The 144,179-nt window shown below is 42.3% G+C and overlaps 2 protein-coding genes across 2 annotated transcripts; one reads left to right on the top strand and one right to left on the bottom strand.

Moving 5' to 3' along the window:
* The first annotated feature begins 49,856 nt into the window (after positions 1–49,856).
* On the top strand, positions 49,857–115,801 carry FBXL4 (F-box and leucine rich repeat protein 4). The gene is made up of 9 exons (XM_082481019.1): positions 49,857–50,010; positions 53,780–53,951; positions 54,754–55,343; positions 64,748–65,093; positions 74,809–75,053; positions 86,461–86,674; positions 104,556–104,627; positions 105,875–106,187; positions 115,080–115,801. Exons 3-9 carry the CDS (start codon positions 54,835–54,837, stop codon positions 115,241–115,243), a joined length of 1,863 nt encoding a protein of 620 aa, XP_082337145.1. The 5' UTR covers positions 49,857–50,010; positions 53,780–53,951; positions 54,754–54,834; the 3' UTR covers positions 115,244–115,801.
* Positions 115,802–139,655: 23,854 nt separating this feature from the next.
* Positions 139,656–140,978, bottom strand: POU3F2 (POU class 3 homeobox 2; the record flags this gene model as incomplete). The annotated part of the gene is made up of 1 exon (XM_082481231.1): positions 139,656–140,978. One exon carries the CDS (start codon positions 140,976–140,978, stop codon positions 139,656–139,658), a length of 1,323 nt encoding a protein of 440 aa, XP_082337357.1.
* Positions 140,979–144,179: the final 3,201 nt, after the last annotated feature.

A 144,179-nucleotide genomic window follows, 5' to 3' on the forward strand; every position in this document is an offset into this window, starting at 1 on the left:
AAGAATTAGCACTTAGTGTCATAAAAACATGTATTTTAATTTCTTCTACAATGCATAAATTGATTACATAAGGCAATCTGCTCCCCTCATCTTCTGCCCCTCTCCTGCCCCCTCAGTCCTCCCATCTGAGTAATATGGTTCAGAGCAGAAAAGGTTAGGATTTCAATACCCGTGTGAATGAGGTCTTTTTTAAGTGTGATACAAGGTCTCCTTTTTTCATGATTTGAAAACCAGAATAGGTTTTTTCGCATCTCTTCCTTCACCATAGTCAGCTCTTCTTAGTGCAAAATGTGATCTGTGCATGTTTGAATTATCTTTATTATTGATAACAAAAGCTTTTTAAAGGGAAGATGGAGGAATGTGGAGATCCTTGACCGCTACTGGTGCCCTAAGCACAGATTTTCTGGAATTTCCCATAAAATATTGGGATGGGGTGTGGGTGTTGGGTGGTTTTGGTTGTTTTTTTTTTTTTTTTTCTGCTTTTATCTTTCCAAGAATGATGGAGTTCAGGGAATGGGGAGAGATTATCCTTTGTCCTACCTGTAAATGATGTAAATGAATGCCTGTACTGCTGGTCATGCAGGTTGAAGCGAAACTGCTTTATACTTGTTTTTCAGATCAGTCATTACGGTTTGGAGACTCTCTTTTGCTGCCAGATGCAGACCTAATATCTATTTTACTAGATGTTTTTTCCTCCGCAGAAGTGGCAGTGAACATGCATAGATGGGTATAAAATGGCATACCTGCCCTAACTTGAAAAGAAGTTGCTTTACACCAGCTGAAGATTTGCTGATGAATGGCTTCTCCGCTGGTTTGGGGGAGGCTGGATGGTTGATAACAACCAGAAAAAGAAATAGCTGTTACTTGTTTTGCTCTCCATTTTATGAGCATAATAATGCTTGCACTGTTCAAGGCTTCTCTTTCAGTCCTTTGCTGTCAATACATTTCAAACCCAGCATCTAGCAGTACAAGCCAATTAAATCCCAAATTCACTTGTCAGAGCATTCCCTCTATGTGTCTGCCATGTTCTGGAGCCAAGTTCTTCAGTTTCTTGGGTTTAGTCCAAGAGGAAACATTAACAATAAATAACTATGAAGATCTGTATGCTGGGAATTAAAACAATATCTATTAAAGGCACTCCATGAAAATGATCTTGAAATGCATGATGTGAAAATTAAATAAAACCTGTAAGAATATTAAAGCTCCAAAGAAATAAATGGAATGACTGCTGAGAAAAACTGAAAATGAGGTGCCCAGTGTTTTTAAACTTCAGATTTTTGGCAACTTTCACAGTGAGTAAATGCTTTAAATCAGAAAAATTCCAAACAACTTTCAATTGCCTTTAAGCATATTTTGGACTCAGTTCTTGGTGTGGACAAATGTCACGGAGGAGAAGAAATCTGGCTCACAACTATGAAGTATAAGTATTGAAAAAAACTTAAATATGCACAATATGTGACTTTCTATTATATTTTTAACAACATTTCAAGGTTGGATACATAATTCATGGCATTTTGGATATCTTGAGAGAAAGTACAGTGTTGTAAAATTTCTGGATCAGCATCTCTTGGCTTGGGAATGGACCCATACCTCTGAAACTTTTTCAGCTCCCTTAAAACTATTCTGAATGTAAAAACTCCAATGCTACAATCCAAAGCCGGCTGGAATAAAAAAAAAAAAGCTCTTCCCCTTCTTCCAGAATGTGCTCTGAATCTGCCTGCATTGTGTAAGGGAAGGGATTCATTCTTTATCTGGAAGTGGCTATTCAGGAATATAAGGCAACAAAGCACCATCCATTTCAGTAATTTCCTTCTTCAGAAAGAAGCAATCATCTCCTTGCAGAAGGAACCACACTCTTTCGGGGTCTTTTCTGTTGTTGTTGTTGCTGGGTTTTGCATCAGAGCAGCAGTCGTAATGTAAGATGGGGTGGTAGGCACCACGACCAGTGGGCACCTTTGTTTCGGCATCATGCTGACCCCCATTTTTAAGATGAGGTGTGGACAACCACTGCCTTGCTCATGTCCTGAAGCCACAGCCAGCTCCCATACTGCCCTCGCATGTGGCTCATGTGACATTCGCGGTGCTTGTACCTCCCTCTGAGACTCCTTCTCAAACCATCTAGAAGGAAATAAACCTCAGCGCTAGTAAAGTCCTGTGGGGCTTTCCCCACCCCCCCACCCCCCTTTGAATACATTCTTTTTTTGCTGCTGGGAATGAAAACCGAGCTGTATAATTGTACACAGCTCCCAGTCACCATGGCGCTGAGGTCAACCCAAGCTAAAACACAAGTCGCCTCTCCAGGCTCACCCAGCCAACAATCATCCCGAAGCCAGCCGAAAATGGAGCCCCGCACAAACACTTGAGTTGCAATCCTTTTCAACCCTGCTGAAAGGATTTCGGCTTGGTGTCAGCCGGTGCCTCCAGGTCCTGCCAGGGTCTGCGGTTGTGCCGGGGCTGGCCAGCTCGTTGGGGCACTTCACCCCTCTCCCTTCCAGCCTCCGAAAGCGTGGTGTCCCCGTGGTCGGGGTACCCTCCGCCTGCCTCCCCGCAGGGGCTGCCGGGGTTGCTCTTCATCACAGTCTGCTCGACAGTTGTCTCTCGACTGGAGAGACTCAGGGAGGCCCTTCAGTGCGAGACCCGGCCACGGGATAAAAGCCTCACGGTAGATAATAGCTGTTATTCTCAATCCTCTACACACAGAGTTTAAGGCAGAAAAGAAAAGAAGAAAGGGAGAGCAAGTGCTGTGAAAATAAGTAGTGTACTGCGTGGTTAAGACTTTTTTAAAAAAATGCTGCTAGAAATGAAAATAAAGAGTAGGTAATGTCCTCACCCTCAGGAATGAAATATTCCTTTAATAACTATTTTCCTCAGCTACTTTTTCAGCAGTTTCAGAGCCTTGTGGTCTTGCTGGTTTTCATACATTGCCGGTGGACTAAGACGAATTGGGGCCAGTCGAGTCCACCCAAAGCCTGTTCCTTCCTTTACATAACCCCAGAAGCAAATCAGGATCTCAGAGGACTTGTGGGCCACCATGTTGCTCCCTTGGCACTCCCTGTTCTCCCTAACAGACCGATTTACAGCTGGGCAATGTTATAAACATCTGCCCCAGAGGTTCTTTAATGCAGACCTTGAGGGCAACTGAACCCCCTGCATCTACAGTTCCTTGCAACGTACCTTATTTCTTTCTTGTATTGTGATGATAAGTAGCTGCAACATTCTCCAGGGCTCAGTCCTGCACGGTGTCCCCTTGCAAAGGAGGTCACCAAGAGAACAAGCGTGTCTAGGGCAAGAAGGAGGTCACCCATACCAAGATGGCTTGCACGACTCTCTTCTAAATAACCTTCTCCCATAAGTATTATTAGTGCTAGGGAGTGCCAAATTAAGAGCAATGTGAAATCTTTGCAAATGGTGACTAAATGATGGAGACAATAACAATGTAAATAACTTGGTAATTTACATAGCTGGTTTATAAATAAACCAGAGTCAATATATATTCCTGCTGGTCTCTAAAGAAATTAGACCGGTAAATTTCTGTGAATCACAATAAGGAACATATTTTGTGCATTTAAAATAAATCTTAAAGCTGCATGATGAAGTACTTTTAATTATTGTAGAGTGGTACAGGCAGCAGCTTTATATATTATATCTCTCCAATCAATAACAAAAGAAGTGCTTTGCAGGAACTGGTGCTGTACTTTTGCAAGAAAATAAGTTGTACTTCAAAAGAAAAGTCGAATGCTAACCTTAATTTGTCCTTGCTAGTCATTTTATTTGATGTGTATCTTAAAATTCAGTTGGTTACCTCATGAAGGATCGCAATGATTAGAAGAATGTAATGTACCTTAAACCGGGTAAAAGTTTGGTGGGTTTTGCATTTCAGTTGTAGCTGATAAGGAAAAAAAATGCAGAAATACTTTTCTTTGCCTTTATACATGCATGAAAGCAGAGTTAATTTCTCTAAAAATTCTTTTTATTTAAAAAAAAAATGAAAGGAACTCTGCAAGGTGGGCACTTGAGAATGGTATTTTATTTTAAAAGAAATGAAAAAATGCTCACAGTAGGCAAAATCCCCAAATGGAGCCTGTAGCCCGTTGCATTCAGCGGGTAGCCTGGATTGTTGGCATAATAGTAAAACTCCAACAGTGACACTTGAAGCAAAACTTTATGCATTTTTAAAGACAGCTAAAAAAAAACCCTGAATTTGATTCTTGCGTTCTTGTTTTCAGACATGCCACTGGAAAAATAAGCCAGTATATAGTCTTAGTAACTAATGTTAGCAGGCTGGACTTATCTTTGACTTGTGTCTGTGCAACGTGAACACCCGAGAGATATCGGTTCTGTCCAAGGTAGACCTGTTCTTCAGAAAACCCACCTTGCTTATAGGTGGCTTTGCATTTAGGTAACAACATCTGTCCTTCTGCAGCCTTTTAGGATGGTTCTTTCTCTTTGTAGTCATTCCTAAAGCAAATTTTGTACTCCTCCTTACCTGAGCAAGCAGAGATGATGCTATTGGAAAGGAATAGCATCCTCTGAAAACTGCTTGGTGGTTGAGATACTCACAGGAGCACCTAGTTAACGTTACTGCTGGCCATGTTCAGGGGAACTGGATGTATGCTCGGGGACACCAGCAGAACTTGATCCAGACACATGAGAGGGCGGCTCACCTCCACACCGGGAGCTATGACGCTAAACTGCATTAGCTTTCCTTCTCTTAGTGATACAGGCTCTCAGGAGAGCCTACTGCTGGTTGCGGCCAGTAGCAGAGCCCACAGCCAGGAGTGCCTGCTTAGCTCCTGATACTGGTGTGTATTTTGTCCTGGAAATGGCCACTATTAGCAATTCATTGCACCATTTCACATCTTGAGTCTCTCTCAAGCTCCAGCTGTGGTTGTAGATTACTTCAAACTCATCGAAAACAGGCATTGACTCAAGACAGCTTCAAAAACATTTTCTCCATTTAATCCCCATAAAATATTTTGGCACCTACTTTCTAATTTTCATCATGTTTAGCACATCTGGAAGAGCTGTTCCCCTCATAACAGCTGACATTTCAACGGCACCTCTGCACCAAGGCATCCAGCAAACTTTGCAGAGAGTGTCCAGCTGCCCCCAGGGCAGCAGTTATCAGTGGTCCCTCAACGGCATCAGGCAGCGTCCAGCCTGTGCTGCAGGAAGGCTGGGGATGGACAGAATGAAATATGCAATTCTAAATTGACCCCAGGGCTAACATTATCCTGGGAGGAAGTCCTTGATAATTTTAATGACTAGCAATCCAGGAAAAAGCCTCTCTATTAGATCTCATTCCAGTGCGGCATCTTCTCAACGCTGCACTGAATAGCAAAGGGCTGTGAGGAGGTGTCCTCTGCCCAACTTCTCCTCCCACCCCTGGCCCTGCTGCCCCTCTCCTCCCACAGGGCTCTGTGTGGCCTGACAGAGTCCTCCTGGTGATGGGAAAGGGGTCGCCCATGGAAAAAGGGTGATAGGTGGCCCAAATATTCAGATACTTGCTCTGAGTTCCTCTCTGTTGCCTGCTTCTATATTAAAATGCCCTGCCCGAGTAGATCTGCCCGTCAGGGGGGTGTGATTTCTCATCGGAGGGATAGCAGCAAGGAGGCACTCTCCCCAGGAACCACTTGGATTTTCACTGTGGTGGGGAAGGACGATTTCAGAAGACATATAGGGACGCCCACAGGAGCACCTTGCCAGCCCGGTGCATCAATCCTCACCGTCTGATAGAGACGGATGCACTGCTTCCAAGCGAAAGAGAATTATCTCCTGAACAACAGTGCTCGCTGCAGCTCTCTTCCTTTGCCTACGCAGCCTGCCAGCCAAACTCCTCACAGAATAACTCTGTCTGGTTGACAAGAGTCACTGTGATCACAGTCCAAGGCGACATCTTTGCAGTTCGCAGGAAGCCGTGGGTTAAAGTACAATTGACCTTCAAAACCCACCAGCACAGGCAGCGCTCAGCTGAAGTGAAATGCAAGGCTAATTTATGAATGGGACAACTCATCAGCAGCATTTTAATGAATAAACGATGTGCCCATTCATTATTTTTCCATTTCCAAGTGTTAATAAACAGCCCGGTGATAATTAACTGAAATTCTACCTTTATAGAAAAGTGGCACTTCATAAATATCAAATTGTGCTATTATCGTACATATCTGCTGGGTTTCCATGAATATATAAATTTGGCAATTACCTCTGGAACTGTTTGCTAAAACGTAAAAGCAGGTTAGTGAAGAAGAGGAAAGTCATACAGCAATTAAAATTTGAGAAACAAACAAAACGTCTTCCCGATTCAAAAATTCAATGACAGTAAACAGGGAGATGCGATCAGGAAGGAAAGTCCTGTCCTAATCAGCAAAGGTGATTTTTCACATAATTGGAGATGTGACTGAGCAAGCGGCGGTGGAACCTGCCTGCAATAAGCTGAGCGATGCTTTAAGGCACCGAGCATCTGAAATTCCTGCCCAAGGAAGAGGAGCCTGGAGTCGCACGACTATATCAGGAGGTCAGCTCTCTTTTAGAGAACAAACAGAAGCCCCAAATTTTCAAGCCTTCTTAGAAAATTACCTTAAAAAAAAAAAAAAGAAGAAAGAAAAGAACTGACCTTTACCAGGGCTGGGCTTTGCACACCACTGGGAAAGGTGTGAGCTGCTTCTCTTATCTCAATGAGATGCTAATTCCCGTACTCTCTTTCTGCAGGGTGACACCAGGTCCTGCCGGAGTGGGAGGCTGTGGGAGCAGGGTGGAGGTGCGGAACGGGACACTCCTTCAGCATGTGGGGTATCCCTGAGTGATTGGGAAAAAGGAGGAGGTGAATTTTCCTCTGAATTTTGATGAGCTGCAGCACAGAAGGGAAAGAGTTCAGGTCTCATCAGGTTGTGGCTGCTGTCCCGGTCTCCTGAAAACTAAGAAGAATAAATGTTTGGAACAAGATTTCAGAAGAAAGTAGGGAATAGGAACAGAAAGACAAGTGCAGCTGCTTGTGCTTTTCAGCCCGCATTGAACTGGAGCTGTGTTTGGGCCGGTGCAAGCTGGCAGCTCTGGAGCTGGAGAACCCCTGTGGTGGCCTCAGGTGCATCAGCAGAGGCTGTGGCAACCCTGACTTGGTTGGGTTGAGCCTGCCACAGCGCAGTGCCTGGCTAACCGCTCAGGTGTGACACTGAGACGCCATGGCCAGGTCCTTGGTCTGGCTGGTTCAGTGTCTCCATCATCGAGTGGAGTGGTGGGGGACACCTACAAAACTAGCAACGTGTGGAAATGAGACTCCAGAGATTCCACAACCGAGAAGGTTGTAAAGTAGGTATGTTTATTCAGCGCTGGGCAGCACGGGGGGTCACCCCACCACAATCGTGTGCACCCAATGCAGCGGCCTTCTCAAATATATATAGTACTTAATTACATAATCATAAGATTTCCCAATACGCCTATACATATGCATAACCTGTCCCCGCTTTGTATCAAAATTAGCTCTAAGAAGTCATTTTCATAAACTCCTCCCAACTGTGCTTGCACAATGCCTCCTGGTGGTGGTGGCTGAGGGTCGTGAGGATGAAGGCTGATGATTCCTCTTCATCACCACAAGTAACTTTTTGTCCCTGCGCAGACTCAGTTCTTCTTTGGTCTTTGTCCAGACCGCAGGGTTGGTTTCAACCACTTCAAGGCATACTCTTATTCGTTATCAGGAGCTTTCCTTGGCAATGTCTCAAGACTTCGTCCATTTTTTATCAGGCCTGTCCTTTAGGTTATGAATCGCTACTAGTCAATCAGTACACAATGTGTTATTGTCTCTATCACATACCCCTGACTCACTGGTGACTTGTGGGCAGTGACCCTGGGCCAGAGGGGTGGCACAGATGGGTTGGACTAGAGGGTTAGGGCTAGAATTTCACGTGTTGCTCCTTTGCATTGCAGAGAGGTGCCATGCCCTCCCTGGGGACAGTGCTCCTTTAGTGAGGGGAAAACCTGGGCTTCCTCACTGCTGGATTAACAGAGGTGCTTGAGGGACAAGGAATAGCGCCGAGACAGGAAAGAGAGAAAGAGGGATTTCTGTTTTTTTCAGACATGCTGCATGGCTTACTTTGCTATTTCAGCTGCATACCCGAATTCCGGCGCTGGGGCACGGGGCGGTGAGCACAGGGACTCCCTCCTGCTTCGTACCTACATGCACAAACTGAGCAGGACCTCAGCAGACAATTACTGCTGAGCGCTCGCCTACGTGCAGCAGTTTTCCACCGGTCTGGGTGACGAGGAGATTATCTTGCCCACAGCAGGTGACAGTGTTGATTCATGGCTCAGCCAGCCGCGGTTGCTTAGTTATGCAGCTGCCATCCCCCGGCTTCCCACATCTCCATACAGTTCCTGAAGCCAAGACCACTCCAGCAAGGGAATGCACTGGGCCTAGAAAGGCAACTTCCTTTGATGAGGACCTTTCAAACCTCTTTGACCTGACCTTACTGACAAAAGAGCCCTTCAAAGAAGATGAACTGTTTCATGTGGCAGCAATTTCTCATGTCAATCAAAAAGATTTTTTTCTTACAGCAACAACTCTCTATCTTTCCCCCACAAAATTATTCATTTTCATACAGCTATCCTCCTCTCTACAGCGAATACCCTTGGGTAGCATCTTCCAGTGTCTCATAGACACACTCTTCAATTCGAATTTTCATATTTTATTTTCTTTTAAAAGGGGGGGAAAGGGAAAGAATTGAGCTTTCTTTGATTAAGATTCTTCTTTTGCATTTTTAAAACACACATCTTCTAAAGAGCAAGTTCCTGCATGAGATCTGGTGGTCTTCTGAATATCTTTTAAGAAATAGATGCTCAACTTTCCTTCTTTCTTTTTTTTTTTTTTAATAGAATGTTTGACCTGTTGGCCTCAAATTTTTAACTCAGTTTTCTGCCTTAAAATATTGCTGCAGCAGTATTTGAACATCTATGACATTGGGAGATACAAGTCAAACAAATATTTCTGAAGTTGAAGTAACTATTAAACTTCAATGTGGATCCATAACCTTGAACCATTTTAGCCACGAAGCAAATAATATGGATGCACAACTCAGAAGAATCCATAAAAGCTGCTTAAGATGGCCTACAATAGATTTTCAGCACATAAAATTGTCCTGCGTTGAAAGTCCATTTCCTCACATTCTTCACAGACTCAGAGGGAGCCTCAGCCTCCTCTGTGACTCTGGTAACCTCTGCATCTTTGGGAAGGAGAAGTTTCCTTCCCAATGATATAAAGCATCTGTCCGGATCCTTGAGCAGGAAATACAAAAGAAATGCTCTAGTAGATCAGTTTAGAAGAAAAGCCTTAATCTGTTTAGAGGTTTGGAACATCTCACGAGCTTCAGCAGAGATGGATGGATTGTCAGGGAGTCAATGAGGTGGTCAAATACACTCGCATGTTTCAGTCGTATTGTCAGTACTCCAGGACTTCCCTCGCAGTTCCACACTTTGCCATATGGCCATCATTACCCCAAACGTGCGATATACATATCACAGTATCACAGTATCACAGTATCACAGTATCACAGTATGCTAAGGGATTGGAAGGGACCTCAAAAGATCATCTAGTCCAATCCCCCTGTCAGAGCAGGAACACCTAGATGAGGTTGCACAGGAAGGCGTCCAGGCGAGTTTTGAATGTCTCCAGAGAAGGAGACTCCACAACCTCCCTGGGCAGCCTGTTCCAGTGCTCTGTCACCCTCACTGAGAAGAAGTTTCTTCTCAAATTTAAGTGGAACCTCTTGTGTTCCAGCTTGAATCCATTACCCCTTGTCCTATCATTGGTTGCTACTGAGAAGAGCCTGGCTCCATCCTCATGACATTCCCCCTTTATATATTTATAAACGCTAATAAGATCACCCCTCAGTCTCCTCTTCTCCAAACTAAAGAGACCCAGCTCCCTCAGTCTTTCCTCATAAGGGAGATGCTCCACTCCCTTAATCATCTTAGTTGCCCTACGCTGGACTCTCTCCAGCAGCTCTCTGTCCTTCTTGAACTGAGGGGCCCATATATGTTGAACATATTCATAAACAAACCTATACATAATGCCTGAAGTTAGGACTGTGTAGCCATTTTCACCTTTTCACCTGCTTCTAATTTTGTTACTCTTTACCTCCTCCTTTGTAACTGTCAGTGTTTTCTCAGTTCTGTGATTATTTATTTATCCATTTATTTGGAAAATTAGTTGGCTTAGGCATTTTTTAAACTTTAAAAAACCCCAACACCTTTTAAAATGAACCCAAACCTGTCAAAACAAACAGCAACTGGACATTTTTGAGAAAGAGGATGTGTAGGAGAGCAAAATGTGCTTCCTGTCAGCTGGTGGAAATTAGCTGTGATTTGAAGAAATGGTAAAGTTTGGGGTTTTTTTTAAAATGTCTTTTTTTTTTTTTTTTGCATGCTCTCTGCATTTAATAATGTGCTGTGATCACAGGCTAGTGGTTCCGTGGGAATGCCTAGTGTAGGAGTATGTAAATCACACCCTGCTTTTCTCAATGGTTACTGGAGTTGTATGGAAAAACTTCCACTAAGCTGCCAGAGATGCTTGTCACTGCCAGTGTCCAAGTTTTAGCCATATAACGCAGGAAATTTATCCTTATAACTCAGGAAATTTTACATTAAATGAGGCAGAATTTCGATCTCGAGTTGTACCTCCTGAACAGCCCCAGGTGCCTTGGTGCTAACAGACCTGGGTATGTGGCAGAATAGGTCTATTCCTGTCATTTTAAAGAAATAAAAAAAAAAAAAATCCATAGGAATTCTCTTAGAAGATTATTAACATAGCAAAACTAAAGGTTCAAAGGCAGGGGAAAAGGGTAAAAGTGGCAGCTGAACTTTAATTCTGGTCTCTGAATTAGACTTTTAATTATGCCATCAAGCAGTCCTGCGCAGAGTCCCAGGTCACTGTGAACGCTGAAACCTGCTGATTATTTCTCGCACCGTATCTGCCTCGGTTATCACCAGACACCGTGGGATGAAAGAGTGGGAGCCTCCGGACTCTGCCAGTTGCAGTTAAAACGAGGAATACAGCTACAAGCCAAGGCTCAGACTAAGCTACACGCACAGTTGCAGTTTTTATAGACATCAGCATTACTTTTTCCATGGCATACCAATTGCTGAGGGAAACTGAAGCTGAGTTTTAGTTGTTGGTCGTTATTTATGTGGTCTTTATATTATGCCAGAATGTAGCCAACCTGAACATTTCTTTAAAGGGAGAATGAGCATTTGAAATAGGCTATAGCTGAGACCTTTGGTCAGAACTGTTTGTTGTAGCTCTTCTTTGGAAAAGTGGATACAGGACAGAGATTCTGATCCATTTTTCCAGTTTTGCAAGGAAAAAAAGCCTTGAATCTGTACTGACTCAGATTCCACCCATCCCATCCCGTCCCTCATAATGTCTTTAATCCACTGATGATTGATGTAAACAAATTTTACTGACTCCAGCTCTCAGATACGTGAGTTTATTAGAAACTGTGAAAAGCAGCATCTGCAAAGGGAAGAGGGATCCAAGGAAATGCTGTGCTGGAGATTTCCTCGGGGAGGAGCTCAGCAGCAGGAGCCTGAGCCCAGCAGCTATCTGTGGGGTTTGGTTGCCAGCTGGCCAAGCAGGAGGTGCTCACTGGCACCCTCATCCCCTGGGACCGGCCGGGATGCACGCTGCTGCTCGGGTGGCATGGGGGATGGCAGAGAGATGAGAGAGATGACAGTGCTGGTAGAGAGGGAGGACGAGGGGACGAGCGGATGAGGGGAGGATGCTGTGGGAGGGTATCGAGGCCATAGGGAATTGGATGTGAGTGAGGATTTGGGATGGTTGGTGGAGAGGAGGAGGGGAATAGGAATATAGGACACAGTTTCATAGTAAACTAGGCTTCGTTAATGATGCGGCTCTCAGAACTGCTTGTTTTCTAACTCGCAAAGAGTCTGTCAAGTGCTGCCTTTTTTTCTCTCTTAGACTTTTCTCCTCATTACTCTGTTCTTTTCTTTATTGCCATCCCATGCTGTGACTTTGATTCTCTGCTCTGAGTCACAACGTATCCACTGCCGCTTTATATTTTGAAACGCCTTCACATCAGCATTAATATAAGAGTGCGTTTTGGCATAATAATTGTATCCAGTTATTGACCACATAATCAATAGTGCAGAGTTGGTAGAACCTTTGCTGCCATTTAAATCAAATCATTAACCAAAGCAATAAAACTCGAAATGTATAGATCTGTAAATGGCCCTAACGGTTGCTTTATATTAAAGGGAAAAAAGGGACTTGAGTTTGGGTTTTTTTTCCTCCCAGTCAAATATAAAGCTGCCAAATAAGATGATTTCATCCTTTTGTTCATCTCTCAAGCAAGCCCAGGATTAGGCGCAAATTACTGCAAGTGTACGGCTGGGCTCCCGGGGAGCCGCGGGCAGCGGCGGAGGGGACCACGGGCCATGTCACGCCTGGATTGCACTGGCAGAGCCATCAGGAGCCGCAGTCGGACGTTACACCCTGCGGACTATTCCAGGAGCCTTGCGCTCGCTCTCAAAGCAAAAATCAAGTTGTCAAAGGCCGTGTCTGGGCTGCTAAATAAAGCAGGGCTAGGGAGCAAGCTTGACCTCTGGCCATCCAGGCTACTTAGCTATTAGCTGTTAGCCCACACCTCGGTACAGTCTGGATATGTGCCGGCTCCTCTCCCTCGAGGGGTGCCGGGAAGTGGCTGGCCCGTGCGCCCTGCTGGGGCGATCAGGGATGGAGCACCAGGTTTGGCCCCCTCTGTCCTGTGGTCGTCCAGGATGCTCTCTCCAGTGGCCACATGTCCCCACACACAGAGCCTGCGAGGGGTTCCTGCGAGGAAAACATCGCCGTCACGGGCCGCAGACCCTCACGGTTCAGTGCTGAATACAGCAACGACATAACCAGGATGCCACATTTATATCTAGACCTGTAGGAGCATCCCACAAGGCCCGAGGGACAGCCAGAGCCTTGTGCCACACAGCTGGTAAGGCTGTGTGCCTTTCTGAGCCGCAGAGCCAGGGAACATCTCCTGAGCCTGTTTGGTTTAGCAGTACAGACACAGCTGCTGGGACTAGGACTGTAGACATCTTAGACGGAGGATCCTTCTGCAAGGGTGCATGAACTGGCGCGAGGTGATGCAATGAGGCTTCCCGTCCCGTTTGCAAAGGTGTCTGAGCTTTATTTTTTTCTTTTAAGCTCAATCAGCCTTTCAGTATTGAATTTTGATGTCCTAAATGAACTTAATTTTCAGACACTGTTCGTGCTCAGCATTATGGAAACGAAGACCTTTTATAGAGCCTTGCGTTAGGCATCTAGAAACTGAGGAGCCTCAACTCATCGGTTACTTTTGAAACTCCTGGCCTGAATTTCTGGCTAGCTTGCTCTCTTCTTTTCCTATATGATACATCATGATGATATGTAAGAATTTCTCACTTCCTCCAAGAGCCTGACTCAGTTCTTGCTCATTCCAGTTTAAAGGAGAATTACTCCCACTAATGGTAAAGGGGTTTCATCAATGTGAAGTTTTAGTACCAACGCACATGAAATTGGAAGCAGACTGCCGGAATTTCAGGGGTGGAGAAGAAATCACACTGGCGCTGGTACTCACCTCCCTGCACTCGCTGTCAAACTGACTGCAAGACAGCGCGATATTGTTTTGCACTCTTTGCGGGGTGTAGTGGCTATGACGGACGTCTGCACATCCTTAAAACACCTCCCCGCTTCTGAGACTACTTGTTTGTGTGGAGTGCTTTGGGAAGGCTGTGTTTTTAAAAGGCTGATTAGAGATATTTGAGAAAAGAGAAGACAATGCACTGCTTTGGTCCCTTTAAGTCTTCTTTTTATATGGTGGAGACAAAATTGTTTCTTTTTACCAAAGCCAGCCTTGCACTGCGAGCATCGTACCCACAGTTCAGGCTTTGTGGTCTCACCACCTCGACTGAGATCTTGCCCTGATTACAAGCTCTCCCTCCTCCTCCCCTCCTTTCCCCACCTCTAGGGTTGCTCAGGCCTGAGCAAACGTTACACCACAGCCCAGAAGAAAGGAAAAGAAGAGGAGAAGTCCCCAGAGATCAGCTGCACCGGGGCTGTTCATAGCTGCAGCCCAGGCAGAGCAGGTCCCAAATGCCCCTCTCAGGTGTCTCTCTCACCTCTCGTCTCTTCGCTGCCCCCCTAAGGGCTGTGTGAGTTTTTCATAATTCAGCTGGGGCTTTTATAGTCAAATGGTCAAATCTATAACTCAGACGTTAATTAAATGTGCAACGTAAATGTAACCTGCAACTGTAAAGGAGAAGCTCAAAGTCTGGACCCTGGTCTGAAACATTTTATACGTGTGCTTTTAAAACCATAAGCAAGACCATAAGCGGTCCCCCCCTACCGGTTCACAGATCTTTTAAAAATCTGACTGCAGCATCTGCTGGCAATGTTGTCTACATATATGTAAGCTTTGTTTTTCATGCATATTCATGTGGTAGGTCATTTATACACAGCATAAACAATAACAGACCAAGGACTATGTCTGATGGACCCCAACAGGACTAGGCTGAAAAGAAGATTTAGTGCTTCTAGTAACAATATTTTGTTGGCAATTTGACAGCTTTGACCTAAGCCAAGTGACAGCGTTAGCTGATACACAGTATGCTGACAACTTATTACATAAAGTATCATGGTTGGCTGTCAAAAGCTTTCTTGGAATCCAGAAATATAGCTCTGGCCAATTTTTATGGCAGTAAAAATGTGTTCAGTAATTTCTACCAAGGCAGTTGTTGAGTGGGGAGGCTGAAAGACAGGACTGATGGAGAGTTATTTGATAACAACAACAACAAGTTGTCCACCTGCAATCGGGCAGGTTTATCCACATGGTTTTGTAACCTTCTTGGCTGTGACTCAGTCATTATGATGCAGTCCGGACAATTCCCTTTTTCTCTGGGGTAAAACTTAATCCCAGCAAAAATAACATGCTACCTATTTCATTTTTAATCTAAAAACGAATTGGGAAGGAGTAGCAGTGCACGGGAAAAATAAAGCAATGCCAGTTGGATTCTGTGCCTCCGAAATACAGGACACCTCATTTTAAGCCTTGAAACTGGGAGGACTCTGAGGGCCAGAGGGTGTTGTTCGCTCTTGTATGGCCCTGGGAAGCTTAAGGGCATTGGCAGAGCCAAGGATTTGGCTCCACTGGTCTCCTTTTTCAGCAATGGTTTGGAAATACAAAATAACAGTTCTTCATATTCTTTATCTGAAAGATATATCTTTATGTCATGCAGTTTGGTGAGGAGAAGGATTAATACGACAGGAACAGTCACTTTCGGGCAGCAAAAGCCCTCAGTGGCTTTTCCCAAGCATCCCTCCCTATGCCCTCGTTAAGGGGAGGGCTCAGCACATGCCCAAGTAGCCTGAAGGACATGCGGTGTTTTGAGAGGGGCAGATAGCTGCGCTGCGGAGTGTAGGCTGGCAGGCACGTGATTCACATGCTCACCAGCTGAGGTACCCATCCTACCAGGTCTGTGCAGATCTGGGCTGCTGCTTTTTGATCTGGCTTTTGCTATAGTGGTTGCATTCTCTGAGTTACAAAGGTTCCCATATACTTTTTAAATGCAAATCGAGTATAGCATAATAGACACACGATCTTATTTAGAAACCTTAATCTCATTTTGACCAACACAGCAATTGCTCCTGTGAGAAGGTTAGCCTATGGAGTTAATTTAAATTAGTGCAATTTAGGCTGGGGAAAAAAAACAGGAGGATCCACTGCCCAGGGCTGCGTCAACAGGCAGCTGGTCCCCAGCTTTGGCCCCTTGGGTTTGACAACTCTGCTTCGACCTGGCTTGTGGGATGCGGTGGGGAAGCAAAAGGACACGAGCCCTGAGTGAAGGGAAGGCACCGCGGTTGTCAGCGACGGCCTTTCTGCTGCGATACTGACCCATATCTGCATAACTTTATAAAATGAACCCGTACGACGAGTGAAGCAACCACAGGCAACCATTTTTAACCGCCTGCACGTGATCAGACGCACAGACCCCTTCTTCTGGCATGTCTAGCACAGTCTTAATTAAGAAAGTCAGGAGCTGGAGTTGAAAATACGGTATCACATTTCCCATAATGTGCGAATTGATGGTTTCCTACAGTCAGCGGCGACAAAAATCTTCCCTTCCTCCCGGTTCAAAGTAACTGTTGAATATACAGATGGGCCGTATCTACACCTTTCCCCTCACAGCAAAAAGTGCTTTAGATGATTAAGAATTTAAACTGTATTGTGAGCGAGAATCTTGGCCGTTTTAAGGAATAAGGGTTTCCTTAGAAACCGGGAAAAGTAGTTTAGGAGCAGACGTTTATGAGGGCGAATATGTACACCATCAATTAACACCTTGTTTCTTTCACAAGTTCAGCTATATTTACAACACTGCTAGGAAGCAGTGAAAGCAGACAGTTTTGTATGTGCATCAGGGCTGTGAAAGATAGACTCTGCGCTACCAGACAAACAGGGATTCACACCATATGGCTGGTTCAGGAGTTTTGACCGATTTAGAGCAAATGCATAGTAATTTCCCACCAGGGCCGGGTTAGGATGAATATTAATACAGATCAGAAATGACAAACAGAGAAATGGACAAAGATCGTCCCCAGATTACGTTCTCCGCCCTCCCCCCCTCCAAACCAGACACTTGTTCTTAAAGCTGTTTTCTTGGCAAAGTCATCGTTTTCCACCTGATTTCCGTGGTACTTTACTTACGTCAGGTCTCCGTAAAATCCCACCAAATGTTTCCAGCTCCAAGTGGCAGATTATCAGCTGCAATTTGATATCCAGAAGAGTTCATAGGCTGAGCATGTTTAAAAAGCAGCCAAACGAGCCAAGAGCTCAACCACTAACAATGTTGAGGGGGTTGTAGACACCAAGCTTGGCACTGACAAACGCTGCTGTCATTCCTACCTTTAGTGCCGGTCTTATCCAGGGCCGATTTTATATCAAACGCAGTGCTGGAATACCAGCACATTGCGCATACGTAGCCTGAGCGGCTGCAGGACTAATACATTACAAATCACAGCAGTTCAGCTGACAAGCAGAAGAGTAAACTATTGTGGACCCAGCTGGCATAAAATTAACCCTGGTTTTATCTTGCTTTCACTGAAGGAGATTTATTCCCCTTCTTTGCAAGAAGATAATTTAGAAGATAGGTTATAATTGCCTACGAGTGCCTCCTCAATTCAATTTCTGATCAGCTTGTGTAGCGGAAATAATGAATAATTACATTTGAGACAAAACTTGAGTTCCATACTTGGTGCTAAAAATGGACATTTTGAGTTGTAGTCTTCCACCTCTCTTGTTTCAGAGATGCAGCACTGTGTTCAGCTCCATGGAAAGCAAAGGTGCCGCCGTTTAAAGCACTGCTCCTCAGTTTCTGGAAGCAAGTCCTTTTGGAGCTGACTGCTGAATGGGACTGTACCCCAACAGCTGGGAAGATCCGATCTAAGTACTCACCACCTGCAGAAACATAACTGTGTAAGCCCCGGCTACGCTTAGGGTACGTCGATCCTCTCTATGGACAGGTTCTGTTTTCAGCTGACATACTGTAACCGTGTGAGTGGAAATTTTTCATTCAATGGCTTATTTCAGGATGGCTGAGCTGAAAGAATTCAATTAAAAATGACTCAGCTGATGCTGAGGACAGGTTAGTAGAATGACTGTTTTCCTATGTTAAAAAAAAAAAAATCATTTATTTGAGGAACTCTCTCATGCAAATGCTCTGGAGTGGTGCCTTCAAATTTGGCAGGATGCATGACTTTTCTATACGAGATTTGTTTTTTGTAGTTATTCTGAATATTCTCATGCCTGGGTCTTTTAAAAGCTGCAATTAATACATGCCTTCTAATATACAAGTCTGGGGTTTTTAAACTGAATTATTAAGCATGTTGACATGCGGTTTTTCTTGGGACTTCTTAATTTTTTTTTATTCATTATCTATTTGGATTTTGGGTACCACTGAGCTAAAGCATTCACGTTGAATGTATTTTACTTTCAAAGAGAATATATGAAGGAGCATTAAGTTATGAGTTCAAAACTTAGGCTATACCCTAAGCCAAATTTTCCCTTGCCTGCCCAAGGCGCCTAATAAATTGGGTGAAGATGACCAACTATCTCAGCAACTATGTGCAGTTTAATTTCCTCTCCCTTGTTTGGCATGCTTTATTTTCTATATGTTATCATTTTATTTTTTAAATGTTGTTCACATTCTGGTCCAAAGGCAAATTTTCTGATTCTCTCACGGCTTGTAAGATGCTCCTCATGGGTGTATCTTCATGTTCCAAAAACAAACTTAGTTTTTGCAACACTATTGGCATCAAAGAGGACTGAAAAGACTACCGCAGCCCGGAAAATATCTCTTCTTCTTGAGATCCTCTGCTTCATTACTACCACTGCTTCCACAGCAGACGAGGCAGAAGTCATCCAGAGGCTCGCCTTTTTCTTTTAACACAAGCTTGTTTCAAAATCTGTTGGCTGATTGTAGCATCAGTCTTGTGGCACAAAATGCTTCCGTGTAAGTCAGGCTTACTGCAGATAACTATGAGGAGTAAAAATTCAGGGTTTTTCAAACAATCTCAGCTGTTGCATAACCTATTTTTAGAGTTTGCTTTCCCCACCTTCAAAATAGTCTCATTCAATGGTTGTGCCACAAGTAGACTGCTTTTCCATGAACAAAAGAAGAAAACAGACCTAAAATCCATGTCCTCAGAAAAAATATCTGCACCAGCTGTAGATGCCAAAATGAAAGGCAGTTCCGAGACAACAGATAACATGGGGGGTGGGGGGGAACCCAACCAATGACCAGGCTACGGTTTCTTTAGAGCTGTTGCAAAATTGTTCCTGAAGAATAAATGCATGTAAAGGGCCTTCTCCTGAAAGGGATCCATGCAACTGCACCTTCCGACCCTTCACGCACATGAGACCTCAGCTCGTGAAAAAACACAGTAGGCTTAAAAATCCGAGCAGCCTATCACAGTCCAGCTGAGACAGACTCTGTGAACCGCAGGACTTGCTTTTCATCAGCGAGGCCGTTGTTCACCTCCTGAACGTTTCAATCAGCCCGCTGGCAGATGCGCTCCCATACAAGCCCGCATGCTCAGCCCCGCTGTGGCTTCCAGCGTTGTTTGGCAGAAGCGAGACAAAGATAAATGGAAGTCCGAGAGCTATATTTACACAGCATTTAAACATACTCTATACTGGAGATTGAAGGGCTTGCTGATAGGTGACACTGCAGGTTTCAATAGGAAGCACGTCTAGTAGAGCCCTTATGCCTCATTCAGGTCATGCGACTCCCGTGACTTTACCTAAGGGTTGTTTTCTCTTTCCTGAAAAACAGGGGTTTAGCGAGTAAAATCCAGACAACAGTGGAGTTTGATCCCTGATCAAACAGCAAAGCAGGAACATTGCTCTCCTGGAAATGTTCTTCCCCTATTCAAAGATCATACAAATCTAAATAGGAAATAAATATGAAAAGGAACGTGCACGGGAAGCACAGATCCAGAAAAAAAAAAAGTTGCTTTAGAAATATGTTGATTTTGCTTCATAAGCCAAAAACATGAAGCAAGAATAGAAGTATTACATTAATTTTTCATCATTTGCCATTCAAATAACATCTCCATTTGGCATACCTTTAGACATTAGTCTTACACTTCATAGATCGTTAATATTAAAGCTGGAAGAACATGAAGCTGCAAGAAGTATTTGTAACAAAGCAGATTTTCACCGAGAAAGACCTTTTTTCAAATTCGCATAACACTGACAAAACTGGAGTAAACTTGCCACGTTTTGAAGACTGTCAATCCATTTTTATCATAGGATGACTTTGGAATTTTATGTTGAAGACTGGCATGAAGGAGATATCAAGAGATATTACAAGATATGTCTGTAATGAACAGTATTTTACTACTTAGATATAAAGGAATCACCACACTTACCACATTTCCTTTCAAGAAATCCTTTAATTCTGTTGTGAATCACTGACAGAGGATACAGAGTATGAATGGCAATAAACACAGTGGTATAAAATAATAAATAAATTGTCATTGTAAAATATTATTTTAACCAGGTCTTCTTGGCTGGTAAATAGAATATTTATGGCACCAAGGCAGTCAAAATCTTGATGTTACTGCTCCATGAGTGCAAGGGATGAAGGACTGTTAATGTTACCAGCATCTCTGTTAGACATTAAATACAGAAAGAGATGTGAGTCATGCATGTTAGTGGTACAAGTAGTGCCCAAGCACGGTGAAGAGATGTATCTGTTGTTCCACCACAGCAGATGAGTTGGGATTCACCTGCTTGGCTGTTCCTTGCAGGCAGGTCTGTAGAGGTCTGTGGGAACTCTGGCCACAGTTGCGGGGTGTTATTGTTTCTCAAAAGCTGGTTCTGACCCTCAGAGGATGCAGTCCTGATGAGACTGCATCCCTGGAGAGATGGAGGGGGGTGTGGAAAAATATGGAGAGGTCTAGCTGCTCCCCCATCATATGCTGGGGGTTACAGCCCCTTCAACTCCTGCTATTCCTCCCTGCCCATGAAACTGTGCCTGCCTTATTGTAGTGCAAAATAATTCAGCAGAAATAAAAGTAAAATACTTCAACCAGATGAAATTTAAATAGTATAAAATTGTGATTTGTGAAGCAAAACTGCTGAATGAGTAAAAGAAAAAGAAGCATAAAAGATTCCATATCAGTTTTTCCATTTCAAAAGGCTCGCCTGTAGAATGACCCATCCAGCATTCTTCAGGCTTTAATTACTTAAAAGCAGGGAGAAAGTTAGGATTTTGGCGCAGGATAAATATTCCAGACTTGAACAGAAGATGTTGCTTTAATGACCTGGACACTATCCAGGAAGTACGCAAAGGCTAGCAGGCACTTCTGACAGCTAATATATCTGATAAAAAAGAGCATTCTGGCCAATTAAAGAACTAGGGTAGAAATAATGGTTTGTCACCAAGTGTGTAACTGAGGCCAATTGGTCCAGATTAACCAATGGGTTATCCTTTGTAAGTGAATTTAAAGGTCACAATGAGCTGTCTTGGTGGGTAAAAGATAAAAATGTTAAATTAATATGGTGGCAAAAGATTTTCAAATGTGAGACGTGAAGATAAAAATTAGATTTGCAAATCATGCAAAATCACCTGGAGTGGACTAAGCAAATTACTCTTATGGCAGAAGGTCATTAAGAAAAAACTGTGAATAAAAGTATGAATTTCCATCCACCGTAGAAAGCAGAAGCTTTAAGTATTCATAGGCAAATGTTATCCTGAAGGACGTTATTATAAACTAACAGCTGGGACCATATACATCTGTATACGGGGAGAGGCAGGGCTGTTTTAGGGCAATCTAGTTTCTACCTCCTACAATAAAGCAGCTGGTTATGTTATTGATAGCTGACCTATGCAATACTACTTGACCATGAAGAGATTATCTCTAATCTAGCTGTAAATTTCCATCGTGCTGACTGTCCTGGGGACAAATCCCATCAAGGTGGACTTTTCCAGCATGCTTTTCTTGACAGTATTCCATTGTACAGAGACATAAAGTTTGACACTGACTCTGGACAACGAAGATGGTCATAGTCTTCTGGATATCCCCAGGACCTATAGGAAACTCTAGGTTGTCCATGAGGATGGAGCTTTGGCATCCTTGATTTGGCCTGTGACAGAGCAGAGTCACTAAGGCTACGTTGCCTGGGTATCCCAAGCTAAAACCAGGCACCTCGAGAGAGAGAACTGAAGCCAAAAGTTTGTACTCAGTGCTTGGGGGGGGTGATATCTGTTCCTCCCACCCTTCCTCCTGACCTTCTTGCTCAGTCCTGCTTTCTCCCTGCAAATTGTTGTAGGTGGAAATGTGAGTGGCCACGAATGGGATGAAAGGATGTTTACTGTAAATGACTGCCTGGCTTCCCAAATGCAAGACAGACTATTTAGACACAGTGTGATGTCTCGCTGAGAGCTGAAGCCTCTCCAAGCTTGGGTCTCCCCACAGGGGCAAGGTAAAAGAGCCTGTCCTCATGCCTACCCCATGCTCAAGGGATGTGGAGGCAGCTTCACGGCTCTGGCTCTTACCTGCCAGACTGGGGGCTCCCACCTCAGTGGCTACTGCTCGCCGCTGGCCAGCCGGCCGCTCCTTATGAGCACCTCTGCCCCATCCCTCTCCAGAAAGTCCTGTTGTGCTATTAACGTTAGAGAGAACCTGTCCACCGAACACTTCTGATTTCGTGTGCACCACAGCCCGCAACTGTATTCAAACATCTGTTTGCTGCTACTTGAGAGATAACATTCCCGAAATAAGGCAATAAATATCCACAGTAGCTGTGGCTTATTGTTACAAGCACCTGCAGTATGGAGGCCTCACATCACCACTGTGGTGCATAAAAATGTAGATGTTTATAACAGGCCAAGTCTAGCCAGGCCCGGAGGGAGGCCTCCTGGTTCTCACAGTCTCCCAGCTGTGCTTGGCGCTTCCTTCCCACCTACAGGGGGTGACCCCCAGACCCCCAACTGGGGAGGGGGGGGGGATGCCCCTTGCTGAGTCTACTGGGTCCCTCTTTCAAGAAGATGAATAGCTGGGGAAGAAGCCCGCCTGCTGCCCACCCTGCCCCAGGGCTGAGCTGTTGGGGACGGGTGGGTGGACACTTTCCTTGTCCTCCAGGGCTGCTGGCGAGGAGAAGAGGAGCAGTGACAGCCCGAGTGCAGAAGCAAAGAGCAGGACCAGGGAGGCTGCAACCGGCTGCCCTCCTGGCACGGTGCAAATATTTGTTTTTTAGCCCCCTTCTTGCAGCCCCAGGTCTGACTGTGTGTGCAGACTGCAGTTCTGGCAGCGTTTGGGGGGCTCTGAAACCACAGAAAATGGCAATGGTTCTAAGAGAGTTCAAGTGCTGTTAAAAAGCATAGGGCTCCATTCCTGCACATAGCATTGAGGTACTGGTGCCAGGCCGTGAGATTTTGGGACTTCAGAAATGGGTTATTACAAGTATATAACCAGTGATCATAAATGGTATTTATTTTTCTTTATGTGAGTACCTAAAATACCCAAACCACACATAAAGCAGCGGTTTATTTCTACGAGAAATATTTAAAATGCTTGTTCTTCCATGGATTACCTGTGTGAGTGAATGAACTTAAACCACTAAACAGATGATTCTGAGCCAAATTTTCAGTGGATATTAAAAAAGATGTACACATATCTAGGAAAGTGTGCGTTGCCACACAAGGTAAATGCATGCAAATGAAGATATCCAAGTAGAATGGCCATAAAGCGTTGATGAAAGGTATTTTATTGACACTGAAGTAACCTTGTTGAATTGCAAATTTTGGCTTCATTTCCTTTTCTGTAACCGGTGCAAAAGCAAAGAAAGGATCTGATTTCCTGGAAGCAGGTTTGTCTTATCTGTTAATATATAGTCCCACCTTTTACATTGGGTGAATATATTTGTATGTCCTTGGTTGGCATAATTTGGGACAAAAAGGAGGAGATATCTTGATTTTTTCAGAGAGAAGCGGCTATTTTGAGGAAGAATTCTAGGGAAGTATTCTGACATTTCTTTAAAGAAAATGTAAAAACGGATCATGTCTAATCAGAGCATTTAGCAAGTTGCCCATCTAGTAGAAGGAATTACAGTACTGAAGCTTTTAGTGCATGTTTTCCTATAGGTTTTCCCATAGGTTCTGCCTGGGTTTGCCTCTGTCTGGTGGTGTCTGTACGGCTGTGGTGGAGCTAGCAAACTCTTCTGATACCCACTGGTGAGGTTGGTTTCAAGGCTGTGCTCATGTGATGCCATTTCAGGGCTTGCCACACCATACTTAGCTGCACTAAGGTCCCATTGATTCTCAATTCAATGCAGGCTCCCCAGTCCCTTACTTGCTTTTGAAGACTCAATTAGGAAGCTTCTGAAACCTTTACCTTAAGTGTCTTTACACTCACTTTCTCAGGACACCCTGAGAAAGTGAGGAAGTTTATGCACGTACCCATGTGAAATAAAAATGTATGTATTTAATATTTGAAATTTCAATGGAACCCCTATTCTGTTTAGAGCGAGCGCTGTCCGTTCAAGTGCTGGAGTTAAACCCACAGAGCTGGGAAACCCACAGAGCTGGGAAAATCTCTTTCTGAAATCACAGTATTTCTTTCATAATATGTAAAATATGGGGAAATAAATCTCAGTCGAACTTTTCCTCCACTCTTGGTAAGTAACATGTAAAATAGAAAAAAAAAAAACACGACCAAAACCGACACAAACAAGCAGAGCCTTCTTGACCCAGCTGACTTCACTAGATGGTGCCTTGTTTTCTTCCCTTTCCCTAGCTGTCATTGCATCTCGCCCCCTGTAAGCAGCTCAGTCTCATTAAAAGCAATGTGGTGAAACTAGCCACATCATTATACTCACTTAGACGGAGTTCCTGTAGCCAGCACTTACCGTTCATAATAACTCCCACTTAGGATTGGTGAACCCCCTATTGGCACCTTCCTGGTGGTTTGTTGGGGTGGGTCTTTTTTTTTTTTTTTTTTTTTTTTGCCTGTGTCTTACTTCGAAATTTACATGTCTTCAGAACAACTAAAATTCACAAGAACAAACTAATTAATGGATTCCAGTTTTGACAGCTACAAGAAGACAGATGAGAAAGTAACATGCTTCTGGCAGCGTGTTATCAATTGGGAGGCACCAGTGCATCGCCTCTATGTGGTACAGTGAGCTGGAACCGACACTGACAGATGACACAGCCCTTGACAGTGAAGCCTGTATGAGCTGACAGCTCCACTTGCACTCAGGCAGGTCCACGCTTGGCGCTGGAACTGAACCAGCTTGATGTGCAGAATATGCTTGCTTTTATCTTCCCCCTGTGGCTGCGGAGTGGGCAGGCTGAACAGCACTGCCAGGGGCATCCCAGGACCTACCGTAGAAAGTTACGACTGTAATGAGTGCTAAGATTTTACCCATAAAAATAAGCTAAAACAATTAAGAAGCATCATTATCTTCCAACTGTTTTTTTCCTCTCCTTTTCCAATGCAAGGCAGCTCCCTGGCTGGTGGAACTAAGGGAGCCTGGTTTCCTATGGACCAGTGGGTGTCTCCTGCTTGGATTCTCCAGGGGTTTGCTCCAAGCGAGCCTCTGCCACAGCTGGGCACCCCAAGCCTCCCTTTGCCACGTGGCTTCACCGGTGTGGAAGAAGGGCTGAAGGCACACGCCTGCCTTTCTTTCAGGGGGATCTCACCGGGCAGCTGCCTGCTTTCACAGAACCGCGGGAGCTTGTCTTTGGGCCTATTGACCCTCTGCCAAATTTGGACAAAACTGGCCAAAGGTTTAAGTTCAGATGGTGCTGAGGGGTGGGGAGAGGGTACAAATGCGCATGGGAATACAGAGCGTGACAACATAGACCTAATTTCCTTTGAAAACAAGGGTAATACAGAAAAGGTAGAGTTTCTTCACACTATACATTCAAGACGTATATCTACGATCTTAAGATTAAATTGAGTCTGAGTGTAGAGGCCCTGGCAGCCTTATCTAATTCTTCCCTAAGGGGACAGTGATGCTAGAGGCACCCGCGCAACTGCTCCGTGCCGTGGTGAATTACAACCCCACAGCAAGTAACCCTTCACAGATTACTGTGATAGATCTTTGTTCCAGTCCTCCTCTCTCAGTGTACACAGATGAGCTCAGGAAGAGACCACATGCTTTTAAAAGAAACACAATACTGGAATCAATATTCTCTCCTGGATTTAAGAGAATATTGTCTTAATGAAGACGCAGGCTGGTCATATTAGCTTGAATCCACCTAGATCTTCAAGAAGCTTCTTTCCCTTCATCTCTAATGTTGTAATTTTTTTCAGATCACATTACAGAGGAACGGAGAGCCCTATTAAGGGGGAAATCCAAGTTTTATGGCTCCGGCGAGGAGATTTATTGCAGCCAACACATCTCTCTCCCTTGCTCCTTACAGCTCCGTGTGTGTTCATTACAGTCTCCTTTGGCCCCCCAGAGCAGCTGCCAGTGCTCCCTTGGCCTAACGCCGGGGTGACACGAGCAATAATACCGGCAGAAGCCAGAATGGCATTGGGCATACTTGTCCGCATTCAGCAGCTGTCAACAGGAGCTATTGGAAAGATAGATGGGGGTTTATATGGCTTTGTTTGTGCATATGTGTCTCAGAACACGGTGCTTAACTAGAAGGAACATAATTCCAGTAGCTTCACGGGGACTATTTGTATCCTTAATATTATGCTCATGTTTTAGGGGACTTTGCTGAATCGGGACCTAAATTTGTGAAATTTGTGAAATTTGTGTTGTGTGCACGTTTGCCTGGATTTCTCTGTGCTGGGACTACCCATGCCTGCTGTCGTTTCAGCGACTCAAGAGCTTGGTTGTACTATGTAACAGGAGGTACATTTCACACAGTCTGTTTTTGACTGTTTCAAAGTGTAAGAGGAGAAAAAAGTTCATTAAAAATCAGTCTATAAAAAGACAACCGGGTAATTTTTTGAAGTGCTTGTCTCTGTGAAGCTCAATGAGGACAAAATTAGGGTTTTTTTTTTTCCATATATTGATATTTTGCTTACTGTTACACATCTATGTGAGGTATAAATAATAGATCTGCTGGAAGTCTTCAGAAAAATTTGCTTAATGAGGATCAAGATTAACAGGACTTCCCTTTAAGTCAACAAGAAGGAATTCATATTCCTTTTTCCAAATAGCTTTTGTGCATCACATTCCCTTTCCCTAGGAACCAAACAAAATCCACAGCCTGAGTGGCTCCAACTTCTCAGGTGGATCATATCATTGGGAAAACAGAAAAGCATGTAAGCACGATCATTATTGATCTTATGTTAATGTTTAGATACTCTTATTCCAACCTCACAGTCAAGGAATGGTGAGACAAAGAGAAGCAATTGCCCAAGGCAACATGAAGGTGCCATGTTGAGCCTGTATTTCCTCTGAAGCAATGGAAAGCCACGTTCTAAACTCCACGTGGTCCCTCCTTCTCCTGTGGACCAATGCACCTGGGTAACAGCGTGACAGCTTGGTGGCAACAGCTCGGTCAAGGCAGCGCGTTGGAGGGCAGCACTGGGGGCATTGTCTGTCCGAGTCGGGCTGGCCAGGCAGGGGTGAAAGGCTTTGTCTTAACATCGCAGCAGCACGCTGTCGTGATGCTTGAGGAGACAGCTATCGCTACATTCTCGCTTTCGAAGACCTTACACCTACCTGAAATGTTCCCTTTTAGAAAGAAACCCAAATATCTCTTCTTAGCCTAAACCAGTTTGTAGTTAACAGAATACAGAAAACCAGTGATTTTCACCGGAAAATCCTTTTCATAGGCAAATATGTTGTATTTCCTGAATGCAGATATTTGAACATATATGTTCCACCAGATAATTTTTTAAAGAAAAAGCTTATAGAAAAGATGACCTAAGGATATCTGACCAGAGATCTTTCTCTCTTATTTCATACTGATGAAAACTAATTTTATGTAAGCAAATAGATAAACGTCACTGGTGTTCTTTATTTTTAAGTATTAAAAATCCCAACTCTCTGGGGATAAAAATATCTTAGGTATACTGTGCCTGATTTAAGAAAAGTCTTCCCAAGCACAGAACAAACATGCAGTGGGAGGTGCTCAACAGCATTATAACTGAGCGCCCTGGATGGTCTTCTGCAAAGGTCAATAGAAATAGCTATTTAGAAACCAGGCCCTCACTTCAATCCCTCTAATATGAAATTGAGCAGTGAATTCACTACCCTTCATAGCGCACCTTGCAGCAGAATCTGGGGTGTTTGACTATTCAGAACCAAAGGTATTGTCCTTCAGGTTTTTTTTTTCTTTGAGTTTTTTTGCTTCTATATTGGTTGTGAGAGTCACATCCTTATACACTTACAAAACAAAGCAGGATCACTGAACAGGCAATTTGTGAACTCTGCCCGTCTAGGTTAGGGGCTGAATCCAAATTCAGACTAGATCCAGATGAAATATTTATGAGTATGCATAGATAGATATTTACACAGAGAGACATGGATATAGACAAATTCAGATTATCTGTTTTTCTCCCCCATGATCAGACTGTTCCTGGATTGCTCGCTTAGATATATTTTAAATGGCTTGCATTTATATTCATGGTGTTGCACATATCTGTGTTCTTGCTGTTTTAGATAGATTTTAAAATATCATACTGAAATTTTATGGAGCCTGATAAAGTTGGATAGCAAACTTTCTAAAACGGAATGAAATTGTACTATCTAACATCATACAAGGCTATCCAAGATATTCTTTAACTTCTTTAAATAAAACATAGAGCATGCAGTTATTTTTCTTTGACATTTTTTGAGCAGGTTCTTTTCAAAAACGTCCATCATTTATGTCTGCAACCCAAGAATACATGCAATATTTCTTTACAGCCTTGCTCATCAAGAGACTTTCAAGCAGGGGAAGCCATGGTGAGCCAAATTTTCTGGTGGTGTAAGTGGTGAAGCTCACTGACTTCATGAAGGCGCTGGCAATTTATACTGCTAGAGTCCGACTTTTCTGGTGCGTCCACATTGTGGAGATTAACAAAACATACTAAAAATTTCAGCTGACTATGTACTGTGATACTGTCAGCATGAAAAAAAAAGTGTATTCTATGCAAGGAAAAGCAAGCTTAAATTTTTTCTTGACAGTTTCACTCCTTTGACTCCATCCTGCAGTCAGAGAGGTGAATGTAGGATCTGTGACTGTTTCTTGTTTCTGTTATGGAGCCATACACGGAAGAGAAATCCACCAAGGGCTGTTAAAAACAAGACACTATCTCTGGCTCAGAAAGCCCCTGAGATGAAAATTTGTGGTTGCTATGAGTGTATTTTGGGGACATATCACCATGTGCTTTCTCTATTCTCATACTTTTCTGTAGCCACCTGCCCTTGGACACTGCTGAAAACAGGGTCTTGGGCTAGATGGACCTTATATTTGCTAGAGTCAAAAAGGCCAGGAGCAGACGTAAACACTCACCAGTTTAAATTCTCAAAGTTGTCCTGTAAGTAGAAGTGTTTGCTGATATCCAGAGTGCATCACATTCTGATAATGACATTTGCTCTTTTCTAGATGGCTCTCGGTCTTTTCCTCAGAAGTATATGCTTGTGTTTCTTTCTCAGAATTTAGGATGAGTAACCAAACAAACCCTATTCAATACATCCTACTCAGAACATCCTCGCAGTGCCCCTTGTCTCTGCCTCTTATATCTGGGAAGAACTAGCGCTTTGCTTTTTGCCATAAAATCATACCTGGCGTATAAGAAACGGGGTTCCATTCTGCAGATGGATTTTCTGCTGTAACTCTGGAACACAGAAATGGGGGGACTTGAAAGTGGTGAGGGCAGCAAGGGGGAAAGAGGTTTACTCCTTTGAAAGCATTACACAATACATCAGAAACCGGAACATTAATTTACTTTTTTAATGGTCATTTTTCACAGTAAGTTAAGTGAGGAAGAGATTATCCAGTGGTGGAGTAACAGGGCTGAGATCCAGGGCATGCAACTCCAGTTTCTGCGCTACCCCAGCAACTTCTCGCAAGTCTATAGGAGTCTGTCCATATTACTAAATGAACGAGGACCAAAGAAGGACTTTTCACGCTAGGACCCAGTTGTGCACCCTGCTAATTGCTTTCCCACTCGCCGCTTTGATGTGGATCACCGTGAACAACTCATTCACAGACAAGGCACGGGTACCTTCTCTATTGAATTCACTCCCAGGTCTGTTCCTGAAAGGCAGTATGGAGGAGATTGCACTAGGTCTGTCTCCTCCTGCCTGGCACAGTTTTCCACCATTATCTCACCCACTTTGCACCTCACATCACCCTCCAGGACATGCAACGTTAAGCCCTCAGTTTTGTAAAAACACTGCTCTGGTTGGTTGCACTGCAGATTTCATATTATTCCAGCAGTTCAAATTGAAGAAATACACGGAGGGAGTCATGATGACATCTAAAATCTACAGAGCCAGGACTTGGCCCAGATGAGATCCAGGTGTTATTTGGATGATCTGGAGAGAGCTGAAAGGACTATCTCCTTCTGCTTTCCTCTCTGCGAAATCTGAGTCAGCAGCTGTCTTTAACAATATTTTTTAAGCAGTTAGATTAGCAGCTGGAAACTCTAAGCACTACTGTAAGCCTAGTAAATAATAAAAATTAATCTAGCTTTTTGATAAAGCAGTTCTGGTAGGAAAGAACAGGATTTTCCATTACTCTTCCTGAATGCGATGCCTTTAAAGGATGGCTCATCAGAAATGTATATAGCAGCCCTGTTTCAAGACATTCTCAGTAATTTCCTTAATTAGCCATCCATGTTTACTGTACTTCCCCCTTATAATATGTGCAGTGTTATATTTGCTATCTGTAATCTCTTTGTTGATTTTGATCCTTCTGAAGTGCATTTTTCCCTCCAATGAAAAATACCAACAGGGTTTTCATTCAAGAAAATATGCTCGGCATCTGAAAGTTTGGGATATGTGGGAGTCACATCCTTTTTGTACAGTTCCATCTCGTACAGTGGGAGTTTAACTCCTTACCGTCTCCTGCAAAAGGAGGTTGGAAGTTATGGAAGTTGCAGGGTAGGTGCTTGGTGGGGGGAAGACAAGGTTTCAAGGGAAAGCCCAGCAGCTGCTGCTCTCCTGGAGGGAGGGCAGACGGGAGGGAAGGAGAAGGACCTCTACTGCTGCTTGTAGCGCTGTGTCCCGGGGAGGCAGAGCATCACTCTCACCACTGCACAGCGGCTAGTGCGGCTGTACAGCAGCTGTAATTTGGTACAACCCCACCTATAACTTTGGTGCTGAATAGGGAGGAATCCCTGGAGGCACTTACCTTTCTGAGGCTGAAGGCCTCTGTGGGGTTAATAGGCTACATTTTCAACTGTTATAGGTCAGGTTTTGTTCTGTAAAGGATCAGGCACAGTATAGAATTATAGAATCATAGAATGGTTTAGGTTGGAAGGGACCTTGAAGATCATCTAGTTCCAACCCTGCTGCCATGGGCAGGGACACCTTCCACTAGACCAGGTTGCTCAAAGCCCCATCCAGCCTGGCCTTCAACACCTGCAGGGATGGAGCTTCCAATCCGTGTTAAGCTTCTACATAGCTCCCCTTTTATTTTCCAGTATTGTTCTGAGTTTAGAGTCAGGTTAAAAGCTCTAGAAGCTGATTAGAAAGTATTGGGTACTGGACTGGAAAGAAAAAAAAAACAATATTCTGATTTTGTCACCTTAATTCCGGTTCATCTGTGGGCCACAGGGCCTCTCTGCTCCCCACCGTCTGTAGCTGTTCTGCTTTGACCACCTTGCACATCAGTTATGGTCTGTGCCAGTGTGAACACTTTGCACATTAAATACATTTTCTCCCAATCATGAGTCACCATCTCCCTCTCTTGGCTACATTTGTTCATCTGAGGTACAGGCATAAGAGCAGTACAAATGTAGAAAATGTTGAGACTGCAGCACCAGAGAGTGCTTCCTAGGTCCTGAGCTGGCTTAGCATCCAACCAAGCTTTGGACTGCACAGAAGCAAGGGAGCTAAGACGCTCTCCAGCAGGGCCCTGAGGGCACCTGACCTGTGGTAGAGGCACAGCCATGGGGCTGAATTACTCTTTTTGCACCTGAGGAATTGCCAGAGATCATTACAGGCTTTTTACTCTGCAGGAGGAATATAAAAGAAGGCAGGAACCAGTATCTGGCTCACTGACAAAAAGATTTCAGGCCAAATGACTCACCTCTGGAGGAGTCAGACAAAGCTTTTCAGAGGACATGACTTACAAGGGAATTCAGTAGCTGGGATTTATTTATTTTTCAGGGCTTGTTGAGCTTTTTTTAGCTCCTAAACAGTAAATCTGCATACACAAAGAACACAGACTTCAGACTCATGAGGTTTGAGGACAGACTTCATAAATGGTCACTTGTTGTGACTTAGCCACAAAGGAAGCGAAAGCAGGTTTTTAGAATCTTATTGTTGCCCAGATCATAAGACCCCGATGCTTGTTTATGTGAAGATGGCAAGCTAAGCATTTGCCTCTGGTTATAAATACATCATTTGTGAAAGCATCCATCCTGAAAGGGAGGAGTTTGCTTCTTATGAGAACTGTCTCCTTTTTCCCTCAGTTCTTCAGTTGAAGCTTTGCCAAAGAGGTCAAGTAGACAGTGGTCTTACAAAACTGAGAGTCGCCTAATGTACTTAGTGTATTCATAACTCTGATGGTTTCTAAATATACTGCTAGAGAAGGACCAGAGTGTTCAGGAGAAGACTACACCGATAAAAATGTGAACATCCAGTACAAACAGCCAGACACAGAGTAAGATGTAATACAATGGACTACTTGCAGCATAACTCTAAGGTTGCATCACCTTGAAATTCTTCACATTCCGTGCAATGGTTTATACCTTAAGTCCTTCAAGCATTTAGCCCAGCATAAACTATGTATGTCAGAATAAACTCACAACTTACTCCGGACAGCACTGAAAACTAACTGGCGTGTTTGCCTGAAATTGGGGAGATTATCATATGTGGTAATTCTAATGAAATGTTTACTTTTGCCATAATAACTAGAAGTGACCATACTATACAATTTTCAAGAAGAACCTCCCCAGTGAATTAAAAGGGCAGGAAATTGCTTAACATATATTGATATTTTTTCTGTTTGAGAAGTCATGTAACAGATTTGTTGAGTAGTTTGTTCTGTAACACTTTGCCTCTTCAGAACAGCCTCTTTTACATGGGACACAGAATGATTTGATATCTGCTTCTGTTGAAATTACAGGCTGTGTATCATTGCTGCTTCACTAAAATATGACTTGAAATAGTCTGAACTAAACTCTAAAAACAACGCTTCCAGACTGACCGTTTTCGGGTACTTTGCAAGTCCATTTTTAATTAACCAATTCTGCTGTAGATAATATAACTGCAAACAAAACACATTTACAGAAAGCTTTTGTATTTAGAATTTAAAATCCACCAGTAAAAACCTTGCCACAGCACTGGATTAAAGGAAAAAAAAAAAGTAAGTTGCATTTTTCTGTTCTATGAGGGTTAATTGGGGTTTCCTTGTCACAATGAAGGGTAATACAGAAGGCGATCGAAAGAAACTTCTTACAATCCACCGTACCAGTACTTACAGATGGCACTTTCACTATTACTACTGGCTTAATTTGCTCATTTCACTATGTTTACATACTATTTCTATGTTTATCTGTTGCAGAAGTGAAGAACAGTCATAAATAATGTAGGACGTCTCCTAATTATAAAGAACAACATACATAAGAAATTTAAAAAATGTTTTACCTGTGGACTACAGCTGCATTTTACAATTACAAGGAATTGTAACGGCTTGATGAGCTAAATCACGCAGCTTGTCTAACCACAACAAGGTGAGCTGGAAAAATAAAATAAAACTTTCTGCAAATAGTTCTTGTACTGGGACCGGATCTCATAGTCTACTACAGGGTAGAAATGGCAGCAGCAGAGGATGGGTGGGGAGATGCGAGGAAGGTGCTAGGTGCCCAACAAGCTGAGGTATACATACATAGTCCTTTGTGCGCTATTCCCCAGCCAGCAGCAGCGTGCAGCGCTAGGCAGACACCTATTCTGCCTCTGTCTAAAGCCAGTTCTGCCCAGGGAGCTCCAGTTTTGTCAGTTGGGATTTTCAGCATTTCTGGGTTTGGAGACCTGAGGAAGGATTCAGATCAATATTAATGTATTTTTGTTTAGAGTTGCAGACATGGGTTTTAGTGGCAACTTGCTTGCACTAAGCCTCCAGCTGCAGTCCAGAGGGGTGCAAGTTGCTCATAGCCCTGTGAAGATGCCTTAGATACCACAGAACATCTCAAATGACACCAAGTGCCTATATTGAGGTAGCTAAACAGAGCCTTAGGTGTCTACGTGGAGATTTCTACAGGTGATCAAGGTACGTATTCTTCCTTTGTAACCTGTGGAGATCTATTCTTTAAAGTCAACGGAGACCTGAGTTTGCTCTCCATGGTCCACTGAGAGTATCTACAGGGTCTCTATTTGCTGAGCTTAGATACCTGCCTCCTATGCAGTCATCTACACATATGCATCTATATCCGGAGCAGAACCCCACTCCAAATTCTGGTTTAAATTCTGGTTTGTTTTGTTCTCATCGAAACTGGACACTTTTTTATTGCTGTCTAAATCGTGGTAATGTCTAACATGTAGGCAGTTTGAGCTTAAATAAGTCATTAATTAAGTCAGCTTTAAAGTCTGGCTTGATGGTGGCAGAAACAGCCCATTCACCTGTAGCACGCTGGCAACACGGTAACAGTGTGGTCTACTCACTACAGAAGAACACAAAGAGCAAACTATGAATTAAATTTTAGTGTGCATGTTTTCTTCCTGCTGATGCGTAAAATGGACAGCTCTGGAAAGCCGTCTTGCTTCAAAGTGAGCTTTCACTGCTCTTCATTGCAAGACAGCAAGCTCCTCTCAGTGTATCAGAACATGGGACTACCAGGAGGTGCAGAAAAAGTTCTTTGCACTTGGTCATCTGTACATGGCTCCAGCCAATTCTTTTTGTTCCTTAGCTCTATCAACACCAAATTGGATGAGACATTTTAAAAAAACCCTATCTTTCAAAAGTGAATTATTAAGGGATTTCTTAATTTCCTTCTGATCTTGTACCTGAGAAGCCAAAAAGGAAAATGACAAGTAGCGTATTTCATCTAGGTATTGACTACAGATTAGAGAAAAAGCAGGAGGAAATAAAAAATATAACACTGGACCAGTTTGGACTTGAACGATCTTGGCTGGGTGAAAAAGAAATGACTGTGGACAAACTTGGAAAGCTTAAAGAAGGGGTTCAATTCATCTAGGTAACTTTATTCCCTTGGATTCATCCCACAAAGCTTGGTGCTTAAATAGGATATATAGTCCCAAATTTGGGTGTTGTAATAGGCAATTATCCTTGGGCGAATAAAAATGAAGCAGAATTTGTGCCTCCTATTGCAAATATCTAAGTATGAAAAGTTGGGTTCTAAATATTTGCCTTCCTGGCTCAGAACAATTATAAGACATTATATTTTAAGGAGTACAGTTTATAGCTTGCAAATAACAGTCATGTGTTTTAATGTATTTAATTTTACTGGCCTGACTTTCACATATTTTAAGAGCTCTCTACCTCTCCTTGGCAGCATAAGAAATTTATCTTGCCAGAGGGATATAAGGGGTCTGTAAATGAAAATCAGGGCTCCGTTATTCTATTTCTGAACATCAAGGTCTCAGGTATTAGGCTCTTTGAGATTACTGTTACCTATCTACCTTAATGTGAAATTGAAATCATGCAATGAAGAATGTGCTGGGATGAGTGAAATATTCCCCTCTTCTGTTGTTATGTTTTGTTTCCTTGCAGTTAAGAGAAGCATAAAGTGTGCAATTGAATCCTGTTTGGTTGATATTAAGATAATAATTCCCATACATACAAACAATGCTGCAATGAAAACTGAATAGATTCCTGCAGCCTATGAACACCCATAGTAAATAGCACTACTCTAAATTAACCAATAAAACTTTTCTAATTATGCACGGTAGAAAGGGTAAAGGAGAATGATAGCAGGAAATTCCTTTTGCTTCATGCTACGGGTTTGGAAATGCAGTGACATCATTCCTATTGCCAGGCACTAGAGAAGATCATAATGGGATATAATTGTTGCTTGCTCATTTGATTGAACTCCAAAACTATATCAAATAACACTTAATTATACACATAGAATATCATTACAGAAGAGAACTCAGAACTGCGAGCTCAGTGTAAGCAGAAGCATTTAATAATTATACAACTCCTGTAGATGCAAATAGATAACTTGCCGCTAATTAGTCTGGAATTTTACGCTCACAATATCCTAAGTAAATCTCGTGAAAATTAGTTGGGAGCCTGAACATACAGTTTTACTACAGCTCCATCTGGTACGTGCCCTCTGATTACCCAGCACGTTGGCTAGCTGTTTGAGGGACACATTTGATATCTGGCCAAGTTTAAAGGTCTGCTGGAGGTAAAACAATGCCCACCCTTTTACAAGGGGATCATTGTTGCTCAACAATGAAGCTCTCTGGCTTATTTGAATGTCAACAATTCAGAAAAGTTGATGTTTTGAGCCATCAAATAAAATGTTTTTGTGAAACAGTTTATTATTTCAGTGGTAATTATTTGAATCATTCATGGTAAAGGATGTTTGCTAATGAGAGCTTGGCTGCTGTAAATTCCAGGGAGACTGAATGCTCTTTGTGCTGACAAAAAGGCCCAAATCACTGGAGAGCGACTGACTGGACAAATCATTCATCTATGCAAATGCCAGCTGAAATGGTCAGATGCATTTATTACCCTCCTCATTATAGTAAACAAGGCAGGAATCGTGACTGGCAGTTATCAACTTGCCCTGAAGTGTGATTTGTTCTCCTACCACTATTTAAATGAGAGGAAGAAAGGCATGCCACCAGGGACTTCGTTGGTTTATAAAAGAGTAAATGTCACATAGCCCAGTGCTTAAAGACTTTTGATTGACAAATGTTTTATTTGACATATCAAACAATAATGGTTTTCATATCAAATACTCCATATTTGTTAGCAGAAATTTAACCCTTGGAAGAGTGAGAACTGATTTTTCAGCATGCTCTGAATCCAGATGGAAAGTTACAAGTAATAAGAAACTCTAACTGGGTGGACTGGAAAGACTCACACAGTATTGTAGAAAGATGTTTTTTAATGGAGGCTTCAAATGAACTGCTGCCTTAGTTGCATCAAGGAAGCATCTCACATTGGGACGGCTAAGTAGCACATAGCAGAAGAAAAGAAAACTGTGATTTTTTCCTAAAGGAAATAAACCGGCACACTGAGAGATCTAAACAGAGCCTGCCCCATCCTCAAACTATGTTCCTAGGACATTTATGCTTGCTTTAGGACAGGATATAGCCTGATTTGTTTGAGGACAGGATACAGCCCGATTTGTTTGAGGAATGTATGGGAAATATTACGTGATGTCTTTTCACCTCTGTTGGTGCAAGGACCAGATGGAAAAAGCATGTATGCTCTGTCTAAATGTGAATGTACACTTTGATTGCTTGCGAATGATCTCCTTCAGCTTTATAGAAGCGGGAGGCTAAACTCTGAGTCGGATCCTTTAAACTTTTTCCATCCAGAACAGTAAACTGGGTCTCAAGAATGAGATTCTGAAGCTGAGGAAAAATGAGAGATCATTAGGAGATCAAGAGGAGAACAAAGCTCTTTGATCATTAATTTTGGGGGGTGGGGGTGTGGGGGGAGTGGGGGCTGGAGACAACCCTACCTGCCGGTATCTTCTAACCTATACATACTGTTGAACTGAAATTCCGCAATCCAGGTAGCCTGGCAGATAAAATACTAAGTGGAAAAGAAGCAAGAAAAAGCGTATTGGAAAAATGCTTTGGGTTATCTGGGAAATAGAACGTGATTTTAATAATAGTATGAATATGAATAATACCGCTTATTAGCTAGCATGGTAGAGGGAGGAATTAAAAACAAACAATGTCTATATAATGCTTTATGGCTCTTGTGAATCAAACATTAACTGATTCATTTTCTCATTAGCTCTGTGAAGTAGCACCATTAATCCTCCTTTGTGACGGGAGAGCATCTGCATACACAGATAGGTGATAGATATTTAAGGTCACTTAGCTGGCTGCAGCAGACCTAGGTGTTACTACCTAGAGCATCTGATTTCCACTTGTGTGCGTAGCTATTACTGTGTGCTCAGACTATGTACAGCGATATTTGCTATGTGCTAAAAATGGATCACCACAGCATTTACTTGTACTGCATACCTCTGCTATCAACATTTAAAGGTCCCTGCCTGTTAAGATCATAAAAAAGCACTTCTTGTCATTGTAGCTATCACTACTGTCATTACAAATACAGGATTTTCCATTCCGATCTGAAATAATGATTCCTAATTCCGGTATGCAGTGTGTGGAGGCAGGTCAGCCTGGCGCTTCAGAGTAATATCCTTGGCCAGTCGGGCTGTGCTGCCTTGCATATGGAAGGAATAATCCTCCACAGATATCCTGGAACCACAAGGACATCTGGCAAGATATATACCTTGCAGACGGAGGACTACAAACATTCTTGCTGATCACAAAATAATCCAACAGCAGTATTGGATTTTGTGACATCATACAAAGATACTAGAAGATAATTATTGCAAATACAGGGAAGAAAATATTCCCATTTTTTTCTAACATACCTCCTATTATTAGATCTAAGTGCCCTCTTGCATTCTGTTCCTAACATAGTCTGAATACAAATATGAAAAATAAAAAGTCATTTGTTACCAGCATCGTCTTTATAGGCATTTTGAGATTACCGTTCTGTCTTGGGGTCCGTCCAGCTCTTATTTATGGAAGTCTGCCTCTCCTCCCTCCTATGCCCCCATATTCCCCTTTTATCATCCCCATGCTCCTGATTTCTTCCTCAGTCTCTCAGAAGCTGGTGTGTTTAAATGCTCCCATCGGTCCACCATTCTAGCTGCCATCAATCTCCTTCAGACCTGCCACGTCATTCCAGAGCCGTTGCTTCTGCAGGTCTTGAGGGTGCTGTCACAAGGGGCTGATTTAACACGGTGGAAGAGGCAGACAAATAGTTAGCTGCAGAGACAGGACAGGCCAACAGAGCTTTGTAAAAGCTATAAATAGCATTCTGGGTTTCGAGGATTTTGCAACTGAAGAAGGCGAGGTGCTAATGAGGCAGGGAGGAGCACCTGCTCTTCCATGACATTGCTGGCCTCCACCTTCTCCACTGGAGAAAAAGTTAAAGGAGTTGATTAATATAGTTCAGGAAGGTTTCAGGATTAATTTTCAGGAATGTGAAGTAATCAACATTTTCTCAAGCAGTTAGTATGTTCAGTCAATAACAATGCCACCTTCAGGACTAACTATGTGCCCAGAATAAGTGATCATCAGGAAGACAGGGCCAGGACAACACTCGGTCTAAAGGGTTATAATAATAGAAGAGGAAAAATCTCACTAGCAATGCTGAATAACTTTCATAATGCACACTGGAAGCTAACAGCGGGCAGAAAAAAAAAACAAACAAAAACCTGTTTCATTTTTCCAGTTATTCCAAGTAACTTGGTGTCCCCTGCGTGGAGGTGAGTGGGCTGCACACATGTAAGCAGCTCTCTGTGCATCCCAAGCCTCCTTAATCCGTGCAGCAGCTGCAGATGTCACTGCAGCTTCAGGCTTGGACTGATGATCCCTAGCTATGCCCTCCAAACACTAAGGAAAGCTTTTGGTGCCAGGAAGCGGAGAAATCAATAGATAAAAGAAACAGATTCAAACCAAACACTGCTCTTCTGGTGAAACTGCTGTATTTAAAAGCTAAGAATGAAATCGCTCTGCCATGAAAAACATATTCCAGTGTTCTTAGCAACTGCACACTGTTACCTTGTTTTTGGATGAACTAATTCATTACAGTACCAGCAACTCACTGGCAAATCTCAGGCACGGTATGTTGGAGGAAAAAGCTCCAGGAAGAATTGACCTACCTACGATCTTCCTTAAGTAACTTTATAATGGGGTAATTCCAGTCACTTCAAAGGAGTTACCCCCATTCAGAAGTGTACAAATCAGTACAGAAGTAGGCCAAATATTTTATATATATTTGTAGTCAAAAACTATTTAACAGTCATAGTTACTTGAAATCATTGGCAGATCTGCTGAATAGCTTGAAACTGAAGGAAGAATGGAACAAATAAAACAAACTGTGAAGACATTTCTACATTAAAAAAGAATGTTCCTTACGCAGTCTGATCTTTATCCAATACCAAGATATTAATACTAGTCTTTTCATTATTCAGAACCCTTTCAGCAACCGCATCCAAATTAACATAACCATCTATTTCCATGTGAGCAGGAATTCATGCTAATTGTACATTAATTCCCAGGATGAATAATTGAGGTATCAGATGCAACAGCTCAAAAACCTAAATCTTGTTTAGTGCTAAAGTAACAAGGTCTAAGCCTTAAGTTAATCAAGAAAACTATACATAGGTCTTCATTTACATGCTGGGAATCAATCCACAGCTGATAAAATCACAGACCATGCAGGTTTAACAGTGTGCGACTCTATCATACTTAACTCAGTCCGAACACATCTGAGTCTTTAAAGTTTCGCAGCACTGGTAATTTCATAGCTAGGAACCATCACCTCTCATTATGCTATGAGTCCTCTTTCCAAAGCGATAATGATGTGTAGAAAAGATGTGTGGAAAAGGAATTCTTTTTAAATTATGCCTAGTTTTTTGTGTTTGGGATCAGCTAGCATTTACTCCTGCTTCCCTGTATTTTTCCCTGGCAGTGCTGCACAGAGAACTTATATGTAGATGTCCTGCCCATCATGATTCCTCTGCATACTAGCGTGACAGTATGTTGCTTGATATTGCTGCCAATTCACCCTCTCTCTGTAAATATTACCTAGATCACAAACTTACTTTATCAACTATGTAAACCAGCCAAATTCCTGCAAGAAAATATGATGATTTCAAAAGCTAAACCACGCAAAATAGAAGGGAGCTAGCTGAATAAACTAAAACCCAAGGGTTGGAGAACTACTTGCAACTAACTGCTCGCTTGTTTCTGACTAGCTGTCAGATAGAAATAGAGGATTCAGCTCACTAAGGTAGAAAATTCCAGTATAATTAGTAGAAAAGAATGAAAAAAAACCAAACCAAAACAAAACAAAAAACCAACCAGATTCTTGGCTTATATATTCTGATTGTTTGAATGCCAACATAGTATCCATGCATACTTCAGAAGTGACTTAGTCCAGTTGTTTCTATTGTTGCAAATTCATTCCTAAGCAGAGAATGCTTGGGTCAGACATCTGGCTGTGTTATTTTGTATTTGCACCGTATCCATACTTAAGCGACTTTCACAAATTAAGGAGATCAAAACCACTTCCTGCAAGGGGGGGCGGGGTGTGTGTGTGTGTGTGTGTGTGTGTACACATATGCATATTACAAGGACACATACACAGTGTAACTTTTAGCTGTCGGTGTAGCAGGGAAAGGAAGGTGGCTACAAGCTTCTAGTTAGAAGCTGAAGCTTATCAAGTCTGTCCTGAAATCGGCTGCTAAAAGCTTATATATTTAGGGAAGTGACAGCCTCTTTTCTTACACATTATCTGCTAGAAACAAAAAGCAGAAAGAACACAACTAGAGAGTTGTGTTTGTGGGTTTTACACACCCACCCAAGCAACATGAGTCCGCTTTCTCGATCCATTTTCCCGGTTTGCTCTACATTCTGGAAAAATGCTTGAATGTCAAACTCAGTTGGATGACTTGAAGTCATTTATCTTCAACTCTGAGAGGACTGAACTTCTGCTGATGAACAGAGCTTATCTCTTTGAGAAGACACGTTTCTTTTTGTGCCCTTGGTTGCTGAAGAGGACTCATTAGGTTAACCAAGAGGTCATTAGGTCATTAACTGCCCAAGTTATGGTAGATTTCCCATGACTTTTTAGGGCTTGTACACATTTAGAGCTCTTAGACTTTCCTCCACTAAAATTCAGGAATAATTTGTTTTAGAAGAAGGCCACAAAATAAGATGGTGAATTCTAATACATATTCTGAACTCCTCCAGCATAGCACAAAATAAGCTTTGCAATGTGTTTTGTATATTTCCACTCCTCCTTTTTTTTTTTGGTACTTTTTTTTTTGTGGTGGGTTTTTGCTTTTTTGGGGGTTTGGTTTTTTGTTTGTTTGTTTGTTTGTTTTTAATAAAACACAGCATGCAATAAAGCCTCCTTAATTTTGGGGGGATAAATTTTCTTATATTGTCTTTTAATACCACACTGACATCGCTTTTACTTTTTATACTTGTATGACATCTTTAGCACTGGACAAAGGTACTAAATAAGCATATGGTTTGACTGTTGGCATATTTACATGGCTGAAAGCAGCTTTTCTGCATGCAGTGGATGCACGTGCTATTTCAGAAAGAAAACTTTTGCACAGCTGATCCATCATGTTGGAAGCCTAAGACATCAATTGCAAAAAAAGCACCGCTGCCAACTTCTCCATTCATTGCCATTGATAACAATGTTCACATTGATCTGGTTTGAACAGCAATATGAACTTCAGAGCACTTCTCATAGTTTTCCAGGTTTCTAACCCTTGGGTGGGATCATCTTACTGTTTAGCATGTGTAACTCTTCACCCCTGCTGAGCTCTGATTTGACCGATCACACCACTGTGAAATGTGACAGCAGTGGACGAGCCACAGGCAGCTTTCTAGCCATGGAACGCAACTGACCTATAAAAATATCTCTGGTGATATGAACATATTATAAAGCGTTTAAAATAGTTATGTGATGCTTGATGAGAGGCTAACAATGTCTTTTTGTGAGTCTAAATGACACATCTCTATTGAAATCAATATGGCTCAGATCGCCAAACAGTGAAGTACTGCACTGCAGCTGTGTCTATTCCCTTGTTTTTTGTGCTAAAAAACCTCACAGCGTGGACATTACACACTTCTATCTCAAAACTAGCAGTCATTCGCTCCTTGCTGTCAGTCAGTTCACAGAGCCATTATGAAAGAAAGTATGAAATGGCTGATACATTTCTAAAGAAAAAGTACTGGCATGACAAAGGAAACTCGAGCTGATTAACAATTACTACCAATCAATACAATAAGCCTGATAAAACAGTCACACTAATCATTAGAACTTTCCTTTCATCATGAAATTGCAACAAGACCTTGTTCAAATATACCTTGCAGCCCTCTAGTTGTTATGAAGAAGGAGTCAGTTGTCCCTGTTCCTTGAGCGTATGTGCCTGTGATACTCTTCTGCACTCCTAGCTGGAAGGAAAGCCGAGAGACTAGAAGCAGCCGACAGTGCACCAGAAGCACTTAGCTTTAGAAATCTGACATTCAGAAGGTTAAAGCGACGGGTCCGGTTTGAAGAAAGTAGGTACTTTGCCAGAATTGCCTCTGGGAAAGTTTTTATGGCATAAACACCTAGAGCATTTACTTGTCTGCTGGAACAGAAAAATGGCGGTAGCCCAAGGGCTAAGGGAATTTCCTACTTATTCTTTCAATTGTTATTCAGGTTTCAATGTTACTGTATATCTTGCTAAAATGTTATATGGGGTTTACATTCCCACTCTTAAATTTCAATTGAATGCAGTAACAAGCTGTGCAGTGTCAACACAAAAGCTTAATAAGATTGTATCTCTCTCTGACTCTTTAGATCCCTATATGAAACCTATTGCTGGTTAAAATTAGCATATTATCCTTACTGGATCCTACCTGCTGACAAAGGATTCTGATTTAAAACTTGTCTGAAGATTCTTGCACAACAACCTCCTTGTACACAGTAGATTATACTATCTCAGATTCCCTAATGCTCATTAAAAACATCACAAATACTTCAGTCAGCACATCCTTTCCAGGCTTTAGGATTATTGCTCATATTTCTGCAGAAAGACAAAAAGGAAGGAGGAAAGATTTATTAACCACGATATGTCCAGGTAATACTATATTTTGATAAACTGGGATTTTCTCATTCTTTATGCTTTTTCCTTAAAGCTTAATTACATGTCATGCGGAGTGCTTCCACAGTAAGGGCAGTGCTTAGCCATTCAAACGCTGAAACTGTTACTGTTAAATAATTTGATAAAGTATACTAGGTACTACACAGGAGACATAGCAAGACATCGCCCTTGTCCCAGTGAGTCTATAGCCTAAATTCTGTGAGAACCAGTGCCAACCAGCAGAGACACAGATGAAATACTGCAGTAGTTTAATTGTGTATAAAATTTAAGCACATACTTGTACTGTGGCACACTCTTCTATCTTTTAATAAAAATACAGGAAAATAAAGATAAAATGCAGCAAATACGATTATCTATGCAATATGGCGTTTTCATAGAGCCTAACAGAGAGAGGATGCTACGCAAAATATTGTTACATGGAAAAAAATTCCCACAGGGAATAAAAAATTTCCCCTGGAAAAAGCAGAGTTCGAGCTGACACAGAAACCAATGACTAGTTAGGCCTGGCTCATGGAAACACTTACAAACATGTTTAAATTTACTCAGTGAGGAGTCTCATTGACTTAGTATACTTTCTCTTCCACTTCAAAGAATATATGTAATTTCACATATCAAAAAGCAGTAACGCTGGTCCAAGAGGCAGTGAGATGTTTCCCGTGCCGTGTTAATATCCTGGGATGCAGAGGAAGCCAGAGAGAACAACTCACACCAACGGCAATGGTGTTATGCATACGCATTCGGTGCTGCTTTGCAGTTAGCACTTGGCTAAGTTTGTTGTATTAAAAATAACTCACTGATTAAAATGATGTCATTATTTGACGGGTTCAATTTAACATGTTAAAATACAAAGCTTTGCAAAGTGAGAACAAAATTCAGCTCAGTTTCCTGCTGGGAGCAGGAACCAGTGACTGACAAGCCAGGTAGTTTTTTGCATGATTTGTTTATTTTAAAAATGTTTTCTCAAGTGATACCTTAGAAATAGCAACACAGGCCTCTCTTCTTTTGCAAACTTAACTAAAGTGTTACCTCATTTTCAGGAGGAGCCATCGCCTAACTCTTTACCCAGGGCTCAGGTAAACTTCATGGCTTAATCAGTAGATTCTTCATTCTCACTAAAAACCCCTTTGCTACTTGTGCTTTTTCAGCAACGACCTTGCATGGAAAAGTGGATCTGGACATCTTCTGGGAGTGCAGAACATAAAAGAGCCTTGGAGCTCCCAACTACCAGACACAACAGCTGACACGGTGGGATCTTTACCTCCTCTGACAGAAAGTTTCCCTCCGGACATTTTTATCAGTTATCAGAATGGTGCATTGTCATGACAAGTGAGCTTAAGTCCCTGAGCATGGATCCAAGACGCAGCCACATGTCTTGGGAGTCAAAAGTAATTAAAATGCTGCTGGCCACATCATTCCCTTACATGCCTTTTGTATAAACACAGGCATAAATTAATCACATTTAACCATGCCAGTTATATGGCCTTCCCATTCTTTATACCTGATTTTGAAATAATAATAGTCCTACTGACTTCAGTAAGATTTTCCCCTAATGAGCAAGCCATAGCACCGCTTATCATAATAAGCAAAAGCTGAAGGAGAAGCAGGATGATGTTAAGACATGAATTTGGTGATTACAAAGTTTGATTAACACACAGAAGATAACTCTCACTGTTATTTTACAAACAGAAGGTTTCCTGTACTGTTGTACTGGTGTATTTCATTTCAACGCAGAGGACCCTTTCTGGAACATATTCTATCCCTAGCTTTATTGCGGATGTGTATGTAGAAATGGGTATAAAGTGTTTATGTGGCATAGCTCACTGGAAATTATCTGCCAGCTCCAGCTGTGGATAACTGTTGAATAAAAACAGATCATCAATTGATTTTTACAAAGGCTGTGGAATGATAATTTGACAGTAATTTGGAGCACATCTTGAATGCACACAGCTTGAATTTGAGACAGCAGCCTAGACAAAAAGGACACTATCACCCAATGTCCTCTGTCCCCTTCAGTAAATACTAGTATCTCCCTGTAGTTTTAAAATGCTACCTGCCATTGGACAACCTCTGTGAATAACGATGAAGCCGGTTCTGTAATTTGTCAAGCCTGGTAAGGACGCGTTCATAAATAGCACATCATATTTGCCGTCTGAAAGCTTGGGGATGGTCTATGCTAAGCCGAGAGAGGTGTACCTCCAAACAGTGGTATCTCCTGTGTATCTTAGGCACCTGTCATAGGAGTCAATGGGATAGGCTGGATCACCTGGAGACAGCCATGTCTCCCGATGGATTATAGAATGAACCTAGCAAACTAGATCAAATACATAACCTTTACAAAGCTAAATTTAAGTGGTAATTCCAGCATTTGTGAGCTGGAGGGTGAGTGGACTGAGCAAAGTGGACTGAGAGAAAAACTTTTCATATCCTTCTATCTTCTGCACTGACACAGAACTCAATCTCAATATAGTCTTAAATTAAACAATGGATAGGAATGATTTGGTGAAACATAGACTTCTGAACAGGTATCTGAACTAGCTGCCTGCTTTGCTTTTGTTGCCAATAGACAGAAATGGATACTCTTAGGTTCCCGTTCCTAGGTGATACATTTCATGTTAAAGTAGAACTCTTAAATGGGTTAGATAAATTGTGCCTTCAAAGCGTTCTCCTTCTTCATTGACCAGAAAGGGAGGCTAGCATGATATGTGCAAAAAACAAAATTAAAACAATAAAATAAACAAAATAAAATGCAAAAATTCATCTTCATGTCTAACCAATTTTCTGGCTTATCAAACTTATTCATAGTCTTATGTCCTTTTTTTTGTGTGTGTGTGTGTGTGTGTTATGAATTCAAATTTTGAGGTGGCCACTGTCTGGGAAGGTGAGTATTGAAAGCACTTTTATAGGCACTCTATAGCTAACACCCGACTGTAGGGTAGCAGTGAGGCTAAATGATGCAGAAAGGCACGCTACACCGCTGGCAATGGAACCTGAAGAGTTTACCTTCCCCCTCCGTCGAAGCAATGCCTTAAAAGTTGGGGCTTAAATTGCTATTTTAAAATGGTACACTGTCATCTTATATATATAAAATATGTATGCATGCATGTGTATTTCTGCATGTGCAGGTATATGAATCACCTATAAACTGGTCACCCTGGCATGTCTGCTTGTGGAAAGCAGGGTTGTTTAGTGGCCTGTCTGCCACTACAGTTAGCAGCACAGAAGCACTCAATTGTAAATGTATAGATTTCTTTATTTAGAATATATTGTAAATGTATAGAATTTATATTAAAGCATTATACAAAAAGTACCTTAGACATCAAGCATTTTGGATCTTTTCTGGATTTTTAGAATTATTTTTTGACCAGAGTCAAAATCAGCATCACGACTTTCTCCTGTAACTGAACGGTCCCAGGTACCATCTAACGCGAAGCGTCCATCGCCGGAGACAGGAGGAGGCCAGATGGGCTGACAGCAATTCTGGCGATCATGGCAGGAGCTGCAATCAGAAGCGGTGGTTGGGAGAGAAAGCAAGCACCAGTGCTTGGGCATGCGTATCAAATTAAAGGATATGGAAGCAAAACATGACACTTCCTTTGCAATATGTCAGTTAGGGGCCCAAGAGGCACTACAGTTCGCTGGAGCAAATACTCATTAAGATCAATTAAAATCAGGGCTGCCCTTATGCCACGCCGGGGAGTCAAAGCGCCACGTTTGAGGCACGGTCCGGTTGGGCTGGGGCTGGAGCGAGATTTAGGAGCCGCCAGCTGAAAAGCTTTGGGAGGAACCAGGCCGGGCCTTGACACGGGCAGGTGGGCTCCCAGAGGGCGGCTCGCAGCGGCCGCAGAGCTAAAACGACACAAGCCAGAGGGGGCCCTGAGCCACAAACGGTAACGAAACGGTAACATCCCTCCACCCCCCGCCGCCTTTGGCTGCACTTTGCAAGTAAAGTAAAGAACGGGACTCCGGGCCCGGCCCAGCGCTCCCGTCGGGGCCTATCCGCCGCCTCCCTCCTCAGCCCGCCGCCAACGGTCGGTCTGCTCGTCCGCCCCGCGCTCAGGCGCGGGCGCGGGCACGCGCAGCTGGCGGCCGCGGCCGCGGCCCCGCCCCCGCGGCGGCCCGCCGCTACCGCCGCCGCCGCGCCTCTTCCTCCACCGCCCCGCCCCCGCCGCCGTGCGGTGCGGTGCTTCCGGCGGGTGCCTGGCGCGGCAGCGGCGGCGCGCGGCCCGAGCTGCTCCGCCCTCCGGACGGGGTAGGGTGGCGGCTCCGGAGCGTGGTGGGGGGAGGGCCGCACCGCGCCGCGCCGCGCCGCCGACCGGGGCCCCTCCCCTCGGGACGCGGCCGCGGGAGGGGGTCGCTTCGCCTCTCGCCTCGGTGGGGCGGCAGGTGGCGGCGCTGCCAGGCCGGGCGGGGGGCATCGCCGGTTAGCGCGGCGCCGGGCCCGGTGCCGGGTGTCGGTGCTGCGCGGCGGGTGCGGCCAGGCCGGGCGGCAGGGCCGGGCGGCCCGGCGGTGGTTGGCGGGACCGAGGCGGGCTGCTGTGGCTGTCCGCGCCTCAGGGAGTGGAGCCGGCGGGAAGCGGTGGCACCAGGCGGTCCCGCCTGGCCCGGGGCGGGCGGGGTGGGTGGTTGGTGTGCCCCACCGGTGCCCCTGGGCCTCGGCCGACCCCCGGGTACAGCGCAGGTGCCGGAGGGGTGGGAGGTGGTAGGGAGGAGAAGGAGAGCGGCGGGAGGACCGGCGGTGGAGGCGGAGGGCGCTGGGGCGGCAGAGCCCCGGCAGCGCCAGGCCCTGGGTAGGCGTTAACCGCCGCGCGGCCCCGGCCGCGTTACACCGTGCTACCCCAGTTGCCATACCGCAACACAAGAGAAGCAGGGGTGGAGCTGACCTAGCAGTACTTATTTATCGTGTTATTATTTTATTTTATTTTTTTTTAGGTGTGCACTTTGGGGTGCTTAGCTTCGTGTGGGTTGTTATCTGTTGTCAGTGCAGGTTGATGAGGGGGACAGCGGGAGGTAACGACCTGGTAGCTGCGATCCAGGCAGCTGACCAGCAAGTAAACGCTGGTCAGAATATGACTGTATGGGGAGGTAGTACAACATTGTGAAGAGAAAAATGGGAAGACAAATGCACTTGAATTCTGCATTGAAAGTAGTATTGAATGGGGATATGAATATATATCTCTCTATATATAATTTTTCTGGCATAAGGAGGAGGTTCTCACCGTGGCTGAAAGGGCAGTTCTACGAAATGAAGTTGGTGTAATGCTGGTGCCTTCAGGCTTTGTGTAGAATAAATCATTTTTGAAAGGGGCTTGCCTGATGTTCATCAACCCACATTGAGAAACAGTTTATATTAAGTATGAAGACAACTTCCAGAAGGCAGGTTGGTCACCTGGAGCATGTAGTAGACGCCTAAGGAACTTTTGTCTCTGTTATACTGCGATGTCAAACCACGCAGTGAGTTTTGGTCCTAGAAGGAAGGAACAGTCAATCAGTGAAGTAACCTGAAATTCTTGTGTTTGGTTGTTTGTTTTTTTTTTTTTTTTTTGCATGTTTTGATGCTCGTGACAGCAACACAAGGGAGATTTTAAATAGATAGAATTGTCATAATGTTCCATTTTTTTTTTAAACTATAAATTTGTAGGTTGCAAATGTTTTTAGTGCCAGAACACATTACAAGAATAAACACAGCAAGTGGGGCCTGAATTTAAAGCATGCTGAAAGAGCTTATTAATTTTTAATTAATATTAGCTTCTAGTTTCAACAAGTTGAGTGTAGATGTTGGTATAATCTAGGTAATTAATAGTGAGAGATGCTAACCTGTAGTAAAAATACTCTGTTTTAGCCTGTGATGTAAGGATCCAGTATTCCCTCTGTGCATTAATGTAAAAAGATAATTAAGAGATTTCCCATTTACCATCTTTTATCTAAGACGCATATATTAAATTGCATTAATCTTTCTTCAGAGATAATACAATCTATTGTTTTTGTCATTTATACGTTCTTTGTAATTTGTCAATGTTGCTGTTTCTTTTATAGTCAAATGAAAGAAGACTCTGCACAGTACTCCCAAATGTGAGATTAGCAAAACTGGTGTAAAGAGGAATTATTACCTCCCTGGCATTAAAAATCAAGCCTGGTGTATACATGACTTGTATATACAACATTTGCTTCTCTTGAAACAGTACAAACTCTTGTCTAACACACACATTGCCAGGGACGGCTCAGGGACAAAATATGCCATCTTTCATTTTTTTCTGCATCTAGTATCTGTTACTTGTTATGTTTTTACACACATCCTTCACTTGCAGCCCCTCAATATTTTTCTGTACATTTCCCACTTTTTCTCAGCAGTCTGGTTGGTGAATAACAATGTAACTGTCCTGTTTCTGCTCTCGTGGGATGAAATTGTGAATACTGGAGATCTGCATTTGCAAAAACAACTGAAATGAGTAGGTCCATAATCATTAACAGGATGGGTTGCTTGTAAGCGGGGAAAATAGATTTGTGTACATAAACTCCTTATAAAAAGAGGCAAAATGCAGGGAAGAGATCTAGTGCTTTTGAATGCTTTAATTAGTGCCTGTTCCCGTGAAATCTATACAGAAACCATAAGACATTTTCCTTTATCAAGGTTTGTTGTGTTTGAAAGAAGGAAATAGTGAATTACAGTCTTTCTGTATGTATAGCACAAAGGGAAGAAGGGGTTAATCATAATAGAAAAAGGGAATTTAGCCATATAATTGAAGTAGTTGTCAATTAAATAATGATCTGAATAGGAGAGCTGGTAAATAATGTGATGGGCTCTAATGTATTTTGAAAGAAGGTAGCATCTCTCACTCTTAGGAAAGTTTTATTCCACGTCTAGTCCAGTCTCGTTCTCTGGAGTCCCATCTGTCTTGTAAAACTGGAGGTAACTTTTCCATGGCCCTTTGAGCTGGTCTGACCTGGGGCTCTTGCAGTTTTACCACCCCCTTGAGCCTGCACTGTCTTCATGTTAACTGGCAACAAGTTGGGTCGGGGAGACGAACAGTCTGAAAACTACACTTGCTTGCAGGAGTGGTTGGTGTCTGGCTGGACAAGCCCCAGGACTCATCTGGCTCCCCAGCAGCGCTGGCTGGAGAGGTGGCTGTGATGCAGGGAGGGATGGGGCTGTGCAGGGCAGAGCTCAGGCAGCCCCGAGAGAGGCTCGGGGACGAGATCCAGTCTGGAAGTGCAAATGGGGCGAGTAGGCATAGCGTGTATGTTCATAGCGTGTTGCTTTCTGTTTCTAACCAAACTGTCATGCCCTCTGAGGTAGTCTGTGGTGGCTGCTGAAGGTCCTGGTATTTAATAGCGCCATTTCAGACCATTTAATGGCATCTTGACAGAAAAAAATCCTGACATGAAAGAAACAAATAAAAGAAATGAAGTAGAAGGCTGCTGCTTGGCAGGAGGATAATAAGACACGTTTAAAAGAAACCTTCATTAAGCTTCAGTTTGGCAGAATTATGCCTGTACAAAAGAAAATGAATAATATACAACAGGCCAAAGATGCTGCCAGAGATTGGAAGGTGTAGTTGCATAGGCCCAAATGGATCTCTTAAAAATAATCAAGCATTTTTTTTGGGGGAGGAATTTTCCACATAAACTTTGCATGCACATGAACTGCTCTGTTCCAGAGCTGTTTATCTTGATGCTTTGCATAGGCCTGAGTCTGCATTTTTATCTTTTTCTGCAAAGTTAAATCCCTTTAGTTGGAAATCACCTTCAACTGTGGTAGTTCCTGAAAAAAAAAAAATATCTATCATCTGGTCCTGCTGATCTGTATTTAATGTAATTCTTTCACTCACTTATTATCCTTCAACCTTCTGAGCAATTTTTCATTTGTCTTTTAACTACATACAATTCTTAATGCTTCTTTTAAAATGCCAAAAGAGGAGTTTCTATTTCTGTTGTAGTCCTAATACTTATTTATCCTTCTTTTATAATAGTTTTCTGTTTCCTCTTACTTGTTATAAACTACTAAATCCTATATTGTTTTTAACTCTTTAGAAGTAATTTTCCTCCACTTCTATTGTTTTTAGACTAATATGTTTGTCTGAAAGCTGTATGCTCTGCCTTATTTCTTTCTACTTAACTTTTGAGCTTGTTGACTGATGTCAGCCAAAATTGACGAAGTGGTGTCAGTCTCAAGGATATCAAATATTTACAGGTTATATGAAAATCATCAGATTGGTAGAGGGGGAAGGACCAAAATTAATGTTTCTGCTGATGGAAAACCTGAAGCATGGTTTCAGGTTATCTGCTCTGTTAGACCTGACTTGAACTGGGCAGCTAGTTGATGTACAGCTCTGAACCACCCGGAGGTTATGCTGCCCTTTGACAAGCTGATGTGGAACACAGCTGGATTTAAAAACAGCTCTGTAATATCTCCGAGTTGTGGCCAGAGGAAGCCTGGACTCTGCAGTGCAGACGTGAAGTTGTGTAAGATGCGCATGCTAGATAAGTGATTCGCACCTGATCTTGAAGTACCCCAACTGAATGGTTCTGAAAATTGAGCTCTGTAAAGTCATAATTTCTGTGGAGCAGCCTTCAAACCATGTTAATCAGTGAAATTTTGAGTTAGAAGCTGGTGTATATGCTGGTCTGCACATGATTCTAGGGCTTGACAGTAGTAAGTTTGTTGAAGTATAATGTCTGTTGGTGTACTCTGTAAATGGATTTTTTTTTCTTTTTAAGAGGGAAAAATCCAGAAGGAGAATGTATTTGCAATCTTCACTTACATCTTACAGCAGCTCCGTTCTGAAAAGATAAAATAACAATTTTCAGTTTGGACTTGTTTTTTTGTGGGTTTTTTTTTTTTTTTTTTTTAAAGGAGGAGAGGTTGGGGGTTGTGCTGCTTTTTTCCCAGTGCATTTTCTAAAACGTGGTTCAACAGGATGTTTGGGGGAAATGTGACATTATTGGGTTTTGGCATTCCAGGAGAGCTTGAAGTGGATCCAGCCTATCGTCTTATGCATTCCCTTCTGTACTGAATGTCAGGAGTAATTCATGTTGTTGACAGCTATGTCAACATGTGAAACTGAGTGAAGGACAGGAACTAAACAAAAAGCTAATAATAGAAGAGGCAAGAAAGTGAGAAGTGAACACTTCGTTAGTAAACTTTCTTGCTGTCACGAGTAAGAGGGTCAAATAGTGCAGCCTGTCCTTATCTGTTACTGCAAGCACCTCCTTGTTGGCAACGTTCAAGTGAAAGAGAGCTGTTTGTACATCTATGTGTGTTTTGTAAGTATGGGAAACAAGCAGTTTACCCAAGAAACATGCACAGTGGATTTATGTAGAGGCATACAAAAGTCACTTTGATTCATCTCCATTTCTTTAATTATTTACTCTACTTTAAGCTTATGCTTCCAAAAACTCTATAAAGTATGATCTCACTTGTACCCATTGCAAACATTAAATATATGGCTTGTCTCCCAGGCAATGCAAGGCATGATGTTAGTTGTTGTTTGATGCATCTTCTGCAATAGAAGAGTCATTTCTGTTGGTTCAGAGATTACCACGGTATGTATCCCATCATAAACTAACCGGCAACTCTAGTACAGGCTGTTGAAGAAACATTTTTTCTATTTTGAGACATGCTTAGTCATCCCTGTTTTGGCCTCTAACAGGTTACGGGCATTGCTCCTTTTTCTTTCCTAGTAAATCCCATAAACTGGCTAATCTGAAGGTCAGTTTGTAAGAAACAGTCTCTGGTGCAGGAGGATGGGAATTCTGGAGTGCTGTATTATTGCTCAAGTGTGTGTACCGCTAGCAGAAATCAGAGAATATGTTCCATGTTCCCTTGTGTGTTGGTAAATCTTAACAGTTTACATCACGCAGGTATGGAGTGGCTGCTAAATATGGGACAAGCATATGTAAGAGGATCTTTATTAGTCAGGAATATGATATAGCTCTTCTGTGTCCTAAAGACAGCATTCAGCTATAAATGTATCTTCTCAGTTGTAAATAGAAAACTTTAGTAAAGACACTTACCTCTAATTTCGCTTTTTCTGATAGTTAAACCTGCTTGTTTGTTTGTTTTACTTGTGGTTTGGTGTAGGCAGTGTAAAACACATTCATAACCTTAACTATTAGCAGGTTTTGTGTTGATTTTTTTCAGGTGGTCTAGTGTGCAGATCTAGTATATTTTGTGTCTAACTGAATTGTTACATAAATGAAAATACTTTCTCTTGCCAGAAGGAAAATGCTTTCTATGGGGACTTCTGCTTCTGATGCCAGAACTCTTCAGAAGACTTACTTTGTTGCTTGGCTTAAAGGAAGATGATGATGTTAATTAATTCTGAGCATCCTTCAGGAGGCTGGTGGCCCTTCTATCACTGGTGAATGCTGTCATGGACAACTTCAAAGGGTAAAGACAATATTTTTGTGAGACTGTTTCAAGCTAGTGCTCTGATACAGGAAGCAGTGGGTTAAGTTTTTGGTTTAGATGAACTGTCCAAAACTCTTTTCACTCTTAAAACCATTCACAAATTATGGGAACAAATTAGGGAAACAATTTGTTGGAGTAGCTGTCTAGCTTTTTGTATGAGCTGTCTTTGAAGGGTGTATTTACTCTCCAGATTATAACATAGTCTAGATATACTTGCGATAGCTTGAAGTGAACTAATTCACGTCCTGGGAGCAGTCTTATTGCAGAATATGAGCAGTGCAGTAACTTTGATTTTGTTGAGCTCTGTACTGCTGCAGCCTGACTAGATACCTGAATATGTTGTTTAAAGTCAGTTTTAGGGTAAGTATTTCAAAACTATACCACAGATAATTTTTGCTGTACCTTCAGATACTCTTCTACAGTTGTTTACTGCAGGGGCCAGATTTCATTTCATACTTGATTTCATTTCTGTAAGTCAGTGCAAGATGTTTTTCTCTTTGTAAATCCCTGAAAATAATGCTTAATTTAACCATCAGTCTTTCTGTTGCTTGAGGGCTAGTTTTGGCTAATGTTTCTTCATAGTCTTCTCTTTTTTTAAACACAGTAAATGGGAAGCTGCACTTAGTAGCTTCCAACTAAATAATTGTCTTAAAATAAAATGTAGTAGTTTATTAATGTGTTAGTAGCTGTACTTTGTTTAAGATGATACTCAAAAGTGTACAGTTTGCTTTCTAAGAATGTTTTATCTGCTCACTATGTTTATTCATTCTGTTTTTATCAGCTCTTTTCCAAAACACCACAAGCAGTTAATGCACTTTATAAAGGACTTCTGACCTTTTGCATCTTTCAAAGTCATATCTAGATGTCACCAGTGTTTCCCATGTTAACAGTTCTGAGCATGTTTTACTATATGTGCCTTCGGCGCCGAGCTAGGACAGCGACCAGAGGAGAAATGAACAGCCGGAGGGCTATTGAATCAAACACCCGAGCCTTACCTATCAATGTTGAAATAGTTCAGTATGCCAAAGAAGTGTTGGATTTCAGCTCTCACTACGGTAGTGAAAACAGCATGTCGTATACCATGTGGAATTTAGCAGGTATTCCAAACGTGTACCCTAGTTCTGGTGACTTTACTCAGACTGCAGTCTTTCGAACTTATGGGACCTGGTGGGATCATTGCCCTAGTGCTCGGCTGCCGTTCAAGAGGACGCCACCCACCTTCTGTAGCCAGGACTACGTGGAACTTGCTTTTGAGGAACCAGTTTATCCCACTGCGGTGCACATTCTGGAAACCTATCATCCTGGAGCTGTAGTTAGGATTTTGGCATGCTCTGCAAATCCTTACTCACAAAATCCACCAGCTGAAGTAAGGTAATTTTTTTTTTTTCTCCATTATGCTTTCTTGTAAAATGTTGAATGCTACAAGTAATGTTGTTTAGCAAACTTTGCTTCTTAGTATTTCTCTATTTTGTATCTGACCCACTAATGTTCTCTTTATTTCTGCATGTTTTTAAAACTGTGGTGACATGTTTTTATAGCAACCTCAGAGATGTGGATTTTTTTTGGTAGGAATTAATGCAGATCCTAATACCAGATTTGATTTGTGTAATGATAGTTTTTGTGTTGGAATTTTTATGAGCAATAATTATTATGTACGTACAAAAATCACTTGTGAAATGGCAGTTCTTCTGAGTTATTCTCTTTCTGCAATAAGAAAAGCAAATTGTGTAGAAGAAGCTGAGGATTCACGGCTGCTGTATCATCCTGCTTCAAGTAGCCTTAAAATTTTTTTTCTCTTCACATGCTTATGTTGTACATATAGTACAGTCAGGCACTATAACTATTCATATGGAAATGAGGCCAAAACCAGAAGCACAGAACAGTCGGACAAAAGGTGATTCTGTTTGTCTGATCTTTATTTTTGGTCTGACCAAAGGGTGTGAGGTGCACTTCATTTTTACACTTTCTTCGTAGACTAAAAGAAGCTGATTTTGTCCTGTTGGTTTTCCTCACAGTAGGAACTCCTGATGAAATATAAATGAGGGGGCAGGAAGATGGGGACCTGGGGAATGGTAAGATAATAAAGAAAAACACTGTGTATGAGGTGTGAAGCTCTTAGTGACGAGGTGAGGAAATAGAAATGGAAGGAGAAGGAGAACAGGTAAAAGCACATAGTGGGGAAAAAATTGGGAAAAGCTATCAGTATATGTAATCAAAGTATTCAGTATACATCCAAAAGAGATGAAATTATACCAAACCCATAAAAGAAAGGAGAACTGATAGAAGAAAGACTTAACAAAATGTATCCTATATAAAATAATATGTCAACGATTACTGTATTCCTCTAAAGTACATGCTTTGGCAGTATAAGCATTGTTGGCTTAGATGCTGAGTGTTTTTTCCCTGACCTACCTTTTACAGATACACCTAAAAAGCATACTTTAGGTCTAACTTAGTATCACATGCTTCCTAATATTAAGTCATTGATGTTTATTCAAAACCCCTAGAAAATCAGGTGTCATGTTATATATTCAAAATTCACAATTAATATATTTTGTGTGATTCTATGATCCACTGTTGTTTAGTGCAGTTGTTTGTTTTACAGCTCTCTAATAAATATATACTGTATAGCTCTAAAGTAAACATCCGAATTCAAGGAACAGTGATAAGTAGAACTAATAATAATAAGCCATCTAACTTCAGAAGTAGGATCGTGTTTGGCACTGTAATACAGAACTTATTTATAGGATGGTATGTGTTGAGGGTGGCTTTTAAGACTTTTGAACTTAGAACCTAATGTGAAATTACTTTTGGCCAGTTACTCTGTGAACTCTCATTTTACTTTTTTATTTTATGATACAGATTTTGCTTCTTTATGATGTAGCATAAATTTATATAGATTTATATTTCTGTAAGTGTTGGTAATACTGTTATCAGAGTAATAGTAAGATATTGTGCTGCAGGGCAATACAAGGATGTAAGTCTGAGTAATATGCTAATGCTGTTTTATGAAAATGTCCGTTTAGTTTTTGGTTCATAAAACAATAAGCTTTTTTTAGTTTTGTGTAAAGACCAAGAAGCATTGAAGGAAAGCTCAAGAAATCTTAACTGAAGGAGCTATTTAGTAAGGTGCACTAAAAAAGAGAAAATCGTTCAAAGAGCTAAAAGGAGATGGAAGTGAAAATATTAATATAAAACTTTCTGGTATGTGCTTTATGACTCCTCTTGGGGTGTGGTCAGAGTTAGAGCTCAGACTTCCCCTTCATAAAACAGGATGAAGTTTCTGTAGAACCCCACCTTTTAATTTGTAGGCAGGCGTATCTTCTGTTCTGCCTACCTAAGTTAACAACATTTTTGGTTAGAAGGAGGTTGTCTCAGGGAGCCTCAGAACCAGTTGACTGTGCTGCATCTTCAGTACTCTTGATACTAGAGAAGTGTTAAAAGGACTTTTTTTTTTTCTTTTGGCTTACCTTTCCTCATCAGGACTTGTCTGTTCAGAGCTGTACATTTGGTTTGTCTCCTTCTTTCTTCCAAAAGAGACAAAAATGTCTTATGCACAGTGTCTTGAATGGAAGATGAAGGAATCCTTACTCCACATGAGATACGCAGTATTTTTTCTTGTCCTCACCTTTATGAAGGGAATATGAAGAGTTGCAAGAATGCGGTCTTTTTTCTGCTTTAGTTCTTGGTCTCTTGTTTTCACTTCCAAAAATTCTCAGAGATGTCAAGTAAGAATAATTTTTTTTTGGAAGGTGGAATGCTGCTGATAATCTCGGGTGATTCTGTGTTTCACTGGTGTTTTGGATTTGAAGAACTGCCATACTATTTTCTTCTGTTAAAAAAGGCCATGTCCCCCTTACTCAGAGGGCAGTTAGAACCTTGTTTTCCTCTTCTGACTATTTTGATGCTCAATTTTAAATCACCTTATTACCCAAAAACCTTAAAGTGCTGCTTTGTTTTATCTGCTGATTCTGGATCTGTTTCTTTCTGAACACCAATGTAGAAAGGGCAGGTCATTAGAAAGGTTCCTTTTCACCAGTTCTTACTTTGATATAAAAAGAAGGCCAAATTAATGGTGGGGTCAAAACCACCATTTGACCGACAAAAATGGTGGAGGAAAAAGTCTGCTGAGACTTGTTTAAATGTTATGCTTATTCGGTTATACCAGTTCATCTGAGTGATCTTTTTTTTTTTTTTCTTTTTTCTTTGTTTAGTATTTAAAACATCAGCTCATCCAAGACTTCTGTGTGCAAAAGCTTCTAAGAAGCTCTGTAGGCACTTGGTGCACCGCAGTCCTTGCTTAAGAGGACTTTATATATTCTTGTAGAAAAATTGTTATAGCCCACATAGTTGGCCAATGTGTTGCTCACTTTATGCTTCACTCGCATGAAAGAACGATTTATGCAGGTGGTCAGAATAAGCTCTTTTAGTCCTCTGATGCTGGTGCATTGAATACTGCTATCAGTTACAGCTTTGTATGATGCTGTCTGAGATCAGCTTTATTCAGAGTCTCTTTAGAGGTGGGATCAGCTCTTCATGGAATGGGAATAAGCATTTATTTTTCAGAATGGAATGTAACGGTTCCTAAATAACTCTAATGCTTAAAATGTGACAGTTAATTTGAAGGTTTTTTAATTATGATTTAACCAGTTTCTGACAATCTGAGGTTTCTCTATGTCTTTTGCTGCTTTAAACAGAGAAGATGTTACACCACTCTGCTCTCATACAACATTTTTTAAAAATCATAAATGTCAGAGAAACTGCTGTCTTTACACATGGAGACCTTTTGTGCTTTTCATCAATGCCACTCACACCTTGACTGGTGCAAAGCGTTTGGTAATTTCTTAAACTATGTTAGTATCCATGTACAAATTTCTTGCATAGATTATCTAAACGCAGAAAATCCAACCAAAAACTAATAATCCAAGATTAAGGGAATATTGTAGCATATAGTCTCATTTTTTATGTGGCAAAGAAATACCTCCCTTTTTTGTATTCTGTTGTGCTATGGTTATTATACTGGTGGTAGCCTTGAGAGTTTGTACTGCGGTGCATGTTCTGTGTACTTAAGAGTTTGGTGACATCTATGAGTGTCTCTTTGGCCAGTGGGAGAGGCAGAACTCCACACAGGCATGACAGGGACACTACACTTGTATGTGGTGTGAGCTGAACCCAACCAAGAGAATTTTCTTTGTTCCTCATAGTGTGTTAGATTGATGGACAAGATATAGCTAGCTTTTGTGATGAGGAAAGTGTTTTCTTCCCTGTTTTTTTCCCCCCTCATTTACCCAGAAGGCTTACTCCTGGTGATTCCCTAATGGCTTCTTTGGTGTCAGCCCTTTTGAAACATTCTGATACTCCTAATAGCTGCTGTCAGAGTGGAAGAGTTTGTGTGTTTTTAAATGGGAGCTTTCAAGTCAGAAATAATTTTTTTCCAAAGTTTTTCAACTTTCTTCTTTCACAAAAAAAATAACTTTGCTTCTTAAATTTGGAATATAAAAGAAAAAATTGGTCCATGTTCTGCTTCTGTCGTGGTCTTTTTTTAAGTTAATTTGACAGTTTCTCTTATCTCATGTACGTTATAGTGACACCATGTATTCATATGCTTTTATAAAAGCTCAAACCAGAGATTCCTAACTAGTCTGGTATGTGTGGCAGTGCTTGGGGTGGTGTTTCACAGCATATGTCCTTACTGCTATGTCATGATTGCTTCTTTAGTAGTTTGGAGATTGTTTTGTGATTCTTTTCTTTTCTTTTTTTTTTTTTTTTTCTTGTTTTCCACAGATTAAGTACCACACTGATTAGGTTGTTTCTCACAGGTGAGATACATGATCATTTGACTGGCTGGGAGCAGTTCCAGAAGTATCAGTGGCAGTATTCTGCCTCTTGTGTTCCCACCATTTATTTCTATTTCTTTCATATCGTTTAGAATTTTGCTAGATGCTCTTTTAATCAAAATTCTGAGTTTGATTTGTAGGTGAATAGCTTAGCTCAGTATTTCCTAGCTTAGTTGTGTTTGCTGTATGTTGAGGGTCCTTTCTCTTTCTGAAGTCCTTGAAGCCTGTAGAAGCAAAAGCTACTGCAAGCAGAGGAGCAGGCTAAGGAAGATGGACAAAGTAAGAAGCTCCCTCTCCTTCCATTAGGAAGTTCATTGTATTTAGGCAATAGGCTCTCTCTCTGGAATTCTAATCCAGGTGGGAATGTTGCAGATTTGTTTGCTGGCAGCCAGGATTGGGATAAAAACGTTTAATGAAAAAAAAAATCCCCCCTTCTGATAAAGGGAGTGAAACCAGAAAGTCAGTGTACTGAATGTAAAATATCGTCAGTCTCTTGCTTGTAGAAAATGTCATTCAGATGATTCTTTGGCTCTACCTTTTGATCCCTGTGAATCTCAGATGAAGGCACCCAAAATACTGCTGATACCATCAACACATTAGAGTGTGATAAAGGACCTTCAGGGCTGTGTCTCACCTATGTGTAACACACAACTTACGTTCTAGCCATTTACATCCTTACTTATAACTTGTTTTGATGTCTTCAGGGAAACAGCTTTTTGTTGTCCTGATGACTGTCAGAGAGGAATGAATTCTGGGTTCATGGAACACAGTCATTTTTGAGAAATCCATAAAAAGCTCATGTGCACAGGGCAGTTATTTGAAATATCTTTTGCTATTTAAAATGTCCTGAGCATTCTTGCAGTCCTGTCTACGCTCTCTGGTATTTCAGAATTGAACTCTCAAAGTAGAAATGAAAATCTGAGGCATATTCCCCCATAGTAATTAGACTGCTGTGAACTCTGCTTATCACCTTAATCTGAATGGTTCTAAAATTGTTCTCATGATCACTCTTTCCTGCCTTTTGTATTTATGAACTCAGCTGTGGCCAGAGGTGTGCTTTCCAGGTTATGTTGAACCTAGGGTGCTGAAGCATCTCTGGCATGTTAGCAGGCAGGAGATGTTTTCTTGTAGGTAACCTACAGATTATTTACAGAGCACTTGCTTGGATAAGAGCAGATGGGATGTATTATAATTTTGTATCATGATTATAATTGTTGCAGAAGTTGCCATTTCAACAAAGGTGTGATCATATTATTTTCTGAGTTTCCTTATGTTCTTGGTCTATCTGAGACTTTCCCTTCTTTTGGCTTTTAACACAGCTATAAGTTTCTCGGGACAGGGCATGTATTTTTTGTGCTTGAATAGCACATAGTGCTTTATTCATTTTCTACACCGATCTCAATTTTACAATGCAAGAAATCTCAGCAGATTGCAGGCAAAATTTAATCTTGTCTTGCTGGAGAGAAATCTGATTACTTTTCCTAGGAACCACTTTTCCAAAGAATTTTTTCTTCTTATATATTTTCTTCTGGAGTAACCAGGTCTACTCAGGCATCATCTTAGGCATTAAAAAGGTTTCCAACAGCATTAGGTGAACAAAAAAAATAACAAGCATTAAATAGGCGCTCTCATTTGTCACAAACCTTGCAAACATGTTTCTCAGCCTAAAAATTACTAGGCTGTATTTTCCTTCATGGTAAGGGAAGGAGAATGGGAATTTACTTTTTTTACCATATAGACGTAGAGTCTTTAGACTCCATCAGAAATTTGAGCAGAATGAGTTACTGGCTATCTTCATGAGGTAGAGAGAAATCTAATGGGAAAACTGAGTCCATTAAAGCTGAATGGAAAAACTTAACTTAAAGTCCTTTTTTTTTTTTTTTTTTAATCAGTAGAGAAGGTAATAAAGATGTTACTGCCTCTCATTCAGGCTTTGCATGGCACTGTAAAGACTGAGGCTTTCTGGCAGGTTGCTGGTGAAACCTTATCAAAACATGCTCATTGCAACCTCTTTGATCAGCTGTTACTTTGTATCTGCCAGACTTGAGGAAAAACAGTGTCCTACCTTCAGTCATTTGATTTTGCTTGATTTTTTTGAGAGCTACCTAATTAACTTGAAGTGGGAGGGAAGGAATATTCCTTTGACTTCTTTATGGGTATTTGTTGGGATACAATTTCTCTTTGTTTTGGGTTGAATAGTTATTAAGCATCTTAAGCTTGGAAGAAGTGCAGGCAACCTTATTAGGAAGGCTGATTTTGGTGCGCAGCCTCAAACCAGGACTGTCAAAATGCTTTCTTCTGAAGAATTTTGAAATGGATGGCCATAACAAAAATATGCTCCGGAACAGAAGAAAGCCTACTGAAGTCTCTTGGAAATTTAGACTTTTTTGATACATTTCCAACTGTGGAGTCTTGACTCCCATTCAGATTATGTATAGCCTGTTTAAGTGTCAAAGTGATGATCCTATATGAAGAGACCACTTCCAATTGCAGTAATGGGTCTATTAAGAGTATTCCTACACTCGGGAAAATATACCAACCCTGACTCAGAGCAATTGCTGTACCTTGTTCTTGTGTGCGGTGCCACCAAGGGTGAAAAGAACATAAAATCAACCTGGTAGACTTGAGGTTTTCCAGTTAAACCAACAGTGAACTCCTTTAAAGTTAGATTGGTGGGCTGTTGATGAAAACAGTATGACAAGGACAGTGGAAAATAGTCAGCGGACCTGTTCATCAGCACTTGGTATGCAGTGTGGAGTTTCATGAGACTGTAAAAAGTTGTGCTTCATGTATTTGCTTTACTCTTCCCTAGTTTATTACAAAGGCTGGGAACTAGGGACACTGCTTGCTGAAAGAGGTTATTACTCTGCAATTTGATGAACCTAGACCTCCAGTTGCATTATTTTTTTCCAGAGCTCTATTACTGCTAGATAATCCTCTCTCCAGGGCACCAAAGGAGAAGTGAATAACTGAGACGCATTCTGTTAAAAGTTGATGGTCCAGTGTGTGCTAAATTAGTGGAAAAAACAGGCTTGAGTTTCCTTAGGGATAGTTTGAGTGGGTACATGAAAGTGTCGAAGCAAAATGTCAGGTGGTGATCTGGATGTGTTCGAGAAAGGTCGTGTGCATTGCCAACGTTATTTGCTTAGGGAATCGACCTGTGCAAGAGAGTGTGACAGTGGGACTACGTCTGTTACTTTTTGCCATGAGCTGACATTCATTTCCTAAATGAATGAAATCTTTTCTTAGTAATACATCTCTCTTACAAAACTGTTGACCTTAGAGTTGTCCACTCTCCTACATTGGTAGTTTCTGATGTGCCATATATTCACCAGTCCTGCATATTTGGTTTTAGTTTATGACTTTCTTTTTTCCTTTGACAGAAGACTTCTACAGGCCTCCCATTCTACTGTAAGGTATTTGTGGAGAGCGGCATGATGTGGGATAGGAAAATTTATCTGTTTGTACCTGAAAATGTCCATCGTGAAATGGAAGTTTCAGCCAATATGAATTAATTTTCCTATCCTTGAAACAGTAGCAAATATCAAGCTTCTGAGCCTTATTTATACCGTGCTATGTTTTAATGAAAGTCTTTACATATGTTTTACTGTTTGTCATGATGACTAAAGTTTAAGCATTTGGTTCTGGAAAATAAAGCATGTTTAAATACTTTCTTTTAATTAATAATTCCCCCCCATTCTGCGGTATCTGTCAGTGTTGAAGTTCAGAGTAGTGGTGTCTGGTAGGGAAAGCCAAGATGCTGAGGTATTAGGGAGCAGATACAGTGGTTTTGAGACCCATGTGACAGGACAAGTAGCCTGAGAGAAATCCTTGAAGCTGGGACTAGGGTGATTGGAAACAGATGGAGCAGATGTGAAAGTATCTGGGTTTTGCACATGGGATGCAGAGATCGCTGTAAGCGTATTGTCAAAGTGAGTAGCAGCAGTGGTTGCTGAAGGCTTCCTTCTTTAGGAATTAACTGGACTTGAGGGAGACGATAGGCATCAGTGACTGAAGGACCCCTAAAATCCATTCACTGGATGAGGACCCATGCAGATATAAAGACCGTGTTTCTGTTTTCAGGCCTTTTGACAAGTTTGTGAGCACTCAAGACCTAATGAATTATAAGACTTTGTGCTCTGGATTACTCAATTGGCAGCCAGTTTCACTGTCATTTACTGGAGGAGATTTGAGGTCTGTGTGTGAAAATAAGGATGTATGTATGGAAGTTCTGTGCATGGCCTGAAACTCCTGTTGCTGGACCAAAGAGGAGAAAAACTTTTCAGTTTAGCAGTTTGGAAATTCTAATTTTTTTTTTGCAAAGGACCCTTTCAAAAATGACTTGTCTATTTTCTCTGGTAATTTGACAGTGAATTGCTTTAAAAAGGAATAGTTTGCTTGCCTAGACAGATAAACAAAGTAAAGTTCAGATGACTTTTTTTAATAACTTGCAATGCTGCAATTTTAACGGGTTTGATATTAAAGAGTCTGAACTGTGGGGTGTTTTTGTGAAAACCTTTTGTGGGAAATAAGAGACATGGCAAGACTGTTCCCTGAATACTTACACTAACACGCCATTGTTGTGAAGACATCTGTAATCCATTTGTTACAATTACCTTACCTGTGAGATATTAGAACAACTTGTGTGTGAATAACAGTTCTCTAACACAGGTGTGTGACTATGAATGTACAGCGTGTTTTGTTAGTTAGCAGCACGGAGAAAATATGCTAAGGTCATGAATTAGTGTGCCCTGTTAAAATCATCCGTAGGATATTTACCAGATCTAGGGAGAACACAACAATTTTCCTTGTCTATTCAACCATGTTTCTCAGTTGTTAAATACTTCTGACAGAGAAACACTCTTACTGTGTTCAGGAATTGCTTTGACTTTGATTTTAATCCCTATACTGTCTGTGTGTGCAATTTTTCTTTCACAGATGGGAAATCCTTTGGTCTGAGGCACCTACAAAGGTGAATGGTCCTCAGGCTCGTCAGTTCACACCTTGTATCAAACAGATAAACTTTCCCACAAACTTAATCCGACTGGAAGTGAACAGCTCTCTTCTGGACTATTACACTGAATTGGATGCAGTAGTACTACACGGTGTGAAAGAGAGACCTGTGCTTTCACTTAAGACTTCGATGATTGATATGAATGATATTGATGAAGATGAGGATGAAGAAAAGTATGGCTGTGGAATGGACACCCTTAATAAGCAGTTCAGCATTGTTACCCTCAGGGAATGGCCGACTAACGGATATTTTGATAAACTGCCTTATGAGGTAAGAAAAACATATTTATACTCAATGTATTTGTCCTGATCATTAAAGGTTCAAAGGTGCTTTATAGGATACTGGTCAAGATTGTTGTTTTTTTCCAGTTAGTTCCTTTCATTCTTTTGTGAATCTCCTGCAGTTATTGTATAGTTATGCCTGAATTATGTAAGTCTGTCTACTTCCATGGATGGATATTAGCAAGCCACTTCGCTGGTATTTGCATTTATCGCTCTTTTATTTCTCATGAATCTGCCCACTCACACACAGTTTTTACACCGGTTATTCTAGCCTTGAATTTCTAGCTCTTGAACTTAGAAGCTTCTGGCAGTTTTCCAGTAGTTTTAGTCCTCATGCTTGATGAAGAAGATATATAAAAGAGATATGAAAAGATCAAATCGAGATCTGGAAGTAGAAATAGTTTGTAACAGGCTAAAAGTTTCTTTTCCTGTTATCTCTCTTACAAAAACCCAGAACTATGTTCTTGTAACTGCCATAATATTTTCATCTTATTATGAAATAACCTTCTTCCGTCTAGCTAAGTTTGGAATCATAGCGCAGGTTCAAAGTGTTTTAGCTGGACTTCCGTACGCTGTCTTATTTTGATGTTTGCTGTTTTTATTCTATCATTAGCACAAGAAACAGTTGTGAAGAAACTACTCCTTTCAGATCACCTGGCAGTGGGGCAGTTGCAAGTGTACTCAGTGTCACTGTAGATAAATATTTTCTTTCCTGTGATTTCCATTATAATGAGATTATGAAGTATGATTGCTGAACATTGTGTGCAGGCCAGGAAATTGTCATTGAGGGTAGCTGTTTATGGAGGCTAGTACCCTACTTAGAGTAAGAATTGACAAATGAAATAATTGTCTTGACCTCTCCTGAAATAAACTGGATTTGCACGTAGTGGAAAGGAGCCTTGCTGGTCAGACTTCTGGACTTGGGCAGAGACATGATTGTTCCTGCTCTTCAGTGACCTGCAGTCTGACAGAAGAAGCAAGTGTTTGTTTACTGCCGTAACTCATGAAATGCTCTGAGCGCTTGTAGCTTGAATCAGACTCGCTTTTGAAAGCAAAGGGAGGATGGGAGCTGCTGTCACTGATTGCAGGGCACTTTCAGAAATACGTGATCTAATCTAATAGTAGTTTGGTTTTGTCACATCTTTTGTGTCAAAGTACCCCAGTTCTGCACGTGAAGGCCATGGTTGGGTGACTGTGCTGTAGCAACCTGCAGAAGTTTGCTGTGCTTATAAAGAGGAAAGAGAGAGGAAGAGAATTTAACAACTCTCTCCATCTTTCTCCTGTGTATTTATCTTCTCTTTTAAGTCTTCTCCAGTTCTTGAGTTTGGGGTGAGGTTTTTTGTTGCTGCACTGGAATGATAAATGAGAATACTGAGTTAGCTCTAGTGTTGCCTTTTTTTTTTTTTTTTTTTTCCCCGGAGTTGATATAGTGTTTAATATATTTTACTGTTGGTGCTTGTATATCAATACTGAAGTAAAGAAAGTACTTTGCATATGCAGGGGTGCAGTTGATTCCAGAACATCTTAAAACGTATAACTGTGTTTGAAAGTTTGAAAATGTGTTGGTTTTAGCAATTCAAAGAAATTAATTGTAGAGAAAACTTGATTTAAGTCTAGGAAGTTTTGTTTGAAAAGGCTGGATAAATTGATTTGGAGTGTAGTAGACTACCAGAGAGATTGATTAATCTCTTTTCTGTTCCACATGATTATACATATTAAGATTATAATCTAGGAAGTATTTGTGTAGTCCTGTTACTCCTATGAACTTCTGCCTCCATGTACTTTATTGTGCTTTTCTGCTTTCCTGTTTGTGTACCAGCTTCTTTTTTTATCCATTTTTATCTTTTTTTATCCATTTTTAAACATGTTTCACTTCATGAATGCATTTATGTGGTCTATCAATACCAAGCACATTTTTTTTCCTTCTGCTTTGATTTAAAGAAACTGAAAATATGGGTGGAATATTTATCAGAAAACTACAAAAGACTATTTCTGGACTGGTTTTGTGACAGCAGAAATGCCAGTCTCCTACTTTCTTGGTCCAGCTGGAAGATTTGGGTATCAGAACAACAAAAATGTTGTACTTTATAGTATGACAATTTTTTATCGCATCAGATACAGGAACAGTACTCTGCATGCTGTCTTTAAGACTGACAAGTGTCAGATATTTCTGGATAGTGTTCGAACCTTGTAATGATGAAGTAAGGCACCCACTGACTCCTTCCAGTTTTGATTGATACGTTACATGAAAAACTGTATCTTTTATATGTTCATGTTGATTGTGAACGTGTAACTGTCCTAAGTCTTCATACGTATGCCTATTCTTTATTTGAGCTGTTTCAAGCTTTTTCATACTACTCTCCATAATTCACAAAATACACAGGCTGAATGGTCTTCTGTGCTAATCTTAAAGTAGGCAGCAGTTTCTCCAGGCTTTGCCTTCATTGTCTTTCTGAAACTTCCACAGACTATCCTTTCATAGACACTGTTGTTCCTCAAAATGACATTAGGAATGGCTTGCCGCAGTGTGAGCTCTAAAAACATTGTTGGAGTCTAGATTGCTCCTGCCAATAAAAGAAAAATGCTTGACTCCTGGGGCACAAACTTCCTTAGAAGAAAGCGTGAAATCTTGGATGAACTAGGTGAGAGAATTTTCCTTCCCTACTCATGGAGAGTGTTAAACAGCCCTTAGTAGCTGTGAAGTGCTTGTACTATCATCTGTTCTCCAGAATTACCTTAAAATTGATGAAGGATTTTCTAGGAGACACTTCATGTCCTTGTCTTTCTTCCTTTCCCAGTTACCTTTGACTAACTTGTGCTGCTTGTAAAGTGGAAGGACTAAGGCCTTAGTCTTAGTTGGCTTTACAGGAACGTTGAGATCTGAAGGCCTGAACAAGTTAAAAGCCATAGAGAAAGGTGAGGAATACCTGCCACAGCATACCTGTTGTGCAGTTTGAAACTCACCAAGATATGCCAGGTACCAAGAGCCTAACTTTTATTCTCCAGAGAGGAGAGTCAGGAGAAATCCTTCATGCTGCAGTTAAAAAGACTTTTATATATAAATTTTGATATAAAAAGATACAAATGACATCTTTTTCATTCCTTGAAGCCAACTTTTCCTAAAGCTGCCTACAAGATTTATGAGCTGTTCATGTCTACTGGGGAAGTGAATTTCACCGCTAAATGAGGATTTGGCACCTATGTTCCAGGAAAATGGGTCTTGAATGTAAGATCTGCATACCTTAAATGATACCTAGATAGAAGAGTTGGAGCAATAAGCAGGAGTATTTTTAAGTGTCATACACTTTTATCCCTCAACAGTAAACTTCTTAAATCATTCCAGAACAAATAACAGAACAGTTTGGGTTGGAAGGGACCTTAAAGTTCATCGAGTTCCAACCCCCCTGCCATGGGCAAGGACACCTTCCACTACACCAGGTTGCTCAAAGCCCCATCCAACCTGGTCTTGAACGCTTCCAGGGATGGGGCATCTGCAACTTCTCTGGACAATTTGTTCCAGTGTCTCACATCTGGACAGTAAAGAATATGATTCCTAATATCTAATCTAAATCTACCCTCTTCCAGTTTAAAACCATTACCCCTCATCCTATCGCTACACTCCCTGATAAAAAGAACCCCTCTCCAGCCTTCTTGTAGGCCTCCTTTAAGTACTCGAAAGCTGCTACAAGGTCTCCCTGGAGCCTTCCATTCTCCAGGCTGAACAACCCCAACTCACTCAGCCCCTCATAGGAGAGGTGCTCCAGCCCTTGGATCATCTTTGTGACCCTCCTCTGGACCCACTCCAAGAGGTCCATGTCCTTCATATGTTGGGGGCCCTGTACTGCTGGACGCAGTACTCCAGGTGGGGTCTCATAAGAGTGGAGTAGAGGAGCAGAAACACCTCCCTTGACCTGCTGGCCACACTTCTTTTGATGCAGCCCAGGATACAGTTGACCTTCTGGGCTGCGATCACACATTGTTGGCTCATGTTGAGCTTCTCATCTACCAGCACCCCCAAGTCCCTCTCCTCAGGGCTGTTCTGAATCCATTCTCTGCCCAGCCTGTATTTGTCATGGGATTGCCCTGACTCATGTTCAGGACCTTGCACTTGGCATTTTTGAACTTCATGAGGTTTGTATGGGCCCACCTGTCAAGCCTGTCCAAGTGCCTCTGGATGGCATCCCTTCCCTCCAGTATGTCGACTGCTTCACACAGCTTGGTGTCATCGGCAGACTTGCTGATGGTGCACTTCATCCCAACATCCATGTCACTGGAAAAGATGTTAAACAGTGACAGTCCCAATACTGAACCCTGAGGAACGCAACTCGTCACTGCTTGCCACTTGGGCATTGAGGTGTTGACCACAACTCTTTGAGTGCAACAATCCAGCCAATTCCTTATCGACTGAGTGGTCCATCCATCAAATCCATGTCTCTGATTTAGAGACCAGGATGTTGTGCGGGACAGAGTCAAATGCTTTGCACAAGTCCAGGTAGATGACATCATTTGCTCTTCCCTTATCCACCACCACTGTAACCCGATCGTAGAAAGCCATCAAATTTGTCAGGCATGATTTGCCTTTAGTGAAGCCATGTTGGCTGTCCTCAGTCACCTCCTTATTTTCCATGTGCCTTCGCATAGTCTCCAGGAGGATCTGCTCCATGATTTTGGCAGGCACAGAGGTGAGACTGACCAGCCTGTAGTTCCCCGGGTCTTCCTTTTCTCCCTTTTCAAAAGTGGGAGTTACGTTTCCCCTTTTCAAGCTGGTGAGAACTTCACCGGACTGCCACAACTTCCCAAATATGATGGACAGTGGCTTAGCAGCTTTATCCGCCAGCTCCCTCGGGACTCGCAGATGCATCTCATCACGTCCCACGGATTTGTGCACCTTCAGGTTCCTTAGTTGGTCTCAAACTGATCTTCTCCTACAGTGGGCAGTTCTTCATTCTCCCAGGCCCTGCCTCTGCCTTCTGCCACATGGGTGGTGTGGCTAGAGCCCTTGCTGGTGAAGACTGAGGTAAAAAAGGCATTGAGTACCTCAGCCTTCTCCATGTCCTGGGTAACCAGGTCTCCCATTTCCTTCTGGAGAGGGCCCACATTTTCCCTAGTCTTCCTTTTATCACTGACGTAGCTGTAGCAGCTTTTCTTGTTGCCCTTGACATCCTTGGCCAGATTTACCTTTGTCTGGGCTATGGCTTTCCTAACCTGATCTGTGGCTGCTTGGACAATTTCTCTCTATTCCTCCCAGGCTACCTGTCCTTGTTTCCACCCTCTGTAGGCTTCCTTTTTGTGTTTGAGCTTGTCCAGGACCTCCTTGTTCATCCATGCAGGCCTCCTGGTGTTGACTTCCTCTTTGTTGGGATGCAATCGGTCCAAATATTTATAGGCTTTCAGATAATCACCAAAATGTTACGCCTCTCTTTGGAAAGAGAAACTCATGAGGGTCTTAAAAGCTGTCTTAACAGCTAATGACCGTATGGCACAAGATTCCCTTCTGTTAATGTCCAATATACTGCCAGTTGCTATAGCCTACTGGGCTCTGAGCAATGGCATGTGGCGAAGATCTCTCCAGCTTTAGTCCTCCTGGAGTCTTGATTATTTGATTGTGCAGTCTGTCAGTAAGATCCTTTTCTGTTGTGTTTTGTTTTGTTTTGTTTTGTTTTTTTGATCAAAAAGGGGCTTAAAGCCTTTACAGCCTTTCATTGCTGAGAAGATCAGAGCCTATAGCCTAGTGATGCAAAGTCCACTCCGCCAAAGCATGTTATGTGAGTATGATAAAGAAAAGAGAGACTTAAGTGATTGTGTTTTGTGAAACAGTTGGAAGATCCACTTTTCAGGTGTTCACCTGCACTCTTAAATGTGTATGCATTTGCAGGTGCGAACTATAGGATCATGGAATTAGGGGCTGTGTTTTCTTAACCTATGTTGAGGAATGTCAAAAGCCCTAGAACACATCTCCTTCCTGCTTTCTCTCTTTGCCTTTTTCTGTACATATCCTTTGTCCTTTATCTGAGCATGTTTTAATATCAATTCTAATTGGGTCTAATCTGTGGCAGATCTAGGTGCAGAATGAAAAAAATTCAAGTTATTAAATAGTGTGTTCCTGAATGAGCGGTTTGTGTAGGCCAATGTGTTTTCGTATTGGAGGGACTCAGGCTGAAGAACTGAAAGAGGAAATTTGTAGAACGTGCAGGTATTCTAGGTTTGACTAGCATCCAAGCATTATTTTCTGACTAAATCAATTTCTGCATTATTGTGCTGTAGCCATAGAAAGTATTTTGTTGGGTGCAAATGGTTATTGTTTGCTGTTATTCAGCAAAAAAAAGCTTAAAACTGGAGAAACTTTTGGGTAGGTAAGTACTATTAGGAGCCATTGGTAAATTTGTACCCCATGTATTGAAGCGTGTGATGGAGATCCTGTCTGAGCTTATAAGCAAACTTTGCAGTGGGTGAGATATCTGGGTTTTTAAGATGTTACATTTTTTTATTGATAATTCAAAATGTAGGCATATATGTAAGATGCTGCAATCAGGGACTATGATGGTGATAAAACACACATGGATCAGATATGAATCAGGATCTTTGTGTGCAAACAGCACGCAATTAAATTTGTATACTGCTGTTTGTTGAATTGTTGCCAATAATTATGATTTGGAAACCTCCAGTTTTTGGAGGTTTTCACTGTAGTGGATGTTGATCTCATCATATGTGTAAAGCTGGCATGCACGATGTTTGCCCTGGAAATGGGAGAAAAAATACTTTTGGTCCATCATAGCCTAAAAAGGCGATCAGTGTTATATAAATTATATTTTGTTTTCTTCTTTATATTCCTTTGTATTGTTTTTCCAGTAAAATTTGGTTTTACTGATAGATTTATAAGAAAGTGTGAAAAAATCGTTGCCATAATTTTTCATAACTGCAGAGTAGAACAATTGTTTGGGGGAAATGGTTACAAAATTTGTTTTCAAAGCAGATACTCAATTCTGCAGCATTCTTGGAATCACCATGAACATAGCACAGTGCAATACAGCACATCAGGTCACATACTCGTTATGGTATCAAATTGTTCTTTATGCTAGGATACACATACATAAAAAGCAGATTTCTGACAGACACCAGAATCCAGACTAATGGTGATTCATGGTTATTAGCCTGTAGGTTTAGAACCTGTTATCTTTGTTTAATCAAAAGCCAGAAAAAAGTACTTTATATCTTAATGTCATAGTAGTGACATGTCATTATATTTTCTCATTCTAGATATTATGAAGTAGCATAATTTCAGTAGAAAATAAAGAAAGATTATTTTTTCTGATTAAGACATTCATGTGGTAAGAGATTTCTTCTCAGGTGTGGAAAGATTGCAACATCCTGTATGCTATGAAATATTCATTGAAGTCGTCGGTTAGTGTAAAGGGACACTGAAGCATTTATTCATTCACCATTATCTTTACTGCTCAGAAGTCATGAAATAACTTTGTTTTCCATTGAACAAAACTTCTGTTACTTTTTTTTAATCAGACATTATTACACCACATTAATTGTAGACATAAATTTAGCTAACTATACAGCCTTTGTTGCTGAGCTCTCTGCTCTTGAAAATGTACTAAATAAGCATGGGAAAAATCCGAGGGAAAAGACATTCATAAAATAGATATTTAGGTGGCTTACAGAGTGTGAAATAGCTGAAAGATTGCAAAATAGTTTGAAGCTGTCTTTCAGAATATTGAAAATTATTTAAAGTGAATTGATGCCCTTAGAAAAATAGGTATATGCTTAGGTGTCCACTATTAGAATGACAAACAAAACTATGCTAAACAACTTCTAAGCTGAAGTATGGGTCTGAGCCAAGCAAAAATCAAAATATTAACTCGGGATTATATCTATGTTAGCTCCTAGTTAGTTTGCTCTCTCAGATAGCAAAATGCCAGCAAACTAAATGTTAGTTGGGAGCAAACTTTGTTGATTGTAATATATTAATGGCAGTTTTTACATATATCTTTTCATATATTTATATATATTTTAATATATTTTATATATATGATATATATATTTTTTATATATATATCTTGCTGTCATATTGAAATGCCTACGCAGATCCTCTGCATCAAGCTGAGGTGAGAGTTCCAGGCACCTGCAGAGACAAAAAGCCTGGTCTGTTTTTAGAGGTAAGGAGGAGCGAGGAGAACAGAAGAGGGAAGGCTTGAAATCAAGCTTGAGAGAAACTGGAGTATATGCAAACACTGTATTTTGGCATTGGAGTTGAAGTTACATTTTTTTGAAGAGTCGTAGATGGTGTTTGAAATCCAAATACTAAATCTGGAGCTGAGTAGGAAGTAAAATTTTTCATTTTGCAGGAAGTTGGATTGTTTTCTTATTTCTTCTCTTCCAAAAATGAAGGGGGGAGGAGGGGAGGCGGAAGCTAGCTGCATAAACTGGTACGTTGGATGTACAATCTGTTTGGATCTCACAAAAAGCTTCATTTTCATTTTATGTCAAGCATCTTGTTCTGATTTTTGGCGGTTTCGTCTTATGAATCTTTATAAGAAATTAAAATGAAACATAATGGTATTTTGAAAGGGCCACCAGACTCTTCAGTTTAAGCTGGTTTGTGGGTTGTGTTTTTTTAAATTTACACTGATTCATTTCAGTGAGTTATTGTTTTCCACTCTGCTTGAAAACACTTAGTCAATTTTAGTTACATAACTTGAGTGCAGGGATTTATAGCTGTTAAAGATAGCCCTGGTAAAGTAAAAATTAATTTTTAGATTTCATTTTTTGAATGCATTTTCTGTCAGTTTCTAAGCTAAAGGAGATATTTTTTTTGTCGAGCATTTTTGTTATTTTCTAAAGTGAGTATTTATGTGTCTGTGTGTTGATCTTCCTTTATAAAGGAAAACAGAGCATGATAGGAGATGGGATATTTCTTAATTTCGGAATGCAAGATAAGTCATTATGAAAGCATATATAGTGGTGCTAGTCAGAAGGGCTGCTCATTATTCTGAAGCTGAGATGATTCAATCCGGTAAAGGTAAAAAGGGGTTTTGCCTTTCAGATTTGACTCTGGCAGAGAACAAAAATGCTCTCAAAACTATTAAAACAAGAAAGACTACTTCATAAAAGAAGATCTGAATATGTTGAATTTTTTACTTAGTTGCATAGTCCAGCATAGATGGGAGAGGATGTAAGGTAGAAGACAAAACACTGATTTTTAAAGCAGGAAGCAGATGAATAAATCTGAAATCAGTTCAAGGTGTGGGAAAACTGGGACATGGTATGTTTTTTCCATGTACTCTGCAAATATGCTACCATCTTAAAAACAAAATCCAGAACATAAAGAGGATGCCAATTTAGTGTTCTGATAAACGGCAATGCAGACATTGTGAAGGGAAATATGTAAACATAGTGTTTACATATATATCACTGTTTAAATTAGCATGGATAAAGAAACTTCTAATTTGAAAGCTTCCTGTCACTTTCATATGCTGATCTGCTTTTTCCTTTCTTGTTTAATATGTTGTCAAATTGAGAAGGCAGCGCAGTCCTATTTAATAGCTAATCAATGATTTATTCGAGAAGTTACTTTTAAATAAAAGGATTTACTTTTCTTTGAAGTAAGAACACCTTTCCTTATTCCTTTGCAGTTTTCCCTTAACATTTCAAGTGCTGTATGACCATCTGTGACTTTTTTTCTGTTTTTAATATAGCTCATCCAGTTGATTTTGAGTCACCTTACAGTACCAGACCTGTGTAGACTAGCGCAAACTTGTAAGCTACTATATCAACATTGCTGTGATCCTCTACAGTACATTCATCTCAGTTTACAACCTTACTGGGCAAAGATTAATGACACATCTCTGGAATACCTACAATCTCGCTGCACTCTCATCCAGTGGCTGAATTTATCTTGGACTGGAAACAGGGGAGCCATCTCTGTTTCTGGATTTAGCAGGTCAGTGCTAAATGTACAGAAGTATTTTTGACAAGCTCTGTTTGCAGAGCTGCTGCACAGTAGTTTTAGTATGTATTTGAAACCTTATTAAAAGACAAGAAATGTCTTTGATTTACTATAAAGGGTGTGATTGTAATGCCATAGAAAAAAACAACAGCTAAAACAGTAAGAGATAGTAGACATAACAGCAGAAGTCCATTTCAACATGTAGAGTCTGCATGTGCCAAACCGCCTTTGACTGAAAGGCTTCTTCCAGGGGGAGGAGTGTTTTGCTTTCTCCTGTGTTTCTGAAAGACTCCACTAGAACCAAGCTGTCAAAAGTCCATCTCATGAAGAAAATGTTTGCGGTTGTTCTTTGTGCAGATGAGTCATCAATAGGACTGTATTAGAATGGCTGAAGTAATAAACTGATTACAGTGCATGCTTACAAGGTATGGGCCCTAAGTAATCACTGGAGTGCAATGTAAATGCAAATATTTTCATAAAAATGATTTAAAACGTTAGCCCCGTTGGGAAACGGGGGGTTTGTGTGTGCATCTTCCACTGAGCTGAAAATACGGCTGTGCTGTAGGTCATTAAAATAGCAAATTTGCAGGGATTCTTCTCTGTATAACAGCCGTGTTCTCTGCTTTCTTAACATATCATTTCTTGCTTCTTTGCTCGTTTGCATTAGTTAAACAGTATCTATCAATGCGTTTCATTTAAGCAAAAATTGCTGCTTCAACTAAGAGGTAATCAGCAATGGCAGTTGAAAGTAGAACTTGATGGATAAGAAACAGAAATGTTTAACATACCTAAAAAAAAGTTGTCTTAACTCTCATTTGTTTTCTGAATAAAAAGGTTAAATCAAGTATTCAAACAATGTATTTCCTTTGGTGCCTGGGTGCCTTCCCTGGGGAAGTAAAATAATTTGAAGAAATACCTTGTCACGATGAGAATGTCGCTTCCTTTTTTCCTGACCTTCCAGTAAAATCTAAAAGCTCTATGCTCTTTTGTGCTTGTTGGTAGAAAAAGGAGATAGACATCAGCTAATTGTTGAATGGGGTATAAACTCTTCTCCTAAATTTGGATTTCATATTAGATACATTATGCTGAGGATAAATATGCAAGCTTTAATTGAGAAATCAACTCTGAAATCATGAAGTGCTTGCTTTCTGATGCTTAGCTATTAAATCTGTCTTTTGAAAACTTAAAGTATGTGTGTGTTCATGGTAATTTTTTTTAATTTTCTTTTTTGTTTGAACATACATTACTGCTAAAAATGTTTGTAGTCTTGGAAGAAATGAATGTCCAAATTCAGATAATTATAAACTTCGCAGTTCTGGCATTTCTGACTTCCAGTTAGTTGAAAATGACTCTATAGCTAATGACTTTTTTTTTTTTTACTTGTGTTGAACTAATAGCAGCATTCACATGTAGTCAGCATTTCTAAAATAATAAATATTAATTGTTTGACTATTAATAGTCTGTGAATAAACATGGTCAATTTATATTCATTATTATGGGTGGTATTTATTTGTAACAAGAGGGAAAAGTTTTCTTGGACATTGATACAACTGGGAAGTTATCTGTATTTCAAATAAATACTTTTTCCTAGAAGAGATACATGCAGTCTGGGAATGATGTAAAGTAAATAATTTTCAGGTGTGACTTCTGCTCGGACTTTTCACTTCTGAATCAAAAATTCTTCACTGTAACTAGGTCTGGTTTTGAAATTTTTCTTTTGCCTAATACGGACATGATTTTGCAACTCTTTCTTCTGTCTTTTCTAGTAGAATTTCCAAACACCTATTTTCCTTTTGACATTCTTCATCAGCAGGTTTGTCAAATTTGCTGGCCTTCAGGAAAGGAAAATTTGCTGCTCCTTCGCTATGGAAGTATCTATTGATACTGGAGACTTATTAGAACAACAGTTGCTTTTCAAAAGCATTGACGTAATGTTCTTAAAAAAAAAAAAAAAAAAAAAAAAAAAAAAAGTAGCTTCCTGGTAAGAGGTAGTGCTCCTCAAAGGATAAATCTGTCAAGTAATGTTTTAGTTTTATTGCTCTGGCTCTCATTAAGAAACCACCACCGTATGGATATTGCAGCATCCAGGACATGTTGTCATGAACTACCACAATTTTTCCCTGTGGACTTCTAGGTGTTCCTCATGCAGCCTGACTTTTGGGAGATATTATGCAAAACAGCGTTGCCAAAGAATGGAGGTACTTTGACTTCCCTAGGAATTTTATTACACCCTTAGATATTCTTTCTACTTTACTCTTCAGAATATGAGTCTTGCAAAGGAGGTTCTTAGTTGACTGGGGAGAGTGCATTGCTGTTTTATCAGTTACCTGCTGATGTTGACTGTTACCAAAAACTTAATCAGATTTTCAGACTGTAATTGTCCTTTGCAGAAATTAAATACTTATGTATTTCTGTCTGTCTCTATACCTAACAGTACAAGACATGTACCATTACATTTATTAGCGTAAAATCTTCTTTTACTGCCTACTGTGTGAATGTTTCTGAATCAGTTTGTTGTTTTTTCTTTATCCTGCTCTCTTTGGCTCTCTGTCTGGTCTTGGTATTCTCTATGTCTTTCTGCAATGGAAATTTTAAATAAGGCAATTAGGTGTGCCTGTAGAGTACCAAGCTGCATCTTTTATTTTTGATTTAATTGGTGAAAAGTCATCTTGTAACTTGAGGTTGAGTTCAAACGAGCCTAAATTGCTTATTCCAATACTTCAAGTTTATAAATTTTGTGCTAAGTTACTGCATGAGCAACCAGGAATGGGTGTCAAGGCAACCACTTGGAGGTGTCGAGAATTCTGCCTGGAAGGTGTAACAATTTGAAGGACTCCCTTATGCTGTTTTTAAAAGGCCAACCTGTATTTGTCAATTCAAGGAGAAAAAAACATTATTTGCTAAATGAAATCTGTAAATAACTTCACAAACACTGCAAATTGCTGCAGTGTAGAAACAGCAAGATGCTAAAACCAAAATACCTTATCCTCATAGATAAAAACATTTCACTTTTACAGGGCTTGTTCTTTTTCTTTTTTTTTTTTTTTTTACTTTTCTCAGCATTTGGTGTTAAAGTTGGCACTGTTGAATTAAAAACTTAGCGTTAGTTTCATCCTTACAACTATGCAGTTTAGGTTATGATTTCTGCAAGTCAGGGCATGTTTAAATGCTACTCTTGCTTGAATTTTTTTTTGGCAAATATATTTCACAAATTATTTTATCTGTGGTTTCTTACAACAGTCTTAAGTAGCTTGTGTAAATTTGTGTTGCTTTAAAAGTTTATATAGATGTGATTCTAAGAAATAATTGAAAATATATTTTTTCTTGAAAAAATGTATTAAAATAGAATATTTTTTTAAAAGAGTAATTTTCAGAAATGTGACTGAAAGCAAATACTCTATTACCATGAGAAGATAGAATGCTTCAGGCATGAGAACATCCCGAGGCAAAGCTGAAGGTATTTTAACTTATTGATAACATCCAGTCCTTGGGGCTAAAAATTACTATCATAAATTTTTCATTTCAGCATATAATATAGATTAACTAAACTTTATCATTTAGGTTTAACTAAAAGTATACAGAACAGTGAAAGACAAATGAGTATCTGAGCAGTCTCAAGTGTCTGGAATGCAAAGTGACAGGGAATAAACAAAGATTTCACAGCAATCTTTACATAAGCAGCACTGCATTTCTCTTGGCGTTAGAGGTATGGTGAATTTCTTCATGCCAGGGGAATATCAGCGTAGGAGGATAAGACCTAATATAGGAAAAGTAAGGCAAGTTGACTGGAGGTATACTAAATATTGAGATGTTGAATAGATGCTCTGAGGTTTAAACAGCTCAAGGACAATGACAGTTTAAAAACAGTTCTGCATGCAGATTTCTTTGTATCACTGGTAATGTCATTAGATTGTTTAAACTCTTTTGCTTTAGATATCTGAGGGTTTAGGACTTTTATTGTAACATTTTATACTGTGAAAATGAATTAATAGTGCTTTATTTTCAGGTTAGTGATGCAGTGTTTGCATATCAAGCACATCCAGGAATATTTCTTTAACAATTTTGTTGCTGTTAACATTTGAAGGCTTTAGTTGCTGTTTAATAGGGGTGTATTTTGACAGTGTTTAACTTAGATTCGTAGCAAAGCCTCATCATCAGGATGGTCAGAGAAATTACGGAAACATGCATCAAATAGTCACAGAAAATAGGAGTAATGTGTGACTTGACAGGGATTCTCAATTTAAAAATCACGTCTGTCTCTTTTCTTAATTTCCACAGTTTTTAGTAAAATCTAGGGTTGCTGCAACTGAGATTAAGTAATAATGTTTGTTTTGCATGTTTTTATTGAAATAGTTTAATCTGTGTTGAGAAAAGCACAAGATCAGGTACTTAATATTCTCCTTACTTGCATGCAATGTTTTAAGGTTTGCTGACAAAAAAAAAAGTTTAAAAAGCTAGAGTAGAAAATACAACAATTAGAAAGTCTTAGAGGAAGGGAAGATGACTTCATTTTAAGAACAAAATTATGTTACTCGGTCTCTCTCATGCGTGCATACTCAGATAAACCAAGACAACCGATATGTGTCCAAACCAATTTATCCAGCGTGTAGTGTCACCATTCAGGGCCATCTCCATCCTTTGTCGCCTAATGTGCGTGTCCTGACAAACTGCACATACATATGTTCAAGGATCCTGATGACCTGCTAATCTAACTTCCACTAACACATGCCGTTCTACCAGCCCCCGTATTGCCATTTGTTCTTTCTTGTGCTTCTACACCTGCATGTATCCATTCGTTCTCCAGTCATATCAATCTTAACACTTTTATTACGATTATCTGTACAACGTCTGCTGCTGTCGTGTAACACAGCAGTCCTGAAAGGAAAAACGTTATTGTGAGTTTAAAACATGGACATGACTTTAAGAAATATGTTAAAATGTAATTCCACAAGCCAAATCTCATTGTTTTAAGTTAAATTAGTAAATTTGTCAAAGTTCCTTTAGGTCCTCAGATCCCTGCTGTAGGGCTGGTGTAGGATCCAGAGTCACTTGGAATTTTTTATATTAGTTAAACTGTGAGTGCAGAGACCATGATCCCAGAAGTTGGTGTCTGCTGATGAGCAGAAGTATCAACAGCTGCCATGCAAATATGCAGTCACCACAACTTTGGAAACTCCCTAGAACAGAAAACAACTCTCTGACTGAAAGGAGGAGGAATGTGCTTCAGTGTTTGGGGGAGAAAATGGAAAAGTGCATGAAGTTTAAACTTACGTAGAACATTAGGTGTTGATTTTGCTCAAATAGGTAAGTCTTCTGTGTAAAGTAAGTAAACAGTCTCCTTAATTGTGAAGACTGAAGGGAAAATAGATGATTTTAGAACAATAGACAGTAGAAGCTGCCAGGGGTACAGGAATGGTACCTCTGGTATGGCCTTGGATTAAATGCAAGACTGTAACTGCAAGACAGGTTGGGATTATGAAGTCCTCTGCCAAGTCTGTGTGAATAATAACATTTGTGAGAAATACTCGTTCACGGATAAAAATGTAAAGAGGACAAAGTCTTCGAAGCAAAGATAAAAATTTATTCAAGAACAAAATAAACGAGTCAGCTGAGCTGGGTGCATCTCAAAAAGAGCACACTTAGTTACAAAACTTCAGGTATTTATGCCCTCCCCCGATTGCCCGAGATCTGTCCCCTTTTCTCATTGGTTTGGTACTTTAGGGCACACATTCTTTCACGACCGGTTAGCCTATCACAAACTCGATTCACATTTTTCTCCTTTTAAGGAGTTGTTTTTCTAAGTTACATAGCCCTGCTCATGTCCTCAACATACAAAATGGCTGAAGCAAAACAATCCCTGAGTTCATCTCTCACATATCCATAGAAATACAGTAAGAAAGAGAAGACCTCAAGATCTTAGAAGTGAAATGAGGAAGAATAAAATCCAAGTAGTTGGGGCGGGGGGACGTTGACATTGTTCTTGTCTGGTGGCAGGCTCTGGAAAGCAGGAGACCTGAGTGGCTGGAGAGAGCATGTAATTGACTTGAAGCAAACCGCAACAATTGTTTTAATGAAATACTGATTCTAGGAGAGCAAAGCCAAGGAGGGCTAGGCAACTGGGGCAGTGTTACATCTGTCAAGTAATGGAGGTAACATCTCTGATTTGGATGCTAGCATAAGGTAACACTACAAGGAAAAGTGCTAAAGAAAAAAAAGCATCTGTCCAACCCTATGTTGTTCATAAATGGAAGCTGCTTCTCCCATCTCCTCCTTGGACACCAAATTCAGTGGTTTGTATGTCAATGACAAGAAAATGAGTACCTAAGATTTTAATTGAAAACAGATTTGGAAAAATCAGCATGATTTTAAACCTGTTAGGATAATTGTACTAAAGAAATATAAAACTAGGTAACTATTTGTGTTTAGGAAGGATGAGTAGATGAGAGAGAACTGGACAGTGATCCCTGCTTGTTGTAGAGCTTTCAGTAACTTTGAACCATGGGTTGTCAAGTAAGTGAGGATCATTGTGCTAACAGTGAAGTGTAGGTTTTGGATCCAGTGCAGTTCCATTAGAAACCATTGGAGCAGATGCGATGTGTTCAGTACCCTCACAAGTATATATCTAAAGGTATTTTGAGGATTTTGTTTGGGAGGTCTTACGCAGCCAGTTCCGACATGAAGGGTGCTATGTTTTGTACCTTGATATTTTAATTTTGGGTCGTCTTTGTCTCATGGAGTATGCTTATGATACAGACATAAATTACAAAATTGGAAGTTGTTAATAGACTAAGTGACCCTATGATCACAGAATCATAGAATGATTTAGATTGGAAGGGATCTTAAAGATCATCTAGTTCCAGCTCCCTGGCCATGGGCAGGGACACCTTCCACTACACCAAGTTGCTCAAAGCCCCATCCAACCTGGCCTTGAACGCTTCCAGGGATGGGGACTCCATAACTTCCCTGGGCAATTTGTTCCAGTGCCTCACCACCCTCATAGTGAAAAATTTCTTCCTAATGTCTCATCTAAATCTTCCCTCTTCCAGTTTGAATCCATTACCCTTTGTCTTATCACTACATGACCTTGTGAAATTTCCTTATCCAGCTTTCTTGTAGGCACTGTTTAGATACTGGAAAGCTGCTATAAGGTCTCTCCCTGGAATCCTCTCCAGGCTGAACAACCCCAGCTCTCTCAGCCTGTCCTCACAGGAGAGGTGCTCCAGCATTCTGATCATCTTTGTGGTGCTCCTCTGGACCCACTCCAACAGGTCCATGTCCTTCTTATGTTGCGGGCTCCAGAGCTGGACACAATATTCCAGGCATGGTCTCATGAGAGCAGAGTAGAGAGGCAGAATCACCTCCCTCGACCTGCTGGCCACGCTTCTTTTAACACAGCCCAGGATACAGTTGGCTTTCTTAGCCCTGAGCACACATTGCTGGCTCCCGTTGAACTTCTCATCCTCCAACACCCCCCAAGTCCTTCTCCTTAGGGCTGCTTTCAATCCATTCTTGATCCAGCCTGTTTATGTGCATGGGATTGCCCCGACTCACAGGACCTTGCACTTGGATTTTTTTTTAACTTCATGAGTTTTGCATGGGCCCACCTCTCAAGCCTGCCCAGGTCCCTCTGGATGGCATCACTTCCCTCCCGTGTATTGGCTGCTCCACACAGCTTGGTGTCGCCAGCAAACTTGCTGATGGTGTACTCCATCCCAACATCCCGGTCACCAACAAAGATGTTAAACAGCACTGGTCCCATTATCAACCGCTAAGGAACACCACTTGTCACTGCTTGCCACTTGGACATGGAGCCATTGACCGCAACTCTTCGAGTGCAACTGTACAGCCAGTTCCTTATCCATCATGACGAGTTTAAGGTCAGCATGAGCAGATAGCATCCGAACTGCTAATAGATATACTTGATGCTTTAGAAGGGCTTCACTAGGACTTAGTTCCTAATAAGGAGCCTTCCCAGAGCCTTCTCCTCTCCAGGCTGAACAACATAAATGTTTGCATTATTCTAGGTTGTTTAGTCAGATCTCATAACAAACATGAAGGGATGAAGGGAAATCACTTCGGAAATTGTGTATATAAAATATTGATAATAAAAGCAAAACTAAAGGAATGGATGACTGTGCAAAAAGGAGGAGAGACTATAAACAGGATCCAGTCAGTCCTCAGTGATTAAAGGAGAGACATGTGAAGAAATGTTGATTTGGGTAGAAGGTGCTTTTTGAGGGGGTTGTTTGTTTTCAAATGAGCTAAGTCAGGGCCAGGCATCTAGTGTCTTTTAAGTCTCAGAAGTATCAAGGCAATGCTGCATTTTTTTCTGAAAGCATGAGAACCGTGTTCTGCCTTGTTATGTGGCTTTGGAGATCCATATGGAAAGATGCTAGCAAAAGCCTCTGTCCTAAGCAGCCTGTCAAGTGCGAAGAAAGATCGGGGTGCCTTATTATTCAGAGGACTCTGCAGTTCTGCCTAATGTTCTCTGCCCCGTGCTGGTTGGTGACTTCCTCAAATTCCTCTTCCTGTTTCTGTTCTTCTCTTTACTTCATGCCTGTTGGCTCGTTCTTGTACCCTGCTGCATGTCCCTTATACTCCTTGTCTTGTTTAATGTCTCCTAAATAACCTTTTACAAAATGGCAACAAAGCCATGAAGTGCAATGCTTATTGCTACCGCTCTTTGATCTGTGTTTTTCAAGTGTGGTGAATTTAAATAAAACGTTATGAGGGTAATAACTCTTATAGTTGGTGAGCCTGAAGCTCTTCTCCAAGTCTAGGGGGTTAAACAAGTGTTTCCTTGACCTGGTAATGTTAACTTTTAACAGTCCTACAAGGACAAAAGCGATGATCTGTACCAACACTTATAACAGCCAAGCCCTGTTAAATTGTATGGTAGTTAACCTAACATCCATTATTGTAATGGAGTAATTCATAAAAGATTTATCCATTAGCAAATCAAAAGCTAGAGGTATAATAAGTGGCGATTGACGAGGTTTTATGGAAAATATCACCGTTCAAACAAACCTGATAATTTGTTGATGAAAGAAGCTGTGTGAATGTATTGTTAAGGTGCTCATTAAATAGAGGAAATGGCTAATTGGTAATCAGCAGTGAATCCATATGTCTCTGTTCTGATTTCCAGGGGATTTCCATCCTGCTTTTCTCCATGGCAGCGTTGAACTCTATTGCTAGCCTAAAATAGCAGTCTAATGTTTAAATACCTAGTGTTAATTGTTGTGAATTGTCATGTAATTTCAGTTCTTACACTCCCATGAGAAGACTTACCAGTCTAGGTGAATTCACTGTATCCTGTATGAAAACAGCGAATAAGCGCTTGGTGTTTATAAACTCTGATTTTACAAGCTAAAATAGATTCTAAAAAGAGACTGCAGAGTTAGACAGAAATAGTGGAAGAGTAGATTTGAAGGCCATACTTAGCAGAACGCCTGTGGCTCTGGGGCTTGTGTCTCCCTTTTCATGTCTCAGACCCTCTCTTTGTTTCTCATTGCATAGGCTTGTAGAAATGTTGGATGTTAGGGACCTCTGAAGATTGTCTGCTCTGAGCTCCCACTTGAACTGCTAGTATCCCCAATTCTAGATAAGGTCAGTCAAGGTTTTAGGTGAGTCTTGGAAACCTCCAGGGATGGAGATGCCACCCTGGAGTCTCCTTTCCCCTCCATATTGCACGGGATCTGTACTATCAAACCAAGGCTGTGTAACCTGCAAGATGAAAGGAATAAAGGTGATAATGAATGGCAAGTATGACTTGAGCGAGTAATGAAAAAATAAGGAAAAGAGAAGGTTTGAAAACATGGATCTTGAAGGACGGACTTCAAGTCCAGTGCTACTGTTAGTGTCATTGAGGAATGCCTCCCTGAATGTGTCTGCAGGAGCAAAGTTTTGGGAAGGCTAGTTTAGGGAACCTGTTTAGTTGTAGCAATAGGAGTTTTTGTGCAAGCAGAGGCCTCAGGTCTCTCTGGCATTTCTATTGTATCGGTTAAACCCGAAAAATAATACTAACTTTGCGGTGAAAGTATCAGAACCTAAAGCTGCTTTGTCTGCATGAAGGTTTTTGTAGGATAGAACTGGTAATAGAGCAGATCAGAATATTTATTTTGAGAAACTAATTCATGCTGTCTCATAAGTAGCTCCATTATTCTGGGAAGTAACAAGAGGAACTCATTGCAGCCCATAGGTTAGGAACTTATTTTTTTTTTACTGGAGAAACTATTAAAATAAAGTATAACAAAATTACAGCAAAAGTGTGTGGGTTTTGTCCTATGAAATATCAAACTTACATGCCTGGTGATTGATTTACAATTTGAGGGTTATCTGCAATAAAAAGGGACACAAACTTATGTGGTTTTAATGAAAGCTTGGATTAGATATAATAGAGCTTGAATTTCTGACACGATCTCTGACAGAAGGTGTAATTCATGCAGAGACCATCAAAGTTTTTAAATTTTGGATATTTTTTCTTCAAATATCTTAAATTTTTATAATTCAAATGACAATAGTGTGAAATTGTCCTTAGGAATCTCTGTGTTCTAGAACAGCTACAAAGTGTTGATTTTGACTTCTGTGTTAATGAAAGGTATTAGATGTTTTTCTGAAAGAAAAATACTTGTGAATATGTCATTGATTTTAACGTATTTGTTTAACCTCATTTTTACATTTGCAGATTTTTCTGAGATAGAGAAATATGAAATTACTGGTGGAAACTTCCATGCCAATGTCAAAATTGGCTTTGGGGGCTGTTTAAAAGCATTTCAGACATTATCTGTGTTGTACTTTGCTCCATTGTCTCAGAGTAAATGGCAAGAACGAAGAATTTTCCAACTTTCTAAACCAAACAGAGTCTTCAAGACTAACATTAATTTAATAACAAGCCCTCTCTATATTGCTCTCGCCCCCAATGATTCTTTTGCAATTTGTTTTCAAGGTAGAATTGCTTTTTAAGACTGCTTTAGTGACATTAACCTCCTTATGCCATGTACAGCATTATATAGCCTTCTGTGTTTCTTAAAATGTAGTCAAACATTCCTTTGTACAAAACATTGTGTAATATCTAATTTATGTACAGTATCAAGTTAATCTTGATGAAACAGCCTTGACTCTTAGACTACCTTTGGTTTTTGAATATTGCTCTCTAACTGGTTTGGTCTCCTCTGGATTTGTACAGATTTGCTTCAGAAGTAACTCCTTCAGAGTGGTTATGATTAATTTACTTTTACCTAATCGTGTTTTCTGTTAGTTGACTGAGGCGACATAAAAGCTGTGGTCTGTAGACTTTTCACTGCTGAAAGGAATTATTTCCTGTTTTACATGCTTAAGGTTTTGACAATATTCAGCCTCTCACCTAAAAGTACGTTTAGTTTTCACTTAATGTTTCTTACAGGTTTTTGAAAGTTTGTGGCTCTGAACTAGTACGTCTTGAGTTGTCTTGTGGCCATTTCCTCAATGAAACATGCTTGGAGGTCATTACTGAAATGTGTCCAAATCTTCAGGAATTAAATCTGTCATCATGTGACAAAATACCACCTCCGGCGTTCAACCACATAGCCAAAGTGGGCAGCCTAAAGCGTCTCATTCTCTACCGAACAAAAGTGGAGGTAGGAACAAGTATTTTTAACTTTCGCTGTATTTTTTTTTATTACTGAAGTGAATTAGAATTTTGCATGTAAATTCAAAAGTAAATTAAGGAAATTCAAAGGTAGTTTCAAAAATCATAAGATTTTTTTTTATTTTCAAAATAGTTTCTGGATTTAACAAAAATAAATAAAAATCCTGCATGTTTTAACTCATGTGTAAGACTGGTGATTTTTCACCAGCTGTTTTAAGCAATGTAGTGAAATCACAAATGTGAAACCTTTTTTCTTGTTTTGTAGTATACTCCGGGCAGACTGTATTTGGCAATATAATTGGGAAATTATCCTGTTTAGTAACTTACTGTAATTATCAACATTCTCCCCTTTAGAATGACTTACTAATCACTAGATCCGTACTGTCTTTGTGTATTAGCAGTATTTGAGGCATGGAACACAAATTTTTTAAAATACTTTACACTGTAAATGAAAAATATTACTTCTTTATACAGTTACCCAACTGCCCGAGTCAGGTTTATTTTTTGCTGGAACATATCTCCCATCTAAGATGGAATGGGTTTACCCGCTACAGTTGAGAAGACTGTTGTACTTTATGACATTTTACAAAAGTTGTATCCCAGTAAATTCAGCAATTCAAATCAGAAGCAATTCCATTAACTCTCACTAGCTACATTACTCATGTATTACAACCTTACTACTCTGTTTTACGTGGAAACTCTCATAGTTGTACTTCTATTGTTGCAAAAGCTATGCCTAGTAGAGCTCCAAAAAGGAGGGGGGGGAATATCTCTGCAAGTTTTCTTCTAGCTTTTAGTTCTAGGTTAAGTATTTTAAGAAGAGTTTGCTTTTCTGCGTTACTTCTGCTTACGCTTTTGGTACACAGAATTGGGGTTACGGCACTGGGTTGTGTGGGGTCTTAAGCCGTAGTGTAATAGAAGAACTGAAACTGGAACAGTAGGTTCTGTCTAGTAGATGTGTAAGGGGCATCTGAAGTTATAGTACCTTATCTCATTTATAAGCAATTCACACCAAACACACATGCTGCAAAGTTAGTTGTATCTTGTCCTTTTTTTAGTAAATTGTGTACGTTTGTGTCCAAGGTCTAGCTATCGATGTGTAACAGTGATCTGGTAATGCAAGGTAGTTAGATTGGAGGGTAGGCTACCTGCAATGATTGGTATTTGCTGTGGGGTATGGAGGCAATCACCATCAAGATGGTGCCCTCAGTAACTTCTTACTTTATGGTAGTTGCTCTGTGTGTTGAAGCATTTATTATGTTCTTCAAACTAAAAAAAAAAAAATAAAATTGGTAAGCCCTGCTTTGAAGTGCCTTTTGTATAAAGCTGAATCGATGCCTTGGGTGTCTCTCCTCTGTTCCTAGCTCACTAGTCTTTCTGTAAATCCCGGATAAACCTCCTTACCTTATTTTGACCATGGGCTCTAATTCACAAGGCCTTTTCAGGTCCAAGAAAGATCACAGTGTCAGAGGTAAAGATTGTATAATTATTTTTTTTTCTATTGATGATTGATCATAATCTTTTTGATTCTACTCTGGTAACTTCTGAAGTTTGAGACTTCATGCTTGTAATAGTGCAGCAGCTGAGGTATACTCTGCAAATGACTGTTAACGGTCATTTCGCAGCTATCACTTTGCTGAACAGAGCTTGAAGTTAGATCGAATGTAGGTGGCAAAGATTTCCTGACTTTGAAGCCCTTAAATTGTGAAGATTCATTTCTGCCTTTTGTGTGCATGGACATGAGTTTGCTCGTAGCTGACAAGATCATTCATTCATAATCAAGCTCATTTAAGGCTGTGCTTCCATTTGTATTTGTTGATACGAAGCCACTTAACAGTATACGTTGTGCATCACAGGTGGAAAAGTAAAAGGGAAAGAACGAAGATGTAGCATAGGATTTGAATTAGAGGATTACAGTTACAAAAGTCACAAACTTATAGAAATAACATTACCTTTCTCGCCATTAGCTTCACTTAATGCACATCTTTGTGTTTCTGTACAAAACAGGCTGCCATTCTTTCTGTGCTCTTCAGCTAGTACGGAGATGTTGGGTAGTAACTGATGTCTAGCTGCAAAAAAGACAGGATAGATAAATTCGTCAAGCATGCTCTGAAATGATTTAGACTTCTCTAGAACTTGTCAAAGAACTGTAATATAGTAGTGTTCTTGATTTTTGTGAAATTTCTGCTACTACTACTGCTTCGTCATTGTTGGAGCTTCTAACGAGCAAAGAAGGGAACAAAGCTAATGTTTATCGAGAGCTTGGCAATGCATTGTTGCCAACTGCGCCTCCTCTGAGAAAAGAATCTGAGGCCATGTATCCACTAAGGAAAACTGCTAACTGATAACAAGTATGTGATTATTAAGAGAAAGTAAGAAGGTGAGAAGAATAGACTGATGTGTGTGTTATGTCTCTCTGTAAAATTTCTGTCTTTAAATAAAAAAACAAACAAACAAACAAACAAAAAAATCCATTCGTTTCATTTAGCCCACTGTTCCCTTAAATAAATCAGTGGTTTGCTTTTTTTTTCTTAAAAATAAACCAAATAAACAAAATGAAGCACCAAGTCTCTTGATCTAAATTTTCTTCTCGCATCATATTCTAGAATTACAAAGGTAAAAGTCCTACCATAATTATCAATGTGTTGTCATTTTTTGTGATAGAAGGACGGCACCCTGTTCATCCTGTGTTAACTGCCTCGATGTAAAAGTGGGGTGATGTGTTTCTGACATTACAGGGGATTTTGAGGTAATTGCCAAAATGTGAGGAGGGAATGAATATACAGAGAACAAGTAGGTAAAAAGTTGACCAAAATGAGTTCTCCAATGAGGTATCATAATTTTCTTTGTATGTATCTTACTGTGCTAGCATTGAAGCACAGTAAAATTATATCAAATGAGGAGGGGAACTACCTTTTATGGTTGTAAAGACTCTGATGAATTTATTGTTATGGCTGATCAAAGTAAACCCTTTGAGTTATTGAAGGGAAGCAATCATATTTTTAAAAAAGAGCGACACTAAAGAGAACAAGAAAAGCAAAATAGGACTTAATGCTCTAATTTACTTTTAAAGGAGGGCCCCTCTGCGTGTTATTTGTGATACCAGTGAAAAAGGCGTCATTTTCCTACTCCACAGTTTTCAACCAATGTTGAAAATGCAGTATTGTGTTAGAGCACATCTGGGTAAATAGTGCAACTTGCTCTTTTGGTTGTCAATTTGGGTGTGTGATTAAATAGCATGGGATATGGGAGGAAGATTCTCCATCCTTTTTGCCAGTATGTTGATAAAGCTGTTTGTGGTTTTGCATGATGCTTTACAAAGCTCAGCATTAACATTATAATAAAATAAATGATACTTCGATTAAGTGAAAACAAAGTCCCATGTACCTGCCCAGGTGTAGAATTTCCTTACTTAGACTACATCTTGCAGTACTCTTTCCTTTTATTTTTTTGTTTTTCTAATGCCCCAAAAAAGAGAAAAATTGCTTTTAAGATTTAAAATATTTGTTGTTCTTTTCTGTTTATATGATTATTGTGGTACTAATGGATGAATTCTGAGAAAATACTCTGCAGAAAATCGACTGCTGTTAATGATTTGTACCTGTTAAGTACAGAAAACCAGATTTTGAGGAAAACAGAAACTAAATAAAATTGACAACATACCATGTCATCATAGGAGCAATTGTTATGACAGTTTCTTGTTATTTTAGCTGTTTTCTTTGAATGGGTTTTGTATTTAAAAATATTCCCTTTGTCTATGTAATCAAAGCTCCAGAGTGTATGTTTCTAGTGTCAGGGACAATGCTGGTGTTCTGCTACTTAGTATCTTTGGCACCAAAAGCACTGCATTGCTGTTTTGGAAGATAGCTGTACCCTCTGGAGGACTTTATGGTCTTTGGTTCTAGCCCTGCTGATTCTTAAGGCCAAATATAATGTTATTTCCTTGACATATTGAGTGCCAGTTTCTGTGTACATAATCAATTTTAAACCTCTAAAGCAAAGCTTCCAACACCCTTGAATTATTCCAACCTCTCTGCTACAAGGAGGACAGTCCAGTAACTTTCAGTAACTTTGTTCGAGGCCAAACAAGGAAAAAAAACCCAAAATTGTCCTGCATCACTGTAGTCCTCTCCACAAAATGCAGCTCATTTTCCCAGTGCTTTAAATTCATTATTAAAGGTTTAATTCTTGAAGGTTCTTCAATTCTGTATATGCTTGAAATAATCTGTAACTTACTTTGAGAAACTAGTCCAAACAATTTATAAATGTAATTTCTACTAGATCAAGACCACTATTATACTTGTTGGATTTTTTTGCCGGTGGTTTTGGTATTTGCTGATACGTGACTTAATGTTTATTCATTGAGAGTGTATTCACAGCATAATTTAAGCACTTGTGGCATTGATACATTTAAAGAATACAATGAACAATGAAGGTATTATTGTATCCAGTAATTGGTAATGCACATCTTTATGGTTTGAGTATGAATATTATCTTGATTTAATGCTTATTATGAAGTATTCCATCCATATAAACAATGTAGCCAAAATTGTATTTTAAAGAAACCAAAGCCACAATTACAGTAGAACTTGACAGTTTCCTTATTGCTGAGTATAAATTTTAATGTAAGATAATGTATTTCATGTTTGCATGATACTTTGAATTCTTTATAATGCATGAAGAAAAATATTTTTTTTATTTTGTATTACAATTATAATTGAAATACAAAATGAACTAAATTTAAAACAAATTGCAATGGAGAAAGGACTTTGTTTTGCACACATTTTAAAGCAAGTGTTGTATTTATAAATTATATCTTTGGTACCTTTGACCACGAGCAAGTTCAGAACTTTAGCAGCCGTAGGACAGGACATTGGAAATTTTAAATACGAAGAAGAGGCATAAGGATCTTCACAGTAAAAGTAACAACTCTTACTTTCTTAGGCCAAGACCAATGGAAGAGTTAATGCTGCCATAAAATCATTCTACAGATTTCAAAAATAACCTGTTATGCATTATGTTACACTTCTGAGAGCTATTCTTTGAGGTTTCTTGGCTGGGATGAAACTTCATTGGCTTGGGTACAAATCTTTAGGATTCAACCAAATAGTGGAAAAAAAAAAAAGTTAAAGCCTCTAGCTAGAAAATGGGCGGTTGAGCCAGTGACAAATAACGTGCAATACGGGGCCTTGATGGTACCTTCTGATCCTGTGTGAGGCTCATAGGGCTGAACTTGGTCATTTGAGCGCATAATGTGAAGAGTGAGGGGGAAGAATGAAGGTGTAAAACAGATTTGCAGACATAAGGGAGGGCATAATTTGACCAAATGAAACAAAACCAAAATACAGTAATTGAATTAACCGCAGGGACTACTACTTTCATTGGATTAATTCAGTAGTTGCTGTGTTGCTGTGTCCCAGTCCCTGCTGTGTCCCTGGCACTGCCAAGTAGCTGTAGAGAACAAAAGGGTGCCCCTGTACATCCTGAATCCTAGCTTGCAAATTACACTGCGCTGATTTGTGAGGAGGCAAGTGTTTTGACTTTTGAATGGCTACATCTGCACTCAGTAACAAGGTTCATTCCATTTTCGTTTCCATACACTTTCTTATCTTACCCGATGCATATACAGCATTCACATTGCATCTGTCTTTAAACCTATGTTATAAAGTTATTCTTCATCCCCAAAGTGGTCCAATAACCCAAGTACATTGAAGGACGGGGAAGCTGATTTTTAACAAATATATTCCAATTTTCACCCTTTTCGTCCTGTTTCTTTCCGTGTTGTGTCTTCCAAGGTGATAGCTGATGGATGTTTGAGGGGGAGTAGCCTTCCTGTTCTAATGCCAACTTATGCTGTAGAGGAAAATGTTTTTGCTGCCATATTTATTTTGAATCTATAAATGAAAATTGCCTGCATTAATGTCTTTATCCAGAAGGCGTCACTTAAATGCGCTTATGATTGTGGTAATAAAGAACAGGGCGGGGTTGCCCTTCTGCAAACATCGGTTGAGAAGGTGTGAAAGGGGCTGGTTCCTAAACCTGTGGACAGCTTTTTTTCAGTGTGGTTGGAGAGGCCAGCTGAACTGGAGCCAGATGGCCTGTGCTAAACAGTCTCTAGAAATCCCAACATTCAGCTCTTCTGTGATTCTTTGACTTGGTGCTGATGGCACTAATTGAGGACTTAACCCAGGAGCTTTGTTCTGCTGATCTGTGACCAGGACAGCGCCCAGCTGTGAGATGCACAGGTTCTGTATACCACACTTTGCCCATCAGTAAAATATGTGTAATAGCAACTTTCTCATTTTGTAGCTGTGGTATGAGGATAAATATACAGAACAATTTGAGATTCTTTGATATACATGTATGGTACTATATAGGGTACTCTACATAGGGGTGTTTATAATGATTTGAAATACTGTCACATGATTGCATGCTTTTCTAAATTGCAGGAAGTTCCATCAGTTACGAAGCTCAGCCTTTTTCCTTGGAAAAAATGAGAGAAGCATTGCTAAAGAAAGCTTGCTTAAGAGGTGTAAGCATTTCAGTGAACTAAATGATTGCAGACTTTGGTTATCTCTGTCTGGGATTACATGGGTATCTTGTTCTTCCTAAAGGCCACAAAACTATCTTGTAAAGGATGAGGTGACCTCTTCTGTTTGATTTGTCAGGAAATGGCACGGGTTAGCTCAGGAAACTGAAGGACTTAAGCATAAAACGAGTTTGGCCACCATTTAATTCTAATTTGGCATGTGAGTCCCTGCCGTTTTCAGCTTGTAGCATTAATAACTGAAAATTAATATACAGAAAAGTGAAAATAGATGAAACCAAAAGAAGGTGAACAACTTGAATACCTTTGTAGACCTCTAGAATCAATTTAAGTTTCCCGAAACAATATATTCTGTATTTTGTGTGTTATTGAATATTTGTGTACTATCCCAAGATATGTTCATTCTGTCAAAAATAAAATGCCAGGAGACATATTTATCCTTAGAACTCAAAATCTTAGAAGTAGTCTGACAATTAGTGCTTTCTGGGAAGCCAACAGGTATGAAAACTTTTCCTCAAAACTAAAGCTAGCACTTTGTATCTAAAACTTGGTTTGTGTTCTTTTTTAATGGGTTAAGCCAATGACTCTCGTGTTTATGAGCATACATATCACCTCATCTCTCTAAATTCTCTCATATCTTTAATGTAGTTGTTTCAAAGTATTATAATACCAACAAGTACATAATTTTGAAATTATCTTGATGCCTTAAAATACTTGGGGGGAGGAGATGACCAGAAGCATATTTTACAATTTCCTTGCTGGAGCAGTTTTAGATAAGAATTGTATTTCACTATTACTGTACCTTTTGTTTTTACATTATTAACATATTACATTCTTCCTTCTGTGAGAAGAAACACTTTTTGAAACTATGGTAAATTGATTGTAGGTTCGTTTTTAGGTGCTGTGGTACAATACCTTGAAATTCGTGAAGTAGATTTTTTTATATTTTTTATATGCAATATTGGTTTGCCCTGTTGTACCTTTCAAAACAAATGGTTTAATAGAAGTTTACAGAATTCTGGCTTTTCATCTGATGTGTTTTTTAATTACAGTATTAGAACAGCTGATGCCAAGTAATTTCTGACATAGTTCTTTCACAGACTGTGCCAAAAATCCCCACACCCAAAAAGCTTATTTTTGGCTTTCTTTTTGTGCTGCATAATGCCAAAGGGAGGGGAAGAAAAGTATTCTGAATTTACATAGATTTTGAATTACTTTTGACAATTGTAACAAGATTAGTTTTTACACTTGCATGAAGTGTTTGTAGTTACAAATATTTATAGCAACAGTGGTACTCAGATTGAAATAAAATTGTCTGCTTTCATCTGAGGTTTTTCTTGTTTGGTTGTTTTTTTTTTTTTTTACCACAGGTAGTTCTAGTATGGTGAAACATTTTTTGGTGAGGTACCTATGAAGTTGAACTTCACTGGCTTAAGATAAAGGCTGTGATAAATTTTAATTGTAGATTTTCAAATAGTTGATAGAAAACACCAATAACAATTTTTCTGCAGTATTTTTGCTATTAGAGGCCAAAATTAGAGGGAAGAACTTTCTCTCTGTTGCTGAGCTGTGTTATTGGGGGGGCAGGGGAGGATTGGTTGTTGTTTTTTTATTTTTCAAGGACTCTTGCTAGAACCTCCTTTTATCCAGTTTTACCTATGGAAGTCAATTGCCGTTCCAAAGATACCTTAGTCACATAGTAATAGCTGTAGTCTTAAAAAAATGAATCTAGTGATATACTGCCATTGAGATTCCTTATCTCTACTTTACGCAGGAACACATGGCAGTTGCTATTCACTAAGGTATTCCTGGAAGTGCTAAAGCTGGATTAACATTTAGTTAAATGTTTCAATTATTTTTCCCGAAATTAGATATTTTGGCAAAAGTTGTAGATGTCACACTGAAGTAAAGAGAGGGGAAGCTGCCATACGAAAGAGGACAGTTCAGGATGTTTCCTTTGGTTGGTGTTTCGAGGAGGGTCTCTCTCTCCAAAGCCTCGGCAGCAGACCACAGCAGCCTGTTTCTGTCTGAAGGGTTCACGTGGAGAGATCTGGGGCTCGGCAGGAAAACTCCTCCTGCCAGCCCTTGCGTGAGAGCACCTGCCCCAAGGGAGGTGAACGGGCTTCAGGAAAGCTTGTTCTTGAGGTGGTGGGGCCGTGCCCAGCTACAGCAACGCTCTGCTGTCTGTTGCTTCTCTGGCCATTGCTCGAGCTCTTCTGCCAGTCACCTGGTATTTTGCTCTGCTAGCCATCATTATTACCCTGTTTCTCCATCCTTCACCTTCGATTGGTTTCTCTGACTTTGCGTAATCTGAGGAGGACAGTGGTAATGATGGAGGTGCAACTCCTGAGACAGTGAGGGTGTTCCCCGTGGAAGGTTTCTGTCAGGGGTTCAGTCTTGCAGATGAAGCAGCTGAATTTGCTTGGTGATAAAGCAGTATTTCTTGTAAGAATTCAGAGTGGGTGCATGTATGTAGGGACTTAATGCACACCATTGAAATACTCAGAGACTATATATGATGTGGGTGATGTTTTAAAGCCAGCTTTAAAGCCAACACATCCTTCAGATGGTGATCACGTCATATGTGTGACCTGTTTGTATTAAACCAGCACGTATTTCTTAGGTCCCTGCACATGTTATGTTAATTCTGTTATGTTAATTCTTATGGTGGAAAAGTACTTTGCTGCCCACGGAATCACTAACCATTGCACTCTTCAGAAGCACATCCTTGGTGAAAAGCAGGGTATAGCTGTTGTTAAGTGAGACAGTTCTTACCAAAGGAGGTTTGAACTGTTGGTGTGAAATTGGGAAGGGGATAAACTTGTCGCTAGTCTACCCTTCCAAAAAAGTTTGGCCTCAATTCCAGTAGTCGGGCAGTTCTGTAAAAACTTCCAGATACCCTTTTGATTCAGATTACTTGATGCCAACCTGTGTGAGATAATTATCTCAATGTCAAGTGGTAAGTACCACACGTGTGATTTCTCTTCTTGATTTGCCAAGAGCTTGTTTGTAGTTTTTGAGATAACTTTGCAAATAATTTTTATTATTATTTTAAGGGAGGAGTTCTTGACCTGTTTGGCATGTTAACTCACTAATTTGTGTATCATCTTTACTTTGTAACTACATCCAGAAAGACGCAATTCAGACTTATGTACTTTGTATGTGTGGTATGTCTTACTTGGTTCTCCAAGAGGAGAATTCTAGCGTGTGGTGTGCTGGAGGCCTTGTGTTACATATAAGGAGAATTCCCAATGTCATTTTGTACGCAGTAATGTGTATGCAGTAATATTTGTGTGCAGGTCAAGGCAGTTGCGCAGAAGGGGGTTTGTTTCTGCAGTGGTAGAAGTAACACTCATGATGTGTGTGCTGAAGTTTGAGATGTTTTGATCTAATGCGTTCCCATAGTTGTGCGATTGTATGGCTGAGTCAGCTGGTCCCACCCTCCCTTGCTGTAAATGTAAACCTTTTGGGAACAAAAGGGAAGCTCCTGCCAACATCGTGAACAGAGGAACCTTTCTGTGCAGTTCTGAGAATAGTTTGATTTCTCTGTTGAAGGATCGGCTTCTGAAAATATGGATGTGACTGATGAGCCGAGAGAGACACAGAAGATTTCATTGGCCTGACCTTAGTCTGTAATTCTCCAGTTCTCCTTTCCATCTGCTTCTCAGGTTCCAAGGATTTTAAGGAATTAATTCAAAAGTCATTGACTATGGTTTTTATTAGGAAGACAGAATACTTAAGATTGCTCTGCAGAGTTACCTCCCCATTATCACATTTAGCCCTCCTTATTCAGGCAGGGTTGAATTTTCTGGCTTGGATTTTCACTCAGTTTATTAGTTGTTACTAAATGGAATAATATTAATAAAGGTAAATAAGCTCCCAAAACATAACTACATAGTATCAAATATATACTGACTGTTTGATGTCCTACAGTGATTGCCTAATTGCTGTATCGACTTTTAGCTAAATGTGTTGAGAAATGTAAATTTGATTTGCATACAAACAGCATGCGATAGCTTTTGATTGGGTACTGGATAATCAGGGTTCCACAATTCTTTACTAGCCGGCTGATCAAATGTTTTGATTCTTTTCCTATTTGTGTTATGAAAAGGTGATTATTTGTGGAATACACTTGTCTAAATATGTTATCCAGTACAGTTGGCTGATATAGTCCTAAAGACCCTTATTCAAACCTAAAAGCAAATAGTTTTTAGTATATTCTAACATAGATATGTACAGTAGGATGAAAATGCTATGTAGAGACATGGGTAAATACTGTAATGGAACCTGGTTTTAAATATAACAGCCCCATAAATTTATATGCAAAGGCAGCTCACCTCAAAGACTCTTCAAGATGCATTTTTTGATGGAGAGATAAGTAACTGAAATATGAAAAAGAAATTGTGGTCTTTAGGAATGCTGTTATATTCATTCATTGATATTGTGGGAAAAATGCAATATTCTCATTGTGGTGAGCTTGCAAATGTAGGCGTGTTATCTGATATCTGCCTGTAACTAACAAATAGAACGTAAGTGGAGACAACAGGGTTTGGGAGGAGATAGGGCAGCAAGGGCTAGAGATTAGGTTGTCATTTGGAAATGATAAGAAAAAAGAAAACAACTTTGGTTGTCCTCTCAAATAATGGAATTGGTGCAATTGGGGGGCGGGGGGAGAGTAAAGGAATTTATTTTTTTTTTCTATCCATAACTTGAATTTTTCATGTTAGAACCCCAAAATATAAGTCTTGCATAAATCTATTTTTTTGACAGAGTGGTTAACTGGAGAATTAGTACTCTGTGATTAAAAACATAGAAAACAGAGGAAACTATATTTAAAGAAGGCAGGAAGAAGTCTTTAATGAGACTTTAAGGTTACTTTCAGTATTCACTTCATTGAAAAATTAGAAATAAAAAAAATGCAGGAGAATTAGTGTCTTGTAAAAGATTTAGGCTCTCAAGTTGTTTCATTGAGGGGCTGGAAGAATTCCCAACTTATGTCAGACACAGTTCTTCTGAGAAGGGGAAAAAACAGCCCATTGTTTGTTCCCAGCATAAAAAGTAACAATTTTAAAAGTAGTTTTTAAGATTTCTGTATAAAAAGAAAATTTATAAAAAGGTGCAGACTGTTTCTTCCCTATCCCAACCCTAAAACTTTGGGGTTTTTTCTGAAGCTCTTCCTTTAATCTTCCGGAGGCACACTGTGGTGGTCTTATTTTCATGCCTTTTATTATAGTGCAGCCATTATGTGATAGACAATAGTGTATTGTTTGCATTTTTTAAAATATTCAAAGTGCATCTTTTACAGGTGAGCCACATCTGCCACAGACAGAAGGGTTTTCTGTTTGAATGGATATTGAGCTCAGGCTATCAGTGGGATGCTTTCCTTACCATACTAACATCAGAAACGATTTGTACTGCCTGCTGGGTCATGAATGCAAAAAGTCCTGAAAAAAATCAAGCAAGTCAGTGTATTACTCTGGCACTGGTATTTGGTTTCTCCACTGATGGGTTGTCTGTTTAAACCAGCAACACTCTTGCAACATCTAAGTCAAAACTTAAGTGTGATGTCTAAGGTCCTTACAAAGACAGGTAGGACACAAGTTAGTCCAGTGTCAGCTATTTAGTTGGAGGCTTCCAGGCTGGCCTGTATTGCAGAGTTGAGAACTTTTCATGTTTGGGCAGATATCTTACCTGTCTCATGTGGAGTAAGTTGGGATTTCAAGCAGTAATTTCACCTCTTCTCTTGTCCAAGGCAGGATCAACTCCTTTCTGACACATATTTGTCTGACCTCTTCATAAAGTCTTCAGAAACTCTCCTGGCAGTCTGCTTCCCTTTTCTGAGGTTTAGGACTAACCGCCATGCCTTAAAATATTTCTGTGATCTGCTCTGTAAGGTTGTGTTTAGCAGCAGTATCATATCCTTCTGATCAGTTTGATGTCACTCCTCTCTTCAAGTAACTCCTGCACAGTCTCAGCTGTATGTTTTCCTCACCTGAAAACACCTTCCCTGGGAATGGAGGATAGGGTAGGCCATTTTATTTGACCCCTTTGGACTCTTCCTGTTGTCTGTGCCAATCGTGGCATTGATTATTTTAGTAGTTTTTGTTTTGGCTTGGATGGCAGAAGAAACTTGGACCAGTGAAGCCATGCCATACATTACTTCACAAAGAAAAAGTAATTCTTACCTTAAGTTTGTTTCCAGGGTGGTTTGGTTTGTTGTTTGTTTTGTTTTGTTTTTTTTTAATCATCCACTCTCTTCTTTTCTCAGTCTGTGTAAAGGAGAGCAGGTACAGAGCCAAACCTTCCCTGTGAAACAGGGAAAACTCAAAAAATCTCCAAACTATAAGTGGCTTGGCTACTAGCCTTGAGAATAGTATTACGCGAGTACTCTTTGATTTGACTATCTCTGCTTGGCTGAGAAAGTGAAATTAGACTCTCTCCAGGTGAAAGCTTGCTGATCCAGAATTTAGGTTGTCTCTTAGCTCCTCTTGCAAAGCACTCTTAACATCTGAAGTTTGGCCTGTGTTACAGCTTCAGGGTCGGGCGATTGCCTTGCTCTCCTCCTTTGCTTAAACAGGAACATTAGCACTCATCTTGTATTGCAAGTCAGAGAGATGAATTGCACAGACAGATGGCTTGAAACAGACAGGTTATTACAATGTTATTCCTTCTATCTGTAGTGCATATGGATTCTGTGAGCTGCCATTCTCTCCTGCTATTTTCATGTCCTTTGCCACCTGGATTCTCAATTGACTGAGGCACAAAGGGTTTTTTCTTCTTTCTTGACATATGCAAACCCCACCTCAGTTACAGAAGAACAGACACTGCTTCTGAAAGAAATCTGATTTGTTGTGTGTGGGCATGTATACACACCAGAGAGGAATTGAAATAGCTGCTATAAGTAATGTTGAGTAAGTAGTTGTTTACTCTTGGGCTTGACTTGCATGATTTGTGATGGTATGACATGGTGTTCTACCAAGCTCTCTTCTATTACCCATGTTCCTAGTGCTTTTTTAGAATTGTTTGGATTTTTTAAATAACTGTTTAAAATAATACTTCAGGTTTTATAGGTTGTGGAAGGACCTTTGAAAACATGAACTCAGTGCACATCAGTACAGTAAGGACTGTCTCAAATTAGAGAGGAACTAAAAAGGTATTCTGAGAGGTGCGTCAAGTTCATGTTCAAGTTAACAAAAGGAGCTCAGTTATCTAGTTAAGATTACTATGACTATTAGTCTTCCTACCTATTTCACCCCTCTCTGAAGAAGAGGAATTATGGAATTCATCTCACATCCTACAAGCTGGTCAGAGTGACTGTTCACTTTTTTTCACTGTTAAGGAAATATGTTACTGCTTCCCATCCTTTCAGGAGCATGTTTAAATTCCAGTCTGGAAACCATTACTGAAAACTGTGGCAGAATGCATCAAGGTATTCAGCTTTCCTGTGGAGTCACCTGAATACCAGCAGAAGCCCTGTTTAGAACTGTGTGTGCAGTCAAAGACTGATTTATTTAGCTCTGCTATTTAAGGTTTGTAGAGAGGGGTTTGGGGATTTTGCTCTTAATTTGTGCACCTGAGTAGGTTCTAAAGCTCTTAGCTTTCACTGAGTTAAATAGTAAAGACTGTCTCATTCTCTTGGAGTTGCTCATTTATTCAGGTTTAATGACCCAAATGAAGCATTTGCTTAATAAGTATGTTGCTTAAAACATATTGGATATTTACACATTTACTAGCTTTAAAGTGTTCTTAAGTGTTACATCTCTAATAATGACTTTTTAATGCTCTTGTGTTTAATTCTGTAGCTACCTTTTTCTTTAAAAACATGAATGAAAGTAAAGCAAGCAAGGGGTCAGTGGCTTTGTAAGACCTCTACTAAGATATGCGTTATGCTGGACCTTGTTCTCACCAACAAGGAGGGTGGCGAATGGGAAGCTCAAGGGCAGTCTTGGCTGCAGTGACCATGAAATTGTGAAGTTCAAGACCCTTGGAGCAGCAAGGAGGCCACATAACAAGCTCACTACCCTGGATGTCAGGAGAGCAGACTTTGGCCTCTCCAGGGATCTGCTTGACAAGAGTATGATGGGATAATGCCCTGGTGGGAAGAGGACTCTGAGAAAGATGGTTAATATTCAAGGATCGCCTCCTTCAAGCACTGGACTGGTGCATCCCAACAAAGAGGAAGTCAGGCAAAAACACCAGGAGGCCTGCATGGATGAACAAGGAGGTCCTGGACAAGCTCAAACACAAAAAGGAATCCTACAGAGGGTGGAAACAAGGACAGGTAGCCTGGGAGGAATAGAGAGAAATTGTCCAAGCAGCCACAGATCAGGTTAGGAAAGCCATAGCCCAGACAAAGTTAAGTCTGGCCAAGGATGTCAAGGGCAACAAGAAAAGCTGCTACAGCTACGTCAGTGATAAAAGGAAGACTAGGGAAAATGTGGGCCCTCTCCAGAAGGAAATGGGAGACCTGGTTACCCAGGACATGGAGAAGGCTGAGGTACTCAATGCCTTTTTTACCTCAGTCTTCACCAGCAAGGGCTCTAGCCACACCACCCATGTGGCAGAAGGCAGAGGCAGGGCCTGGGAGAATGAAGAACTGCCCACTGTAGGAGAAGATCAGTTTGAGACCAACTAAGGAACCTGAAGGTGCACAAATCCGTGGGACGTGATGAGATGCATCTGCGAGTCCCGAGGGAACTGGCAGATAAAGCTGCTAAGCCACTGTCCATCATATTTGGGAAGTCGTCGCAGTCCGGTGAAGTTCTCACCAGCTTGAAAAGGGGAAACATAACTCCCACTTTTGAAAAGGGAGAAAAGGAAGACCCGGGGAACTACAGGCTGGTCAGTCTCACCTCTGTGCCTGCCAAAATCATGGAGCAGATCCTCCTGGAGACTATGCGAAGGCACATGGAAAATGAGGAGGTGACTGAGGACAGCCAACATGGCTTCACTAAAGGCAAATCATGCCTGACAAATTTGATGGCTTTCTACGATCGGGTTACAGTGGTGGTGGATAAGGGAAGACCAATTGATTGCACCATCAGCAAGCTTGCCAAAGACACCAAGATCTGTGGAGCAGCTGACACTCTGGAGGGAAGGGATGCCACCCAGAGGACCTGGACAGTCTTCCTGGTGGACCTGTGCAAACCTCATGAAGTTCAACAAAGTCAAATGCAAGGTCCTGCATGTGAGTCAGGGCAATCCCATGCACAAATACAGGCTGGGCGGAGAATGGATTGAGAGCAGCCCTGAGGAGAGGGACTTGGGGGTGTTGGTGGATTTCAAGCTAAACGTGAGCCAGCAATTTGTGTTTGCTACCCAGAAAGCCAACCGTATCCTAGGCTGCATCAAAGGAAGCATGGCCAGCAGGTCGAGGGAGGTGATTCTGCCCCTCTACTCCACTCTTATGAGACCCTACCTGGAGTACTGCATCTAGCTCTGGAGCCCTCAGCATTGGAAAGACATGGACATATTGGAGCGGCTCCAGAGGAGGGCCATGAAGGTGATCAGAAGGGTGAAGCACCTCTCCTATGAGGGCAGGCTGAGAGAGTTGGGGTTGTTCAGCCTGGAGAAGAGAAGACTCTAGGGAGAGACCTTATTGCAGCTTTTCAGTACTTAAAGGGGGATTCTTTATCAGGGAGTGTAGTGTTAGGACGAGGGGTAACAGTTTTACACTGAGAGAGGATAGATTTAGATGAGATATTAGGAAGAAACTCTGCTGTCAGGATGGTGAGACAGTGGAATAGGTTGCCTAGAGAAGTTGTGGAGGCCCCATCCCTGGAAGTGTTCAAGGCCAGGTTGGATGAGGCTTTGAGTGGTGTAGTGGAAGGTGTCCCTGCTGACAGCAGGGGCATTGGAACTAGATGGTCTTTAAGGTTCCTTCCAACCCAAACCATTCTATGATTCTTTGATCGTTCTCAGATATATGTGAGGAAGGTTTACTCATAGCATCTATTTTTAGGCTGCCATTGGGAAATCAAATCTTAGAAGGTCAAGTTGGATGCTGGGGCTCCATACACGTCAAGTGTAGGGTGTTTCTTATTGCTCCTTGGAGACACCTAAATTAGATGTCTGAATTGGTCTCCACGAGTACCCCGTGCTGTCTCCCTGTTCTGTGTCTGCCAGCCTTTGAGTGCAAGGGACCAGATATTTCTTCACCGTGGTATGCCAAAACATCATGTTCATGCCAAGTTGCACTAGAATATAAAAAACTGAGGAAACTAAATAAAGCATTGTACCAACTAAATTTATATTTAAATATATATTATACTACTCCTGCGTAGAAATATTGTTGACTAGAGTTCTTGTAGGAATTCCACTTATTAGCAGTAGATTATTTTGTATATTGCTTGGGTTTTTTATCGTTAGAAACAGTTGTATATCCTGTAGAGGTCCACAGACTTCTGTTGTTAATACGTTGTGAAACTTATTCCCAGTTTCAAGCTCATACAGATTACAAAGTCCTAATGAAGTGGTGAGTGTTTGAAGTATGATGCACGGCTATTTGTGATGTGAATTGCAGACTATGTTCTTCTTTGCACTCTACGTATTTCCAGCTACAAAACAAAATATGGCTACAGACAATACAGAAGAGTCTTTTCTGTATCTTAGAAACACAAATAAAACCCCATGAAGTTTCCTTTGTTGTGGAACAGAACAGCCGTGTACTTTAATTTCGTAAGACGCATCTGATGTCCCAGTACAGTTTCAGGCTGAGCAACGCACACTACTTTCTGAAAAGAATGGCCATGTTAAATGGCAGGAACATGACTGTAAAATACACCTTATCTGTTTCGATCTGCATGCAAGTAGTGACAGGTGCTCAATGGTTGTCAGCATCCTTGTCAGCACAGAGACCTCTTTGACATTAAAGTCACCAGCTCGGTCCTGGTGCTGCGCAGCTCTATTGGCAGTTCCATCAGGCTGCAGCTGATGAGCGAATGTCAGAGCCTCTGCTGTTCTTCTGGTATGTCGCCAGCCCTCTGTGTTTTCGGGCTGGCCTTGCCTGTTGTTTGAACTTGCCACACTTCTTCAGCAGCTTTCCTGTGGGAAACGAGCAGATAGGTCATGGGTGTGTAGGTATCTTCAGGGCAATGCAAAACCGCATCCAAAGTGACTTGCATAAAGGTTTGTAACGATTACCGTTGCTTTAACCCAATCAATGTGTAACGTACCCAGGGACTCATTAAGTGGCATTTGTGGTGTCTGTAACAGAGTTTTGAGCTGTATTTCAGGAAATGCAGTGACAGCCTTTAATGTCTAATTGACCTCTTCTCTTTGTTTCACTTTCTATATTTCCATCTGATGTGTTCCCCCGGGGCAGCAAACAGCCCTGCTCAGTATTCTGAACTTCTGCTCGGAGCTGCAGCACCTCAGCCTGGGCAGCTGCGTCATGGTGAGTACTTCCACCACGCAGGGAGGGTGTGTGTACATTTTTATATATATGTGTGTGTATGCGTGCGTATGTGCGTGCTTGCCTCGGAACTAGACCTAGGTTTGTGTTTCACAAAGACATGTGAAATGCTGGGTTGAAATTATACTATGCTCTCTTGAAAGGTCCAAGATGAATGCAGCTTGGTCATACACTTAAGAGTTACATGCTAGTTCAGTAGGCCTAAAACATAGCTTGTAGGCTTTCTTATAGTTCTTCAGCCTCTTTCTAAATTTTGGGGCGTTCTTTACATGCATAATCCTTTTTTTTCTTTCCAAAACTAATAATCAAGACTTACCGATTTTTATTCAGACCAAGTCATCATTCCTAGCAGATTAACGCTTGTGTCTGACCCTACAGTAGTAACCGTGAGAGAAATATTTTCAACTAGAGTCATTTTGAGTCATAGACTTGCTGGGCACCCTCACAGATTTAGAGAAAGAGAATATGGGGACAGAAGCAATTCCTGCGGGGTGCTCACTTGAGCTATATTGCATGTGTGTGCCAGAGCTGTGTGTAGAGGGATTCTGGCTTGCTGCTGGCCCTGGCGGTAGGCATTCCCCATAACTCACCAGGAAGACTTAGCTGACCTCCCTTGTAGCTCAAGAAGCAAGCAACGAAGCAGAATTTGCTCAGTCTTCCTTGCTTTGACTCTTGGACAGAAGAGGAAGGCAGTGTGACTACGTTTTTCCAAGAGTCATAGTATTCCTATGGTTTTTGATAGTGGATTTCATTCCTTCTGCCTGTATAGTGGGACCCAGTTTTAGTCTCTTTGGATTGCCCAAGGTAAGTAATAAGGCTTCCATAAGAAGATGCAGTGACTGATCAACCTCGAATGGAAATAAGCACATTCTTCAATCTGCATATGCTTATGGTGGCAGTGCCTATGGTCATAAAAACAGTTTTAATCATCTTTTGAAGGAAAAACAACTGTGCAATAAAAAGGAAATGAACTTTTCGCTTTTCACAGATCTTTAGAATCATGTGAATTTAAAAACACGTATGTCTCGGAATTGATAGGAAATTTATTTTCTTTTTTGTCTTTTGTAAAAGTAGACCTCCCTGTGCTCTACAGTGAATAATTTTCAAAGCTCTTGAGAAATGACAAATGCTTAAGACAGATCTGTAGGTGTGTTAGCAAGCAAATCTTGAAACACCTATGTATGTCTGGAAGGATGGTATACATGACAAAGTGTTTGCTTTCCTTGCAGATTGAAGACTATGATCTTATAGCAAGCATGATGGGAGCAAAATGCAAAAAGCTTCGCAGTCTGGATTTGTGGAGATGTAAAAACATAACTGAAAGCGGAATAGCAGAACTGGCTTCAGGCTGCCAGCTTTTGGAAGAACTTGATCTTGGCTGGTGCCCTACGTTACAGAGCAGTACAGGCTGTTTCACAAACCTTGCACGTAAACTCCCAAACTTGCAAAAACTCTTTCTTACGGCCAACAGGTCTGTGTGTGACACAGACATCGAGGAGCTTGCTGCTAACTGTACACATTTGCGGCAGCTGGATATATTGGGTAAGAAAATGTAGGACTATTGGTATATTTCTTACTGTGTCTCACAAGCCTTGCAGTTAAAAAGAAGTCCTTAAGACAAAACTGTCTTCTAGACATATTTTTAAATAAATATTTCTTAGAATTATGGTTTAGCATATCAAAAACAATGGAGGGGAGTTTTACTCATTGCAGTGAGTTTCTGACGCAGAATCCAGTGGATTTATACCAACCATGTAGTTTGACTGCTTAGTATGAATTACTTAAACTGGATTTAAGTGCAGGATTTTTCCAATAACTTTTACTTTCATGGCCATTAGTTTTTTTTAACTGAAATCTTTCTCTTTTGACTATCAGAAGATCCAATCTTCTCCTTCTTTCTGCTTTTGTTTATTGTTTTATTTCTGTGAAGTGTGACAAGGATATTTATAGTGCAAGTCTGTGATCAATAAACAGATTTCTGCTTTTGCGCAATACAAATACACCAAGAAATATTGAACTTTTTTGTCACTTTTACCAGGAATTGAATTTGACTCATTAAAGAGGAAGAGGTAATTAACAGCAAAACTTAAATGGACTTTTTACTAAGGTGGGAAAGAAGAGATGAGGGGCAAGAAACATAGCAAATCTTAAATTTCTAATCCTCTGCAGCTTCTATAGTTTAAAATATTTTTAGAAATCTAAAGTAAATATACTTTGGACTCTTGAGTAAGGAGTTTGAGAAATGTAGTTTTGCATGATACTTAATTTATTCTTTTTACAGTGGAATATGAGGTTTTCTTTTTAGAATAATGTAGGACAGACGGGATATTTGTGACATCAACGTGGGAGAAATTTCTTTGTGCTTTTACTGACTTATTTTCACAGGGTTAGTTGAAAAAGGGAGATTTAAATTGAAGGGAAGAAATTAGCTGCACTGTGCATTTTTAATATTTAATAATTTTAATGAAAATACTACATCTAGGTTGAGAGAGGTTCCAGAAGGAACTGAGGCCCCCAACTTGAATAATGGTCCAAGCAAGTTTAAGTCTATCATCAATTCTCATTACAAAAAATTTTACCATATGAATCACAGAATGGTTTAGGTTGGAAAGGACCTTAAAGATCATCTAGTTCCAACCCCCCTGCCATGGGCAAGGACACCTTCCACTAGACCAGGTCACTCAAAGCCCCATCAAACCTGGCCTTGAACACTTCCAGGAATGGGGCATCCCCATCTTCCCTGGGCAGCCTGTTCCAGTGCCTCACCAACCTCATAGTGAAAAGTTTCTTCCTAATGTTTAATCTAAATCTACCTTCTTCCAGTTTGAAGCCATTCCCCATCATCCTATCACTGCATGCCCTTGTAAAAAGTCCCTCCCCAGCCTTCCTGTAGGCTGCCCTTCAGATACTAGAAGGCTGCTATAAGGTCTCCCTGGAGTCTTCTCCAGGCTGAACAACCCCAACTCTCTCAGCCTGTCCTCATAGGAGAGGTGCTCCAACCCTCTGATCATCTTCATGCCCCTCTTCTGGACCCGCTCCAACAGGTCCATGTCCTTCTTACTTTGAGGGCTCCAGAGCTGGTTGCAGTATTCCAGGTGGGGTCTCACGAGAGCAGAGTAGAGAGGCAGAATCACCTCCCTTGACCTGCTGGCCATGCTTCCTTTGATGCAGCCCAGGCTACAGTTGGCCGTCTGGGCTGGTGGCGCACATTGCTGGCTCAAGTTGAGCTTGTCATCCACCAACACCCCCAAGTCCCTCTCCTCAGGGCTGCTCTCAATCCATTCTCCGCCCAGCCTGTATTTGTGCATGGGATTACCCCAGACCAGGTGCAGGACCTTGCACTTGGCCTTGTAGAACTTAATGAGTTTTGCACAGGCCCACATCTCAAGCCTGCCCAGGTCCCTCTGGGTGTCATCCCTTCCCTCCAGTGTGTCAGCCACTCCACACAACTTGGTGTCTTTGGCAAACTTTACTGATGATGCAATCAGTCCCAACATTCATGTCACTTCAGATTGTCATTCCAGTATAGCTAGTACACGCTTTTCTATCACGAAATGTGTTTTACTCATCTCTGACTGTGGAAGTTTCCTTCTGACCAACGTGGGAAAGGAGGATGAAGATAAAAACTTAACTCCACCTAGTACAAATTGTAGAAACTTGATGTATATGTCCACAGGAGGTAATGTGTTTTTCTTATCTTTAGGGAATCTATTCTGTAGCTACATTATCAAGGGTACATTTCCCTAGTCAGACACGAAAAGTTTCCAAACTGCATAGTGAATGAAGTCTTTCATAACCACTTGTTCTCCTGACCACCCACTCTCATGCATTTCTATTATAATGGCATTATGTCTGCCCACAAAATGGTCTGACCTTTTCACTACACCAGAGGCTGTCCAATGAACAGTTTGGCTATGTTAAGCCAGTAGATAGTCTGATGCTTCTTTTGCCTTTCTGCCGGCAGTGGAGGTTTGTTGCCACACTTCTCCTTTAGCAGTTGAATTCATGTTCGGATTCAGTTTATCATCTTATTGATGTTTTTGTGGAAAAATAACGTGTGAACATGGAAAAGCAATTTGTTCTGTTCCCTGGCTGCTTACCAGTATTCCTGAGTCAAATGGATTTGTAGGCAGCCTTTCCCAGTGAGACTGCATGTTTGGTTCAGATAGGTGCTCTCCAGAGGATATCCAGTTGAATTATCTGCAAGATGTTACCAAAAACCTTACTACCTACCTTCCAGACCTCGCTTTTTTCTTTTAGAGGAATACTTAGTAGGGGAGGGAAAAGTTTGTCTTCTGCTGTGAAAGAGTCAGTACAAGGTGGTACGAGATATGTGAAGGACTTACCCAGCTTTTCTGGCAACAGCAAAGAAACTGTGTTCATTTCTTTGTCTGAATATGGGAACTATTACAGCCTGTGGTTAAATGAAAGACTTGTCAAGTGAAACCACATCAGGTCATCTGGAGGTAAAGCTGCCAGGCGTTCCCGTGTAAGTGCAGAAGTCGCTGTTGTCTGAACTAAAGAGCTAGTCTCTCACAGCATAGCAGTACCAAGAAAGTCATAAATCTCTGTATGTGCTTTAACTTTTGGCAGCTGATGTAGGGCTGTCCTGTTACTGTCAGCTATATAAATGCTTAATATGTTTTTGTGCTTTTGAAGAAGTGTGACGACAGGTCTGAAGCTGTTAGAGGCCTTGAGGTCAGTGCTCAGCTTTGCAAAAGTAACCTTGAACAGTGGGTCTTCTCTATGATGTGAATGAACGAGAGGTACTCTCATTGTATCCTTTGTCGTCTCCCAAGTACAGAAATGTCTGGCTTGTACATGCATTGTGAAGGGTGTAGAAGTATTGCTGCTAGGTTAGCAGTGCATGCTGAATGAGAACTTTTTTTGCTTCAACAAAGCTGTGTAAAAGCTTGAGGTTTTTTGCTACATAGAGGCACTTACCTAAGTAGGGATCAGGATGTCTTACCTTGCGCTGCAGTCACCAGCACTGACAATACTGTACTGACTTCTCTCTGCAGTAGTTAGAATTTATGGACTTGTTAGGGAAAACTTTTTGTTTCAGTTATAGATTATTTATCACCACAATAGCTTCAGGACTGGAGGAGTCTAAGCTGCTGAAAGAAATCTTCTTGAACTGTGTGTCATTTATTTAAGTGTTACAAAATGAATGTTGTGTGTTCCCTGGATGCTGTTCTCAGGTGGTAGGTCCTGCAGCTTGCTAGCCATCTGTCCTTTACTTTGTCTCTCCGTTATCATTTGGCAATTCCCTTGTTACAGAATCAGAGGACTTTGTAGAAGATGAAAATTGCCAGTTTTCAAGGGGTCCATAAACTTACTGGTCCATGTAAAGCATTGTTTGATGGGTGGCTGTCTGTAGTGTGCAAAACATACTTCAGAAGGTAAATTTCTGTATAAAAAATAAATCCTAAGTTGGATCCATATCTGCAGTATTATAATACAATTTGGAAGAGGAAGCATGATGTAAGTGTGTCACTGAGTACATGAGGGTGTGCTTCTTGAAGTTTTACTTCTGCGCTTTCTTTTACCCATTACATACTGAGCTGCCAGCTTAAAAGGATCGTTTCCTTCTCTGCCGACATCTTTTCCACTGACTGACATGGTGGGTTTCCTCTCTGCAGTAGAGTGGTCCGTCTGTGATCATCTGACAGTTTTGTAGTGATGGAGCATATCAGCCAGTGCTATCAAAAGTTAAGTGGGCACCTCTAGACCCGTAGTTAAAAACTAGTCTTCAGACTGTGATCAGCGTTGAGCAGTGATGACAGCCTGAATTGGCAGTGCCAAAAGCTTTTCTTGTACATCATATCAGGTGCTTAGTTATGTTGCTGTGGGGGTACCAGCTGCTGTCAGGGATGAAGAATAAATCGTCTTAACCTCGTTCCCCAAAAGTCCTGACTGCCTCTGTCCTGCACAAAAAGAGTAATGAAAAGTAGACACCCTTGTTACCGCAAAATTCATGTATTCCTATCTACATACCAACACCTCCTACGCCTTCCTGAGCAACACAAAACCTAACTGCCCCCTTGCCAGCTGTCAAAATTTTCAGCTTTAGCTTGAGAGCATCAACACGTAGTTAGTCAATTCAAACATGAAAATGTGTAGCATGTTAAAATTTAGAATTTGAGTTGTGTGCAATAGATTGAATAAAATGTAAAGAATAAAAGGCTAATCTGGCTGGTCTAGGGGAGGAAAGGAAATGTAAGAACGTTCGAGGGAATAGTGCTAATTGTTTTCAGGGTCTCTACTCTTAAATACTATTTGCTGTGTAGTAGTATCCTTTGCCCTAGAAACTGGGGCTCTGGCAATTTTTATAGCCATCACACGCAGGTCTCCTGAACAGAATTTGAAGACTTGGATATGCAATAGATATAAATGAAGTCATTTACAGCTAATAAACATAATTGTTCTAGCAAAGAAATCATTACTCAGAAGTGCCTTTTACAAAGGCAATACCAGAGAATTTTTTCATGGAATAAACAGAGCAACAAAATTAAATAGCAGATTTTAATATACCGGTTATGTATTTATTCTGAGAAATAACCCATTAGTCCATGTAGGAAAAGTTGTAGTAGGTAACAAAGGTCCAAAGGCCTCCAAACTCTAGAAAACTGCACTATACAGCTAACTAGCAGGAAACATTGTCAGCCTTTCCAAGACAAAGGAAAATGTGCTGTATTACACTTCTGAAATGCTTTCGAATGTGCTTTTAAGAAATATATATCAACAATTGTACATTGTATAAATAAAAGTAAGGCTGCGGATGATATTTGCTTATCCCGTGATGTGGATAACCAAACCCTAACTAGATTGCTGGTCTTTTTAGCTTTTAGAAAAAGATATTTCCTAACATGAAAACTTAAGCCTGAGGAGGTGAAAAAGAAACAGGTGCAGTAAAGCATGCAATTTAGGATGGCCTATTTAGTTACAAAACCATTAAAAACCTTAGATGAAATGGTAGAAGAACTGTTGAAGTTCAGGTAGGAAGGAATGAAGAACATCCTACACAAAATGTCTGTGGCGAGGCATCTAGATCTAGCATTTCTGTAGAAACGCGTATTTGGATCTTGAAGCGGAAAAGCTGTGATGCGTAAATGAGACTGGTTTTAAATGAAGGTGCTGATGCAGTAGCAATTTTAAGGCTTGGTGGGAAAAAAGATGAGTAGCATAATGGGTTGTTCCTAGAGTTTCAGTTGGAATAGTAGGGCAGATCATACTGGTAGGACAGTGGTACTCTGGTAAAATTATGGTCAAGTGAAGTGAATAACTGAAGCCTGTTACAGAATTTCTGTGTATGGCCATAAGGAGTGTTACTTCAACCACTAGACAGTTGTGGTGATAGTGATCATATAATGACAAGGGAGCTAAAAATCACAATAATAATAATGACAAGCTTTGATTACCTCCGTGTAGACGAAGTAAAATTTGGGGGCATGATAGCAAAAACTGTTTTCAGGTGATGTTAAATGATATCTCAGACCAACTAACCCAAGAGCCTACTGTAGAAGAAGTGAAGACCAGACTTAGACACCCCCTTGCTTACAAAGAAGAGTAAAGGAGATGACTGAAGAGAGAGACATCTTTCTGGAAGTGAATCCTGTTCAGAGAAGGAAAACGGGGAGATGAGCTCTAGAAAGCGAAACAAAATCACAGTAAGGCAGAATGAGATATTAAGGAACTATTATCTAAAGGCAAATGCTAGAACTGTATTTCAGATGTGTTAGAAGAGGTTTACAAGAGTTACTGAGCTTGGTAGATAAGCCAGATGTAAAGGGTCGCTCAGATACGAGAAAGCCATTGCAGGAGAAATGTTATCTGTCAGTTAGTGTTCATGGCAAGGGGGATCAAGTAGACTGCCATGTCAGAGCCATTCTTCCCAGGAGATTAGTCTGGAAAGCCGCCTTAAATTGGAATGCCAATACAGAAAGCTTTTGAACAAATCGATATATCGAACAATAATACATTGTTAGGACTAAATGGTGTTTATGCAGCAGTTCTAAATGAGCTCAAATACAAGGCTGTGGAATTTTTATTTCTGGTGTGTGATCTGTCACTTAAATCAACCTCAGCACTAGAGGAGTGAAGGGTTACAAACATGGCACAATCTTCTGTAAAAGGTGCAGGTTAGAAGCTACAGAATGGTACGATTGTCTCTTGCTCTGTGTAAACTGGTTGCAACCATAAGAAAGTCAGCCAGTCAGTGAACATGAAGGCCATTACGATATTTTGAAGGAGAGCTGCATCCCTGTGAGGATAGTATAGTTACACCTCTCCAATCTTTTAGAATTCCTTGGAGTTCTTGGTGAAGGTGAGCACTGATCCAGTCCATAGAGGACTGGATTTTCAAAAGCTTTAGCCAAGGTTGTTCTGCTTTTGTAACTTAGCTGTCTTCTCCTGGATTGTAATGAGTGTTTGAAAGACAAGCAAGAATAAGAACCTATCATCTCTTTTCACAATGAAGTTATGTCAGTACTGTGATCATCAAGGGTTTGTATTGATCTGTTTCAGTAATCCAGGCAAAGGGACAAATAATGCTGTAGCAGAGGGTAATGCACAGATATTCAGGGTAGAAAAATCTTAAGCTGAAGAATTTAACACTGAAAAATTGCAGAATGATCTTATGATAGTAAACAGATGATAAAGCTGGAGGAAAATTGTTCCATCAAGTGCAAAGTAAATCATGAGGCAAAATAACATTAACTAAGCATATGATGGGCGGCTTTATATTAATTACTGTTTTGTAGGAAAGAGATCCTGTGGACAATTTTCTGAAAAAATCAGCTCATTGCTCAGCAGCATTTGAATGGGCAAACAAGTTAGGATTTCTTAGGAAGGAAAGGGAGAAAACGCCGTAAGAGCTCTTTGTGGAGTTACTGACTTTGTGCTCGGTGCACTGCGTGGTTCTGGTTATCCAATATTCAAAAGTACTAAGTTAGTGCAGAAACAAGACAACAGGGGTCATCTGAGATACAAGAGAGTCTGGAAAACACGCAGCCTTGAGGGAACAAAAGAGATTATGAATAGTGTGGAAATAGTGAACTGGGAATGATCTCTCACTACTTCTTTGTGTTTCATTGCCCCTTAATTATTGAAATTAATAGACAGTGGGTTTAAGGTTGATTTTTTTTTTTTTTTTTTTTAACATTATATAGTTAAACTATAGAACTCATGTGAAGGGGCCGTAAGTGTAAAAAACGTTCAGAAAAGTAGTGGCATTCATGAAAGGTAGCCTCAGAAATGTCTGAACAGGTAACTTTTAAAAGCTGTTTTAAAAATCTGCTCTTGCTTTTGGGTTTTTTTTTTGTTTGTTTGTTTGGTTTGTGGGGTTTTTTTTGGTGTGTGGGGGAGCATTTATGACTGTCCATAGACAAGATCCTGGACTAGATGGCTTTATGGGGTGAAGTTCAGTTCAAGGTGGAGCTGTGTAAGTTGAAGTGTCTACCACCAGGTTTCTGTAGTCATATTGGATGTGCAAACTCTGTAGAGTCAGGAGAGCTTGATGAGCGATTTAGCCCACTGTAGACCAGATTTGGTTCGCTTGCCCAGAGTAACCTGCCTGGCTTCCAGCTGTTCCAGTAAGGCGTGGGTCTCCTCCTGTGGGTCCAGTGTCCTGTCAGCTCTGTGTGGATGTCCTACACAGTGTAAGGAGCCCCAAGGGGCACTAAGCACTTCAGGCAACTGAATCCTACCCCGGTGCCCAGTCAGCTGAATCCTGTGCTAAGCATCATTGACTGCACTGACTAGATTTGCGTCAGCTATAATGGGTGTGTGGATGTATAAACACCTATTTTTCTGACCCTGTGGTGGCACTTAAGAGTTCAGCCACTGTGGTCACGTTTTTGACAGGGGTAAATAGTGCGTTTTCTGTTACAGTTAGCGTATATATAGGTATGTTTCTTGAACAGCTGCCCCTGCCCGTGCGTAGTAGCCATACTCGCTTTAGAGCCCTAGAAGCCCTGCTGATTTATATGGAATTGGAGTAGCCCGTAATAGCTCGTGTGCTGTGCTGGTCATCGCAGTCAGCAGGAGAGTCATGAGAACGTGAGTGTGTCATACTGTGTTGCTTGTTGCCGAAGCCTAGTGTCTGGTCACTGGGACATCTCGTGGCTGTGGGTACTTTGGGTCAGCTTCTGCAGTTAGAAATTCTCCTTGAAGCTGTGAAGTTGCTCCCAATAGAAAATGATGGAGTTACTTAAGCAGTTGGGTTAGGAAAATACAATAGGCTGCTTAAAGGCAAAAGCTCTGCGCTGTCTCTGAGAAGTTTTGCAGTTGAAATCTAATGGAAATAATCTAAACAAAAGATGCATTATAGTAGCATTTTTTTCATGACACAGTATTAGCAGCTTTTAAAAAAAAAAAAGACTGTTCTCAGTAACTTTACAATTTATTTTCTTTTTTTTGTTTGTTTTTGAACAGGAACGAGGATGGTAAGCCCTGCATCTTTAAGAAAATTGCTGGAGTCCTGTAAAGATCTTTCTTTACTCGATGTGTCCTTCTGTTCACAGATTGATAATAGAGTTGTCCTAGAACTGAATGCCAACTTTCCTAATGTGTTCATAAAAAAGAGTTTCACCCAATGACTCACTACATATGCTGCTGTGGAATTCGTTTGACAGAGTTGTTTCCTGTGAATTTGTGCTGACTTTTTTTAAGAAGAATATAGAACCCCTATGAAATAGTGGAAAGTATTCATTAGCTACACAAATGGGTAAAATACATTTAAAAATATTATGCATTTCTTAAAGAGTTGATATTGTACCTAAGAATTTATTTACTCTGTGTTAGTTGGTGGCACTGCATGTTTTTGAATACCAGCCATATGTGTGGCTTTAATGAGAAGAAAATGAAAAATGTCTTCTTAAATGTCCTTTTATAGGGTGTTACACACAATAAACTCTGTTAATATCCAGGTGAAAGCAGAAGTTCAATATTTAGCAGTAAGAAAAAGATGGGTGCTTCCTTTTTTATGTGTATGTGTTTGTGTGTGTATATATAAATGTATACAGATTTATTTGTATATACATACACAGATACCGTAGCATTCTAGTTTGGCCTGCAGCATAAGATGTTATGATCTGGCCTGTAATTATTTGTTTGAAAATCTGTTTAAGCTTGTATAAGAATGGATTGAAAAGACACTTTGTTGTCTTCTGTTTTTTTGGCAATGAATTGTATCTGATACGTTTGGGTTTTTTTATCCCTTCCTCCACCTGAAATAGATGTAGTGATGTTTTACAGTCCAGCCTAAATGACACAACAGATAAATGCAAGAACCTTCCACCTCAACTTAGAGCAGAAACGAAAGAGAAAATTGCCAGCAGCTTCTTGGTATGGGATGTAAAGTTTGAGGCAGGTACTTAGTGTCGTAACTGGTAATGTGTAGAAAATTCCAGAGCAATTTTCTTTTCAGATTTCTGTCATGGCCAAGACTCGATTTGTGATACATTTGGTTATTATGCATAGTGCCATAAAAAAATAGAACTTTGGATAATGCATTAGCACCTGTCCCTTACACTGGCATCAAATCCACTGTCAAGCGTAAAAACAAACATCTTTGTTCAGTAAAACAGCAATGAAAATATAGCAGGTTTGAAACAAGGGCAATATGTTTAAAATTATTAAATCACCAAATCTTAGTATTGGATTTGGTTTTGTTTTTTCCAAGAGGTGATTGTTCAAAGTTCTATTGCACTCTTTAATACTGTTTGGCCTCTGGAGAAGGAAAACTGTGTCAATGGACAAATTCTAGAGGTTTCTTCCTTTTGCACTTCCTTGGATGAAGTTTCTCTTTTTTTTTTTTTTTTTTTTTTTTTTTCTTTTTTTAATACCACTGCTGGAGGATGTTGCTATGTACAGCCTGAGTTTAGAATTTTACCTCTTTACCCATTGTTGATGAATATGGACCGTCAAATACAGCCTGTCGTTTGGTATTGCCTCCACTGTTACTGTATTGATGGCACTTACTACCTATTGGAATAAGAAAGAAAATAGTTTGCCGGGCAGAAGTACATTATTGCGCCGAAGATCACTGGCCACAAATACTTCAGTTTATGCAGTAAATAACCAACCGCTACTAGGGGACTGCTACGAATCATTAAAGGTTTGATGATCTCCGTGACTCCTGAATGAACGCTTTGAACTCTTTGTGCTGGTGCCAATACTTTATAAACCATGTCATGAAATCGCGTCAGAACGTTTATCTGATTTTATAAAAAGACCTTTTTCTTCAGATTTTTAAATTTTACAGAATCTTTTGGGAATTCCAGATCCAAAGAAGGGCATGCGTACTTGGCTTTTTGATTTATTTTTTTTTCCTCCATGCAGATGGCACTATGGGATTTCCAACTAGATTATGCCATTCCATTTTTTTTTTTTCCTCGAGAAAACTGGACATTGTCAGAGATCTTTAGGTTCAGATTTATTTATTTTTTCCATGCTGACGGATGTCAGCTGTGGTGTGATTCTGTGTGAGACCTCATTTCTTTCAGTCAGGTTTGGGTTGATTAATTTTTCTGGGAGCTTAACTTCTAACATTTTTTTTATCTACAAGTAATATATTTTATTGTAATTGAGTATTAAACATTATTGACCTAGTTATAGAACACAGGTTCAGATAATGGGAGTTTACAATGAACAGTATTTCAGAACAAATGTTTTTGTTGTGAAATTTCACTTCTCAGGGTGCATCTGTGTTTATCTCCTTTTTTTTTCTTAGAGATCCTTCTTGTTTGTTTTTCACTGTAAATAGAATGGGATGTGGATGAAGCGATAGCCATTGTGCCTTCAAACTGGTAAACTTGGTAAATAATACAGTTTCACTTCTACAGCATCAGTGAATCAAATAAGTGTTTTTGTAATCATGTATATGTAAAGGATTTCATTCTCTATTGCTTTTTAGGTAGTATAAAGGAGGTTTAAATTGACATTTTGTCCATACTGAAGGATTGTTTTTCTTATGTTGTGCTTTCTGTTTGAAATTGATTTTGTCAGGAATTCTGTATTGTCATTTGAAAGATAAATTGAAGCCATCTTTTTGTTTGGACTATTTAAAACTTAACTATTGCTAACACAATTAATTCAAACAGCTGAGAAATTGGGAAAGGCTTCCATCTATAGTTGTAGACTTTAACCTTCAATCAGCGGGTAAGAAGCTCTTTTAGCTATGGCTTTATATGTCCAAGAAGTCTTCCAGTGAAGAGATGATAGACCAGACTTGAGGTCTGTAATATTTCCAGGATAAAGAAAACAACATGCTTTACTTATATGTCACAAAGCAGCAAGAATAGATCACTGTCTTTTTAGTTCAGCTATTTTATACTTGTGTGTGTGTTTATCTATTTATACATATGTATGTATAAATTATATATATATATACACACATAAGTTTGTGTGTATATATGAATTTTTTTGTATGCGCGTACATACTTATATGTCTAAATCTCAAAGTTTTTCATGTAGGAATTACTTTTGTGAAGTGGATGTAATAGCAGAAGGTGTCTCATGGCAGTTCTGTTTTCAACTGTTGTTTTATTGTACCTGGAGACTGAGTTCCTCTCTGCCCGTGCAGCAGGAAAAGCCTGGGCAGGAGGTGTGCTGGATTTCCTGGGTTGCTTTGCCGAAGTGCCTTTTGGTTCGTCTACATGTGAAAGGTGTTACAGGGTATGGTAGAGTGTGAATGCAAAGTCCGATAACTACTGTGGACTGTCTCCTTGTGAAGCAGTTGTATAGAGGGAAATTTATTCTAGTTTCATTTAATCCAAAAATTAATGATGGCAATTCCTCAGTTGGAGGAATTTAATTATTCTGGAATTGGGTTGTCATCTCCAACACTAGACCGTCCCCTCAGTCATGTTACCTAAATTCTGCTTTTAAGGATATTCCCTTTTTTTTCTCTTGTCATTTGATCTTATCTGTCTTTCTGAAGGATTGTAAAAGATGTGTTTTGGCAACAGATGTTAAAAAAACATTGTTAACATGTCCAAAAAAAGAGGCTAAAAGGGGGCTTCTGTACTATCTGTATGAAATTGGTGTGGGATGGCATGTAGGTAGATACGCCATTCTTTTGGTTTTAAAAATTAGTACAATAGTTTTAGCATTTAAACCATATTCCCAACTCTTAAAGGCTTCAATTCAATAGTGTACTTACCTTTATTCATAATCCTGAGCTGTCTGGCTAGGTATGATTACGGTAGATGTGATGCATATGATTAAGTACATTAGTGAGCAGGATTTACATGGAAGAACAGTTTTGCACAGGAGTTTGGACCTTAAAGTCCCCATGTACTTGGAGGTCCAAATTTCAGATTTAAAAAAAAAAAAGAGGACCCTTGTATTTACTACCTGATTCTTTCCTTGGGGCTGTCATGCCAACTTTTCCACATACAAGAAGTCCAGTAATCGTGGTACACCGTGAGTAGAATTCATCTCACTGAAAGTTAGCTCTCTGAAAGTTAGACATGTGGTTTAAGGGAGGAATCTGGGCACCTCTGGAGAGCTATTAGTCTCCTCCTAAGATAGATATTTAAGGAAAGCAGAATGAATCATTTTTTGGAGAGCCTCTCTGGAGACTGTGGAAGTTGTGATTTAGCTCAGGTTGGATACTTGGCTTTAGAATACTAAACTGAGATTCATTCCATCCAGCGTTGTACTACCTGTCTTGGAATAGCAAAAACCAAGACCAGAACAACGTCCGTCCCCGAATCTCAAAACCCATCCAGAAAGACGCAAATTAAAAACATGCTGACAACTTGAAAATTCAATATTTTTAACGCCAGGATCTGCTCTGCCCGAGTCCCTTTCCAATGCTGGTGATATATCTTCTTTTTTTTTTTTTTTTTTTTTTTTTCTTTGCAAAAATGCATCTCCTTTCCCTGTTCTGAAATCTCATGTACCTAACTGGCTGTGTGTGTAGTTCTGTAAATGCATGACATTAACGGGAAAACGTAATTAATGCAGCTATTTTGATAATCTTTCATATTGCTATAATTAAGACTATGAGTAGTTTAACTGCGCTCCTGTCATCGGAAATGTTACCCACTGTGCATTTGCAAAAATTGTGTGTTTAGTCCTGGTTCTTACTGTGTGTACTTATTGCATCTTATGGGATATGTTTCCCACGTCACATCTGCAGGACTACTGCATTTACAGAAACTAGATAAAATGTAGCATTTTATTATATGGAGTATGGGGGTGACTTTATATCTTGATTTACGTATTCATTATTACTCTTTTGCAATGATTCTGTAAGTTGTAACTTTTGAAATTACTAGGGTAAAAATTCCTGATTTAATGCATCTGTACGTGCTGTGTTAGACACAGTCAACATTTTTCCCAAATTGAAGGCATTTGTCCTTCACTGAGGTGGTCATTTCTGGGATTTTAGATTTCTGGCTTGATAATGAAACCCAAGAAGGGCTCTGTATTAAATATTACCAGGCATGGAACAGGTTGTGAGAACTGACATGAGGAAGGGCCGAGGCATGAGTTGTGTGTGTTACAGATCCTCAGGATCATCAAAGAAGGGTCTCGGCGAGAGGTGGCTCTTTTTAAGAAGACTCAGGTTCAGTAATAGCAGGCAGTTGTGAAATTTTCCTTTTTGGCTCATAGACTAAGTACTGCTGTTTTAGTTTGAGTTATGTAGCTCTAGTTTCTCCCTGTCTTGTTTTCATTAAAGAATGATACAGTTAGGACGGGCATCCTAAATTGGAGGGGATCCTTTGTGAGGAATGAAGTTTTTCTCTTGCATGTTTTGTTCCCCTTTTCTGAAAACAAACAAATAAAAAACCCTCGACTATTTGAAAGCTCTCTGTTTTTCCTTGGATACTGGAAAAAAATGCAAACGTCAAGAAAGTTGAGAAAGGAAACAAAGGGGACTTATCCAGATTTATCTGGAAACTCATGAGAGGTTGGCCAGAGTTATTTATAGATGGGAGAAAGTAAGTGCATTGTTTTAAATCAGCTGTTCCCTTTCCCAGAAATTTTGTTTCCCATATAATTTCACATGCTCATACTTCTAAGTCAAGATTTAGCATTTAGATGCTCTTAATATTGACCTTTCATGTACGTGCTTGTGCAGTAATTCCTGATGTCTCTTTGTTTCATTTTTATGAACTACATAAAAATATTTTTTTCTTCACCTACCACTGCCCGTCTGTATTTTTTGTTAAGCTCTGAAGTGATTTTGTGCATGCGCGCACAGATGCATGCAAGACTTAATTGCTTAGGATTTTTTGCAATTGGTCCTTTTTTGAGGACAAATAAACTGCAGTTTTGAGGTAAAAATGGTGGAGAAGGCTGAGGGGAAATCTTGTCAATGTATAGGAATACCTGATGAAAGGGAGCAATGAGGAAGAAGGAGACAGGTTCTTCTCAGTGATGCCCATGGACAGGACAAGAGGCAACAGATACAAACTGAAACACAGGAGACTCCATGTGAACACAAGAAGACGCATTTTGTGGTGAGGACGACCAAGAGAGCCTGTGGAGTCCCAGTCCTTGGACATGTTCAAAAACTGCCTGGGCACGGTCCTGGGCAACCAGCTCTAGGTGGCCCTGCTTGATCAGGGGGCTGGAGCAGATGACCTCCAGAGGTCCCTCCAAACCTCAGCCATTCGGTGAGCTGAGACTTGCCCTTTGGTTCTTCTGTGCTTCCGTGTACTGATTGCTGAAGATGGTAGGGAGGAGAAAGGAAATTATGCCTGTCTTAAGAAACTTGCAATGTTGAGAACAGTCACAAGAATCTTGTTCATTTGTACATTTCCTTTTTTTTTTTTTTAAGGGAAGTCGTATTTTCTTGGTTTAGGTTAGTAGGAAAATCTAGATGTAACACTGAAATAAAATTTTGGTAAAGTTTTCGACATAAAATTCTGTAATGTACAAAACACAGAATTAGTTTACAGGAGTATTCTTATCACTCTGAAGTCTGAAAGACAAGGACTAAGATAAATATTCCTCTTCTTGAGTACTGACAATAGTTTCTATTTAGAAACTGAGTTGCCTATAATACATTAGGAACAGTTTAATTTGCACATTTTTAGTATGTGTTTACATAGATCTTATAATAAATTGGGATTACCATGGCTTAGGTGCCAATTGTTTCTGCTTACTCTGTTGGAAACTGAGTATAGCGGTTAGCTGTTCATAGTCTCAAAAAATTAAAATTTTAATTCAGATGAAAAAGAGGACAAAATCTATGAAACACTGAACTGTCTGGGCATTTTAGGGAGATACTCTGTGTAACTGTGGTGAATTACCATCTTTTATGCGTTTATTTACCATTATACCATTGTCAAGAGATGTTGGGTAGTACAGTCGGTGATCTGCTCGCCATCAGGAGATGGGTTCTCTCCGTCAGTCCTTTGTCTCTTCAGATTTATTTTCGTCAGGGCCCTGCACAGGTTTCTGCACATGTACACTGTTCTGAAACTAACAGAGGCAAATTAAAAATAGCTGTTTCGGTTGTGATTTGGAAACTAATGGCTACTCTATGCTTGGAGTTATTTTGGAACAGTTACTGAAATTGAATTCAAATAACCAGGAATTGGTGTGCTTGCAGGGGGGCCGTGCACTTTGTGATTTAACTTTCATATACAGACAAGTCCTAATTACCAGCTGTCCCTTGAGCCATCTTAGCGAAATCAATGTGATGGTCTCACTCTTATTCTTCCCAGTGAGCACAAAGCCACTGCAAGTCTTTAGCATCCTGTGGCTTTTTGCGTTCATCTCCTTGCCAGGCAGATCGTGGAGCTGGGGTGCGTCGAGACTGGGCTGATCTCTGAGGTGCGTGAATTGCCTGGGGAAATTGCCTGCTCACATTTATTCCTACGTGCGGATGAGAAGGAATGACATCTCCAGGCCTTCGAATTTAAATTCCTGAACCCAGCACCTGATTTAATTTAAAAATAATACATCTCTCCCACCTCAAATAACCACCAAAAAAATACTTGCACTGTATTTATGATTTAATAGTATGCTCCATTTTCTGCTTCAACAGTGATTTTGAGTAATGTTATAACGAACTCCTACTGGGTTACCTTTTAAAGGGACTAATTTATAGAAAAGGTGGAAGAGCAGCAATAGAGGGAACAGTTCTGGACACTATCTGTAAGTAGCTCTGCTATGTGTGCTGTGCCGGTAAGCACCAGAAGCAAGTTATGCCTTTTTTTAATAACAAGTTGAGGAGGACAAAAGGGGTAATTGCCTCTAAGCATATTTTCTATAGCTGGAGGATATTTGTATCATCTAATTTTAAATACCTAGGGTAGGTACTAAAGTTAGGAAGCCGCTCCTCTATGATCCCTTCAATCTGGAAAGAGAGGTTCCTCCACGGGGTGATTCAGATCAGGAGTTCAATCTTAAATTGAGGTCCTGAATTGGCCTCTGGAGAAGCTGAGGTCCACGCAGACCACATAAAACTTCTGTTGGAGACTGGCTTCCTGAACGACGCGTGCTATCCTAGCACCTCTGGATGCAGAGTAAGATGCTCCCTTTTAGCCCCCTACCTTCTCTTGCTTCCGTCAAAGGCCACCGCTTTCTTTGCTCTGTTGGTTGGACTGTATCTGGTTGCTCCCTACAAAATATCTTGGCTAAAACTAGAAAACTTTTTGTTTTCTAGTAGCTGAGTGTTTAAAACTACCTTTTTCTTTTTCTTTTTTTTTTTCCCCTCACAAGTTGGTCATTAAATCCTGAAGAGGAAAGAGGACAATGAACTTCAGTGAAAAGAATAACGAGCAGCAGGTGGGAGCACGCTGGTTGTGCAAAAGTCCTAATTTGAATTAGCATAAATGAGGATAGCCACTTTTGATTGTGCTCCAAGGCTTCCTAAATTTTTAGCTCACTTCACCTCACTACTGCCTCCGAGAGATGTCCAAACTGAGGTTGTTTATTTTCACCTCATAATGGTGGTTCAAGCCCTAAAGTGTAAGATGCTACTATGAACACAGGAGAACGTGCAAGTCCTAACTGGCTTCAATAAATTCCCTAACTCCAAAGGAGAAACAAGGTGTTGGAAGGTTTAGATTAGAAAGGCTAATAAGAGCATCTTTGAAGCATGGCAAAGGTGGTGGTTAGCAAAACCAGAAGTGGGTGGTGAGGGCAGCAGTTCATGGATGTGTTTTTCATGGCTGTTCCCTGATGTTAAGCTACATGGGCCCCCAAAGCTGACATCCGCTACTTTGCGCTGTTGCCATCCTAAATATAGTCAGTATTTCAAGGGCTGTGTCTGCACGTGCAATCTTAAGTCCCAAATTTGTTCTCTGTGCTGTCATTCAATGTGGTACATGTTCAGTGTTAACCCCATTTTTCATTTTGTGCTTCTGTTAGTGTACTAGCAGCGTTTACCTTAGCATTTGCTGTATATTTGTTTTTAATATTCCCCTCTGAGGCTCGTACTTTTTTTTTTTTTTTTATACTTCTGCAAATGCTTGATTACATTTCAAAATTACAGGGTTTTTTCCCCCTCTCAGTATTCTGCTTGACCGATAGTAAACGGGAGGTACATTATTAGTGCATTACTTCTGTTCAGATTTGACTATTGCATCTTCTCTCTCTGCGTGAACCCAAAGGTGTCTGCGCATGCAGACGCAGCTCCGGCGGGGAAACTTGGCTCCTCCTCATTTGAACACCTTTGACTCATACCACTTAATAAGTATTTGTGGTATAAGGAAAGGGTTCACCTGAACACACGTAAAACAGAGATGGTGGCCCTGTATTTACACATGATTTTATTTATTATGGAGAAATCATCTAATGCCTATATTGCTAACTTTTTATCTTAAAAAGTTAATTGCATATTTACACGCCAATTATTTCTATTTAGTAAATTAAGCCTGTTTTATGACATGTCGGATCATTTGCAATGTCATAATACTGTGTTGTACAGTTTTATTCCGTTACTGCCAGTGTAAAGAAGTTGAAATTAATGTCCTCACTGAGTTGTCAGTGTCTGCTAATTCAGAGATGACAGAAATGTGTTAAAATGTTTTCAACTTACGATATTTATCTTGCTTTGCACTTAATTTGTTTCCCTTTGACTGTGTTGCAAAATACCAAGTGTACATAAAATAATGAATAAATAAAACAAAAATAAATCATTTGTCTACATTCATTGACCTTTTGTGCATTCATTTTAAAAAACAGTGAAATAAACCACAAAATATGATGCATTCAGAGGAACAGTTTGGCCATATTTTTATCACTGTTCCTTTTGAAATGAATTACCCTGGATGTTTTTAAATACAAATTTGTGAGCTTATTTATTTAGTTTTGTATTTTATTTTTTAGAAAAGAGTGGTATCGTTTACTGTTTAGCTTACTGTAGCACTATGAAAGCCCACGGAACTAGGTGTGTTACACAAAAGAAACCTTTCGCCGCCTGAAATGGTTTGCGATGTAGGTACAGAGCAAGAGACAACAGATGGATACAGACAGACGGGATATAAAGCGGAATATTGAGATTGCAGTGTACCAAGACAGACCTCCAAGAAAAAAATAATCGTTGCATTTCTTTCAAGAATGATTTCCCGCACTAACGCAAATCCTGGTACCGTAACGTGTTTCTTAATCCCTTTAATTACGTAGGTAGCGATACGGTTGTGTTTAAATGTTGTGGAACTTAAGTAATACAACGAACTCTAAATTTAGCAAAGTTGTTACAGAGTTCTGCAGCTTTGAAAATGGGAACCAGAAGGGGACACGTAACGGGTTGGACTCAACTTGCCCAGAGCAACCTGAGTACTGAATTGGAAACGAGTAACTGCTTTGGTAGACTTTGTCCTCCATTTTTTTGTGAATTGTCTGAACAGTTTGTTTATCGGTTCAGAGTTATTTACCAAATCAGTATGATCAGTGCCCATTTTCTTCTAGGTGGAGTTTATTAAGTGTTAGATTCACCCGATACTGTTAATTGTTCAAGACAATGCTCCTACTAAAACGAATACAAAGCTTTAAGTTGTTTTCTTGCATCTCTAAGGAAACTTTTATTAAGACTTTTAATCTCCAGCACCTACCGAAGTGTTCAGCTTTTGTATCACAGCTTTGCCTCGGGCCACTATCGTTTCAAATCCGCTAAAGCTACTTCCCAGCACCAACTTAGAGCTGCTCTTGCTTCTGATTATCCAGAAGCAGAAGGACAGGACCGGACCCGGCTTCTGTGCATCTCGGACACAACGCAGCTGATTTTTGACACCCGCTAAGTACCGTTTCAGGTGTCGTTTCTCACTGCCCTGTTTCTGACAGATACCTGTTTCTCAGGGCTGCTTTCACAGCACTGAAAATTCACACGCATAACTGAAAATTGTCGGGTGTCTCTGTTCCTCTGCGTGGCACTTCTGATCATGCAAAAGGTTTTAAAAAAAAAAAAAAAAATCACACACGGATAAAATAAATATATTTTGCCAGATTGCAAAATATTTCAGGATTTCCAGGCTTTAATGCCTGAGAGCCTATAATACACTTTATTGCATTATTATTTGGCAGAGAGCATTATTATTTGGGGAAGTGAAAGCAGTTACACGTTCTCAGTACTCGCGTAGTTTTACGTGTGATATGTCCAGAGGGAGAGAGTAAAGTTTAGTGTTCTGTGAAAATGTTCAAAAACGTGAACTTATCTCTGTTACTATAAGATGCGATTGGCAATCTTCACCGCATTAAGCAGAACGCTGTAGATCTGATACCACGCAGGCTGCAATTCTTTATTCACTGGTAATATCAATGTCATCGTATACAATGCAGGCATTTATTATTACAAACAGACTTCAACATAACGCTTTCGTTCGCAGTTTTGAAGAGCTAGAAATAAAAATGCCCTGATGCGGTGACTGTGCGGTTTGGAACGGCGAAATATCTTCAGGAGTTAAAATAAGTGCAGCAGCGTTTTTGTAGCAAGGTCACGTCCATCTGTCTGGATGCAAATGCACAAATACTTTAAGTTCAAACTTAAGGCAAATAGGTCTCTGAGTGCGGTTGGATACAGTTGATTGATAGAGTCCACATAGTTCCTTTTAAGAAGGATAAATCGCACTTAGAATTAACCTTGTTAACTGGCTACAAGTTCAGGGCTCGAACAAAGTCCACCACCAGCAAGAAAGCTTTAAAAAATGAAGATAATAGGCATTAAATTGTCCATATTTAAAAAATACACTGAATCTGACAAAAAGATGCAATTGGCAATTCACTTAGGTTATTTTCTTTTTTCTAGTACCTGTATCCAATAGTAAATGTAACAATTTGGGCAGCTGTTAGGAGGCCTCTCATAGAAGAACCTTGTCTAAATAGCACCTTGTCTAAATTAGTCATTTTAACAGTTGCTAAGAATTACCAAAAGCCGCTCAGAGCTAATGAAAACTGGAACGGGAATTAAAATGAAAAGATGCGTTACACCTCAGAAAGTGCGATTGATGCCAGCAATCCTCATTCTTCCTTCAAGACACTGCTGAAGAGGGTTGGGTCTGGTGTCTGCCGTCGCATTCCAGCGCCTGTTCCCGGGCGGCTGCTGCTGGGAGCAGCTGTTCCTTTGCAGCGACTCCAGCAAAATGTCAGGGCGCGAAACTGCTTAATTGGGCATTTTGAAAAAACGTGAAACAATTGTGCTTTGGGGTGAACTTTACAGAACTTACTACGCAGTAGCTCTGTTCAGAGAAACCTTTACTGTGTTTTTGCAGTCGCTTCTGTGTAGTAATTGCAAAGGGTTCGTGGGCAAAATTAATCTGACCCATCCGGAGGGTTCACTGAAGGTGACGACACGCTGCTTTCAGCGTTCGTATATTTATTTTCCATACAATGCATTGATAGATTTGGTAGGATGCTTCGGAGTAACTTTCATTCCTGCAGTAGATATCTCTTCTTTAAGGTCTGCGACCACTACGTGGTGCTGAGCATGAGATACTTATCTTTTTTAAGCGATTGAAGAGGGGGGAAAAAAAAGTAGTGGGTAGGTACAGAGACTTCAGGTGTCACAGCCCTGGGCCCTGTCATCAGCGCTGTGCCTGCTGATTGACCTGGGGATGAGTTACGAAACTTGTAATTCACTTTCCATCCGGGTGTGATCAGGTGATATTTACTGTATCTCGTACTAATGAGATTCATGAAGAACTTAAATGCTATGCGGGAGTAAATCAGTATCTTTGAATTGGCTAAGAGAAAGGATTTGTAAGAGCAAAATACAGAGGGTAACAATCAAACCCAGAGATCTACAATGCCACTCTGATTTTTTTTATATATATACTTTTAAATAATTCAGTCTCTTCAGAGAATGACAGCAGCTTTCAAGTTAAAGTATTGATCCACGGGTGTTCTGCTGCTCTCCAAAAGGCGCAGAGGCTTTCGCATCTGTGCCTCCCCTGCTCAAAGCGGCAGATCTTCAGAAAGGAGGCACGGATCGAGATTAATGGTCTCCAGCTAATGATCAGGTGCTATCTGTCACCTGATAGCAAGAAGTCAGTTGCGGGGGGAGGGGTGACAACCCACCTTTTTGCATTTTTCTACATATACAGTCCTTTTAGGCAGTTTTTACATCTTTCAGTTGGCAGTGACTGAACCCAAACCCCGCTCGTCGGAGCTGTCGTATTCAACAGTGGCTTTGGACTGGAGGAGTTTAGTGTCACCCATCAGCAGATGGATCACCTTCAGGCATGCAGTTGATCTGTGCCATGTGTCATACCATACTTCCCATGTTACTGCAGTTTGTCATCTAAAAGTGTTGAACACAGTTTTATTAACTTAAAAGAGATTAATTAAATTAAAAAGAGAGGTTTTTTTCCCTAAATACTGTAAGACACTAAGTCAAAATGTACAGTCTCCTCTTTGCAAGAAAGAAAGCATACTGCCTTGCTCCCGAGCTATGCTAGATTTTGTCTTAAAACTAACAGAAATGAGAAACTGAGCCATATTCACTTGGGATGCTTTTCTGTATTAGGTAATGGGTTGGGACTGTGGCATTTCGATGTGGCTGTTACTCATGTTTTACACCGCTCGCTGCTGTCACAGCCGCTGACTTTAAGGACTCCTGCAAACTCCACGGCGCGTCCTTCTCACCCCAGACTCGCTGGACACTGCTGAATTTCATCTTAAATAGAAAGTGTTCGGGACATCTGGGCTTCCCACTGCCGATAACAGCCTGTGGCCACGTGTTTAGGCTGTGTGTTTAGGACTAGTAGGTGTCGAACGCCTACTGCAGCTAACCTGATTTGACCTGGTCAGTGTGAGGTCCAAGTGCGGTGGTAGAGCACCGCCAGGATGCGGGAAGCCTTGGATTCAGGCTGAGGGGAAATGAAGGTGCCGCTGAGGCTGAGCCGCTGGGTTACACGGCGATACTCTGGGTGAGCCCTTTCACCAGAGGTATGGAGGCAGGAGCGCAGGAGTCAAGGTGCTGGGCCAGGCGGGGAAGAGAGAGATTGATTTCAACCTTGTAGGTAGAGCCCATGGGCAGGAGAGAAGTGAAATCTAACCTGCCCCTATAGATATCCCTATGTGGATGAGCAGTGGCCTGGCCCCTGCCGTGGGTGGGACTGTATTTGTGAACGGTCAGCTAGAGAGGTGGCGGCACTGAAGCCAAATGGACCGGCTGCCCCCCCGCAGGTCCTCTGAAACACCTCCCTCCCTTAGTCGGCTACAGGAGGTGTGAAGGCAGGCTGGGCTGTCCATCCTTTTCCTTGCCCGATTCAAAGGGCCGGACATTCATAATTTTAATAAGGGACTGCTTAAACTGTCTGGTTTGGTATATGATTTACACACTGAGGTTGTTCAGTACAATTAGTATGCAAAGGGTCAATGTTATCCAGTTCCCCAAACCCATTAAACAAATAAATCCATCCTTACTTATCCACCTATTTAGGAAGGGTCCCTGAAACAAAGCCAGCTTTTCCCTTTGGAGGCTGAACCTTGGTCGTGGCTTTCTACCTGCCACAAAGAGAGCTATCTCCACGGCCAGGACCGACACAGGCTCAGTCTGTAGCGGAAGGTGTAGCCACTGCTTACCTTTCCCGTTCCAGCCGCATGCAGAGCATCTCATTTCTGTTATCTGAACAGGTCCACAGTTGACGTTCAGCTGGAAAACACGTTATTTTCTCCCGTGTCTGCTTAGTGCTATAGTATTGGCTGTCTGTAGTGTGATTAGTTCTGTTCAGAACACTCATTTCTTTCTAAAACTTAATCTTTCTTGGGGGTTTGTTTTGTTTTGGTCTTGTTTCAGCTCAATTTGCTTGTTGGGTTCGCAAGAGACTCTGAGATCGTGATATGTCACTTATCTGTTTTCGGTGCACTACAGTCTGCTGCAGCAGAATGTCTGAATGGCTCGGGCTCTTGATATTCACAATATTTTAACATTTTCGGCACCTACTTACGCAGCGTGGCGAGCGGTGGTTACGAAACTGGTAGCACTGAAATAAACACAAGATGTAAACTCGTACGGTCTTACTAGCCAGTGCTGCGGCTGGGGTCTGGGGTCCCGTAAAAAGCCGAACCCCCTGACAGCTGCCGGGCGGCCTGGAGAGGGTGTCGTGGCTGTGCCGGGAAGCCGTCCCGCCGTTGGGTGAAAAGAGAGACCGCCCGACCAGCACCAAACGGCCCCACAGGAGACTGTGTCTGCTTCGCTATTTCTAGGAAATGGGGATTTCACCCAAGCGGGCAGGGGGGTTTGGGGTGGAGTATTTTTTGGGGTGGTGGTTTGTGGGGGTTTTTTGAGGCCTTTGGTGATGGTCTGGCATCTGGGATGATTCGACTCCAGCAAGAACAGAAGCCATTTGGTAAAACGGTGGGATTTGAGACCTCCCCCCCACCCCCACACATAGAGGCACCAGTGGGCTTCGGCGACCTCTCCCCCCTCCGCGGGATTCCGGCCCCGTTGTCCTTGCATCCAAGGAGAGAGAGAGAGGTCTCGGAGAGGAGGAGGAGGGACAGGGAGGGGGGGATGCTCCCCTGCCCTTCCCGGGGGAGTCCCCGAGGCGGCGGAGGCCGCTAGGGGGCGCCCGCACTCCACGCGTGACCGTGGCCCCGGCTCCGGCTCCGGCCCTCGGGGCCGGGACCGGGATCGGGGCCGGGGCCGGAGCCGGAACCGGGGCCGGTGGCATCTTCCCTGGGCCGGGCCACGGAACGGGGCGCCACGAGGCTCTGCGGGAGGTAGAAACAGGACATACACTCCCCACCACCACCAAACCCCATCTCTGTCCCCGTCTCTCCCCACCCCCCCAAACCTCCCCACCCCCGACCCCAGGGGGGAAGCTCGGTCCCCAGTCGCTTGTCAGAGGCAGTGGGAAGCCGTCATCGCCCCTTTGTGCATCGTGCGGGGTTTCTCCTCGCACAGGCAATTGGCAAAGGTTAGGAAGGCGTCTTTAGATCCCCTCTAATCCCAGTTTAAATATTAAAAGTATAAGCAGCCTAGGCCCAGTATTTACCTATGTAACTCCATAGATTTCCCTCCAGACCTGGACTTCTAAGAATTTACGGGACGGTTTGAGTTTCTTTTTTTTTTTTTTTGGTGCGTTTTTTTTTCCCCCATTCCTTCCTATTTAACAAACTAACGGGAAGACGAGGGGGGGGGAGACACCAACAATAAAAGCAGTGTTTTTATGACCGAGAAGTAGCCAGTCTCCCTGTCTGTAACGTGAGAGGAAGGCGAGATTCCGTCCCCGCCGCCCGCTTTGTCACCGCCTGGGTTTAAGTGGCCGCCACATCAACACAAAAGGCAAAAACACACACACACACACAATCTCCCAAAACTCGTCACAAAACCTCTATTGGCTCAATAGTGAAGATGGGTATATTGATAACGAAATAACATCCCCGCTCTGGTGGGGTTTGGGCTCCGCTTCGTGCCTCCACCGTGTTTAAAACGGCAACCGCCACGGAAAAAGGAAAAAAAGAAAAAAATCCCTCAAGAAAGTGTTTAAGAAAAAATAAGTCTCAAACGGGATTAAATTTTTAATTACAATTCCCTATCGAAGTAACGTGTTTGATGAACTGATCTTATCCATTAATAGTAACCTTAATTTCAAACTTATGAAATAGATTCGCAGAAAGTATACCTCAGACTTTTTTTTTTTTTTAGAAGAAAAAAAAAAAAGTAAATGCTACAACCATAACTAGCAGAATAAATTGTAAAGAAGAAACGTGCTGCTTTGGCTAGAAATAATTATTTGCGATCGCTTGGCGGGGGGGAAAGTGTCTGTCTGGCGGGGGATCTATAAAAAATGGAAGCTCTTTTAAAAAGGGAAAATAGATGAAAGTTTCCGCCCGCCAACGGTATCATTTCATCATATTTTTGGCCCGCGCTATATTAAAGTGAAAAACAAGGTAATTGGAACATGCATCAACAGTTTTCCATGAAATAAGAGTTAAAAGAAGTAATAGAACTAATCACTGTCTCCTCAAATCAAGTAGAAAACATTTCAATGCACTAATTAGAGTAATTAGAATAATAAGACTGCCTATATGTGGTAAGACAATGTGTACAAACAACTTTATTTAATGTATACTGGTAATCAGCGATGCGTGCGTGCTTGAATGCTTAGTGCAATAAAATTCACCCCCGTCCGCCCAAACAATCAAATACAAATTAGTTTAATGATTGTGCCTGCTTGAACGTCTTAGAAATCCACAGGCAGAGGGAAATAAATAGCACCATCCTTGTTTGTACGTCTCCCCTACTGACCAAGGAGCTGATGCCTCCATGGACTTGGCAATGAATGACTGTAGACATGAATGAATCAAGGAGAGAAAGGGAATTAATGAATGAGTCAGGCTGGCTAAAAAACAAGTCCTAACTTTTAGACGAGCGCCTCTTACAACTCCCGGGGCGGGAGGGGACGGGAGGGGACGGGATGGGGAAAAGGAGAGGGGGGAGAGCGGCCTCGCCATCACTTTTACGAGCTGCCTCTGCCCGGGTTTTCCTGCCGGGATTTACCGCCCCGCGAGGAGGAGGGGAAGAAACACCGGCCGCCAAATTCCTACCGGCCTACCCGCTATTTAATCCTTAAAAATGACATCTCTGCGGACGTGCCCGGGGATACACGGGGCGGTACCGCCGGGACCGGCCGGGCTGGACGCGGCGGGGCCGCCGGGGGAACCGCAGCCGGGCAGGAGCTGGAGCCCGGCACCGGCGCCGCCTCCCCGCCCCGGCGGCTCCCTGGGACAGCCCGCACCGCACCGGCACCGGCGGCTGGGAGCGGTGGGGTCCGTCGAGTCGCTCCCCCCCCCACGGCCTGCACCATCGCGGGTGGGAGGCAGCCCGCCTGCCCCGGACCGACAAGCGGCTCTGCCCTGACGGGAGGACTGATCCTGTGCAAGGAGCGGCCCGGGAAAACCCCGACCAGACTCGCCCCCTTCCCCGGGGCGAAGGGACCGCAGCCGCCCGCCCCCCCGGGCAAGGGCGCAGCGCCCACCGCCGCCCCGCCGCGACCCCCGGGGCAGCGCCGGCAAAGTGTTCCCGCCGCTCCTCTGACGCTGCCTTCTCCCCATTCCTCTCCCTTGCCCGCCCACGGATGGGCAGGATGCGACCCCCACATCCCACGGGGAGGCCCGGGCCTTGCGGGGGCGGCGTGGGGCCGCTGCGGGGCCGGGGGAAGAAGGGGGTGCGAGGGGAAGGGACTCCGCGCCGGCACCGGCGGCCTCGGCGGGCCCCGGGGGCTGCAGCCTGAAACCCCGGCACACCCGGGACACTTGGCACAGTTTCGGCGGTGTTTCCGCGGACTTTGCAGGGAGGGATTTGCGGTTCGAGGAAAGGGACCTGCAGCGTGGGTCGGGCCGCGGGCTGAGGCCGGGTGCGGCGTGGAAATCCACGCGGTGCGGCTCGGGCTCGCCGGGGCCGAAAAGCCCACTTGTTTGGTTTATAATTTGCTGAGAAGTCGGGCCTGAGAAAGGGTTCTCGCTGCTTATTTTACCGTTTCTGCTAAAGCACGCTTTGGGTTTGCCCTAACTGATTTTCCCCCCGGAGAAGTGGCCGCTCCTCCGAGTCCCGCCCGGCGCCGCGACCGCCCGGCCGAGCCGGGGTGAAACTCGCCTTGCTGAGAGCACCTTCCTACATCTCCGACGACAACCTGGCCATGCCCCGAGCACGAAGTACCAACTTAAGCTCCCGCAGGTCTAAAAAATTGTTGTTTCCTTTTCCATCTCGACATTAAAGCCGTAGAGGGGCAGCCCAGGCCCCCGCCCCTTCCGAAACACAAAATAGATAAGCCCCGTAGGAGCAGAGGACGCGGGAGAGCCACGTTTTCCAAGACAGACCACAACGCCCAGCCTCCGTTTTCGAGGCAGCAGAAGGCAGCCGCTGCCCTATCCACCGGCCGAGAAGCCGCGGGCATCTTCCCCCATCTCCCCCCTCCCCATTGCTCCCACCCCTCTGCTCCGCAAGGCTCTGCCCGGGCTCGGGCTGAGGGGACACCCCGTGTACGCGACCCTCCCCATGGCTTTGAGACCAGAGGTTTAAACCGGTCTAAGGCCAGCGCGCCCGCCCGCCGGTGGCCGCTCTGCCCGCCGCCGCCGGGCCCCGTCGCCTCCCGTCCCCGGCTTGGTGACCCGTCCCCGGAGAAACCCCGCACCGACGGCAGCCGGTATTCCCGCCGCCCGACGTGGGCCACAAACGCGCCCGGGGGACCGGGCACCGGAGAGGAGGCCTCGGGGGAACCCCGAGCTCCCGCCGCCAATACCCGAAGGAGAGAGAGAGAAACGACGGGGCGGAGGAGGGGGCAAGCGGGGCCGCCGTCCCCGTCGGGGGTCTCGCAAGTTGCCCGGTCCGAGGGCATGACCTGGCGAGGTACCACCCCGGCCGCCCCGCAACCCGGGGCATCCGCCGGGTTATTTCCCCTTCCTTCGCTCCTCTCTTTCCAAGCCCCGTCCCCCCCGTTGCCCACCCTCGGGAAAGCTGGCGGGGCTGGGCGGCGGCGGGAGCTCCCTGCTGCCTCTCACCCCCGCCGAGCTGGGGACACGGGGGGGACGTAAGTACGACTTCGGGATACACAGTCTCCTCCCGCCTTCCAGTTTCGGCCTCCGTCAGAGGGAGCAAGCCGAGGAAATAGGGCTTTGGTTGTTGATGTCTCATCTACGACAGAGAGTCCCTGCTGGGAATGAGGGTGGGGGAGCCCGGGAGGTGCCGCACACCCTGACATCCACCTGCAGAAGGTCCATCCTACGGCTGCTCCGTTTCCCCCTCTTCTTTCTCTTAAAAGAAAGAGAGAAGGAAACGGGGAAAAGGACCCCCCAACCCACCGGTCTCCCCGCAACCAGCCGGGAAGGATGAGAGGAGTCGCTCCCATCTGGTCAGCCTCTCGCTGGGGCCAAAAGCCCCGGAGAAGCAGCCCGGGGGGCTCCGCAGGGGTCGGCCCGGCCCCCAGCAGTGGCGGGGTTCGCCCACCCCGCCCACCGTTTCCCGGCGGCCATCCCCGCGGCGCCGGGCCTGCCCCGTCGAGCCAAGGCACTATCCATCCATCCAAATCACCTCCTTTCCCACCCGACACGGGAACTCTCGCCGACAGCAGGGCCCTGTCGTCAAAGGCGATATATTCCCCCGGCGCCCGCCCGAGTGTCCTGCAGAGGGCAGAGGCTGCCCGCTTTCCGCAGCCGGCTCCGCGGGCTATTGACCAAGGACTTTTAAATCCATACCCGGCTTCAACATTTTCCCCGTCAGCACGTCTGCGGTCACAAAACACTTCTTCTTTCTGTCACTTCTCTTCGAAACTATTGATAAGATCATTTAGCTGAATCTGTTCGGGATGAGTGTAATATTGACTAGGAGTTAGAAAAGATGATTAAATCTAATAAGCCTAGAAACTACGGTGAAGGAGGGGAGGGGAGGGAGAAGAGCGGGATATTGCACTTAGGAAACCGACCCAGCCAAAAAGGAAAAAAAAAAAAAAAAAAAAAAAAAAAAGACCTGAACACACCGCCGACATGTGCGAACACTGCTCAGTTTGATGTCGCTCGCCAGCGCGCCAGCCCCGCTGGTCCCCAGCCGGGACCCCTCCGGCTAAAAACCGACCGGGTCTTTAACACACACGGAGCCGCAGACTTCTAACGGGAAAACCTCGGCCCTACCGGCTGGCAGCCGCCGCCGCGGGTCCTGGAGCCCGGGGTCCGGCCCGGCCCGGCCCGGGGAGCGCCCGCCAGCCCGCCCGCCCCGGGGGTGCGCAGCCCCGCTGGGCAGCCGCATCCTTCCTCCCTATTTTTAACAGTACTCCCCATAATTAAGCCCCGCCTTTTTGTTTTTCTTTTATCCCCCCTTTTTTTTTTTTTTTTTTAAGGGGTCAGACCTTAAATTATCCAAAAGGAACGAGGAGAGTCAAGTCTCTTCTCCGTCCCCCCCTTCCATGCCTTCCGCCAAAACATGCAACCAACTTCTGGAGGAGCAGATCTCCCCACCAGCATCAAAGGCAGGACACCCCTGCCCGCACAGAAATCAATGCTTCAAAACACACGGCTGCGGTTCCTCTGCGGAGAGAACACAATGAATACAGCTCCTGAGGCTCTCCTTCAAGACCCCTGAAAGTTACGAGCGTGGAACCTCTCGGTATAGGCATCAAATTTATTCCAAAAATTCCATGATATATAAAGGAATGGCGGTGCTTTTACACAGAACTCAACTCAGTATAAGTACTGGGGTGTTCTCCCTCCAAATCTTAAGAACTATGCAAATCTGTGCTATCTTTAAAAATAAAATAAAGATATTTCAATAATTAGAACAAACTATGAAGGTATTGTGCATTTCTGTTTTATGTAGATAATAAAATATTACTTTAACATAAATATATAAGGATCTCTGCGTTTTTATTTTTCCCCACAAGCACATCCAAATGTACCAAAACAAAGTATTTTTAAAGAGACTGAACCAAAAAAAAAAAAAATTACATCCCATATAGATTTTGTTCACCTACTCATTTAAAGCTACAGAAAAACAGTTTCCAGAACCTGTTTGCTTTAAAAGAAATAAATATACATTGAGGCAGGCCACTTAAAAATGATATGAAAATATTTCCCTGGGTAGCATTTAAAAAAAAAAAAAGAAAAATAGACAAAGAAAACATTGAAACTATTTCTGCATTTCAAAGGACAAATATTAAACATATATACATAGTGGTAAGGTTTGCGTGGTAACTTTTTGTTTTTTAGTAAACCTATTTGGAGTTTGAGGCTTTTCTCAAACATCCTCTCGACTCCGTTTTCTGACCTTACGCACGTATTAATAAGTGTCTGAAAGTTCATTTCCTCCCTTTACCACTGGATCTGCCCTGATCTGATTCACTTCACTAGGCGCTAGTCCTCAACACTTTAAATAACAAGCAGCTCAATACATCCAAAAAAAAAAAAAAAAAAGAAAAAAAAAAAAAGAAAAGAGAAAAGCTTGGTGCCCGTATCTTTGTAACAATTGTTGGAAAACTAGGAAAAAAGGCTAATGCATGTGCCTCTTAGAAATCATCATCTGTCTTACCAAGAAGAAAGAAAGAGAGAAAGAAAGAAAGGGAGAGAGGAAGAAAGAAGGAAAGAAAACCCAATGTCACAGGCGCTTTAAAAGACAATGAGAAACGTACTCTAAAGCCTTAGCTACTGAATGCAATATTTATAGGAGAGTTCTGCGAGAGAATGCTTCATTGTTTTTTCTCCATAATTGTCCAACACTCAACTAAGTAAACTTTTAGATTATAAAAATGCTTTGTCTCTATAGCACCCATTTGTGCTGACTAAATGATCCCTTTATGAATTTATAACTATCATAGTTTAAAGTTCCTCTAATGTATATGCATAGCTGTGTGTGTGCATAAGTACACAAACACACGCACGCAGACACACGCACATACATGCGCTGCTCCGAGGTCCCGCTCCTCTGCTTCCCTTTAGAGCTTTTTGTTTTGCTTTTTTTTTTCCTTTTTTTTTTTTGTCCCCGTGGGTTTTTCGCTTTTTTTTTCTTTTTTTTTTTTTTTGGAAAGTTAACTGTTTCCCATCGAGATAATGTCACGAAATGCATTTTAAAACTGTTAACGAAGAGGGGAAAAAAGACGGATTGAAAAATGGCATTTTTTTTTTTCCCACTTCATTTCATTCCCCAGTGAAAGACACAAGGCTGCCCAAGTTAAAACTGGTCCTTTCCTTCAATAAATTATACCACAATCTGACCAAGGGACGGGAAGGGGGAGGGGGGGGGAGGGCGGAAGGGAGAGGTGGGGGCTAGATACGAATAGAAAAAAAATAAAAAAAACCCGAAAAGTAAAAGCGAAAAAGAAACGCACACGGTCTCTGCGGAGATGTGGGGGACAGCGTGTGTTAACACGCAGGTGTAAGCACCCGGGTAGCCCCCCCCCCCCCCCCCCTCGGGCCCAGCAGCTCCTCGGGCTCTCCCCCGGCTCTGCCTTACTGCCAAACTGCTCCATGAAAGTTTGGGGACCGACATCGCCACAGGGGCAGCGGGACGGGAGATGCCAAAGGCACACACGGGGACCCTCGGGGGGAGGAGGGGAAGGGAAGAAGACTGGGGGGAAGGGTGTTTTTTTGGGGGGGTGAAGCTAAATAAACCCCTGTCCCTCTCAAGGAAGTGCCACTTTCTCCGGGAAAACTCTGGAAACGTTTTTTCGTCTCAGCCTTTCCCACGCCGGGCCTTGCTCGCCCGCACTGACACAATCTGGAAGGGCTGCATATATATATATATATATATATATATATATATATATATATATTTTTTTTTTTTTTTTTTTTTCCTCCCCCTCCGGCTGCGCCTCGGCCCCCGAACACACTGCCTGAAAATGAAGTTTACTTTATTTTTCCTTCTCCAAACTCGACTCTTGCCGTTGAAGGCGTATATTAATCAATTAGGAGAGTCACATCTCTGGAGAATGGAAGCTGGTGGTGCATATATATGTGTATATAGAGAGGTTATATATGTGTATATATGTACGTCTATGCACGCATGCATATGTATACATACATACAGATATACGCATTCTTTTTGCTACGGTAAAAGGAGAAAATAAGCGTTACACATATTTAAGAAGACTTTGTTTATAACAAAAGTTCACATATACACATAAAGCAAAGGCTAAAACACAGTAACATATTGTAGACCGGTCACTGGTTGACTAACGCTCACCGTGGAAAATGCAAGTCATTTGCAAAATTAAGGTCGGAAAGGAAGGGGAAAAAAAAGGAAAAAGAAAAAGAAAAACAAAGAATTTGTTTCTGTAAACTTCGATTTTCTTGCAGTGCAAATTTGTACGGTTAAATACTGTCTACATCAAAAGGGATAGCTTTTCCTTTCTCTTTTTTTTTTTTTTTTTTTTTTCCATATATTCCTACAGGGGATCCACAGAAAATAAACACAGCAGCATGTGCCAACACCGAGCGACATTCCACAATGCAATCTGCCTTTGTGTGGCGGGAGGGGGCTGCGGAGGGGACCCGAGGTGGCTGCGACCCCCCTCTTCTCCCCCCCACCTCCCCTCTTTCCCTTCCCGCCCCCTCCCCGGCCGGGCAGCACCGTATTTTTTCGCCAGCGAGCAAGGGAGTTCTGCGCGAACCGCTTCGCCCCGCCGCTGCCCTGCCGGTGCCGGTACCTGCCCCTGCCCTACCGGTGCCGGTGCCTGCCGCTGCCCTGCCGGTGCCTGCCTGCCTGTGCGCGGTACTCACGCCATTCCGGTGCACGGGCACTTGCCTGGAAAGGTCAAAATACAACATCGCACCCGCTACCGTCTAAGGGACAGTCCGGTGCAGGTGCTTTGTCTGTCTGTCTGCTGTGATTCGCGCTCGCCCTCTCGCTCGCTCGCTTTTTGTTTTGTTTTGTTTTCTTTTTTTTTTTCGCGTTTTTTGTTTGGTTTTTTTTTTTTTGATTTTTTGTCTTTTTTTTTAGATAGGAGAAAATAATAATTAAAAAAAAAAGAAAACCAAAAAAAGGAAAAAAAAAACAACAACAAAAAAGGTGGACAATCAAAAGTTGGGGGAAGGAGGAGAGGAGGAGGAGAGGAGGAGGACGAGGAGGAGGAGGAAGAGGAGGAGGAGGAGGGGCCGGGCGCCCCCGCCGCGAGTTCACTGCACGGGGGTCTGCACCCCGTGGTGCGGCGGCGTGTCCCTGCTGGCCCCGTACACGTCCTCGGCGCCCGGCAGCGTCCCTCCCGGGGGAGTCATGCGCTTCTCTTTCTGTCTCCTGTTACAAAACCACACTCTCACCACCTCCTTCTCCAGCTGTAGGCTGTCCGCGAGCGAGGTGATCTCCTGGGCGGAGGGCTTGGGGCACTTGAGGAAGTGGCTCTCCAGCGCGCCCTTGACGCTCACCTCGATGGAGGTGCGCTTTTTCCGCTTGCGGCCCTGCGCCGCGATCTTGTCTATGCTGGTGGGGCTGCCCGAGGAGGAGTCCGCCTCCTCCAACCACTTGTTCAACAAAGGCTTCAGCTTGCACATGTTCTTGAAGCTGAGCTGCAGGGCCTCGAAGCGGCAGATGGTGGTCTGCGAGAAGACGTTGCCGTAGAGGGTGCCCAGCGCCAGCCCCACGTCCGCTTGGGTAAATCCCAGTTTGATGCGCCGCTGCTTGAACTGCTTGGCGAACTGCTCCAGGTCGTCCGAGGTCGGCGTGTCCTCGTCCGAGTGCGGGTCGTGGTGCGGCGGCGGCCCGGGGGGAGCGGCGGCGGCGGCGGGAGCCGGCCCGGCCGCCCCGGGGTGGGGGCCGTGGGGCGGCGGCGGGTGCTCGCCTCCGTGGTGCGGCGGCCCGGGCGGCCCCGGCGGCGGCTCGTCGTGGGCGTCGCGCAGGCCGTGGTGGTGCAGCCCCGGTTGCGCGGCGCCCAGCATGCCGTTGACGGTGAAGCCGGGCGGCTGGGAGTAGAGCAGCCCCGCCTGCCCGCCGTTGGCCGCGGCCATGCCGGGCGGCAGGTGCGCCGCGCCGCCCGCCCGCCACGCCGCCGCCGCTGCCGCCGCCGCCGCCGCCGCCGCGTGGTGCCCGCCGCCGCCGCCGTGGTGCACCAGGTGCGGCGCCCGCCCCGGCGGCGGGTGCTGCGGCGGCGGCGGCGGCGGCGGCGGCAGCTCGTCGCCGCGCCCGCCCGCCTGCACCACCGCCGGCTTGATGTCGGGCTGGCCCAGCCCGCCCGCCGACCAGGGCGCCTCGCCGCCGCCGCCGCCGCCGCCCCCGCCGCCGCCGCCGCCGCCGCCGCCGCCGGGGCCGCCGTGGGACAGCGCCGCGATCCACTGGTGAGCGTGGCTCAGCGGGTGCCCGTTGCTCTGCAGCGCGTAGTCCGCCTGCACCAGGGCGCCGGCGTCGCGGTAGCCGCCGCCGGGCTGCATGCCGCCGGGCGGCTCGGCGTGCACCATGGGGGAGCCGGAGGCGAGCAGGCTGTAGTGGTTGGAGGCTGCGGTCGCCATGACTCGCCGAGCCGCACTGATCGCGCCGGTTAAAGGCGCCGCGCATTTGACAGCTACTTTTTCGCCTCGGGCGCCGCGCGGCGCCCGCGCCCCCCCGGCCCGCGCGGCGGGGCCCACTGCGAAGGCACGCGCGGCCGCCCCGCCCCGCCGCCGCACACCATTGGCTCCCGCCGCCCTGACGGACGCGGGCGCCCCTGGCAACCGCCGCCGCCGCCGCCCACCATTGGCGCGCCCCGACGACGACGCCCCGCCCACCGCCCACCGCCCCGCCCCCCCGCACTGAACCGCCCTCTGGAACCCAACTCCGAGGGGGAACGGGGCGCGGGGGAGCGGCGGCCGCGGGGCGGGGGCGACGGCGGCGGGAGGGGACGGGAGGGGATGTGTGTGGGGGGGAGGGGCGGAGGCTCGACCGCCGGCCCCGCCCCGCCGGTACCGCACCCCCGGCGGGAGGCTGCGACCGCCGCTCCGCCCGCCGGCTCCTGTTGCTCGCGCCCCGCCGCGGGTCTCCGCGTGGAGCCCCGCCGTGATGCCCCGGGGCGGCGGGGTTAAGGGGGGTGTGTGTGGGGGTGTGTACCCGCCCGCCCCCAACTTTCTCAGCCCGGCCGAGCGCCCGCAGCGCCGCCCCGCAGCCAGCCCCGCCTGCGGGGCCGGGGAGCGCCGCGCCCCTGGGGGCGGGGGGAGCGAGCCCTCCCCCCCGTCCTCCGTCCTCCGTCCCTGCCCGCCGGTCCCCGGGCACCCGGTCCTCCCCGGAACACACCGCTCCGCCGGGGATGCCGGAGCTTCGCACCTCGGCACTGCGGTGGTGGTGGTGTTCCACTTGTCCCGTCCCGGGGGGAGGCGGGGTGCCCGCGGGTCCGCCTCAGCGGCTCTGCGTGGACACGGAAGATTTGGGGGTGGGGGTGTGTGCGGAGGGGTGATGGAGAAGGGAAAAAAAAAAAAAAACAAATTAAAAAAAAAAAGAGGGATGGGGGAAAAAAATAAAAAGAAGTTGCGGCCCGGACAGGAAGGAAGGAGACCCTGGAACTGGATCCGGATTTCCTAGGAATGAGCAGCGCCCGGGCTGGCCGCCGCGAAAAGAGTTCACTGCCCGGTTTTGTTTTTGGTTGTTTTTTTTTGTGTGTGTTTTTTTTTTTTTTTTTTTTTGAGCTGGAAGCCATAGCTTTGTCTGGAAAATAAACTGCTCACGGGGGTAGGTGCGCGTCGCAGGCCCCCGCTATCTTCATCGAAATAATACAATAGGGCGGAGCGGGGAATTTATTACTACTAACAAGAAACAGCTTTCTTCTGCGAGTTGTTTATAAATCATCGTATTTAACGTGAGCGCTGGAAAGGCTCCTTGCTTGGAAATATTCCTCGGCGTGGGGGTGTGGAGGAGCGGGGGGATGGGCTCCTGCACATAAACATATACACAGAAGCAGCATAAACAGGATATCCAGTGCCCTGAGACAAGGGGCGCAGCAGGAGTTACCTCGTTTCGTTAGTTTAGCAGCGTATCAAGAGCTCCTTCTGCCGGGGGTGGGGAGGGGAGGAGGAGAAGGAGGAGGAGAAGGGGGGGGGGTGGTGGTGAGAAGCAAACTTTGTCCATGAAAGAGTGGAGATTCTTCCTAAGGGGTTTTGTTTTTCTCCCGCCCCCCCCCCCCCCCCCCCCCTTTTCTTCGACGTGCAGGCGAAGGGAAGAACAATACTGCCTGTTCTGTGAGTGTCGCGGGGAGGGAAGTCAGAGCCTCTGAAGTGAAGCTCTGCCTTTTGTTTCCCGTGTGGAAACAACCGGGCACCCAGGAATTTTATAATTTGATGCTCATTTTCTCGTCTCTCTCCTCCCAATTAGGTGTAGACCAGTGAGTTGAAACAAAACAAGAGGGCAAGTCCGCAGCAGGCTTCCGCCAAAGCATCGCGGGCACCGTCCTGGGAGAGCCGCCCTGCTCCCCCCCCCCCCCCCCCCCCCCAACCCCCTCCCACCTCCGCCGCGGCCGGGCCAGCCCTCCCGCCCCGCTCCCGGGGCCGCCGAGGCTCTGCCGGGGGCGGCTTTCCCTCCAGCCCGCCTGCGGGTCCGCTGCCAAAAGTTCGTGCGTGGACGCGGCGCGAGGGGCCGCCCCACGCGTCGTTAGCGGGACTATGTTTTCACGCGGGTGCCTCCAGCGTGCGGTGCTCGGCCAGCACGGACCTACCCCGGTGACCGTCCGAGGGAGCTCCCTTGTGCCCCCGCCCCACGGCGTGAGCGCGTCCCGCGGACAGCCGGTCCCCGTGGGGTGCCGGCGGCGCCGCGCTCTCCGCGGCTCGCCACGACGAAGAGGCGGGACGCGGGGTACAGCGAGCTCCAGCCATCACATTTTTTGGGGGGAGGGAAACCCCCTCCAAGCCTTCCCCCGGTCGTGCATCTCTTCCCCCCGGCCCCTCCGTCCCGTCCGGCAGCTGATGCCTGCGGTCACCGTCCTGCGTGCCGCTTGCCCCCGCCGCCCCAGCGGCGGATCTCAAAGGCTAACGGTAATCACAACGATTACCGAAAGTGGCAACACGGCGTGAGGAGGCGGACAAAACCCGAGCACCGCAAGCAAAGCCCCTCGCCCTCCCTCCTGCCCCCTCCCCGGCGGAGCGCACGCCTATGGAGTCGCAGCTGGGAGCAGCCTCGGAGCGCGGCCGGTGCATTCAGAGCCGCCGCAGACTCCACCTCCTCGTCCTCCCCGTCATTGTTAGCCCTGTCATTAATACCGCTCCTTAAGCATCCTTCGCTCCCGTCTCCCCCCGTGGAGGGAAGCGCCGGGGAACGGGGAGCGAGCGCCCGACCGCCGGGCTCCGCCGCCGCCCCGCTGCCCGCCGCCGGCTCCGGCACCGGCCGCCGCTCGGGGACCCGCTCGGGGACCCGCTCGGGTCCGAGGCGCTCGGGATGTGAAAGAGACAGTCATGTGGCCCCTTTCTGGCGGAGCTGACCCCGCGGGATTAGAGGTCTCACCAGCCTTTCTTTCCTTTTCTCTGCTCGTATAAAAGCAGGTTGAAGGTGATGCGGTGTCTTGGGCAGACACTGCAGTGTTTTGATTCAGCTCAGCCCTTTTCACTGTTCAAAGCAGCTGTTCAAATACTGGGGCTGCTTACTTTGACGTGAAGAAGATTTTCAAACAACCCCAAAAGCTTTGAACTGACAGGCCTCCTTGATATCTCCTTCATTGCAGTGCAGCTACTCGAGAATATTCGCTGTAAAATACA

The sequence above is a fragment of the Vanellus vanellus genome, assembly GCF_965231255.1.
Source record: "Vanellus vanellus genome assembly, chromosome: 3".
Lineage (NCBI taxonomy): Eukaryota > Metazoa > Chordata > Aves > Charadriiformes > Charadriidae > Vanellus > Vanellus vanellus.

Excerpts from the sequence above, each read along its gene's own strand:
- FBXL4 (XM_082481019.1), top strand. The coding sequence starts at position 54,835 with ATGTCACCAGTGTTTCCCATGTTAACAGTTCTGAGCATGTTTTACTAT. Across the intron at positions 65,094-74,808 it reads TTGATAAACTGCCTTATGAG|CTCATCCAGTTGATTTTGAG; the intron begins GTAAGAAAAACA and ends TTTTTAATATAG. Across the intron at positions 75,054-86,460 it reads TCTGTTTCTGGATTTAGCAG|GTTTTTGAAAGTTTGTGGCT; the intron begins GTCAGTGCTAAA and ends TGTTTCTTACAG.